Source organism: Pleurodeles waltl, chromosome 11, assembly GCF_031143425.1.
Source record: "Pleurodeles waltl isolate 20211129_DDA chromosome 11, aPleWal1.hap1.20221129, whole genome shotgun sequence".
Taxonomy (NCBI): domain Eukaryota; kingdom Metazoa; phylum Chordata; class Amphibia; order Caudata; family Salamandridae; genus Pleurodeles; species Pleurodeles waltl.
The window spans coordinates 602,107,476-602,251,654 of NC_090450.1; positions in this window are offsets into that span (position 1 = coordinate 602,107,476).

Genomic DNA, 144,179 nt, shown 5'->3' on the forward strand with positions numbered 1-144,179 from the left:
CTTTTATATGTGGGTGTGGTTTCCCTGGGGGCCGATCGCAGCCCCCAGGGAAACCACACACGCATTGACAAAAGTGATCTCTCTCTCTCTCTCTCTCTCTCTCTATATATATATATATATATATACAGATAGACATATATATATATCGATATCTATCTATCTATCTATCTATCTATCTATCTATCTATCTATCTATCTATCTATCTATCTATCTATCTATATATATATATATATATATATTATTATTATTTTTTTAAATAGCTGTATGGTTTCCCTGGGGGGCATAGTGGCCCCCAGGGAAACCATTCAGCTATAAAAATTGCCCCCACTTGGGGTCAGCCCTGCTCACAGGTGACCCCCTGTTACTTTCATTTTTAAAAATTAAAAAATAATAATGACTTTTTTCTCTGGGGGGCACGATTGCCCCCCCCCCCCCCAGAGATACACTAGCATTTTTTAAAAAAAATATTCCCCCGGGTGTGGCCTGTTTTCACAGGGCTCCACTCCCCCAAGTGAATTACCTGGTGTCTAGTGGGGTTTCCTGATCCTGGCGTTGTTTGAAAGGGGAGAATCGCCCCTTTCAAACGAGGCCTTCCCAAATGGGGGGGAGGCCTGTTTGGGCCCGTTTTCCCCACCGGAACAGGAAGCGGCCTTACCTGCTGCTTCCTGCTCCGGTGGGGAAAATGAAGTTTGACATCAGTGCCCCTCACGGCGCACTGATGTCACAAAGGGGTGGGGGGTAAAGGGAGACATGGAAGCTCTTCCGTGTCTCCTAAGGGGTATTTAAATTTAAAAAAAAACTCTGGTGCGATGCACCAGAGGATTTTTCAGACCCCTCCCTGGTGTTGGCCACTGGTCCTGACCCACATCAGGGAGGGTGTGCGGGTATCGGCCAAAGGCCAATGCCAGCACAATGGGATTAAAATCATGTAGTGGCACAGTACCAGTACATTTGCTGGTCACCTCAGGCCATTCGATTTTAAGGTGATTGGAGTCACAGCCATTATGTACTATGGAGTACAAGTATTCTTTTCTCTCCTGTTGTGCGAAATTAATGGTGGCATTGCTAACTCAGCTGATGCCCTAGTCATACTCCTCATTGTATGCAGCAGGGGCAGCTGTACTAGAAAATTATCTTATTCCAATGAACTTGTTCATCTCCTAAATAAATGCCTTTCAATTGTACCCAGACTACAAGGCCGATGAATACTAAGAATGAAAACGCCACATCATATAATAAAATCAATCATGCAGACATCCTGTCTGCCATAAGTAGATGGTCGGAAAAGAGATGTACTGCAGTTGAGGAAAAGGATTAAGGAGTGGTATATAAAGTCAAATTCGGCACTCCCAGGATCTCAGTGATCAAGACCTTGTTGGTTGAAACGCCTTGGTGTCTGGTGTACTTTGTTTATTTTGCATTGAAGGAGAACATTTGAGATCCTGGGAGTGCCACGTTTGACTTTTTGTCTTTGTCCAATTGTTGGAAAGTAAATACAGAGATTTGGTCCTTCCTTGACTCGGGCACCAGCTAGCGAGCGTGCCGTGATGGGACCAATTTGTGGATCATATATATATATATATATATATATATATATAAACATATATCTATATAAACTGGAAGATGAAGGATCACAAGAACAGCCGGACAGGACAATAATCTGGATCCCAAAGGATGCAATGAGTCACAAGAAAATTTCATATCCAAGAAAAAAGTGACTCAAACAGATGATCTCACCAAAGAACAAAAATATATTTCTACTACAACGTTTCAGCTTCCACCTTCCTCAGGTAGTACAAGATGGTTTGCTCAGTGACTGCACAGCTGACACTGCTGGATTTTCAAAAAGCATCATGAGTGAAGATTCCAATTGGAATGTGGAATTAATGCAGTCCTGAGAACTCTTCAGATATGCAGAAATCAAGTGGTATTGTCAGTGATGTTCAGTCCATCTGGATGCAGTGACTTTAAACAGTACATCTAAAAAAATTCTCAAATGTTCCAGTAGTTCTTCCTTTAAAATATGTTCCACTGGCAAAATATTCAAATCTGATAGTAAATGGTCCACACGGTTAAAATGATTGGCTACAGGCTGGTCAAGTTTCTTGTTAATTATTGCTGATTTGTGGTTCCTAAATCATGTACGGAGGTCATTCACTGTTTGGCCTACATATTGTTTATTACAGCTTTGACGTTGGCACTGAATCACATAAATAATGCAAGTTGAGCGACATGTAAGATGCTGTCCTATTCCATAGGTCATCTTGTAACAGAGCTAGTTATTGATGATGTTTGTAAAAGTTATTCACATGCAATGCACCTTTTGGAATCACAGCAATGAACTCGTGCATTTGTTACAGCTTGTTTAAATTCAGCTCTCACAATAAGTGATCGTAAATTGGGAGCTCTGCTTTAAGCAATGACTGGCGGTTTTGGAAAAAGCTTTTGCAATTTTTCACAAGTGGATAGTAAAGAAAAAGTTGTTTCATTATATTTCTGTAGTTGGGAGCTGATGGATGATAGTCAACCACAAATGGGATTCTGTCACTTTTATTTCTTCTGGTGGTATTCCAAATAAGTGCTTCCCTGGGTAACTGCATAGACTTGTCATGTTGTTGCAGAATGATATGCAGAGGATAGCCTTGCTTTTTAAATAATCTAACAAGCTCCTGTAGATTGTCTTTACAAGTGTCTTCATTGCTGCAGGTGCGTCTTATTCTGAGTGCTTGGCTGTAGATGATGCTGAGTTTAGTGTGGCATGGGTGACATGAAGTCCAGTTTAGATACAAAGGAGCATCTGTAGGCTTGTGGTACAGATCAGTTATAATTTTTTGTTCATGAATGGTGGGTAGCACATCCAGAAAAGGGAGATGGCTCTTCTGTTTAGTATTGCTGCCAGTGAATTTGATGGTAGGATGGATACTGTTGATAAAAGGTGTAAATTGCTCCAGTGTTTTGCCTCCTGGATTCCATATTATAAATATGTCATCAATGTATCGTAGCCATACCAGTGGTTTGATGTTAGAACTCACAAGTATATAGTTCCTCCAGTTTGCCCATGAAGTTATTTGCATTCGAAGGAGCCATCTGAGTGCCCATGGATGTCCCTTGTATCTGCAAATTGTTGTTTACCATTGAAGGTAAAATTGTGGGATTTAATGATAACTCTTGCAAAGTTGATGGTTTTTTCACAGTTCTTTTATTAAGAGTTTCAGATAATGCCATAAACCCATCATCATGTGGCATATTGATGTATAATGATGTAACATCAAATGTAGCCAGAAAAGTGTCATCATCAAATGTGAAGGTTTGGTTAAATTTTTCAATAATCTAAAGAGAGTGACTGGATTACAATATATTGGCAGCACTATTGGCCATGTGAAAAAGAGGATTTTAGAGCATTATAATAAGATTAAGAACTATGATGTTTCATATGCTGTAGCCAGGCATTGGGCGAAAGCACATAATCGGGACGCTGATTGTTTGGTATTTTTTGGTATTGATAGAATTGAAAGGACTATACATGGAGGTGATAGAGAAAGGCTTTAGAGAGTGAGGGAATCAGAATATATCATCTTACTTGGAAGTAAGTCACATGGAGGCCTGAATGAGGATGAGGAGCTTTATGTACATGTTGCTTTGATGTGACAAAATTATTATTTGGTATAGGTCTTTATGAATATTTCCATTCCATGATTCCATTAGGTTGAATATTGGAATTGAAAAAGTGTGTGTTTTCTATTAATTTTCACATGTATAGATTTTCACGGGGTGGGTGTGGATGTTTCAGTTATGATGGCAAATTACATATACCTAGATTTATTAATGTATTAGGAATATTGGTCATATCATGAATTATGAAATTTATATGATTTATGAATTATTTATTATATATATTTTTTATTGATGATTGGCCACTTGGCTGACTATTTGATTAAATATATTTACTTACAAAATGAGTTATGATATTAATTTGGTTGCTGTAAGACTTAAAGGGAAATAGATCTGATAATCATAATGGGAAATGGGAAATGGCTAGTTTGCTGTGGTTTTGTCAATCGTTATTTGGATTCCCACACTTCTGATTAAATTTGAAATTCCTTTGCTAATTTGGGGAGGAATAAGTAACAATGTGAAACTTTTTTGTTTTGTTTTTGTTTGTTTTTTATGAGTATTAGAGAGAAAAAATATTTTTTGTTGAAGTATTTCTTCAATGTTTATGAACTGGGTGTATTTAAGTTCAAAGGTGATTGAGCACAATTTTCCAATTGGGCCATGACGAAGACACTTCAGTGTTGAAACTTGTAGCCAAGCCAAATAAAGAATTCAGACTAATATGCTGACACATTGGGTATGACTTCTTTCTGCAATAGGAAAAATGGGACAGAAATACCAAATTGATTTAGAAATGGGGGCACAACCATATGGTCAGCACCAGCCTCGCATGGTGGATGTATTCGACTTTGAGTGGAACTGTTGTCATTGAAACAATACTTCTGGCTCCCGCCGCCATTGATTTATTCAAGAGAATTGTGCTTTGTTTTAATGGTACCTGCATCCTCTATTAGATTTGGATTTTTAAGAACTTACTGAATGATTGTGTTTCTGTAAGGTAATGACGGTGTCTGGAGTGTTGTTCGAGCTGACGTTGACAGATGTACTTGGCGATTTCTGGGAGTTGTGGTTCCTAGATGTGGTGACGTTATCGCTAACGGAATTCTGTGTCCTTTCTGATGCCGTGCACTTTTGAATCGCTGTTTTTCATGAAGTTTTCATCGCTGACTGGGTTCATTTTCATTTTGTCTTATGAACTAATTTCTGGTAATCCAGCACTTGCGAGACTACCGGAGAACGTCGTTTACAAGCAGACGTTGACAGATGTACTTGGCGATTTCTGGGAGTTGTGGTTCCTAGATGTGGTGATGTTATCGCTAAAGGAATTCTGTGTCCTTTCTGATGCCGTGCACTTTTGAATCGCTGTTTTTCATGAAGTTTTCATCGCTGACTGGGTTAATTTTCATTTTGTCTTATGAACTAATTTCTGGTAATCCAGCACTTGCGAGACTACCGGAGAACGTCGTTTACAAGCGGACTTGAACGGCAACACAAAGGCAAGTTTCATAATTGTGGCTTTTCTGAAACTTAGAATATACGTCTATTTTTGATGTGATTTTTTAGGACATTGCGGTCCATTACAAAGCACACTATTAAAGCATCATTTTGTTATTGCGTGAATTATGAAAATGGCAGAGGTGTCACCTGTCTTATTATAAGTATAAGGTGAAACATGTCTTTTTGTTTCTTTTTTTAGAAAATAGTTTAGTCTCTTTTGGAAGCACTGTGGAGATACCCGTGATAGGGTAGGTGTATAAAATGAGTGGAATTTGCCAAAAAAGTTTGGAAGCTGTCAGAAATCTTTTTAATGAAACTGAGGAACCATCCCCGAGCAATTTGGGAACTTTGACTCGAGGTGATGAAACCGCAGTGAGGACAATTAAGAAACAACTGACACTTTATGAGAAATTATCCAAGAAGGAAAATTAATAGATGTTGGGAAGAGATGTCATTGGAGAATTATATTGAAGTAGGGAGGGTGCCACAGGGCCCTAGGATTCTTATTACTCCTACGTATCAAAACCCTAATCTGAAACGTTTGGAGGAATGGTCTAAATTGATGGCAGATAAGTGCAAGTCAATGTTGAAATTATTGGTGAAATATGCTTAATTGGAATTAGATCAGGTTATAGAAGAGTTAGCTAAAATTAAGGAAATTTCAGACAAGTATCCTGAACGAGAGGTAATAAATAAAATTTTGAGCCAAATGGGGAAAAGATTGGAAAAATATGAGGAAGAAATCAAACAAAGGAAGAGCCAAAAGTTTTTAAGGGATAGACAGGATTATGCCCAGGGGAGAATTTTACCTTTTGGGCATAGATCTGATGAAGCTATGAAACAGTATAAAAGGGTAGGCTCATTGAGGAAACAAGAATTGGCAACATTGAAATCGAGTTCTGAAAATTACTTATCAGATTATGAAGATACCCAGACAAAATCTTGTAAGGATCCCCTTCCATTTACATCGTTAGATGAATATTGTTTTTTTACAAAGAAATCAGACTGCACGGGGCAGACCGCCAAGAGGAAGAGGAGGAAGCAACGTAGAAGAAAAAGGGTACAAAGAGACAATTGGAACAGCCAAAGACACAACACCACGAGGGACACTTACAAAACAAGCGAAGAGGAAATGCCGGGTGATGGTTCCCTCACAGTGATTAATTTGTCTGAACATCACCTAACTGCAGCAGAACAATCATTTTTGGAACTTGGTTTATCCTTTTATCCCACAGCTGATTTAGACTTTTGTTGAACTAGAATTGATTTATTCCTCTTTGTACGTAAATAAAAATTGAGAAAGTTATTTTTACAACAAGACAACACGAGGAGACATAATGATTCTGTTATTACTGCAGGTGTATCTGGGGGCGTGGCCAAGATGGCGGTGAGTGCGGTCGCTTAAATCAGAGCTCCGCACGCGGCCTACAATTATCCTGTAACCTCTCTGTCCCCAGGCGTTAAAAAGCCCTGGACCCGCATGCTTTATGCTTAATAATATCCAGAGATCCTGGAAACCTGACCCGACTGATGCAACGGCTTGCTCGGGGCCCAGGCGGAGACGAGGACGCGGACCCAGCAGGGGGCCGAGCGGTCCGGCGGTCATAACAGCTGAGCCCTGCGTGCAGGTACGGAGGGATGCCACTGCGGCGGGCGGGGACGACGAAGCGCTGCGGATACACCCTTGTAGGAGCTGACCGTCGTGAAGGCGCATGTTATTGGTGCCCAACCTGACGGGCAGCTTAAGACTCTGAACAGACAACAGGGCCTGATTGCTGAGCGGGCACATGTCGGCGCGGGCCGATTGCGATCCAGCAACGGATGGGGAAGGGGCCGCGATGCGGGACAGACGAAGACCGGACTTTTTGGGAACTGCTGCTCAACTACACCGAAGGCCTGCATGCTGAAGAGAGACCCGGCTGCTGGGGAGTGTGATTGGGCTGCCAGGCCCGAGAGGAGGTACGGGCCCGATTGCGATCCAGCAACGGATGAGGAAGGAGCCGCGACGCAGGACAGACGACGATCGGACTTTTTGGGAACTGCTGCTTGAATACACCAAACGCCTGCGTGCTGTAGAGAGGCCCGGCCGCTGGGGAGTGCAATTGGGCTGCCGGGCCCGAGAGGAGGTACGGGGCCCGGAAAAAAATGAGGAGCGCTAGCCATTTCTTACACGAAACATACATCGGAGTTCAGAGGGGAACTCAAACTACGCTGTGCCCTTTTGAAAGCGTGACTTGGGGGGCCCAGAAATCAAGCGCTATGTGAGTTAACCACCACACCCACCAACGAAATCAGATTTAATGACATTTCCTAACTTCATGTACAGCAATGCAGTTTTTTCTTTTTCTCCTTTCCTAACATAAAACGCACAGATACGTGCGCTGCAGCGCGCAATCGCCAACTGCAAATATCCGGCACATATCTCTTGCAGGGAGCAATGCCGATTCTCCTCTAATATAAAACGCACAGATACGTGCACTGCAGCGCGCAATCGTCAACTGCACATATCCGGCGCATATCTTTTGCAGGACCCATCAAACCCCCACGCATCCACTGATGGACACACGACAAATCTGGCCTAATCGTATATAAAGAACCTCTTAATCAAGGCACAACCCAAATGTCGTAACCGCATTAACTGGCCACCTCAACCACAACGTAATACGAAGAGAGCTCAGAGCAGACACTACGATGGTGAAACCGAAGCCACCGAGGGGCCAATTAGAGGCCAGCCTTGGGGACCCGTCGCCTTTGGAGGGCTCAGATCCACTGCACAAAGTGACTGAAACGCTAGCTGCTCACTCATCACAAATCGACAAGGTACTGCAGGCGATATTGGAAACTAAAACATCCCTGGAAGGAAAGATAGATGCGATGGCAGTGGAAGTCACTATACTACGCACTGAACACCGGAAGTTAGCGGACAGAGTAACCACCGTCAAATCAACTCTGGAAACATCTCAAACAAATGTCGAAGACATGAAAGCCCGAATACAACAACAGGAATCTGAGATAATACAGCTCCAAAGACGAGCGGAGGAAGCGGAAGGCCGCTCACGCCGAAATAACATTAGATTCATGGGATTCCCGGAGCGAATCGAGCTCCCTAACGCAGAGTTATTTCTAGAGTGCTGGCTAAAAGAACACATACTGAAACAGGAGGCCTCCCCTTTCCTGACGGTGGAGCAGGCACACCGGATCCCGGGCGGTCCCGCACGCCCAGTGGCCCCCCCTCACCCATTAATAGCCAGGCTATTAAATTACTGTGACAGAGATCAAATCCTAAAGGGCTTTCGCGCGCTGGGACCCATTGGAACTGAAAACGCAAAAGTCACAGCCTACCCGGACTATACAGCGGAGGTCCAGCGCAAACGCGCCACTTTCACTAAAGCAAAACAGGTACTACACGACGAGAACTTTTTATACTCCCTCATGTACCCTGCTAGACTACGCGTAGTGGATGGCGACAAAACCCACGTCTTCCCGTCCTCAGAAGATGTTTGGACTTGGATCTACGCCAAGGTCTTAGCAGACCCCACAGATGAACACACAGAGCAAAAGGAATGGCTAACACAAAAAAAGCGTAAGAAAAGAAAATTAAAACACAGAACCGGATCACGTCCTACTGAAAAACAAACAGCGGACTGGCAAGCTCAAGCGCTAAAGGACGTCAATAGGTTCTCGAACATTCGAATACAACACAACTGCGAATCTTGCACCACGGACTCAGACTCGATGGGGACACCGCAAAGCCTACCCGCATCCCCTCTGATCTTGGGACCGGCGCTCACGCCGCGCACCGTGGTCGACCTCTAAAAAGTAACACATAGTTGCAGTGATCAACCTACTCCGTAAGACATAAACACTATGTGCCCGCGGCCTGCGCTCTCTCTGGCCTATGCGTGCCTGAATGGGAAAAGACGACATCCGATTGGGCCGGTTCTCGCGGCCACCTTGTACCATATACTACAGCAGCCCCCCTAACCCAGATGGGTTCCCGTATGGACACGAATTGGCTCGAAGCCACTATTGCACCTGTTGTGCCTGGTTATCCACACTTTTTCCTTTTTCTCCCTTTCTTCTATACTCCTCTCACTCCTAACTCCTCAAGGTATGCACTAGTCACTCTACACTCGAGGGATGGTCTGAATCGGGTGGGTGATGGGTGAGGGGACGCAGCAAATTCTACCTAAAAACGTGCACCGCTTGCGCTACGTACACAAAACGCTTCAATGACATACAACATTGTGACCTGGAACATAAGGGGCCTGGCTAATCCTACTAAAAGACGCAGAGTACATACCTATCTCAGACGCCACAAGGTGCATATAGCTATACTACAGGAGACCCATGCCACCACACAAGAATTAAAATAAATTAATAAGAGCTGGCCGGGCACTGCCTAAGGAACTAAAATATCCAAATATGCAAAGGGAGTACTGATTTGGATTGCTTCAGGGGTCCCTTACGGGGTCCAAAACACATATATAGACACAGATGGCAGATATGTCTGCCTCATTGGAGAGTTGGATGGTAGACAGTTGACCAAAGCTGGTATATATGCCCCAAATTCGGGACAAGGGGAATTCCTGAGGGCCACATCTGCACAGATCTCACAAGACCCGTCCATACCAATTATCTGGGGAGGAGATTTTAACAGTGTAATGGACATCTCTATAGACAGATCACACCCGCCAATGATAAGCGCCCCTAGTAGGTGTATATCTGAGATGCTAAGGTCCTGGATAACAGAACGGAGGCTACATGATGCATGGAGAAGTCTTCATCCCATTGACATTGAGTACTCCTTTTATTCACCGGTACACAACCTCCACACACGGATTGATTTACTATTATGCTCAGCCACAATAACACACTTAATACATAGTGTCAACTATTTGGCCAAAACCCTAACAGATCACTGCCCCCTAATTGTTACACTGAGATGGGGCACTCAGCCTTCACGAACACCTACTTGGCGCTTACAACCCACCTTGTTGTGCGACACACCCTTCCGGTAAGAACTAGCTGAGAACATAACGTCCTACTTCACAATCACTAGCCAAACAGCCACAACACGCGCAATCGAGTGGGACGGACACAAGGTGGTAGTTAGGGGCATGTGCATTGGGGCCCCAGGAGGTATTCGACGCACTCTACTCTCAGAGCTACATGACACCGAGGAGAAATTACGTAAAGCGGAATGTGAAGCGGCCTTAAATAGTACTGCTAACAATAACACGATCACATTAAAAAAGCAATGGGGTGACATTGAAACCTTTTTACAAAAATTAGACTACCGACACTACACGGCGCGACTACACGCCGAGGTCGATAGATCAAGCCGCATGCTGGCCTGGTTAGCGAAAGGGACTCAGCGGCATGTTCCTATAAACGCCATCCGCCTAGATACTGGTGTGATAGTAAATACACAATCAGAAATAAATGACGCATTCAAGCAGTATTATGCAAGGTTATATCAGGCAGAACCTCCACCACTCGCAACACAATTAAAATACTTTTTCAGGACCTCCCACGTAAATCATCTAACGACTGCACAAGCACTAGAGCTAGACAAACCCATTGAAAGTGACAAAATAAAGCAAGCATTACAACAACTAGCCCACAATAAAGCCACAGGGGGAGATGGACTACCAATTGAGTACTACCAGACTTTCCCAACACAAACGCTCACTCCATATCTGACTATGTTACAGGAGGCATATGAAACAGGTCGTCTCTCAGATTCACAACGTGAAGCAACGATCGTAGTCCTTCATAAAAAGGGTTGTGACCCACTAGACGTACGCTCTTACCGACCCCTGTCACTCTTAAACACGGACTATAAAATATTAGGTAAGGTACTGTCAAACCGACTTCTCCAAATAATCTCCTCCCTGATACACCCAGATCAATCCGGATTCATACCGGGACGCAGTACCTCTATCAACATCAGGAACCTATTGCGCTTGATAGCTGAAACTCCTGATACAGACTACTCCAGAGTGGCGGTCTCACTAGATGTCGAAAAAGCTTTCAACACACTAGGTTGGCCATACTTGGTGGCAACTCTGCAGTTAATGGGATTCGGTAAAGCGTTCACACGCTGGATATCTATCCTATAATCAGATCCCATAGCACGGGTTAAAACAGGCACCATCATCTCGGAAAAATTCAAGATCGGTAGAGGCACATGCCAGGGATGCCCCCTATCACCACTTTTGTTCGCACTAGCCATAGAACCCCTCGCGGCTAAATTGCTCAATGAAGCCACAAAATGGGGCATACCGGATGGCATGGAACACCGCATAGTCTCCTTATACGCAGACGATGCATTAATATACTTACGTAACCACTCCGAATCCCTGCCAAACCTGCTACAATTATTTAATTCTTTTGGAGACATATCCGGTTTACGCGTTAATTGGGCTAAATCATGTCTATTCCCTATGGACAATGGACCTATAGCACTTTTAAATATCTAGGGGTGCACATATATCATGAGAAATCTGACCTTAAAGAGGGCAACTTAGACCGGACGATTAGATCAATAAAAGGACTGTTGCCCTTCTGGTGTGCACTACCACTATCACCTATGGGCAGATTGGCATTAATCAAAATGATTATACTCCCTTGGCTACTATATTTTTTCGCTGCCCTACCATTATTGCTCCCTAGCACTTTTTTCGCACAGCTGAACAAGCTGTTGATAGATTTGATATGGAGCACCGGACGTAGTCGTGTGGCCTTGGCTAAGATCTGTCTACCACTGGACAGAAGCGGGATGGGAGTACCACAATTTGAACTTTACTACACAGCTGCTCAGCTGCACTGGAACGTAATTTGGCTACAAGACCCTACTCATTCGGAAAGCCACACTGTGAGCACACAACTGGGTGGCTTAAACACACTGGAATGGCTTAGAGGGCATGTGGCCCTCCCACGGCATAGTAATATCCTGTTAAAAGTGGCTGATAGGGTGTGGCGGCGCTACATGAACAGGAGATCGGGAAAACCACCATACTCGCCCAAGACCCCATTACTCGCCATCCCAGGTATACATAAACTACATGGCCGTCTGTGTCTCACTGATTGGGCCACCAAAGGTCTCCGGCTAGTGGGAGAATTATTCGCAGAGGGCCAATTCATCCCCTATGAGGTACTTGCCACAACGTATACTCTGGGACAGGGCGGTTTTATTATGTACGGCGCACTACAATCTTTAATACATAACACATGGGGACACGGCAGCAGGGAACCACAATCATCACCTATTCTGCACGAATTGCTCTTAGACACCGGCACACCAGCATGAATCTCATGGATCCACAACACACTACGAGCCAACCCAGAAGAAATACAATCACAAGACAAGAACAAATGGGAAAAAGCACTACACACACAATTCACAGACCAACATGGTCCATGGCCCGCACAACCATGCACGAGATATCGCGCAATGCCCGTTTCAGATATACCCAGCTCAACTACCTACACCAGACATACCTGACTCCACACCGCATCCACCGTATGTACCCCCAAGCTAGTCCTGATTGTCCAAGATGTGGTAATACAGAAGCTGATTTCTTATACATGACCTGGAACTGCCCACTGCTACTCCGTGTCTGGCAAGACATCACACAACAAACCGCGACATGGCTGGGAATACCCATAACACCTACCCCTGAGTCCTGCCTATTGGGTATCCGACACAGACGTAGCAAAGCTAAACAAAAACACAGATGCGCAGATCTAGCATTTGTTATCCTCAAACAACTCATTGCCATGCAGTGGAAGTCACCTAGCACCCCAGACTCCCGCCACTGGATAACTGACGTACAGCGTTGGGTCAATGCAGAAATACAGATATTACATACATTACATGACATAGGGGTGGTAATCAAGGGGGCCAAAATATGGGACTCCTTCACGGATCAACTACAGGAAAAAGACGATACACGACCTCCCTAGCCTACTGGAATAATAATCACCCGAGACATCACAACCGACATATTTTGCACGTGCAACCACTCCGATCTGAACCTTAATTTGAACACAGATGATAAGTATACAAACACATACCCTAGATGCGCGCTGCAAAGCTATATCCACAAAGGTACACTCCTCCTATGACAAACATACCCTGCTCGAAATTGATAATTTACACCCTGTTCGCCTTTTATGCGTACCCCTCCCACAGTAGCCTTACCCCCTACACCGGATCATCAAACATCAGACATGCGGCCATTTATCAAGCAAATTATAATCTTCATACCTCCCTTCTATCTATTCTCATTTCCTCCTCTGCTCCTATCTCTTATAAGTACCTTAGTTGTGTGCATTTTTGTTTATGTCATAAATGCAATAAACAGATTAAAAAATAAATAAATACGGCAGGTGTATCTAATTCTGCATCTACCGAGTTATGTTTAAGTTATATAGAGTGGCTATTAGCTATGGCTGAATTGGAGGAAGTTTAAACCACTGGCATGAGTGAGCAAGATTTTCATGAGTCTTTGGATTTAGAATTGTATCGACCTGAAACTACTTCTTTTAGACTAAAATCCATCTACTACCCATGACCCCATTGATACTTTTCATGAGGTTGTTATTCGTGATCTTTTTTAAATTTGGCGTAAGGCCAAACACAATGATTATGTGTCAAATCTTAATAATGTACAGACAAATGCATTAAAAACTCTTATAGAGGATCAGAATATTGTAACTAAACCCTCAGATAAAGGTGGGAATGTTGTTTTATGGGAGGATGTAAGGAAGTAGTGAGACAACTGGATAATACAGGAAATTATGAAGTAACAGCTATTCAAAATTACAATAGGTCGATATGTCAATATCACACTAAGTTGTTTGATTGGAAAGACAAGGGTGTTACTCACTACAGATGAATATCAGTTTCTTTTGGTTAAAAAACCTACTGTAACTTGTTTTTATATGTTACCAGAGGTGCATAAAAATCACATCAATCCGCCAGGAAGACCTATTATTTCTGCAAATAATAGTCTTTTGGAACGTACAACCATGTATCTTGACTTTTTCCTTCTCCCATATGTGTTGACCTTACCCTCTTATTGCAGATATAGCATGGATTTTATCTCTAAAATTGAGGGGATCCCTTTGGAACTGCATTTGTTATTAGTTACCTTAGCTGTAGAGTCCCTATACACTTGTATCCAGCATGAGCTGGGTATTCAGGCGTCCAGGTTTTTCTTTTGTGATAGACTACTTAGCATGTGTGATCATTCGATGATGTTACTGGAAATGTTGGAATTTTGTTTGAACAATAATTTCTTCATTTTTAAGGATACATGGTATCGTCAATTGGTCGGAACTGCTATGGGAAGCTTCTTTGGTCCAAGTTATGCTGGGATCTTTAAGGGCTGCTGGGAGGCCACACAGGTGTGGATGGAGGAGAATGAGAAACGGACCAGTTATATTTCAATCTGGACAACATACATTGACGACATTTTCATGATTTGGGAGGGTACGCATCAAAAGTTGGATGAATTTTTGGATCACATTTCCCGAAATACTTTGAATTTGAAATTCACTAGAAAGATACATTCTACGAGAATGGAGTTTCTAGATGTGCTATTAAAAGTAAAGGATATGAAGTTACAGACAAAGTTATATCGTAAAAGCACAGCGGGAAACAGTATCCTACAAGCAAATAGTCATCATCCCACTAATTTGAAGTGGAGCATCCCATATGGTGAATTACTTAGGGCTAGAAGGAATTGTGGTACCTTTGAAGCTTATAAAGAGGAGGAAGACAGGATGATTAATAGAGCAAGAGGCTTTCCGAGTAAGATATTGCACATAGCCAGTGAGTAAGTGACTAAAACTATCAGGGAAACTCTATTGACAAAAATAAATAAGAAAAAGGATGATATACCAGAGATGAGAGTAATTACAATTTATAATCATGAAAGTAGAGCTGTCAAGAAATTTGTGATGAAAGATTGGCATTTAATGAAGCATGATTCTGTAATTGGGAAGACCCTAGCCCCTTGTCCTCAGTTCACGTACCGAAAGGCTAGGTCATTACATGATATTTTAGTTCACAGCTATTTCGGAGGACAAAGCAAAAAGATTGGATGGCTAAGTCAACAAAAGGGTTTTTTCAAATGCAAGGCATGTAAGAATAGTAAAAATGTGAAAACATATAGGACAGCTTTGGGGGAGATTAGGGGGATAAATAAATCTATCTCCTGTGGTTCAGATCATTTCATCTATGTCTTACAATGTCCTTGTGGATTACAATATATTAACAGCACTATTGGCCCTGTTAAAAAGTGAATTTTAGAGCTTTATAGGGTGACTAAGAACTATGATGTTTCATATCCTGTAGCCAGGCATTGGGCGAAAGCACATAATCGGGACTCTGATTGTTTGGTATATTTGGTATTGATAGAATTGAAAGGACTATACGTGGAGGTGACAGAGAAAAGGCTTTTGAGAGTGAGGGAAAAATAATATATCATCTTACTTGGAAGTAAGTCACCCGGGGGCCTGAATGAGGATGAGGAGCTTTATGTACATGTTAGTTTGATGTGACAAAATTATTAATTGGGTTAGGTCTTTATGAATATTTCCATTCCGTGCTTTCATTAGGTTGAATATTAGAATTGAACAATTGTGTGTTTTCTATTAATTTTCACATGCATAAATATTCACGGCGTGGGTGTGGATGTTTCAATTAATTGCGAAGGCAGATTAAATATACATAGAATTATTCATGTATTAGGAACATTGGTCATATCATGAATTATGAAATGTATATGATGAAATATATTTATTTACAAAAGGAATTATGATATTAATTTGGTTGCTTTAGGACTGAAATGGAAATAAACCTGATCATCATAATGGGAAATGGCTAGTTTGCTGTGGTTTTGTCAATCGTTATTTGGATTCCCACACTTCTGATAAAATTTGAAATTCCATTGATAAATTGGGGAGGAATAAGTAACAATGTGAAACTTTTTTGTTTTGTTTTTTTATGAGTATTAGAGAGAAAAAAAATGTTGTTGAAGTATTTCTTCAATGTTATGAACTGAGTATATTTAAGTTCAAAGGTGACTGAGAAAATATTTCCAATTGGGCCATGACGAAGACGCTTCAACGCATAGCCAAGCCCAATAAAGAATTCAGACTAAGATGCTGACACGTTGGGTGAGACTTCTTTCTGGGATAAGAAAAAGGGGTCAGAATTACCAAATTGATAAATATATATATAAAAGCGACTGACCCAGTGGGCTCTGGTAGGGAAGGGAAACACATCTTGTTTTTGAATTGCCATACATTGGAAACTGTTTGACACATTAACTTAAGCAGACAGATGCACATTGTACAACCAAAATTGCAGTGCCAATTCTGCTGTATTGAACGATGCAGCTGTGAGGTCATCATGGGTGCACTGATGAAAGGCCATAGCGAGAGAGGGACATAATGGTTAAAGGATGATGGGATACATTACCTGCCTTGCTTGAAAAATACTGTGCGTCCAGGGAATAGTCAGAAATACCACCCAACCCTTTGAATCAAACCTTTGATAAAACTTATTCGAAGCAAGTAAAGTACGTGAGACGGAAGCACCTATCCAGAAGAGCTCCCTTATTTCTTCATTCCAAGCTTTTATCTATTCATCACTGCAAATGTGTTCTTCTAGTATTCTTATTCTTCACCCTAGGCCTTGATACACGCTATTTAAACTTTACATTCTCTCATTCAGTCCTTCATGATTTAAAAACATCCAAATTCTAAACATGGCTCTCAACTAACCTTTCAGCAATATTACCTAATAACCCATGCATCCTTTCACCTATTCACCCATCCAAGAGATCCAACTCACCTGATGATTCCGTTCATCCATCCAGGCATGGAATCCTTTCACCTATACCCTTTCACCAACCTGAGCAGGCATCCTTTCACCCATATACCCTTTCATTCATCCTTTACCCACCCATGCAGCCTATCATCATCACCTACCTATATGATTATTATGCACCCTTTCGTCCACACATCCTTCCACTCATATTATAATTCACCCATCCTTTCTATTTACATCCTTCTTTCAATTTTCAAAAACACTTCATAGTTCAAGTTCAGTTTATGAACCTTTGTCTGCTGTGTTGCAGATAGAAGAGACCATTAATACCCAACTCCCCCTATATCTGCTGAAGCAAGTGTTGACGAGTGTGTAAACAACACAAGTACACCCTTTTAGTGACCATATCACTAACTATCAATAAGAAAGCATTATGACTTTTCACCACCCGCCACTGTTGCTGCCAAGACTCCCCCTTTATCCTCTCCTGCAATCATGTCTGTGTTGGCGATGTCGCTGCTGGCACCAGCTTTGGTGGCCGGTGCAGCTAGAAAAAAACATTACACAATTTAGATGCCAGATATGCCTCCTATTGTTTTTTTTTTAAAATAGCAAAATACAACTGCAAAATATCAGTTGGGCATTTTGTTGGTTGGCAATTTTTAAAAAGCAAGGTAGTCAAGTCATAAAAAAGCATTTGATCATGGAGGGGCAGAACTAGCTATTGATGAATCTGAATTTTTCAAGAGAAATAAAAGGGTGGAAGAATTGGTCAATGAAAGACATATGGTCTTGGTTGGCTAATACAATGGGGCCATCTCCTCATACTTCCAAACATGGTGCACGGTCATGAACTACTAGTATACTATAAAATATACATACACATTATTAATGGGTACTAGCGAAACTCTGCATAGCACAACAGAGTTTTTTAACAACATTGCATAGTACTACATAGCACGGCTCCACATACTCCACCCAGTCCTAAACAAAACCCCAGGGTCCGACATTGTCCCTATTGATTTGTTACAGGTGAGCCCAATATTCTGGGTACTTATACTTACCAAAGTCTATAATGCTGCCATTGTCCATGGTAATGTTCTAATATGTTGGCATTCTATCATCCTGATACCATTAAACAAGATGGGTGGTCATGATAGACCCTCAAATTACTAGCCAATCTCCTTACTGGGTTGGTAAGATATTTAGTAAAGTTATATTGAACAGACTCTAGGGCCAGATGGATAATTTGAGCATTCTGTCCAAGGCCCAATCTGGTTTCTGGTCAAAGACAGGAACTTTAGAACAGGACATCAGTCTATGTTTCATTTTTAGTCAAGAGGACATTCTTGTACCTCACCTTTGTTGACCTGAAGTTGGCATTCGAATTTGACCCTGTACAAATCTATGGCATTCCTTCGAAGGGCAGGGAATTGAAAGCTCACTCCTGGGAGAGATAAGAGACCTAAACACTGGCAACACAGCCAAAGTGTTGGACTTCACGCAAATGCAGTCAAATATTCTGGAGTGAAAACGAGGAAGACAGGGATGCGTACTAGCTCCCCTGCTTTTTAGAATTTTCCTAAATAACGTGGTAGCCTTATTAATGGAAACTCCTCTCGATGCACCTATTATTGCAGGCTGCAAGGTCACAATTTTCCTTTTTGTGGCTGGATTTTCAGTTCTACTGCCTAGAACTGAAAATTGAATGCTCAGACTTTTGGACTATTGTGACAAGAAATGGCTAACCATTAATACAAAAAAATCCAAGTTGTGCCACTGAAGCTATACTCCAATTTAAAGAAGAAATTATTGAGTAATGGGGAACTAATTGTGGGTGCAACACACTGTGAGTATCTTGCCAATCATTTTACTAAACATCCTAGCTGGAAGAATCAGATTGCCAAGGCATGTACTGCATTGCTGCAAACGTCTTTGGCTATGTTCAAATTTATTTAGACAGAAATTTCTAACAGATACCAGTAGCTACTGTTTTATATGGTGTTGAGCTGAGGGGCCATGGTAAACGTGATGCAATGCAAGTAGTTGAAAACATTTTTTAGAGCCCTTTTTAGATTAGGGCTGGGCACCCCAACATTAACATTAAATTTGGAATGTTGCTTTACTACAGCCTTACAGGTCACCGTAGCGGGCGATATCTAAAGGCCTGCTCCAGTGTAAAAGGCCAGAGCCAAAGGCGAGGGCCTTTAACAAGGGACCGTAAGAGCCTTTAACGAGGGAGCGGGGCTTTAATGCCGGTATAGGCCAGCTACGGAGGGCAATAAGGCTGTTAGAACATTCCCCCACAAGGGCACAGATGTTATAGTAAATGAAAGAAAGTGCTCACGGAGCCCGAGGGGGTTCAAGTCCCCTAGGTCTCCAAGAGGCCTTTGTTTACCTCAACGGCTGTGAATGACCATATTGGAATGCTGGAACTCCCAGCTTCTACCGTCATTAGAAGCCCAGAGAACGCCATTGTTTTCAATGGCGCTCCCAACATTCCAATGTTCTAACTCAAGTTCTGGTTTTTCTGAAATAAAATCTGTGTTGTACTGGATTAAGCTGGTAAGAGACCCGAATGCCACTATATATCTACTGGTTGTCCTACATTAGGAAACTATTAGCCACACTGTATCTGGGATTTCTTAGGGCAGACCCAGTAAGGTTGGTCTTGATACAGCAAAAACTGTGAAAGAATACTACCAGACATTCAAATGAGAAGTAAAGCTTGCCAGGGTCTGATCGGGTAACATAATAGCAGTCACACTGAGCACAAAGTAAAACTGAGATTCAAGCACTATTTGAATCTGACCTATCCAGAACACTTTCTTGATATTACATTTCAGAACACTTTCTTGATATTAAGTTAGGTTGGGGCTTTTACCCTCCAAAGAATACATTGTGAGATGTGCAACATTCCTCGAGGGAAGTAGATAATATAATTGCATTTTGGAGGGAATTACAATATTGTGCATCTTTTGTTATTTTGTACTAAGTACATATTATTTTATAAAAGGTGGCTTATGCCCTTGTTGTCAAGCTCAACCTTGAGAACCATAGCCCTCTGTTATATAACCGATGACATTAACATTTTTAGTTCTATATCTTCCTAGCTGTAGGCAGTGTGGCCATCAGTGAAATATACAACAAAATATTGCAACAATCCTACCAATATATTAACCACAACCTGATTGTTGATCGACCTACATTGCTACCTCATCAGCTTTAACTACAAATGTCCACAAATGATAGTTTCTTATTGAAATTTGGTTGGGGCATGGCGACAAACGTGGTTGCAGCAAACTGATCCTCATCCCAGCGTGTCTCTTTGTACTAGCACATGTTTATGCATTTTTATTGAAAAATGATGAGGATTTTTAGTCCTTGTATTTTTGCTTACATTTATTGTGCCCATCTGTACAAATGCTGCGATTCTGGTTATTGCAAACCTGCATGCAAAACTGTATTTTGTTATGTGCCTTGTAACAATTTCCTGATTTGAACTTTACCTTTTATTGTTCAATACTCTATAAGTAAGGACGCATGTCCAAACTGTTAACAGATGATTTATGTGAATTGATCTTGGTTTATAGAGATTGCTGAAACAATAAATAATTACAGATTGATATAATAAGAATGTCAACAATGAAGGATAGCCAGCGCCAAATATTACCTTCAAAATTCAGTAGGCCAGTTTACGAGTTCTGCTGCCTCTCATACCTCCTCATAAATGCTGATGTAGAAGAGGGAGCAAAACAAAAATCTATTGTTTCTCCACAGATTGGATAGTATAGGTGCTCTTATAATAGAAAAAAATATTATTATGAACAACAGTGCAAATTCCATTAGCATGTTTGAATGAAAGATAGACTAGCCAGAGTATAATTTAAATATTATTCGGTCTAGTCCATTCCAATGATTAATTCAGCTCTATTAGATCTTCTACATGGCATTATAATTAGAGTTAAGTGACCAGAAGATCGATTTTCTTGATTATGAGAATTATGTAATTGAAAAAGATCAATTTCAGAAAATCACACAGTAAGGTAACCTCTGTAATGGTGTCTTACTTGTGCAATTGTGCATTTCTGATCCGACAAGGAAGCATTTTCGACTGAGAATACATTTCTAGACAGAGGATACAAAACCAAATTTATTGATCAAGCATTAGTCAAGTCTCAAATGTCAAAATAAATGATCTATTGCACAAAAAGAAAAGGAAAAACGTAAGAACTATAATCAAGATGATTACATTTTGAGGTGTGTCACTGGATATGATATGAAAAGTTCTCAAATCCCTTAAATGTTTCACAAAACACTGGCATTTACTATGCCTAGATAGGAAGTGTTACAATACATTTAATGTAAGCCAGCCATTAACTTCAGGAGATGTACCACCCTCAAAAACGTCTTATGTCCCAATAACACTTTAAGATATTCTAAAAAGCTAGTTTACCATGTATCATTATAGAAATCTCAGTTTTCCTCAAATGTGGGAACAGTATATGTTTGCAATATACAAACAATAAGTATGTTTTAGGACATTCAGCAGACGCAAGTTTTCGAACACTCAATAGAAAAAAAGAAACCAAATCAAGGAATTTCAATCTGTATTATCAATTCTTTTATGTACATCATTAGTTGTGCACACTCTAAAATGCATGTGGGATTAACTATTCAACTGGTAACACAGAGATAGAGTGAAAGGCATAAAGCCTCTAAAAATGTTGATATAGGATACCCCATGTTGGTTCAATTTTTTTTTTATTCTTAAATTAGAATTGTGTATGTATGTCTTCAGTCAGGATGAGAATCTGCACATGCTGCTGAACTCAAAGTACAAATTGACTTTAATAGAGTAGTGTATGAAACATTGTGGATTGTTTAAACCATATGAATTAGGTAGGCATCCCTACAAGTTATTGGTACTGCATTTGATCCTTTCCAGTGAGTAGAATGCATTTTTGGATAGCTCCAGCGATTTGTTCCTACTTGCATTACTCTACATTTATCAAGCCACACAGGGCCACTTGAGGTGGCCTTGCGTGGCTTGATAAATCTCATTTGGGTTTTGCGTCACCCTTGTGTCCCCTGGCATGGTGCAAGGGTGATGCAAAACCTTGATAAATATGGACCTTAGTGTTTAATAAGATAATCATTTGTATCAATGAGCTCTACCTCATCCATATGCTCATGTTGTGGTTGCTTTACAATTTTTCTATTGTTGCACCATGTTTCTTTTGTACTAGAATATATTTACCTTTAACTTACTGACCAGTTGATGCAAGGTATGTCTGTTCTTATTGATAATTGTTTAAAAGTGAATGTTAGAGGACTACCTGTTGTGATTTTATTTTCACATGCATATTTTTTAGGATCGGCGATGAAATTCACTCTGCTCACCGAGTTTGCAAAATTACGGCACTCTGCGCTATGCGAAGTAACGTGGAGTTCCCAGAATTCTTCCATCTGGCACAAGCCTGAATTTATTTTCCATTAATGAGTGAGAACTGTTTTTGGCACACACTTACAAATACCATAATAGTCTGAGTCTGTTTGCAATCGTGCATGAGATTTCACGGTCTCTAGCAGAGTATGAGGCTACACAGCGCCATTATAGTGCTGCTTAAGATCTCAAGCAACTCCGGTTGCACCTAGTGGAGAAGCAGCTAACTCTACTCGAAAAGAGTTTTTTTGAGTGAGTTTTCTACTCAGACCATACAAGATGTTTTTTAGTGTGAGAAGCTTCTTTTTTAACTTTGTTTTCCAACAGGAAGGAAACTATGTGGCCTAGACTGCCAATGACCATCCAACCAGTAGGCCCAGTACTAGTCATCAGTGTGTGAAAGTTTTTGTGGTATATTGTTTTTTAATTAACACATAAGTTAGGGCAGGGATAGCATTGTATTAAATAAAAATGTTGGTTATTGTTTGTATTTAATGATTTTTCCCTGCAAAAAGTGTACATGTGGGGTGATATTTGATTCCATATGAGGATGTGTGTTGTTGTAAAATGTTTATAGCTTAGTTAATGTTCATGTTTTGCATTGCTGAATTAATGGTAGTGATTTCTTCAGTGTTACAATGCATCTTTTGTCTAGCCAGTGTGTGTGAGTATGTTTGACATAGGCCATCATTTGTCTTTCTTCTCCATACCATGTGGCCAGGGGCATTTTGTGTAGAATGTGTCCATTTGCCTGAATGTGTTCTTTTGTTTTCATGGCTTCTTGCTTGTTGGTTTACCTTTTTGTGCAGCCAGTCAGTGTGCGTTTGCTAAAGGCTTGCATGTGTTCTTTGTTCTCTATGATTCCTTGCTTGCTGTTGTTGTTTGATCCTGTGGATGGTGGCCATTTTGTATAGCCAGCAAGTATGATTTGCAGTATGCTTGCATATGTTTTGTTCTCCTTGCCTCCTTGCTTGCTGTTGTTCTTTTACCAGCAGCCACATTGTGCAGCCAGTCTTTTGAGCTTTTGCCATAGGCTTCCATGTGATAGCAGTTTAATAATATGCTTGAGGATCATTGGAGTGTATGTACATTATGAAGATGATTATGATGAACAGTGCTTCATGTTAGATGCATTTTTTTCATTTTTCACCTGCACCTACTTGCATCCCAATAGGTTTCTCATACTGTAGTACAAATATCAGCAATTCATTTTCATTTTTCATTTTTTTCAATTCTTTTTATTTTTAATTTTATTTTCATTTTTATTTGTTTTTTTAAATTCTTTAGTTTATTTTTTCTTTTACGTTTTTAAAATGTTTATTAAATTATAATTTTTATTTTTTCATTTCATTTATTTTTTGCATTTTGCTTCCATTTATGATCCATCCACCTCCCGTGACTGCCATAGGCACACAGCCACACAACAGCATTCATTTCTTTAGGAACTTTTCTATTTCCCCCGGACCCCCTGCTTGCCATACTAGGTGCACTGTTCACACAACAGCAGCATTTTTAATGATTAGTCAGGTTCCCCTGGATTCCCTTGCCTGCCATAAGAGCACACCAGCTTTCATTTTTTAAGGATGATTTCATTTTCCCATGCACCTCCCTGACTGCCACTGTTGCCTCTCAGAATAGATGAACATAAAGCAAAGCCTAGTTACATCTGTATGTTGTTATCCTGATTGGAAATAACATTTTATGTTATGGTGGACTGGTATGGTTGGATATATTGTCATTAATTATTTAGGATAATAACTCAAGTAACTAACCACACTAAATTATATTGTTTTTGTAATAATTCAAAATGCCATGTTTCCCTAAATGTTTTTGCTTGTTTCCTTTTAGGGGCACAAGAGAAGAGACATAACCAACAGTACTGCCAGACAAAAGGCTTGTACAAAAACACGTGATGTCAATCCTCCAACCTCTTCTGCTTGTGCAACTCAGAGGCACTGCCAACTGACAGACTTAAGATGGCTTCAAATAAAAGGTGCTGCGAAGAAAGTGGCCAGTAAGAATAAGCAGTTTTCCTCCACTAATGTGCCAACCAAAACCTTCTTTGGGAAGCTTGTGTCTGCTGCATCAGCCTCCAGGGAGGAAGCTGGGAGCAGGACGACCGCATCAATGGCACCACCCCAACCTAAGCCCAAACCCATGGCTGTCAGCGAGCCAGCCACTGCAATCATGGTGATGCTGATGAGCAGTGATGTTTAATCGGATTTGTCCCTATCCAAAGTAGTACCAAATCATTCCAGAAAAAAGAGCAAAGTTGACAGTAGCCAGCAATAGTAGATGTTTCGGAAGTTGGAGCAGAACATGAGGTTGTGCTTCCTGTCGAGCAAGACAGTTCTCTTTTAAAAACATTGGTTCCCAGATCTACAGCAAGAAAAATAAGGGTGCTCTACAATCTACTCCAAACATCCCTTCTGATGATGATGATCTGGAGATAGATTAGAGCCTGGCACAGTCTGAAAGGTGTCAGGAAAGGCAAGGGAAAAGAAAAGTTCCTGAAAACCTTAGAATTAGAATGAGAAGGAAGATGAAAAACCAGTGAATGTTATGGAAACTGGCACAGAAGAGGCCAACATCACCCCTCTTACTCAACCTGCTCCAAGGGATGTGGCAACTGTATGACCACCAGAGCCAGCTCCCATATTTGTAAGTCCCCTACTGAGACTGGCATCAAACCCTGCTCCAATAGAAGTATGCACTGCAGAGAGGCAACCAACAACACACCCATCTGCCTCCAATTCTTCTTCAGGCATTGGCATTGGCACACTAAGAAAGTACTCCTCCCCAATTTGGGACTTTTCTCTGATTAGCAGGCAGGAGGAGAACATTGGAATATGCTTCATTTGCCACATGAGTGTTCATTGTGATAAGCCTGGTTCACACTATGGTACTAGAAGCCAAACAACCCATATGAAAAAACATCACACCATCTGGTGGGAGGAGCATCTTAAAAAATGTTGAATGTGGTGGTGTTGAAGGTGAAGAGAGTGAGGAATCATCATCTCAAAACACAATGAGAGGTCAGGAGGAAGAAGAGGGTGACATATTTCCACAAAGTAGCCCTATCCCCAGCAGTGTGCCCACATCACCCACCTCAGCAACCTCAAAATGACACGAATCAGATGGAAACACCATCACATGCAGTGACTGCTCGTAGATGCATATTGAGTCTACCACCTCCTACTTCTCTGAAGTCACCAGCGTCAGTGGCCCCAGAAAAGTCGAAAATCCAGGCTCTATTATGTGATTGTTTAGTCAGGAGGGGTCCTACGGCCACAACCACCCAACGGCACATTTGTTCAATGGGAAGCTGGCTAAAATGTTAGACTCTTTCATTTGTGGGAGGAATGGGATTTTAAGAATCTGTGGCAGCCATCTGCCCAGAATGGAAGGTTCCAATTTGAACCTATTTTGCCAGAGTTGCTGTTCCATTGCTCCATCCTGCTGTGCTTCAATTGTGAGACAAGCTTTGCAGCAAAGTGCTGTTGTTCAAACTATTAACCTAGTGACAGACATATGGACCATTTGTCAAGCAACTGGTTACATGTGTGTCACTGCAAACTGAATCTCTTTTGTGGAGGTTAGGCAACAGTTACCTACAGATCTGAGTGCTGAGTGCTGAAGATACTTTTAAGGGTGTTTTACGGGTGTTCAGTGACACAAAACAGTAGTCAAGTTTGCCATGGAGAAATCCCATACAGCTGCAAACATCTTGAAAGACTTTAACAGCAAGGTGTTTGAGTGGCTGCATTCAAGAGGTCTCAGAATTGGATTTTGTGCTACGGACAATGGTAGTAATATAGTCACGTCCACATCAGATGGTGGCTATTTCTGAATCCAGTGTTTAGCACAATACATTAACCTGGTTGTGCAAGACTTTCTCAAAAAAAGACATAGGCCCTCATTATGACCCTGGCAGTCTTCTGACCATCAACAGGCTAGTGGTGAAGACCACCACATTATGAGTGTGGCGGGCTGGCCTCTGCCAACCCGCCACATCCCCACTCACACCGCCAGGGAGGTTGGACCCGCCGGGCCAGAGATGACATCTCCGACCCGGTGGTCCACAGAAGATTTCTTCCCTGCCACTGACAGACGACTCCCCCCCCCAGCAAGCACAATATCCCCCACCCCCTCAATACCAGAACTCCCACCCCACTTCAGGTACAGCGCCCCCTTCAGGTACAGTGCCCCTTTCCCCCAACCCTGTCCCCTCCCCGCTTCAGACACAGCACCCCCTCCCCCTCCCCCCTTCAGGTACAGCACCCTCCTCTCCCCCTTCAGGTAGAGCGCCCCCTCCCTCCTTCAAGTACAGTGCCTCCTTCCCCACCCCCTCCCCACATACATGCATATGCATACAGACACCCACACGCACCCTGCATACATTCATTCACCTACACTTACATACACGCATTCACTCACACACATCCATATACACATTCACTGCAACACTCATATACACATTCACCTCAGCACTCATACACGCATTCACCTCAGCACTCACACATGCATTCTCCTCAGCACTCATACACACATTCACTTCAAATCCATAGTCACATTCAACCCCGCATGCATGCACCCATACAAACATTCATACAAACACACAGACATACACGCATACAAACACCCATACACACACGCAGACATACAAGCATACAAAAACCCATACACACACCCAGACATACACCCACTCACACACGCACACACAACACCCCCTTCCTACCCCCCTCCCCTGTCAGATGTCCGACTTACCTTATCCGGCGAGGAGGTCCACTGGCAGGGAACAGGAACAGGCGCTTCCACTGCCGGCAGCGCCCTGCCATCAGGACACCACCAGGTCGTATTACAGCTTGTTGTGTGCAACCCTGTGGTCCAGGCTCTCCAGATGTTACAGGACACAGTACTGGAAGAAGCGATCTGGGCAGGGTGAGCAGTAGTGGTCTGATGTGGATGGGCAGCTGCCACCTGCAGTGGTGTCGCTGATGTTGTTGCTGTTGGGAGGCTGGAGGCACTGGCAGCTGGCTGTATGAACTGGGTTCCACGGTCAAGGCAGCTGCCTCATCCTCCTCCTCTGGCAGAGCCACCAGCTGCTGGTACTCCAAACGGATGGCCTCCAAACGCTGCCACCGCAGCAAGGCTGCTATATCCTGGTGCGTAGGTGGACCACCAGGAGTAGCTATATCAAGAAAGAAAAAAGACAAATTGGAAACAGTGCTCTGTGCAAACACTTGTTTAAAATTATGGTGGAACAGTACAAGCACATTGCAGGTCATTTAAGGCAATTGGAGTTTGTTGTGATTGATAACAAGTCATAGGGCCATTTTGTTACCCACACATGCCTCAGTACACTTGATGAATTTTGTAAGGGAAAAATTTGAACAGGCATGAATCCATTATGGAAGCCATGAATTATATGAATCACTTGTCTAGAAAAATGTGGCATATGCCATAAATGTATATATATATATTTTTTTTTGGTAGGCTGAGACAAAACTTAGGAAAGAATAAAGGACTGAAGTACTAGGAGGTGACTGAGTGGGCACTATGAGAGAAGGGAAACACACCTTGTTTTTGGTTTGCAATGCATGGAAAACTTTGCAAATGCTGCATTAACTGAAGCAGATGCAGATTGTACAGATAAAAATATTGCACTGCTGAATTGAACCATGCTGCAGTTAGGTCATGGCATGGGTGACTAAATGACATAAGCAGGAAGGTGACGAAGGGTGGGTTGACATATATCTGCCTTGCTTAACAAATATAGTTAGTTAAGAGAGTAGACAGAAAATACAAATCTGCCCTACTTTGAACCAAAGCTTTAACAACCTTGCAAAGCAAGCAAAGTAGGTGAACACATCCCTCTCCAGAAGAGGTATTTTATTTCTTCATCCAAGCAATTATTCATTCATCCTTTCGTTGTTCTATTCACCCTTAGACATCCACTATATAAGCTTTATATTCTCTTTTCCAGTCTTTTACCATTCCAATCCATCAATCCATTTATCCATCCATATATTCATCCATCCATCCATCCTTTCAACCACTTTTTCAACCATCTATCCTTTTACCAATGCAGTGTTATGCATCCACCCATCTTTTAACCCATTTGAGCATCCTTTTACCTATCCATTCTTCACCCACCAAGGCATCCTTTCACCATTCTTTCACCCATGTATGCATCTCCTATCGCCCAAGTATGCATCCTTTCACCCACCCACACATTCTTTCACTCATTTACCATTTCACCTATCCTTTTGTTCAACTGTCCAGCCTTCTCTCCCTTTTTATCAAACCATTATTTGCAGTGTTCATTATGAGCATTTGTCTGCTGAGGTGCAGATAGAAGAAACCATTAAGAACTCAACCCCGGCTGTAGCTGCTAAAGTGGGGGGTTCACTACGACCTTCCAGTAAGTATACAAGTAATTGTCAAGAAGCAGGCAATGTGACTTATCAAAACCCATCCCTGCTGCCTCTGGTTCTTTCCCTCCAACTGCCACTGCATCTGGCACACTTGTGCTGCCACTGGCCCTGGCACTTGTGACACGTGTGGCTGGCAAATCATAACACATTTTAGATGCTAGATATGCCTCCCCATATTAATTTTTAAGAACAAATTCAACTAAATACAACAGCAATAAATCACTACAGTTCTATATTCTTCAGTTTAGGAACTTTGTTGGTTGACTATGGTAGAAAAGTCATGTAGTCAAGTCAAGCCAACCACAAATGTTTCAGAATAGAAGGGCAGATCTAAGTCACTGAAGTGCAACGAAGGGGTGTAATAAAAGAACACATTCAACAAAATACAACCACAGTAGATCACTACAGTTCTAACTTCTTTATTTTAGGAATTGTACTGATTTACTATGTTAGGAAGGTCAGGTAGTCAATTAAAGCCAACCATAGACATTTTATAATGGAGGGGCAGATATGAGTCACTGAAGTGCAATGAAGGGGTGGAATAATTGGTCAATAAAGGACATATGGTGACGTCTTGGTTGGCAAATGCAGTATGACAAAGTTCATATTACGTTCCATTCATACTTCAATGTCATTTAAACTGTTGGTATGGTATACTACTGTATAAATTAATAATTATACATGTAGCACAACATTTGAGGGGGTCTACCATGATAATGCTCATGCTCTCATTTTATGTTTAAGCATAAGCAAGAGAAAGAAAACCTTCTCAACAAACGTGTAGAAAATCTTACTTGGCCATGCAATCTTCACTGTGAAGTACCTGTCATAAAATCTGTTCTTTCAGTCTTACAGTACTAGTCCACAAGATATATCAGGGGAGAAAGAAAGCTACTAACAAAGCTAAATAAAGCTGCAGACTAGTACAGACAGGAGGAAGACAAGAATGTGAGAAGCCTTAGATAGAGCAAAGAGGAGTAGGGAAAAAGGAGACAGGTACAGTAAAAAAAAAGAAAACCTTTTTCTAAATGGGGAGAGTCAATAAATATGGAAATAATAATAATATAACAGGAAAACTTACTAGGGCTAACAGATCCGCCAGCTCTGGCACTGGTGATGGCATATGTGTCTCTCTGACCCGCCTCTGAAATAGCCTGCTTCTTGCCCTTTGATGCTGAAGTAAGAATTAAAAAAGATTAAAAAAATAGATTGGTGGTACAGTAATCTCCCAAAAGAATATTAACATGCAAAGGCAAACACAGTAACATTGTACTTTTGTAAATTAGATTGCCTATAGAAATACAATTGTGTTGACCTATTATTAATTCCCAAAGCCTAAACCCTATTCAAGATTTCCTAAACTACATTTTGAACTAGTAATGCATTGCAAAGAATGATCTTTGCTTCTCACTCACTTTTGATGGGACAACTCGGTCTCCCTTTTCAATGCATAGATGCATACAACACTAGGAAATTGTGATTGGGACTTTATTAGCTACATAAAGAAAGGCACAGTGAATGCTAACTCACTTGAAATTACTTACTACTACTACTACTACTATCTTAGTGACAGAACAGAGGAGCCTGCATGTCTTCTAAAATACTCTGCCTAAACGAGAGCCAATGAGTATGATTAGGCAGTGCTGTACCTTGTAGATTCTGTGCATTTCTGCCCTTTCCCGGTGGTGCAGGATGGCAAAGCACCCAGCTTCATGGGCCTCGTAAAAGGGGCCATAATTTGAATGGGTGCATTGAGAAACTCTGCCTGCTTGTCAAATTCCACAGAATCTCACAGAGTTTTTGCCCCGCTCTGTGGAATTTCACATAGCAGAACTCCTTGCGCTCCACCCCAGCCTAAAAGTTTGCTTCTTTATTAATTTTTATTTATCTATTCTTGATTAATTCAGTAATAACATTTTTGTTGCTAGGCCTTTTGCCCCAAGTGATAAGCATTTTTGGCTATTTGAGGTAGCTTGCGCTTAGCCCTCCATAACTTTTGTCCACATAAGCTATCCACACCAAACTTGTAACCTTTTTTTCAGCATCCTAGGGATTATAAAGGTACCCAAGGATTGTGGAATCCCCTGGAGGAGACAAATATTGCTAAATTTTGTTTTTTGGGGGAAAAATGAGAAAAAAGTGCTGCAGAACAAAGTGTCTGTTTTTCTCCTGCAAATGGCACCAACAAAAGGTTTGCGGTTCTAATATCACCATCTTCCAAGCTTTCAGAAACAGACAGACTTGATTCAGAAAGACACAGTTTTGGCATTTTACTAGGGGAATGGTCCATTTTTCTTATCTTTTGTATCTTCAACCTCCTTCCAGTTTGTGGTGGAAAAGGGCGTGAAACCCATGGTGGATCCCGGAAAGCTATACATTTCTGAAAACTAGCCAAAACTCTAAATTCAGCAAGTGGGCATTTATCTAGATCCTTGAAGATTTTGACGAAGAAACCAAGAATCATATTTATAAGGAGCTTGCTCAGGCAGCATATTCAGCAGTCCACATTTACAACTTGATGCATTTGGCCAAATGTGTCAGTTTCTATAGACCTGTGTTTGAAAATATCTGCACTTGAACCGGCTGCGCCACACAGATTTTAATGCATGCAGGGTCAGCATTCCTTCGTAAAATCTCACAACTGACGCAGTGATACTTATGAGTTTGGCAATGTGTGATGCATTTTGTAGATGTGTTGCGCTAAGCTTGGAATGTGTCAAAATTCAGACACCTCTGTAACCCAAGCGTACGGAGTGACTAAGTGGAATAGGAATCTAACCAGCTGAATTCACTTAATACACTGTAATATGTAAGTAATTCATCTCCCCTCAACTAGTAGTAGACCTATACATATAACAATCATGTTGTAGGACCCCTTAACCAACCTGGGACCATGGTGTCTATGATATCATCATCCACTGCAGCAATGCAATGTGATGCTATGTACTCCAAATAAGGGGCAGGTATGGATTGCCACATTTCCATATGGGAATAGGTCCCCAGGTACAGCCAAGCAAAACTTCAAACCACAAAAGGTAAGTTCACACATAAGGTAGGTAATGCATTAATTTTCACTTTACATTATGACATTTACTTGTATCCACTCCCATTAAAGTGTCAATCCAAAAGAAACACATACTTAGGTATCTTTGTACACATTAGTAGAGTTTGCCCACTGTAATTTGACCCATAGCCATACTTCATACTTGTATGCACAACATCCAGGACCAATGGAATACAGTCCAAGGTGCGTTTTCCAAACTTTCACACTCCATTACATCGATCACTGCACATTAGGCTAGTTGTATCAGTCAGAGTAAACGCATCCCCTCTGTTTTTTGACACATTGCTGATGCTGTATCTGTTGTAGAGCCACCTTCAGTAGAGCACCACTTTTGTGGCAGATGCATTGGGGAACCCTTCCCACAGATGCATCAGAATTTCTGACAAACCTTGGGAGTTTATGAGATGATGTGCAATACCATACATTTGGTGCATCCATCACACCAGATTTTGTTGTTGCCCAGCACAGGTTTTTTTGATGCATCACTGCTGCCAAGTAATGTTTTACTCCTTGTAAATATGCCCTCAAGTGTTGAAATCAAGAAATGTTGAAAATTATCAGAAAAAAATGACATTTGTGAGAACATTTTTATTTGTAACTTCTCATCACGATGGCCAATTTACAAAAGCTACATACCATTACATCTACTAGACTCTTCTAGCTGTAGGGGTATATAGGGTTTTGTGATTTTCCAAGAAATCGAGGTACCTAGAGCCAATACCTGAGCTCCACCTTACAATGGCTTTCCATTGTGTACCAGGTAAAGACCTATTCATATTGTAAAATAAGAATAGTGAAAAATAGATATCAAGGAAACCTATGTGATTCTGAAATGGGCACAAGCTGTGGAGTTTAGAAGCAGTGGTTATTTGTACATCTCTGAATTTGTGGGTACCCAAACTAGCTTATATGAATTAGATGGCATTTCTGAAACTGACGTCTTTCTTACACATTGTCTTACATTAGGAAGGTACAAATGCAGATAATTGGTAATAATACTTTTTATACTATTCTGCGGTTCCATAAGTCTCCTGATAAAAATAGTACCTCACTTGTGAGGGTATGCCTAGTGCCCGTGACAGAAAGTGCCTCAAAACACAACATGGACACATCACATTTTTCCACTGAAAACTGACTAGTTTATTGCACTTTGCCTAGCTGTGGATTTTAGGCCCTAGCTCAGCAGCACTTTGGGAAACTTACCAAACCTTTACATTTTTTAAAAATTAAACACATGGGGAATCCAGGCTGCATGGCTCTCTACAGGTTGTGTTACCCAGAATCCCTTGCAAACCTCAAACCTTTGACTGAAAAACACATTTTTCTCATATTTCTGTGATGGAAAGTTCTGGAATCTGCAGGGAGCCACAAACTTCCTTCCACTCAGCATTTTCGTATGTCTTCTGATAAAAATGGTACCTCACTTGTGTCGGTAGGCCTAGTGTCCACAATAGGAAACAGCCCAAAACAAAGCATGAATACATATTTTTTTTCCATACAAATCAGACCCGTTTTTTGCAAAGTTAGTAGCTCAGGTTTTTGGGCCCCGGCTCAGCCAGCACCAAAGGAAACCTAGCAAACCTGTACATTTAAAAAATGTACATATCTAGGGGAATCCAGGATGGGGTGTTTTGTGTGGCACTCACAAGATTGTTTTACCCAAAATCCCTTGCAAACCTCACCTTTTGAGTAAAACAAACACATTTTTCCCACATTTTTGTGATGGGAGGTTCTGGAATCAGCAGGAAGCCACAAACTTCCTTCCACCCCGCATTCTCCTAAATCTTCTGATAAAAATGGTATCTCACTTGTGGGGATAGACCTAGTGCCTGTGACAGGAAATGGCGCAAAATGTAACAAGGATACATACATTTTTTCGACACAAAACTGACCCTTTTTTACAGAGTGTGTAGCTGTTGTTTTTGGGCCCTGGCAAAACTGTAAATTTTTTAAAACTAGACACCTAGGGGAATCTAGGATGGGGTGACTTGTATGGACGTCATGAAGATTTTTTTTTTACTACAATGCCCCGTGAGCCAAATTTTTGCCTGAAATCACACATTTTCTTTTTGCAATTCTGTGATGAAAGCTGCCACATGGACATCCACAAAATTCCTACCACTCAGTATTGTACTACTTGTGCCAATAAAAATGCAGCACCACTTGGGTGGCTGAGCCTAGTGCCAGTGACAGGCGCAGATCAAACCAAGTACAATGGAAGCCCTTGTATGGGAACTCCCATTGACCTCAGTTGGATCTGTTTCTATCGCTGGCACGAGGCCCAACCACACAAGTGGTGCAGCATTTTTAGCGCCACATGTGAGGCAATGCTGGGAAGTAGGAATTTTGTTGATTCCTGCAGATTCCGGAAGTTTCCGTCACATAATTCTGTGGAAAAATGTGTCTTTTTAGTAAACGTTTAAGGTTGGCAGGGCATTGTGGGTTAGAGAATGGTGTGGGATGCATGTGAAGCACATCACACTGGACTCCCCCGGATGTCTAGTTTTCAGAACTGTCTGGGGCTGATAGGTTTTTCCATGTTGCAGCCCACCCAAGTCCCAAAAGTGCAGCTGTTCACCAATGTAAGTGGGATGAACTGGGGGATAGGCAAATTCTCCTGGCCCATTTGTAAAATCAACACCCAAAAGAATCAAACATCCTTTAACTTGCCTTTGAGGTGAGAGTCTTTAGTCCGCAGGGGATCAGAAAGACTGCTTACCCATTTCTGAGGGGGTGGGAGCATGGCCATGCTAATGCTGGGCAGCCCCCTCCTACAATTAAAAACACAAAAAGTAATCCCTGGTGTCCAGTGAGCTTATTGCCCCTGGGGGGGAGGTGGGGGTAATTGTCCCCATCTGCCAAGCAGGGGGGCAGACAGGCTGTTTTCTCATTTTTATGTGGGTGGGGCATGGCCATGTCCATGCTGGAGATCCCCACCACTACAAAAGTAGAAAAGTAATCCCTGGTGTCTAATGGCCATGCTGCCTCTCCTGTGGTGGGATGGGGGTGATTGCCACCATCTGCCCCACCCCTGGGGTCCAGAAAGACTATTTTCCTTTTCGAGGGAGGAGCCCCATCATGCCCGATCCCTTCAAATAAAAGAAAAAAAAATAATAATCCCTGGTCTCTAGTGGCCTTTCTGCCTCCCGGGGAGACTAATGGCCTAATTGCCTCCATCAGTCTTCTAGGGGGGAAGGCAGAAAGACTGTTTCCTTTATTTGGGGGGTAGATGGATAGCCCCCACCCCTACAAATAAAATAAAGTAATCTGTGGTATTTAGTGGTTTTCTGTCCTCTGTGGGTACAGATCGGCTTAAAATTATGACCAATCTGCCCCCAGTACGGACAGAAAAAGGCCACAATAATGCACCCATAAGGGGAGCGACCGTTGTCCAAGCCGCTCCCCGACTTGTGGTATTAAAAAAATCCCTGGTGTCTACTTGTTTTCTGCCACCCTTGGTGCCAGATTGAACTAAAAATAGGCAGATCTGCCTCAGAGGGTGTAAAATGGCCAAAATAAAGCCCCCAAAATGGGGAGTGACCCTTGTCCAAGGTGCTGCTCCCCTACATATATTTATGAAAATCCCTGGGTGGGTCTAGTGATTTGATGTCCCTTCAGGTGGCAGATCAGCCTAAAAATAAGGCAAATCTGCCCCCAAGGGGGCAAAAAATGGCAAAAATGTATGTCCAATTATGGGGAGTAGCCCTTGCCAAAGGGGCCACTCCCTGCAACAAAAATAAATTCATGGTGTCTAACGGAATGGATCCCTGCTTGGGATTGCCCTACTTTGGGGATCCCCAAGCAGGGATCCACCTGGGAAAAGTACCATTAGAAAGGGGAGATACTCCCCTTTCCAGTGATACCTCCCCCATCTGAATCAATGCTTTAAGGGCTGAGATAGCCCCCCAAGCACTGATGCATTGATCAGCAGAGGAATTTCCTGGTTCATGTGCCAGGATGGCTCAGAGTCATCCTGTGCACACGTCCACTGTTTGAGCAGATGGCTTTGAGCCATCGTGTGCACATAAGTGGTCAAAAGTGTATTTTTGATTGTTTACGTATTGTAATTTATTTTTTTCTTTGTCATTTGTTCACTTATGTCTCCTTTCTTATACGTTGTCTTCTTATGTTGTATTTTTGGGTCTACCATAAGATCTGAACAATTGGTCTTGTAATATTTTTGTAATTGAGACTAAAGTTGAAGTAGGAATTACAAAGTATGGCCCGAAGGATCACATGGATGTTTGATTATGGAGGACTACAAAGGAATTCATCACTAATTGTGCCTTGTGTTCCTTTGATTAGCATTCTACGATCCACTCTGGCAAGGCCTAAAACCCAAATTGGAAACTTGTGAGTGTAAGTAGACTACATTAATATTTTTGTGCAGAATAAATGTCCAGTATGTAAGAAATCACCCTTTTTGTGTGGTCATCCCTATTTCTTTTGGACTATGTTCTGTTTTTTTTAGTCTGTGCACTGTAAATTTGCTAACCAGACACATGATTTTCCCCCTACTACATGATTTCACTAATTTACATTTGTGCAAAAATACACGCTTGGCATGGAAAGTTGAATATCACCTGGGGACTGCATTACTCATTGTGGCAACCCCTAGTATGACAAAGGAAAACATCCTTCAGGCGTAACATTGTAGCCAAAGTTTAAAGTGACAGCCGGACCTGTAAAAATACCCTTTTTGCCAGTGTAAAAAAATCCTTTAAAAAATTATGTCACTGGGGTGTGGCCACATCGATGGCTAAGATGGCTGCCTGCCAGTGAAGCTCTGGCAATTGCAGCCCCTTATTGCAAAGAATCACAGACAATACCATAATAAAAGTAATCCATCACTGTGAGGGGGCTAGCTGAGCACACAGCAAGCCAGCCTCTGTGCCCTTTGGCCCTGATGACAGCCTGTTCTCCAGGATCGGGCAGGAGGACTGAGCAACTTGACATTGCCTTAGAGGCCCTGCGGCAACAGAGGCCGTGGTTGAGCCTGAGGCCGAGTCCATCAGGTCTCGTCAGTGTCTCGGGCCTCTCCTGCCCCTCATCTTCTCACTGTCCAGATTATCCTAGAAGATGTGGGGCCCCTTGTTCCTAATCAGGAGAGGATGTCAATGCATTCAAGATGGCGCCGCCCTGATCTGGGTGCTGACTACTGCCAAGCTGAGGCTGTGTGGGGGCTGGATCTGGTAGAGAAGAGCTTGTGAGTTTCCTGTGGTGCTGTGGTGTTGGCCCGCTCCCTGGTGGCTGCCCCCCTTTCTTCCTACATAACCGCCACTTTATGCCACTGACATCTGGGCGGCTGGAGAGTCTAAGCCTTTCGGCCACTTGACTCTCTCCTGCACGCCTCAGACTTACATGCTTAGCATATCTGCACCATGTGCAGCCTCTGGTGCCTACTGCTGTGGTACTGGGTGAGGGACCACGATGCTGCTGTGGTAGTCCACTGGGCCTGCCTGGAAACTGCTGGAGCCTGTTCGTCCCTCCCTACCTGCTGGCTCTCTGGGGACTGCTGCTCATCGACCCTCCTTTGATTCTACTCTTGGCTGGGAGCTTGGCAGCCCTATCTTTGCCTGCATTTGTGTCTCCTGAGGCTCCTTGCACCTTTGGCAGGTCTGTGGTGACTTGTGCACTCTGAACCTTGGGAGTGGCTGCTTACTACTGCTCTCTTCATGCTGGGGGCATCTCTGTGTCCAGACGCTGCCAGTGGCCCTGTGTGACCACATCTGAAGTATCTTCCTAGTGCTCAAGACACTGCACCACATTTCACTGACCTAGCCCCCATAGGTGGCTGCAGACTGTATCATTAGGCCTCTGAGTATATTGTGTGACTACTATTGAGTGCCTGTGTGCTGGTGGGACTGGCCTGGTGCCTACTTTTCTCCCCTCCTGCTCTCTAAGGTCGGCCGAGGAGACCCAAAACAAAGCAAATTATTGGTTGATCATCCTAAGCAGCCATGCCATAGAGGAACCCACTCAAATATGGATGACCCCCCCGGGACTTCCAGGTCGGTGCGACCTTGAAAGCCTCAGCAGTACGATGGCCCTATTGGCGGAACTCAGAGCAGGTTCCATTCCATTGACGCCCAATTTGAAACTCTCACAGTCTGCATTGCCCCAATGGGTGAGCGCCTTGAATGCCAGAAGATGAGGCTGGATGAATCCTTTCCAGGGCCTCCTGGCACATTGAAAGAATTTCCCTGATGCTGGCCTCCTCCCTTTCAATTCCAGCCATCCTCCGGTTTAGACTTTGCATTTGTCTCAGCAAGAGATAATTGAAATCAAATGATCCTGCATGTCTGGTCATTGTTCGTTGTCTCTGTACCATGTGTGACACACATGAGGGCCCAGCTGTGTCCTGTATGTTGACAAGCAGTTGCTGGTGGGCACCCTAAGATCATGGTTGGACTGCTGGTGTCTTGGCTTTCGACCTGCTCCCACTCTTCCAGATTCTACTGGCCTTTAACCTTTGGTACACTACAAGTATCTTACTATAGGCCTTGGCAATTTTCCTGATGTACCTGTACTGGTCTCATCTGCTCTCAAAGTTCCTTACCATGTTCTCTAACATATTTTCTAAGGATTAAAAGTAAACACATATTTCTTCAAGTTTTAAATGTGCATGATGTTTTTACAGTTTGGGTGACATTGTCATGCTATCATAAGTGCAAGTCCAGCCCACCACCAAACAAAAATGAGATAGAGATATACGCAATACAACACCAGCACAGAGACATCTCCTAACACCACATGTGAAACTGACCCAAATGAGGTCATTGTTGGTGTACAATATGTAAAGTTAGTCACAGTATGATAACAAGCATATCACTAATAACAGCAAACTTCAATTATGACAATGTGTCAATAGTATGTTGTAGACATAGTCCATGTATATGTACACTTTTGGTGTTGGTCTACCTCATGCAAGGGGGGACAAAGTTGTTCACAAACATATGTGAGCTATCATGCTGTTAGCAAGTACAGCTAGTGTGCTTCTGTATTGCATAACACATCTGGAGTTACAGAAGGTAGCACACATTGCTGACAACATACTCTGCTCCAGGTAGCCACTCCATAGATGGAGGGTGGGTGGCTCACTCCTAGAAAACCTTAATGTTGAACACTTCAGCAAATTAGCCTCAGGCAAATACCTTGATTTCTGATATTAAGCTTCTGGGAAATAGTTGTAACAAAACCATGATAACTTATATATATATAATTGTATGTACTCTCATGTTCCCTGGTCTGCATTTATCCACACAAAAATAAAATATGTAAATGCATCTTAGGATTTTATGTATGCATGCAGGAGTAATTATCTGTGCAAGAAGTTTGTTGGGTATAATGCAGAGCCCCTTGTAACATGCTGCAAGTGTGCCTGCGCTAGTGCCAGCAGGTCTAAATTCCCCCACCAGTAGGTGGGCACTGTAGTACAATGTATGCTGATAACCCTATGCATTCTTGCATGTGAATGTTTACACAGTGCTGCAATGTAACTTATTAGCTTGCACTGTAAGATTGCCTCACAGAAATGGCACATAGGGGATATAAGGGCCGTGAGCCTGGCATTTCAATGCCGAGCCATTCGCAGACTAATGTATTTGTCCAGCTGGCAAAACTCATGCCAATTACACTGTATCATGCATTGAGACCTACTGGTGCACCATAGGTTTAACAAATACATTTGCAGACTGTGCAAAATACATGTTACACTGTGATATGTAGACTGACATCAAGTTTACACCTGATAAGCCCTATGACCAGAACCTTGCTGTTAGAAATGGAGTCTTTGTTTGACAGTCAGGTTATCCCCTGCCCAAGCAAGGACCCTCACTCTAGTCAGGGTAAAGGAGAATCACCCTCAGCTAACCCCTACTCACCCTCTTGGTAGCTTGGCATGAGCAGGCAGGCTTTAACTTTAGGAGCAATGTGTAAAGTATTTGTACCAACACACTCAGTAACTCAGTGAAAACACTAAAAATGACATAACACAGGTTTAGAAAAATATATATTTATCTAAATAAAACAAGACCAAAATGACAAAAATCCAAATATACAACTCAAGATGTAAATTTTAAAAAGAATAAGAGTCTTAGGCCCTCATTATAAGATTGGCGGTAAATGCCGTCCACCACCACGGCGACGGCCGCCAAAAGACCATCGCTACAGTTGGTGTTAAGGTGGTGCTGCTACCACCAGCAGCGCCACGACAGTAGACCGCTGCTAACCATATAATGACAAATAATACAGCCTGGTGGTGTTCTGCCAGCGGGCCCTGCTGGCGGCGGCAGCACCTCGTCCCGTCACCTGCCGGAAGACGCTGTGGATACAGGTAAGTCAGGTTTCCGACAGGGGAGGGGGTGGGGAGTGTTGTGTGTGTGGGGAGGGTTGTGTGCATGAATGTGTGAGTGCATGCATGAATGCAAATGTGTGTGTAGTGGTGTATGCATTTGTGTATGCATGTTTGATAATGTGTGTATGAATGTAAATGTGAATGCATGTGTGCATGTCACTGTGAATGTGTGTACGGATGTGTGCAAGAATGAATGGATGCATGCATGAATGAATGTGTGTATGCCTGTGTGTGTGACTGTGTGTATGTGTGGTGCATGTCTGCCAGTGTGCATGAATGGGGTGGAGGATCAGAAGGGGGGGCGTAGATAATCTGAGAAGTGTTTGGGGGATGTGTGCGCCTCGTACCAGTGACAGGGAAGGATTTCCCTGTCATTGGTAGGGGCTACCACCATGGTTTTCGTGGTGTTGCAAACGCCACAAAAACCATGGTGGTAGGCAGGGTAAAAATGCAGCCGGCGGTACAATAGATTGTTATCTCCGGCCTGGCGGCTGCTACCACCATGGTGGTTGGAGTGGTATACTGGGTCATAATGTGGGGGTATGTACTGCCAGCCTGTTGACGGTACTATCACCACATTATCACTGACCGCCGGGATCATAATGACCACCTTAATTCCTTAGAAAACAGTAAGAATGTTGTTAGCACACAAAAGTACCTTGGTAGTGTCCAAATAAAGCCACACGGGAGAGCGTGAATTGCAAAAAGCCAGTGATGTGTCAATTTCATACTGCAAGCAAGAACGTGCATCATTCCTCCTCTGGTCGGGTCAGCGTGCGTTGATTCTTCTCTCTGGCAAGAGAGCAATGCATCGACCCAGACGGCACCTCGGGTCCGGGCAGGCTTTGCGTTGATTTTCTGCACCCAGCGATGTTGTGTTGAAATCCGGTCGCACAGTGTCACGAAAACCGCGCTGTGTTGGGGCTTGCGTCATTAACAGCAGCACCTGCAGGTTCTGCGCATTGTTTCTCCAGCCCATCCATTTTGCGTCAATGTCCCAGCCACAATGTAGGTGGAGCAAAGTTTTTAGCAGCAAGGCTGGCAGCGCATCGTTTATCAGCCGCAAGGAGGGTGGTGCATCTAAAGTTTCCTCGCACGTAATTCTTTGCGTGGATTTCTGTCCTTTTCCACTAGCTGCATCTTTCAAAGTCCATGAGCGAGGTTAGGGCACCACTTGGCAGGCAGGACTCACAGTAGAAAGTCTAAGTGCAGGCAGAGAGAAGTCTTTGTTGTCCCTGAAACTTCGTCAACAGGAGGCACGCTCAGTTCAAGCCCTTAGAGATTCTTCACCAGTGGGAAGTCATACAAAAATCTTTCTTTGTCCTTTCTCAGGTAGAAGCAGCTACTGCAGGCCAACCCAACAAAGAACAGGCAAAGGAGCAGTACTCCTCCTCTAGCTTCACCAGCTCTTCTCTTTGGCAGAGGCTCCTCTTGGTTCCAGAAGTAATCTAATTTTAAGGGGGGGTTGGGTGCTCTTCTTATACCCCTTTCTGCCTTTGAGGTAGGCCTACTTCAAAGAGATTGTGTGAGGGCAGGCACAGCCCTTTCAGGTGTAAGTGACCACTCTTCCCCTCCCCTCACCCCAGATGGCCCATCATGATATGCAGGCTACACCCCAGCTCCCTTTATTTCACTGTCTAGAGGAGAGGTGCAAACAGCCCAATTTTCAAACTGACCCAGGCAGGGAAGCCACAAACAAGCAGAGTCACTGAATGGTTTAAGCAAAACATGACTACTTTCTAAAAGTGCCATTTTCAAAGAAACCTTGCTGCCCTACTCTGCGTGACTGGGAACAGGCAGGAATGCACCATACTTGTCTGTGTTGCATACAGGATTTATTTGGTGCAGGGATGGACATCTTCCTTCACAAAAGCAATCCTGATAGGCATATTTCTCCTTCTATGTGTGCTGACAAATGCAGCACACATAGAAAGAGGAAGGAAATAAACACATTTCTCGTTGTTATCCCTCATCTGAGAAGGCATATTTGTTTGAGAACAATCATGCAACTCCCTTGGTATGCCTTCCCATGGCAGAGTAAGGCAGTGCAGCAATTTATGCTGCATTGCTTTACTCCAGATTTATGGAGCCACTCAGGGCCACTCAAAGGGGCCTTGCCTGGCTTCATGAAGAACATGTATGCTTTCAGCTGCTATTTCACTCCATTGTGTGGTGCATGAGTGATGCCAACCGGCTCATAAATTGGCCCCACAATGTACAACAGTCAGACAGTCTGGTAATGATTTGTACAACACCATGGATCAATAGAGTAGCAGGCCTAGATCCATGCAGCCTCCGGGGCATCATTATAATTGTTCCTCTGTCACTGCATTTCACATAGGTATGACATGGACCTTTCTGAGAGAGTATCAAGTACCCCTGGAGCAGGATGACAACAGCCATGCCTTAGGTTAATTTTTCAAAAATCAGATTTATACATACTTAACTAATTTGACTAACACCTTTACAGAAAAACATGTGAGATGTCATTTGTAGCCTTTCATATGTTAAATTCATGATGTGGATAAACTTTGAGATGTCACTACTATTATTGGTAAAAGCATGGGAATGTGATAGCTACCCTACTGACACTGTCCTCCAGGTTTTAACAGTTTAGCTTTTGAATTGACATGCAGGTACAAAGACAGGTATGAGTCCATGAGGATTTTAAGTGTTGATCAACAGAAACGGTTACCCACACACTTTATTCAGTTACACTGAAAATATGTAGTAGGAAAGTTTAAACTTTTGCAGCATGTTGGAGTATAGTATGCTGCAAGATAACGCAAAAATGTGGCATCATGACACACAGTTTGTAATATTCTGATTTTAGTATACCTTAATGATCACACTTGGTAATACTGGGTACTGTTAGCACAACATTAACCTCAGTTTCATGCTCACACATGGATATAGACATTATAAACTTGCACAGACAAGGTACTAGCATTTTTCCACTTTGCTGAACAATTTGTTGAAACATTGATTGTGATGTTTGTGTCATGGGCAGAATGAGCAAACTTGTTTGTGTTAAACATCTGCATATTAAGCACCAGATGAAGGTTCATGTGCCAACTGCATAAAAATAGATATTCAGACCACTACAGATGAAAAAATACATACATCCTGTGAACCTGCTTCTTTTGCCCCCACATTCACAATAACATGCATCCCTGGCAATTCTGAATTATTCTTTGGACACATTCTGTTGTGTTGCCACACTGATTGTAATTTGGTTGCAGGTGATGAATACTTCCCCACACACATCACAATGTTGCAGCTATTAAGAATCTCACACAGACGTCCCAGAGCTACAACCATGTACTCATTACACTTACTGTTTGCATTTGGATCCCAGAAGCTGTCTCTTTCACCCCAGGTGAATGGAGCATGTCCACCTACAAGACAAAGATGTAGGCATTGCATTGCAAATAGTGAAACTACACACAGTCAAAATTGTACAATAAATAAAATGACATCACAGAAAAATTAACACTAGACACACAAGTGTATATTGCATGAATATGGGATGCAGCTAGTCTCCTTGAATGTTGAAGGTCAGAGGTATCTAACATCACATGTATGAAGCATGCCTCACACATGTGTATTTTTTTAAGTACTGCTGGTCAACATCACCTCAGGGCACCATGACACAAGGGTGAAGCTATTGTTCCTAGGCAGAACAAAGTTGACCTGCAATGGGAAAGGACAGGTATCCATTGCATGTAACATTGTAGAGATCTTATCATACTTTTCATAGCGCTGGTGCACAAAGTGTTGACTAGCTGCAATTAATGCAACCTTGTAACCTGGTGTAAGTGCGCATGCCTTGTAAGCAGGTTAGTATTGTTTTGTACTGGAAGGGGAACCTTCCTCCACAAAAATAATTACCTGATGCATTTTCAGCTGTTTACATGTGCTGCACAATTCAACACACATAGGAAGTTAAAAACAAAATGGAAATAAACATATATGTTCTCTGCAAGCCACTCACCTGAGTTCCAGGTGTTCGGAAGGTGCAATGACAACTTCCCAATCCCAGTGAGGACTAATGTGACGGCTTTGAAGAGTACATTGCCCTCTCGCTAGTCCTCAAGGGGAAGGGCGTTTGAGAAGAGAAAAAGAGAAAATACTAACTTCTGCTTCATCAACTGCAAAATTGGACTGCTGGACCCTAGACTACATGCCGTGTTGGGCGTCAGGACTTTTGCTTTCTTAAATATTGAGTTATTGGCTTTTAGGGTTCTGGGCTGCAACATAAATACTTCATTAATACATTGAACTTGCATAAAGCATTGAACAATTATACATTGCATAATGTCAGTTATTTTTGACACAGTGTGCGTTCCTTACACATGTTTCTAAATGGCTGAACAGGTCTGTTCCTCTTTTTACAATACTTTCACAGAGTCTCGGAAGCAATGTCCAAACTCAAAACAATCAAGTCGACCAAAGGGCTTCTTTGTGTCCTTGCGTACTCTCTTGCCAGTAATAGTTTTGAGAAACTTGCTCTTTTTATGATCACCTAATTCTCAGGGAGCACTTACTACAGGAAATATGCCTTTTCTTAATGTCTATTTAGTGGTATTTTGGATTCCCACCCAACAATAAATCACACTAGTTCTTATTGTCATAAATTATTTAAAAGACAGAGCTCTGTTTTGTTTAATTGATTTTAGTGCAGCGCACATTAAACAATTAATCTTGCTTTACCTTGAAATTAAGTTACTTGCTTGAAAACTTTGGAAGAACCCAGACTGTGTTTTCCACCTTTCGTAATTTCTCTCTTTAACAGGAAGTACAGGATAATGGGCAGAAGATGGAAGGGGAGAAGATCAACGGAATTCAAATGGAGGCTGTCTGGAGGAAGAGAAATACTGGAACTCGACTGGAACCTGGTCAGAGAATGAGTAACATTTAACTTGGACAAGAAACTTGACTCGACTGGAGACAGGTAAGGGGATCAATAGGTAAGAAGCATGCCCTCAGACTCATAAGCATCCTTAAATAATTAAACGTGTACATGTGCCTTTTGGCTGTTGATTGCTGTATACACCTTTGTCCAAATAGGGATCACAATCCTAGTCAGGGTAAGTCACACACAATCCAAAGTATCCTGTGCCCACCATCTGGTAGCTTTGCACTCAGCAGTCAGGCTTAACTTAGAAGGCAATGTGTAAAGAATTTGGGCAATAAATCATGAAATAACACATTGAGAACCCCACAGAAAGACACCACACAGATTTAGAAAAAATATAATATATTTATCTGATTAAATGCAGGTCAAAACAATCAAGATTTGATAAGTATGCATTGAAATATCACTTTTGAGATGATAAAAAGAGACTTTAGTTCTTAAAAAAAATAATATTCACTTGCAAGCACGAAGTACCTGGTTTGTGTCAAAATAACACGCACAGTGACCGCAGAGAAGGAGATATGTGGGTCACAAAGGGTGTGCGTCAGATTTCCGGGCGCGCACAGACAATGCGTTGATTCCTTTGCACGCGGAAAGGGCTTTGCATCGAATTCCGGTACGCAGGTTTGAATCCTCTTTGCGATGCAGGGTCTTTTGATGCCCAGGGACGATGTGTGGAAATCCTGGGTGTGCTGGACAAAGTCAGAGGTGCTGCGTCAATCCGGTGGGCAATACAAGAAAGTTTCTGTTAGACAGCTGCTACTGTGTCGATTCCTCTCACAGGAAGTCGGGCTGTGTAATTCTGGCTCGGCAATGCGTTGATCCAGTGGGCTGTGCATCGAAGTTCCAGTCGCACCGCTGGCACTGCACCGATCTCCACTTGGGGAGCTGGGCTGAGTCGTTCCAGTTTGGCAATGATATGGTTTTCCCAATGCTGGGCAGGCTGTGCATCGGTTCTGGCAGGTTGTGTGTCGATTTTTGGCGCACAAGGAGTTTCTTTGCACAGATTAAGTCTTTTTTGCCCTCAGACTTCAGGAAACAGAAGGCAAGCTCAATCAAAGCCCTTGAAGAGCACTTTTCAGCAGAGCCAGCAAGGCAGCAGGGCAACAGCAAGGCAGCAGTCCGTTACAGCAAAGTAGTCCAGGTAAGCCCTTTGGGCAGCCAGGCAGCTTCTCTTGGCAGGTTGCAGGTTCTGGGGCAGAATGTCTTCCCAAGAACTGTCTGAGTTGGTAGGGTCAGGGACCCAGTTTATATACCCAAATGTGCCTTTGAAGTAGTGAAGACTTCAAAGAGTGGCTGAGAAGTGCACAAGGTCCCCTTTCAGTACAATCCTGCCTGCCAGGGTCCCAGTAGGGAGTTAGGCAGTCCATTGTGTGAGGTTAGGCCACTGTTCTTTGAAATGTAAGTGTCAGGCCCTCCACCTTTCCAGCCCAGGAAGACCCTTTCAGATGTGTGCAGGTGTGGTTGTCTGGGGGAAATGCACATGGGGCTGTCAACCAGCCAAGCCCAGACGTGGATTGGAGACAGGCTGTAAGGCACAGAAGGATTTTAAGTGGAGAGAAATGCTCACTTTGTAAAAGTGGCATTTCTAAAATAGTATTATTAAATCCAACCTCACCAGTCAGCAGGATTTCTATTACCATTCTGGCCATACTAAATATGATCTGTTTACACCTTTATAATCAGAATCTACAACTCAAACAGTTTATGCAGGTAGCCCTAATGTTAGCCTATGAAAGGAGCACACCTCACTGCACTGGAAAACAAATTTAAGAGTTTTTCACTACCAGGACATATAATACACACAAATATATGTCCTGCCTTTTATCTACACAGCACCCTGCCCTCTGTGTTACCTAGGGCCTACCTCAGGGGTGACTTATATGTAGACAAAGGGGAGTTTAAGGCTTGGCAAGTACTTTTAAATGTCAAGTCGAAGTGGCAGTGAAACTGCCCACACAGGCCCTGCAATGGTAGGCCTGAGACATGGTCGAGGGCTACTTATGTGGGTGGCGCAATCAGTGCTGCAGGCCCACTAGTAGCATTGAATCTAAAGGCCCTGGGCACATGTAGTGCACTTTAATAGGGACTTACAAGTAGATCATATATGCCGATTGGGTGTGAAACAATGTTACCATGTTTTAGGGAGAGAGCAAGTCCTAAAGCCAGAAAAGAAAGTGTCAAAAAAATTGAGGGAGGAAGGCAAAAAGTTAGGGGTGACCACCCTAAGGCTGTCAGGTCTAACAATTGCTTGTTAAGGAAATTAGCAATTATCCTCTTGATTGTGGCACATGTTAATATAGATCGCATTGTGAAGGGCACATGTTTTTGGCAGTTACAGCTGGCACGCGTTTAGCAGGTGGAAAACAATGTGCATAATCAACAAGCATTGGTTTTAGTAAATGAGACATTTAACAAGCATTCGTTATTGCAAACTTGCTATTCAAGGATGTAATGAATATACCTAAATAGGTCTAAATGTTGCAAGCAACAGCACCTTACTATAATCGAGCTCTTGGACGTTCTTGTGTACCCACAACAACATACCTCCTCCTTACCCATCACCTGAGGACCTGTAGCATTTTTGGAGCATTCCCTGGTCTATCACTTATGTAATATCTGGGAATGATTCAAAATCTGTGTGTGTTAAATGTGAACACACATGCACAACCCATAGAACAGACCTCTGAGGTAGGGTGTAGCAATGCAACAATTAGCCCTGCATTCAATTACACTGGATTTATGAAGCCATTCTGAGCCACACAAAGTGGCCTTGTGTTGCTTCCAAAATTGTACTTCATGATTAGGTTTGCCTTAGAAGCAAGTTGCATGGTGCAATATCAACCAGGCACATCAACAACAAATTAGCCACATAAGCTTAGTCTAGCTAATATAGCTGCATAACTACTTGCAGATAGTGCATAAATACACACCTACGGCGGCCTCCAATCTTCAAACCATGCAGGTCAACCAGATCAGCCTCACATGTTAAAACATCAGCACACTGAGGCTTCAGGTGGGAGGCTGTGAAATCTCCTTCAAAGATAAGGTCCATGTGCCAACAAACCCACTTCCTGTCCTTCAGGGTAAAGCCTTGGCTAACACTACCCACCGAGGCAACCATGTGTGGAACATAGGGCATAATGAGCCAAACTAGGCCACAACTTCTCCCTCAGTAGAATGCTTTCCTGTACCCTTCCCTGACAAGACCCTATCCCTCCTTAACAAACTAAATCCCAAAATAGCACCCTTTAAATGTTTAACTATTACCAAACTACAAAAATCCCCAAATGCATAAACACCTGACAATACAAAGACAAATACTTATACAATAGGCTACAAAAACACACATAAATATCACAATTACCAAAGGATAGGGGCAGACCAGGTACCAACTGGACCGCAATCTCCAAAAACTCTGTCAGACCCTCTTCAAACATTACCAAAAACCAGCTTAAATTATCAGGCTGTAACAGAAAATAAAACTAACTTTCACATTGCCACACAAATTGCATAATTTATTGGGTGTAACCAGAACGTTTTCAACATTTGCATTGATTTTTCTGATTCATCGCTCCACAATTATACATTGCGTGATTGATGCACTGTTCAGTTGCACTTCTGCAGCTACAGTAATTAACATGCAATTGTGATGATGCGTGTGTTCCAACCCATGCAACTGGTGGTATGTATGAATTCAGATAATTTCAACAGGGACAATGCATGGGTTTTAGACCTGCACAACAGGGGCAATGTGCAGAATCTACGTAGAAGCATGGCTTCTGTTGGAGGAAATACATTAGGGCAACTTCCATTGGTCCAGGACTGGGGTGGCATCACTTGGCAGGTCAGAATGACAGATGTCAGTGTCCGGCTACTAAATCAGGGTCCATGGAAATCTTTCATGTCAGGAGGCCAGGAAGATTGCCCTTGCAGTTACTGTGGGTTCCAAAGACGCATGTCCAGTTCTTATCACCCAACCAGGGGAACAGCAGGCAGCATGGCAGCACAGCACGATAGGATTCAAGAGCAGAAAACTCACACATCATTATTTGTTTGAATTACCAGGGTTCACAACTAGATGCCCACTGGAGTCATATGTGCATGTAAAGTTTTAAGCTGAGGCCTATGGCCCACTCCTTTAGATTCACTACTCAGCCAAATACTCTCTCTTCCTGCAATGTGTAGAGGCTGCTTCCTCCTGATTTATCAAGGATGCTACACACACACTTGGGGAAGCACAGAGATCATCTGCCTCTCTTATACTCCAGTGTATGTCTCAACCAGCTTGCAGCATTGCTGGAATGTGAAACTCCATCTAGTGTGACTATTCTAATCTTCATATTTGGACCAGGCAGTCATGTCTAACACAAAAAGAAAGTGAAGGTCTCCCATGTAATGTAGCAGGGTAGTTACGTCTGCACTCAGTGTGCTGTCATAGGACATTCATTAAGTAATACTGTAATCTGCATGTAATATGCTACCACCAGCGTACTGAGATGCAGCAGACACACCCAGGGCCTGATTATGACCTTGGCGGAGGGGATTACCCTGTACCAAATGTGACGGATATCCCGTCCACCGTTTTACAAGTTCGATAGAATATAATAGAATTTGTAATGCGGCGAGCTGGATATCTGTCACTTTTGGGACGGAGTAATCCCCTCCGCCAAGGTCGTAATCAGGCCCTCAGTCTGCGCACACTGTTTAGCTGTACAATCCCTTTGTACTGTACTAGAGAGTGCCACATTGAACACACACATCCAACACACACACATTAACCATGTGGACACTGTCCCACATTTCAATATATGTATTGTGTATGTCTTGCGCAAGCACATGCATTCTGCAAATGATTTTATCATGCACACATTTCAAGGTCAACCTGATGTTGGACAGGGGTGAGTGAAACACACAGCAATAGAACTAGAGAAGATGTGAGTAAACCAGTAGGCCTCATTGCAGTGAACCGAAGTTGAATGGTCATGTTGACAACTACTGTTCACTACACAGTATGCTGTCACCCCCACTTTATCTCTGTCTAACTGCTGGTGAAGGCAGTAGCATCCATCAAGTACAAGGACAGGTGTTTGTGTGGCCCTCCTGGTCAAACCAGATTGCAATCAATCACACAGTCCTATGTCAAGGCACACATGCATATTCCATGTTTCCCTTTAGGAATGTAGAAGAATTATTGAACCATACAACTATGCGGTTGGGCACTCAGGCAAGGGGTACACTACCCCTATCATGCAAGGGAACTTTTTAACTCAACACCTCCATTACACCATGCTCAATGAAATGGTGTATGTTCACATACATTTGTGCTTGCATTTTGAAATGCACACTTCACACATTAACCATCTCTGTCTTTATAATGTGATGGTTCACAAACAACTCCCTTATCTTACTACTCTGACTACTGCCACACATTGCTTCTTCAGCAGTTTATTATGTTTTGTTACAAGCTTTGTCTCCTCCTTGCATTGTTGTGCAAAGCATGGTAAATGTGGGTTGTTTCCTCTAGGGCCAGATGTTGTATTTACATCAATCATCCCAGGAGACATGATATATGTGTGCTGTTTTGTGGATCACCACACATGCTTGAATGCAGTCTTTACAAATGAAATTTTGACATCTTCACCTGAGACTATGCCTTTATCCATGACAGCTGTCACCCATGATCTGTGCTGCCTTTCTGCATGCTAGTCCACACGTGATACACACTACAATTAGGAGTTTGCGTCAGGTACTGACTCTGTGGGTGATTTGTGATCCATTATACGCTGAGTACCATATAAAAGTACTTTGATGCTACAGAACACAGCAAGAGAGCTTCCTGTGCTCCACTGCACTGCTTGCGAGAATTGAAGATTGGAATGGCACATATCCTGCACTGTCCCTTCCATGAAGTGCTCTGCATCACATTGGCTTGCTGCATTGATTTTATCTTAATTGGAGTTATAGCTCCATGTTGATCACCAGCTCTGACAACATCATTAATTCATGTTGAGGCCTACATCTAGTTGCGAAGATGTGAGTGAATCAATTTGTAGATTGACATTCACACATGCACAACACAATGTATGAGTTTCAAAGACATATTTATTGGATGATAAGTTGACATATATTCTGACAGTATTACCATCAATTGCAATAGATTATTAAAAAAATTATTGCCACTATTTGGTCTTGTATCCGCCGACCTGCCATTGTGTGCTGTGTTTTTCTTTTACTGTCTGCATCCTCTTCCAGTTCCTCTGGCATATGTGGCTCATAGTCTCACAGCACATTGGTTTTTAATATTACACACACAAGTATGCATGCCCAAGTATGATTTTACACACCATAAGGGCCAAGTACAATAGTCTTCCGTCTGACATGTCCAAACAGGGGGACCAGGGCTTAAAGGACACTAAAGCTCCTCTTAACAATGTTCCTTGTCTTGGTCAGAGCACTGTTAAAATAGTTTTATGCCTCCATCTGAGGACCGTTGAACAGGTTGCAACCATGCAGCCATGGTTGCAACCCATATCCTTGGTCACCTGAAAAGTGTAAAAGAAAAACAGTAAATGATTTGGAACTTTGTTGGTTAGACAAAACTGACCACGTGTGTCATGTATGCTGGCAAACTCATACAGATTTATTTTTTCAGATATGTGTTAGGTACTATGGACCAATGCTTTACATGTGTATCTTCAAGTTCAGTGTGTCATTGTACATATTGTCCATGTCCTGAGACATATGATACTTCTACATGCTGACTTTCATGTTTCGGCAGTTGAGTACTATGATTTGTAATGTTCTTAACAGCTTTTTGTTATTTGCGCTCACTATGGGGGTCATTCCGACCCTGGCGGTAAAACCCGCCAGGGCCGTGAACGATGGAAAGCACCGCCAACAGGCTGGCGGTGCTTTCCTGCCCACGCCGCGGTCAGAAAAGGGGATCCGGCAGTTTCCCGCCGGATTTCCCCTGGCTGGGCTGAACCTCCATGGCGGCGCTGCAAGCATCGCCGCCATGGGGATTCCGACCTCCTTCCCGCCAGCCTGTTTCTGGCGTTTTTTACGGGTGTCGTAGGGCCCCCTGGGGGCCCCTGCACTGCCCATGTGTTGGAAAATGGGTTATTGGTAAGGGCAGGTAGGTACCTACACTTAGCAATAGGCCACTAACCTCCACTAAGGTCCAGTTAGGTCTCAGTAAATTAACCCCAGCTCAACCCTTGGTAGCTTGGCAACGAGGGTCAAGGCTTAACTTAGGAGACAGAGTGTAAAGCATTCAAATATCACAAAACAGTATTTAAATAAAACACAGGAAACAGTTTAAAAATCCAAAACCAATTTATAAAAATAGATTATATTTTTATCTTTAAAATGACACCAAAACGAATAAAATCGGATAAGGGGAACCGGAGATATGAATTTTTAAAGAATTATTATTTTTTAGCGCCTAGAAACAAAAAGCGCCAATCGGGTCATCTGGTTGCACCTCGACCGGGGCAAAGTCAAAGTTTAAGGCCGACCGCGATGGAGCCCTGCTCGGCTACAGGCCGCGGGAGGCCTCGGTTAAAAGTTTACCTTCACACTTAGGGGGTCATTCTGACCTCGGCGGTAAAAGGCCCTTACCGCCGGTCAGAAGTCCGCCATTCTATCGCCGCGGCCGCGGTAAACCGCCACGGTCATTCTGACCACCAACTGTGAAACCGCCAAAAACCCGACATCCAAGGAAGGGCGCCTCATCAGCGGGCCGCGGAAAACTGGAGATGACCAAACCTCCACCGTCACGCCAACACAAACACGCCCATGCCATTCTGACCCACGAATCCACACGGCGGTCTTTCAACCGCGGTATTCCATTGGCGGTACACACCGCTGCGCTCAAAATACACACACAGCTCCAAAACACAGCCACATTGGACAATTTGAAATACACACACCTGAGACACATACAAACAACACTCTCACACATCCAATCAACTATAAAACACACTCCCACATCACCCACAAACCCCCACTAGTTGGAAATCGGAGAGAAGGCGATAGAGATAGAGATAGAGAGAGCGAGCACAGCAATCGAAAACCCCAACACACACAGGAACCCAGCTTCATCACCCACACCACATTTACGTACACATCACCACATATCACCATGCACATCACCACAAACACCACCCCACACCTCATCCACACCACCCCATGGCACCCCAAAGACACCCCAGGTTCTCGGACCAAGAACTCAGGGTCATGGTGGAGGAAATTATAAGGGTTGAGCCCCAGCTCTTCGGCACACAGGTGCAGCACACCACTATAGCAAGGAAGGCTGAGCTATGGCAAAGGATCGTAGACAGGGTCAACGCTGTGGGACAGCATCCCAGAAATCGGGAAGATATCCGAAAGCAATGGAACGACCTACGGGGGAAGCTGCGCTCGATGGTGTCGCGACACAACATCGCTGTGCAGAAGACTGGCGGCGGACCCCCACCCACTCCACCCCAATTCACAGCATGGGAGCAAGAGGTAGTAAACATCCTGCATCCTGATGGCCTCGCTGGAGTACACGGAGGAATGGACTCTGGTAAGTCGAATCTCAACTACTTCACCCCCCTCAACCACCAGCATGCCAACCCCCCCCACCCCCAATCTCAACCCCCCAGCACACAACCTCCCTGCCAATGTCTCACCAGCACAACCCACCCTAAACAACACCAACCCCTGAATGCCAACACAAACCATGGACAGCCACCACCAAAGCATGACCATTGCACATACCCATACACCCCCCCCCACCACCCTCACAACACCTCCCACAAGGGAATGCCAGCACTGGGGGACAAGGGCACTCAAAATGCACGCCATGGCACACACAGAAACAATAACCAAACTCCTTTACCCCTGCAGGGCCCGAACGCCAACACACCGCCATGGAGGGTCCAGATTTGTCCATCCCACCCCCAGAACAGGCCCCCAGCGAGGACAGCAGCTCTGTCGACCTAGAACCTGATGACCAGCCTGGACCATCGGGGACCTCTGGACAGTCGGTTCCCCACACACAGACACAGGCCACAGCAGACCCAACCCCCTCTGGGAACACCAGCACAGCTCCCACCCAGCGGGCCCATGCCTCTGTCTCCAGGACACGTCAAGCAGCGGTGTCTCCGCCACTACAGGGCACCCAGGCTGACCCAACACCCCAACAACAACAGGGACCTCGGGGCAGTGGTAGTGGGCACAACGTCCAGGGGACAGAGGCCCGGGGAAACAGGGCAACTGGGAGGGCTGCTGTGCGACAGGGGGGGGGAGGACAGGCCCAGGGAACCCACTCTCCAAGAGGCCCTCACCACCATCATGGGAGCATACCATCACTCCCAGGAGACGATGGCGACGGTACTGGCCAGGTTCACCGAGATCCAGGCACAGCGGGAGGAACGGTACATGGGGGTCAGCAATGAACTCAGGAACATCGCTACCGCTATGGGGACCATAGTCCAGGCCCTCAACCGGATAGAAACCACATTGCGGGACCATGTGGCACCACAAAGGGCCCCTGTCACTAGCCAGGAACAGCCTACCACCTCCGCCGGCGCTAGTGGTCAGGAGGTCCCCACAGAACGACGGCCCACCAGAACCCCACCTCCTGCTGAAGAACAACCACCCCGCAAGAGGAACCTGAGATCTCACAGGAAGACAGAGTAGGATGCCAAGACCCCCGCCAGCATAAGATACCCCCTGATGTCATCCCACTGTCCCACAGTGTCACCCTGCCAACCTTGAACTGCCCCTGCTCCATCCTTCCACAGGCATATGGAAAATGCACCTGTGGAACTGAGAACTGGGCTCTGCCATGGACATAACTCCACCCTCACCCATCACCGTTTTAATATCATGTACCAATATCTAGCACTAAAAATAAATCACTCATTGCACTGAAATCATTCAGGAGTCAGCCTGTATTATTTACAAATGTATAACACATTACTGATCAATAATGTTCTGTTATTTTTGTGATGACAACATACCGATGTCAATAAGCATTAGTCCATGGGCTAACCAAGCAGAAGTCACGCAGTGGGTCATACAGCACTGAAAAGGGAAGGGAAAATCAAACATCAGTTTAAAAGAACTGGGGGGAAATACACAAAGTAAAGATGCAGGGGGCTTTCAGTAAATGTTAAATGGCGTGGGTGATTCTTACCTGTGTGCTTCTGAAAATACTGTTGGATAACTCTGTCCCTGTTGTCTGTGTCGTCCTCTTCGTCTTCCTCCTCTTCACTCTCCGCAGGCTCCACAGCTGCTTCATCACCACCATCTGGACCATCCTCCTGCAGGAAAGGCACCTGACGTCGCAATGCCAGATTGTGAAGCATACAGCAGGCCACGATGATCTGGCACACCTTCTTTGGTGAGTACATCAGGGATCCCCCTGTCACATGCAGGCACCTAAACCTGGCCTTCAGGAGGCCAAAGGTTCTTTCTATGATCCTCCTAGTTCGCCCATGGGCCTCATTGTACCGTTCCTCTGCCCTGGTCCGGGGATTCCTCACTGGGGTCAATAGCCAAGGCAGGTTGGGGTAACCAGAGTCACCAATTAGCCACACATGTTGTCTCTGTAGCTGTTCCATCACATAAGGGATGCTGCTATTACGCATCACATACGCGTCATGCACTGACCCAGGGAACTTGGCATTCACATGGGAGATGTACTGGTCAGCCAAACAGACCACCTGGACATTCATAGAATGGTAACTTTTCCTGTTTCTGTACACCTGCTCATCGTCTTTTGGGGGTACTAAAGCCACATGGGTCCCATCAATGGCACCAATTATGTTGGGGATATGTCCAAGGGCATAAAAATCACCCTTCACAGTGGCCAAATCAACCTCCTCAGGGAATACAATGTAGCTCCGCATGTGTTTCGTCAGGGCAGACAACACTCTAGACAAAATTTTTGAAAACATAGGCTGAGACATTCAAGATGACATGGCCACTGTTGTCTGGAATGAGCCACTTGCCAAAAAATGGAGGACTGACAGAACCTGCACTAGAGGGGGAATTCCTGTGGGTTGGCGGATGGGGGACATCAGGGCTGGCTCCAGCTGGGCACACAGTTCATGTATAGTGGCTCGGTCAAGTCGGTATCGTAGTATGATATTGCGTTCTTCCATTGTCGACAGGTCCACCAGCGGTCGGTACACGCGAGGATTCATCCTTCTCCTCGCAAGTCCCAGCGGACGGTGCCTAGGAAGGACAACATGGAGCACAGAGTCAAGCAAATCACAGGTATGTTCACCACAGCATGCCTAGCACACGATTATCTATGTATTGAAAGGCGTGTATGTGTGGCAATGCAAGGCCAAGGCCTGTGTGACGCAGTACAAATTATGCCATGTGGGCCCTTGAAATGGCGGCTGCCTGACCTGTGAAGTGGGACAATGGGATGTGAGGTCAATGTGCTGGCGTGGCACACCGTGGCGGTAGGCGGTCGAAGACCGCTATACGAAGCTGCATTGGTTAACATTGAAGCCTATGGGTTTCAGGAGCCAATGATGAGGTGCGCCGGCGGTCGCGGTACGCACCGCCACGGTACGCACCGCCGCGGGCGTGACCGGCATTTTCTATCTGCTTAATCACTCGAGACCTGATCATCCACAGGAGAGGACCTATACTGCAAGTGCTGCTGTGACCTCGGTCTGGAAGTGACAATGGCTGCTGCGACTGGGGAAAGGGCCCCTGCCTTCACGTCTGAGGAGTTGGAAAAACTTGTGGATGGGGTCCTCCCCCAGTATGCGTTACTCTACGGTCCTCCAGACCAACAGGTAAGTACACTGGGTGCACATTGAATGGGCTATGCCTGTGTGGAGTGGGGTGGATGTAAGTTGGTGGGGTGGGGGGCGAATGAGGAGTGCAACGCACAACAGATGAGAGCATGTGCCATATGGCAAGGTTGGGGAGGGGGGGCCAATCACATCTAACATGCAGAAAATTGATGAATTTTTCCTTCCCACCCTGTACATGTCAAATAGGTCAGCGCCCATCAGAAAGTGGACATTTGGCGTGCCATCGCCAAGGAAGTCCGGGCCCTGGGGGTCCACGTCAGACGGGGCACCCACTGCCGCAAGAGGTGGGAGGACATCCGCCGCGGGACCGGGAAGACCGCCGAGTCACTGCTGGGGATGGCCTCCCAACCTAGGAGGGGTGCCAGTCGTACCCTGACCCCCCTGATGTCCCGGATCCTGGCGGTGGCCTACCCTGATTTGGATGGGCGCTTAAGGACATCACAGCAGACACAAGGGGGTGAGTATCAGCACATTCTGCTATCTTTCTGCGCAGTGGAGGCGTCTGGGTGGGGGAGGAGGGTTGTGGGTGACATTAGGCCAGGGCGCTTTCTGTAGTGTAGTCCTCTCCTTTAGGCATGGCCCTGTGCTCCCGGCCCCCACCTCTGTAGGGTGACAAGTACAGCTATCGATGGTCCAGCATCACACATGTGCGCGTTTGTCGTCTCTAGACCTGTTCTCCTAGTCAGAACTACTGAGTAGTGTACCCTGAATGCGCGGCTTAGTGCATGAGGCTCCTGTGTCTGTCCTCTCCGCCAACGGTGTTGACATTGCATGCACTCAACCTGGTCTTCGTTTTTCTCCCCCACCCTTCTTCTTCATCTTCTTGTGCATGTGTGCATTAGCATCATCAGGCGGAGGAGAATTGGCATCGGAGCACAAGGGAGCTGCAAGTCACAAGGCCCCGGTGGGCCCAGGAACAGACACCGAGGGCACCAGTGATCCGGAGGGCGAGGGGAGCACCACAACGGGGACCGGTGGTGACACCAGCGACACCGACACGTCCTCGGATGGGAGCTCCCTAGCGGTGGCGGCAACATCCGGGCCCCCCGCCTCTACAGGTACAGCCGCCACCCAGCGCACCAGCCCCGCCCTCCCAGCAGCCCCTCAGCCTACGCTCCGTGCCCGTTCGCCCAGGAAGGTGGGCGTCTCCTTCGCCCCAGGCACCTCAGCCCCTGCCCCTGTCACCCCTGCTGCCCTCAGTGAGGAGGTCATTGACCTCCTTCAGACCATCATTGTTGGTCAGACTACCCTTTTGAATGCCATCCCGGGGGTAGAAAGGGAGGTGCATCGGAGCAATGCCTACCTGGAGGGCATTCATTCGGGTCAGGCTGCCCATCAACGATCGTTCAATGCTCTGGCCTCAGCACTGACGGCAGCCATTGTCCCTGTTTCCAGCCTCCCTCTTCTGACTGCCTCCACCCTGTCTCTGTCTTCTGTTCTTCAGCCTATCCCATCCACACCATCAGACCAGCCTGCACACACCTCAACACCCAAGGGCAGCTCATCCAGACACAAGCACCACAGAACCCACAAGCATTCACCCAAGCAACACCCAGATGCAGACACTCCAACAGTCACTACCACCTCTGTGTCCCCCTCCTCCTCGTCTCCCTCCTCCCTCCCTGTGACGTCTACACTCACACCTGCATGCACACCACCATCAGCCAGTGCTTCCATCACCAGCACACCCTCCAGTACAGTCCGCACACGTGCAGTCACCACCCCCACTACCATTTACACGTCCCCTGTGTCCTCTCCCACTGTGTCTGTCACCCCCTCTTCCAAGACACACAAACGCAGGCAGACACCCACCCAACAGCCATCCACCTCACGACAGCCTCCAGCACAAGCACCTGCACCCAAAGACAGCACACCTGACTCTCCTACAACCACATCCTCTTCCTCCACTCCCATCACCACTACTCCTACCCTTTAGCTTGGTCCTAAAAAACTTTTCCTCACTAATCTTAACCTCTTTCCCTCCCCTGACCCACCCCCTCCATCTGCAAAGAGTCCCAAGAGCACCTCAGCCACCACCAGCCCAGCTTCGAGTGTCACTGTGGTGCATGGGTTCTGGAGTCCACCCTTTGCCAGCAGTGACACTTCAATCAGCAGCAAGGGGACAGTCAGCCCCACCGCCAGGCAAGAGGACCAGGAAACTAAAGGGCCGCCGTGAGAGGACTGACACGGCTGCCCCCAAGGAGCAAAGTTCGCCCACTTCACCAGCCACAACATCTAGGGGAGGCAAGGGCCCGAGAGGCCCATCTAAGGAGCGAAAGGGCAGCAGGGCGGAGAAGTCAGCCAGCAGGAGCGCGGAGCAGGAGGGCCCCACAAGCCCCATCCTGGGTGTTAGGGAGGACACCAAAGGGCCCAGGACTCCGTCACCGAAGGGTCCAGCAACAGCACGGTCGGAGGGCGACTGAGCAGGGAGTCCAGGCCAGGTCTGGCTCCTTGACTTACTGGACGAGCACCGCTGAAGAGGGCCCCGCCGTGCAGAAGAGCACCGCTGAACAGGGCCCCGCCGTGCAGAAGAGCACCGCTGAAGAGGGCCCCGCCGTGCAGAAGAGCACCGCTGAAGAGGGCCCCGCCATGCAGAAGAGCACCGCTGAACAGGGCCCCGCCGTGCAAAAGAGCACCGCTGAACAGGGCCCCGCCGTGCAGAAGAGCACCGCTGAACAGGGCCCTTCCTGTCAAGCACCGCTCCGCTGGGCCCCGCCGTCTCAAGCACTGCTCCGCTCTGCCCTTCCTGTCAAGCACTGCTCCGCTGGGCACTGCCGTCTCAAGCACCGCTCCGCTGGGCACCGCCGTCTCAAGCACCGCTCCGCTGGGCCCTTCCTGTCAAGCACCGCTCCGCTGGGCCCTTCCTGTCAAGCACCGCTCCGCTGGGCCCCGCCGTCTCAAGCACCGCTCCGCTGGGCCCTTCCTGTCAAGCACCGCTCCGCTGGGCACCGCCGTCTCAAGCACCGCTCCGCTGGGCCCTTCCTATCAAGCACTGCTCCGCTGGGCCCCGCCGTCTCAAGCACCGCTCCGCTGGGCCCTTCCTGTCAAGCACCGCTCCGCTGGGCACCGCCGTCTCAAGCACCGCTCCGCTGGGCCCTTCCTGTCAAGCACCGCTCCGCTGGGCACCGCCGTCTCAAGCACCACTCCGCTGGGCCCTTCCTGTTAAGCACCGCTCCGCTGGGCCCCGCCGTCTCAAGCACCACTCCGCTGGGCACCGCCGTCTCAAGCACCGCTCCGCTGGGCCCTTCCTGTCAAGCACCGCTCCGCTGGGCCCCGCCGTCTCAAGCACCGCTCCGGTGGGCACCACCGTCTCAAGCACCGCTCCGCTGGGCCCTTCCTGTCAAGCACCGTTCCGCTGGGCCCTTCCTGTCAAGCACCGCTCCGCTGGGCCCCGCCGTCTCAAGCACCGCTCCGCTGGGCCCTTCCTGTCAAGCACCGCTCCGCTGGGCCCCGCCGTCACAAGCACCGCTCCGCTGGGCCCTTCCTGTCAAGCACCGCTCCGCTGGGCACCGCCATCTCAAGCACCGCTCCGCTGGGCCCTTCCTGTCAAGCACCGCTCCGCTGGGCACCGCCGTCTCAAGCACCGCTCCGCTGGGCCCTTCCTGTCAAGCACCGCTCCGCTGGGCCCCGCCGTCTCAAGCACCGCTCCGCTGGGCACCGCTGTCTCAAGCACTGCTCCACTGGGCCCTTCCTGTCAAGCACCTCTCCGCTGGGCCCTTCCTGTCAAGCACCGCTCCGCTGGGCCCCGCCGTCTCAAGCACCGCTCCGCTGGGCCCTTCCTGTCAAGCACCGCTCCGCTGGGCACCGCCGTCTCAAGCACCGCTCCGCCCTTCCTGTCAAGCACCGCTCCGCTGGGCACCGCCGTCTCAAGCACCGCTCCTCTGGGCCCTTCCTGTCAAGCACCGCTCCGCTGGGCCCCGCCGTCTCAAGCACCACTCCGCTGGGCACCGCTCCGCTGGGCACCACCGTCTCAATCACCGCTCCGCTGGGCCATTCCTGTCAAGCACCGCTCCGCTGGGCACCGCCGTCTCAAGCACCGCTCCGCTGGGCCATTCCTGTCAAGCACCGCTCCGCTGGGCCCTTCCTGTCAAGCACCGCTCCGCTGGGCACCGCCGTCTCAAACACCTCTCCGCTGGGCCCTTCCTGCATGCACTGTTAACGGTTCACTGTGCCCACCATGCCTCCTCCTTGACCAGTGGAGACTGTAATCCACCTGATGGACTGTGGCTTTGCACTCCCCAGGATGGCACAGTGGGCAACCCACCAACTGTAGAGACTTGAGAGACTGTGGCTTTGCACTCCCCAGGATGGCACAGTGGGCAACCCACCTACTGTAGAGACTTGAGAGACTGTGGCTTTGCACTCCCCAGGATGAAACAGTGGGCAACCCACCTACTGTAGAGACTTGAGATACTGTGGCTTTGCACTCCCCAGGATGGCACAGTAGGCATGGTGGCCCCTTCGTGGATCTGGCGTCGTGGAATCATGTGGCTGTGGTGCCCCCCCCTTCCCTTCCCCCTGAGGTGCCTGTAGTTTTTTCATCAGATGCCCCTGCAGTGTTCTCTCCAAACGACTCAGGTCTCCTGTGTGGGCTTTGCCCTTGTGTTGTTACACTTTGGCCCACGGACACTTCGATTTTCTTTTGATGTGCAGGACTAATTGCCTCGGTTATCCATTGCAATGTATATAGAATTATTTTGATATTGATTTTTTGGCTAGTTGACCAATACTTTTCAGAGCCTATTTTGTACATAAATTTTTATTCACAATTTAATTATGTCTTTGCATTTTTCAGGGGGGTTTGGGTGGTGTCACTGTGACTTGTTGCTCTGCATTGGTGTGTACATAGTTTGGGGGGGTGGGGGTCGCATATGTGTGTGCCGTAAGCTTTCCTCCTCCCCCCTCCCGTGTGTCGTAGGTGCAGTACTCACCGTTGTTGTCTGCGCCGGCGTTCGTACTCGTGGTAGATGAGCAGGTAGACGAGAGCAGGTAGGATGTTTAATTCGGGTTCCATGCTGTCCTCCTTCCTCGTGGAGTGCGTAGAGGTGAGCGTTTTCCTGTTCGTAGTCTGTTTCCGCCGTGTTTTTATCGGCGGGGCTCCCGCCCCGGAAAAGGTGGCGGATTGGTGAGTTATGATACTGTGGGCGGTACATTGTCTGCCGCCTGTCTGTTGGCGGTGACCGCCGCGCTGTTTGTCTGTACCGCCGTGGCGGTCGGAGTGTTAAAGTGGCGGTCTCTGTTGGCGGTTCCCGCCAGGGTCAGAATTCCATTTTTTGGACCGCCAGCCTGTTGGCCGATTGGCCGCCGCTTTATCACCGACCGCCAGGGTTAGAATCACCCCCTTAGTCTTTTTTTCGAAGATTTTCTTCAGCGGGACGAACCTGCCAGTTCAATCCAACCTCCTGGAGCCCTTCTCCGGATACGCGATGCGGGAATCCTCGGTGGAGATTTTTACCTTCGGACTTAGTCGTTTTTTCGAGGTGAAAATCCTTCGACCGTGGTAAACCTGGATCTTGATCCGACGTCCATGGAGCCCTCCTCGGATACGCTGGCTGGGAGGTCCCGGTCAACTTTTTACCTTTGGACTTAGTCTCTTTTTCGGAGATTTTCTTTACCGGGACGAACCAGCAAATCAGGCCGGGTCGCGGTTGAGGCAAGCCGGCTAGAGTTGCCGCGGCGGGTCAGTCCCTCTATGGAGTTTTTTTACAAAAGTTGTCCAAACTTCTCCAAACTTCTGGGGCTTCTCCCAGATGTCCTTTTAAGGTTCTTTTGGGGTCCACAGCTCACCCTAAGGGTCCAGAAGTTCTGAGATGGTCCTTGGGGGGTGCGGACTACAACTCCCAGAATGCACCTGGCGCAAACTCCTTTTTGGCCACTGGACAGTGGTCAGCTGGTCGCTTTCTTCAGGAGTTGGTGCACGGGACTCTGGATAGCAATTTTTCACCTGTAGCAAACAGGGAGTCCCTCCTTGAACCAGTTGAAGCCAGGCAAAGTCATTCTTGTGGTGAAGCCCAAGTATGCAGCTGGTGCAGTCCTTCTGAGTGCAGGTTTCAGGTGCAGGCCAGGGGTCCAGCAGGGCAGTCCTTCTTCTTCTGTTGTTCTTCCTTGTTGGATGTGGTAGGGACCTGAGGTGTGGGTGCAGGTCTGCCAGTTTTATCCTTGCTCCTGGGTGAAAAGCAGGGGGGTCCTGGTTCTCCAATCAGGTGCAGGGTCCTTCCCCCTGTGATGACCACTTCCTTGGAAGTGTGGCAAAAATCAATCCCAGGAGGCAACATTCTCTAAAAATCCATCATGGCTGAATCTGATTTTTGGAGGTTACATCTGGCTGAGCCCACCCACTGGTGTGGCTAAAAATCATAAACACACCCCTCTCTTGCCCTCTCCTAATCTAATCAAGGGGGCACCTAGTTGTCTGGGGTTGCAGGATGTGGGGGTGTTGCTCCAAATGTCCTTCTCTGCCTTTGAAGACCAGTTTGGCAGCCCTCCCCCTTCCTGCCTCACCATCTGCTGAGGGGAGATTCCTTCCCACAGGCACATTCCTTTGTGTGAAGCCAGGCCACTTCACACCTCATCAAGGCAGCTTGGTCAAGCTGCTCAAGGCTGGCCAATCAGAGCACAGCAGCAAAAACAATGCAGGGCTGAAATTGTCAACTTTTCAGGTAAAGTTTAAAACTCTTTACCTGAACAAGTTATATTAAATCCAACAACTGGAAGTTGTGGGATTTATTACAACAATTAATTTGATACCAAACTCTTGGTATGCATCATTTAAGGAGACTTTAAAAATTAAAATAAAGTCTCCCCATTCTAGCCTATGAAGGCCATTTACTACAATGAGGGAAAAACTAATTTGGCTGTTTTTACCTCACCAGGGCTTATAAAACTATTTTTATAAAGTCCCTGCTTATAGTTACATGGCACCCAGCCCTAGGGGCACATAGGGCACACCTTAGGGGTGACTTATATGTAAAAATAAGGTAGTTTAAGACTTTGGAACTACTTTTAATTCCAAAGTCGAATTTGCATATAACTTTAATTTAAAAGCAGCCAGCAAGGCAGGCCTGCCTTTAAAATGACACTGGGCACCTCAGCAGTGCACCTATGGGTGCACCACCTATGCTTGGTCCCTAAACCTACAAGCCCTACCATATACTAGGGACTTATAGGTAGGTTAACTTAGCCAATTATAATTAGCCTAATTTGCATATCCATTTTACACAGAGCACAGGCCCTGGGACTGGTTAGCAGTACCCAGGGCACCATCAGAGTCAGGAAAACACCAGCAAAAAGTGGAAAATGGGGGCAAAAAGTTAGGGGGCCTCTGCAATCAACCCTGTTTTCTCACACCATGCCACTGGCATGGGCAGTGCAGGGGCCCCCTAACAGGGCCCCAGCATGATTTTCACTGTCTGCATAGCAGACAGTGAAAATCGTGACGGGTGCAACTGCACCCGTCGCACCCCTGCAACACCGCCGGCTCCATTCGGAGCCGGCTTCTGTGTTGCAGGGCCTTTCCCGCTGTGCCAGCGGGCGCTCCCTTGGCGGGCGCCCGCCGGCCCAGCGGGAAAGTCAGAATGGCCTCTGCTGTCTCTTGACCGCAGAGCGGCCAAGTGGCGGTTCCCGCCAGGCGGGCGGCGCCCGCCGCCCGCCGGTGTCGGAATGACCCCCTATGTCTGCAAAGTAACAAACCTATGATCAGAATCTTGTGTATACATTCAGCCCTATATAGGTTGTGACAGTGCCAACATGTTTTACACACACTTATACACTTGTCATTTTATCACCTATGATGTCATTGTTGCCTACATGACATTAGCACCATCTTTAATTTGTTTACTTAACGTAGCATGGCTATTTGCTTAGTACATGTAAACACTTTCCAACATGGAGATTTATAAATGTTTTTGTCAGACAACAGCTAATTTCTTTTTATGGCAATGTGTCATGCAGAACTTAAATGGACTCATAAGTATGGCAATGTGAGCCAATTTCATATTGGACAAACTGATGTAGGTAAACACAACACTTTTATTTCAGATTATGTATGTGATTTTGCCTTGTAGGTGATTCAGTACTTATATGCCTTGATTCTCACAACATTGAAGTGGCAAGAGTGTGTTAATGTTTGAATCCTGAGTACACTATGATACCTTACCTTGGCTGCATTTCATTCTACTCTGTTTACTAGTGATTGACATATTTGACAGGATACTAATTGACTATTTCAGTTTTACATTAATAGAGTGAGATACAGGAAATGCAGCTTGCGTCACCAGAATGGTCATCTATCACACTGATGTAGTATGTCAATGTGGTTTATTGTCTGTGTGTGAGTGTGTGTGTCTGTGTGTGTGTGTGAAGCTAGAATATAGACATGGCAGAGACATGTGTGTACTTTGTACTTTTGGTATCACGTATGTACCTGAATTTACATTTACACATTAGTTGAGGCTAGCCTTACAGTGCATGGCATAAATGGAATTTCCAACTTTTTCTTCCATTAGCGCACTTGATACTTTGGTCAACATACAATCTTTCAGCCGTGTGTGACACATTCACTTAGGGACACGCAATTCGATCAACACAAGCTGTTGAACTTTTTGACGAGACTATATACATCATTGAACATACACACATCTCATACTTGCATAATATGTACCCTTTTTACCCATATTGATTTTACTTGTGAACCACATGATTTGCATGTTTATTTATTAACTTTTGAAGAATATGTGGTTCAGTCCACTCACACAGTGTGAGATGACACAATACTTGTCACTGTGGATTTTTTTCTACTTTCATTGCTGGATTAGTGGGGGAATGACACAATGGGTCTATAATGCCATACCATCCTACTTTTTAGTATGATGTATTTGTCTGATTTCCTTACCAACAAGTAGGCCATTCTCATTTCGGCCATTCTGAAACTGGTCATTGATGGTACAGTGACAGAAGAGGTACACATCAAGTGCACTTTCGGGATATTTGACCAGAAAATTTATGAACATTCCCTGATGGTCCACAATAGCCTGGACATTGATAGAGTATATGTGTTTTTATGTTTTGGTACAGGTGGGATGTGGTAGCAGGTGACACCAATTGCACATGTGTGCGATCAATGGCTCCAAGAAAATTAGGAAATCCTGCTACGTAGAATAATTCTTGCTTGATATCCAGTTGTTGTTGTGTTGTCCTGGGGAAAAGAAGGTACTGGGGTGTGAGTTTTATGGTAGTAGCAAGACCTGATGGTACAAACACAGAAAATGTCAAATGTCAATCTGGCTGTTGTGACTTGGAAGGAACCTAATGCCAGCATGTGGAGTACAGCGATCAATTTGACATGTGGTGGAATGTTATTGGGCCTTGCAGTTGGTGGCTGGAAACTTGGTGCAATCTTCTCCAGCGATTTCAAGATGAACTCTCTCTTGAGACCGTAGAACTGTACGACCTTCTCCTCCCTGTGGGCAATGAGAGGTATGCACTACTGGAAAATACACTCCCTTCTCCTTTGCTGCCTATGTAGTGGTTGTGGAATCCTAGCTACTTCGAGTTGTAGTATGATGACCTCCAAGGCAAAGTTGAGCTTGCCAAAGTGTTCTTTGTCATGTTGATGTTTTTATACCGCAGCCACTGCAGCATTTTTATGCCTGGTTTGACAAAGCTCAGCAATTCTGATACATTTGGACCTTTGTGTTGCACTTCCACATGATGTGTGATGCAGTACAACACCCATAAATACCACTACATTGCTTTTGTGTTGGATTTTTTAAATATGACTTACTGCTTCCGCCAGCCTTGCATTGCACTACGTGGGGCAAGACCAACGCAAGCCTCTCATAAATATGCTAATAGTCCCAAGGTAAATCCTCCAATCAGAACAAACTGCTTAGTATTTTTTCAATTTGTTTTCACTTCGATCGTTAAAACTTTGTATTTCTGGTTCAGCTTTTTAGACGTTTAGTTTTCCATGTCATTTAGTTTATTAAATGTTATCCTATTTTTTCTAAATTGGTGTGGAATATTTATTGTTATGTTTTTTACTTTTTAACTATCTTTTGTATTTTTTAATGATTTACACAGTTTCCCTAAGCTAAGTCTGTGTTTTCTGTGCCGAAACTATCGGGGGTTGATCTAAGTTTTAAATTACAGAAACCTTTGACAGGACCTAGCAGGTGAATGATTTTATTGCTTGTGGAGGACTTCAATCCACCTTAATTAAAAACCGACTTTCTTACAGGTTGGGTATTCTGAGCTGGCATTCTTTGAATACAACTGTGATGTGTTGGAATGGCACACTAATATATATATATATATATATATAGATATATTTATATCTATATATATATATATATATATAGACTCTCATGTAAGTGAACAACAAAATAGAAAACGTCTACCACCCCAAAACCCCTCCACATACCGTAGTGTTATTCTACCACATTTAATTGCTGTAGGTGCCTCACTGGAAAAATCCATCAGAATTCTCCAAAATGTCTCTCCTTTAGAAATGGTTCACCCCAATTGACCTTCTCCTCCCTGTGGGCAATGAGAGGTATGCACTACTGGAAAATACACTCCCTTCTCCTTTGCTACCTATGTAGTGGTTTGGAATCCTAGCTACTTCGAGTTGTAGTATGATGACCTCCAAGGCAAAGTTGAGCTTTCCAAAGTGTTCTTTGTCATGTTGTTGTTTTTATATTGCAGCCACTGCTGCATTTTTATGCCTGGTTTGACAAAGCTCAGCAATTCTGACACATTTGGACCTTTGTGTTGCACTTCCACATGATGTGTGATGCAGTGCAACACCCACAAATACCACTACATTACATTTGTGTTGGATTTTGTAGGGGAAAGCCTACATTGCATATATTAAGCAATGAGTGGCACACCTGGATACTGTGCAACTTTTTTCCCACAGAAACCTTAAAAAACAGCACATTTTTGAAGATGTGTCATGTTTTAAATATGACTTACTGCTTACGCCAGCCTTGCATTAAACTACGAGGTGCAAGACCAGCGCAAGCCTCTCATAAATATGCTAATAGTCCCAAGGTAAATCATTCAACTAGAACAAACTGCCTTGTATTTTTCCAATTTGTTTTCCCTTAGATCGTGAAAACTTTGTATTTCTGGTTCAGCTTTTTAGATGTTTAGTTTTTCATGTCATTTTGTTTATTAAATGTTATCCTATTTTTTCTCAATTGGTGTGGAATATTTATTGTTATGTTTTTTACTTTTTAACTATCTTTTGTATTTTTTAATGATTTACACATTTTCCCTAAGCTAAGTCTGCGTTTTCTGTGCCGAAACTATCGGGGGTTGAGCTGAGTTTTAAATTACAGAAACCTTTGACAGGACTAGCAGGTGAATGATTTTATTGCTTGTGGAGGACTTCAATCCACCTTAATTAAAAACTGACTTTCTTAAAGTTGGTTATTCTGAGCTGGCATTCTTTGATATATATATATATATATATATATATATATATATATAGACTCTCATGTGAAAACCTCTACCACCCCAAAACTCCCCCATATACCGTAGTGTTATTCTACCACATTTAATTGCTGTAGGTGCCTCACTGGAAAAATCCATCAGATTTCTCCAAAATGTCTCGCCTTTAGAAATGGTTCAGCCTATTAGGCCAATCTATGTATGTCCAGGTACAAGCAGCACCTTGCTTGATATTAGCACAGAACCTGATAAAATTATTAATTTACCCATAGAGCATTTGCATGGATGTGACATGACGTAACCACCGAAACATCATTGGTAAGGGCAGTCACCATCTGATAGTCAGCGGGTGGGTTGTGCACTATATAGCTCCGCAGGTTAGTAATAGTGATAGCGTTGTGCTCTTCCCATTTACTCTTAAAAAGGTTTTCAAGGGTTATTTTTGCAATATGATGTCACCACTAGATGATGCTACCTTAATATGATTAAAGGAAGTGTCAATCTTGCTGCTGACTACGTGTGTGGAAGTTTCAGGTCTTTGGTGAAGTGGAGACATGCTATTGCACCCTACAGTTTCTAAAGATCAGTCATAACTGGCGCATAGGTGATGCATTTTCTGCTTGGTGCATGTGTATTTGAGGGAGCAATGAAACTAGAACATTTCAGACATGCAACATTTTCTGTAAAATATTTAATCTTGATCAGAGCACCAATGGGAGTTTAGACATGGATCAATACTTGTAGATCAATTGTAATTGGGGTGTTTGTTTTCTTCAATTAATTTCACCAGCATCTGCTCAAAGATTTTTGATAGTAGAGTAATTAAATCTGACTTTCACTGCTAAGCTGCAGTTGAGCAAACTGACCATTTCTACCCTTCCTTACTCATTCTCTCCACTAAAACTGTTTTGAGTACTTGTGGTAATCCTCATTACACCAACTCTAAGCATCCTTGTTCCATTATTTATATATTGAGGACATTGTCCTCTTTACTGAACCACAAAGATGCCTGGCTTCTCTTCGGAGACACTCTTCTTTCCTCCTCTCCCTCTACTTGCAAGGTGGACCCGCATTTCCCTTTACCCATATCTGAGGAAGAGAGTTGATGCACATCCTGTCATGCTGTAAGGAGATTCAAAAACCTCTTCCTGTGATGGGTGTGAAATACTGGATTATTAGTTGGGGTAGACGGTAGTGAACCACAAGCTAAAATATCACTTTGTCTGTTAGGTCCAGTAAAGGTTTTAATAATTTAAACTTGAGCTCCACCTCTAGTAGCTTTTGCTTATTGCACAGTCTTAACTTAAGAAAATGTTCAATGTATTAGAAAGTACCAAAATATGTATTAGGTTGAAAACATAACACATTAGAAAACCTCCAATTTAAAAAAATAGAAAATATGTTAATGAACAAAATGACCTCAAAACGACCAAAATCAAACTCGAGGAACCAGAGATGTGAACTTTTAAAGTTTTGAAAACAATTAGCACCAAAAAAATGACAAAGCACCAATTGAATATATACCATTGTATATATACCAATTGGATATATCAGGTCATGCTAGAGCAGCTCTAGGTCAAAGTGGAGGCCTGTTGCGGTGAATAAAGGGTCCAGGTGCACCCTGATCTAATGTGTAACATATGACTTGGAAACTTTGATAGAGAAAAAGCGGTTGTGAGAAATTGGGTTGTTGGTTGACTGGGATGTGAAACACAAAAAGTCCCTAAGTAAACCTGTCCTTAACCCTGGCTAGTTTGACATAAAAAACACTCAGGCTAAACATAGAGGCAATGTGTAAAGTATTTATGGATCACACAAACAGTCATAAAACACAATAAAAATCTCAAAGCAATTTAGAAAAATAGAGTCAATTTTCATAAATTATCTGACACCAATATCCAATCAGTAGAACCAGAGTTTTGTATTTAAACTTTATGATTCAAAATAGTGCCATCCACTGACATTTGGACTCCTTTAGAACTACAGCCAAAGGTCCAAGAGTGTATTGAGACATCTTCGGGGTTCAGAACTCACTCAGGATGGGTCCAGGTGTAGGTTCAAGGTGGTGGTAGCCTGTTATATCCCTTTTGCTCTGAACAGGAGGCCAGCAAACTAGCCCTTGAAATCACTTCCGGAGGTCCTGGGTGCAGAGAAAGATGGTGGACTCAATAGCAGGGTTTGCTCTGAAGGTTCAAGCCAGGCTCCTTGCAGCAAAGCAGTCCTTCAAGGTACAGCAGCAGCCAGACAGAGTGCACAGCAGCTCACAGTAGCAGGCAGTCCTCTGAGAGTCCTTTTGCAGGTCCCTTAGTGAGCTGAGGAGTTGGTTTGAGAGCCCTTTTTTTATACCCTGGCGTCCTGCACCCAGAAGGTCGATAAAGCTCCTAGAAAGGTTCTGTGAAGTTCTGAGAGTGGGCTGCCTCCCCTACCTGAGCTTCAGGCTAGCTGCAGTGACAATACAGGGTTGTTAGGCCTATTGTAAGGAGCCAGGGCACAGCCTATTCAGGTGCAAGTGGGGCTGTGCTTAGCTCCTCCCCATCAAACTAGTTAATGGCCCATTGAGGCTCAGCTAATCCCACTATTGTGTGACTGTCAGGGAGGAATTCACAAAGTCTTACTGTCAGCTATGCCCAGTGATATGACCCAAGACAGGCTGCAGGCAGAAAGGGCTACGTGCAGGAACATACCAACTTTCTAAAAGTGGCTTTTTACAAATTGTAATGATAAATCCTACTTTACCATTAAAGAGAGTTTTAAATTATCATTCCATAGGTACCAAACATGACATATCTACAGCTAGTGAAATTAAGAAGGAATCCCGCAATGTTATCCTATGGGAGAAGTAGGGCTCGTCGCAGTAAAAAATACTTTGGGGAGTTTTTCACTACCAGAACTTGTCATGTAAAACTTAAAGGTACATGTCCTACCTTTTAAGTACACAGCACCCTGCCCTGTAGGCTAACTAGAGCGTACCATGGGGGTGACTTATACGCAATAAAAGGGGAGTTTAAGGTTTGCCAAGGAGTTTTAAATGCTAAGTCGACATACCAGTGGAACACTGAATTCAGACTGCAATGGCAGCCCTGGGACATGTTTTAGAGTGCTACTTAAGTGAGTTATACCATACGTGCTGCAGGTCACTGATAGCATTTAATCTACATGCCCTTGATATATGGAATACCACTCTACAAGGGACTTACAAGTAAATTAAATATGCGAATTGGGTATGAACCAATTAAACAAAAACAAAGAGGGAGAAGGAGGTTGTGGGGCTGGGTCTGTCCCCTTTATAGCCTATATGACATTACAAAAGAGGTCCACCTAGAGGAACTACCACAGGTTGGACAGGAAAAAGGGTTTCCTGTTAGAAAAACCCTCACCCACCAGAGTTACTCCTTTGTGGCATGTTTCATCATTGGGTTTCTTCCTGTTCTGCTATGGAGCGGATGTGGTACGACCTACAGGATACATGAGGACCCCACCACTCCTATCCCTCCTGTGATTCACATTGACAAAACTACATCAGTGCTCCCATGTATCCCATAGGTCATAGCATGCCGCACTCTGCAGCGGAAGGTGAGGAAAATCAATGATGAAGCATGCCACCAAGGGGTAACCCTGTAAGGAGAGGGTTTTTCTAACAGGAAAACCCTTTTTCCTGTCCATCTTGTGGTAGTTCTTTTAGCTGGGCCTCTTTTGTAATGCTGTAATGTTAAAAACCAATGAAACCATGGTTTGGAGCGAGAACACACACACTTTAGTGCTGGTTGGTAGTGGTAAACTGCACAGAGTCTTAAGGCTTACAACAGAAAAGATCCAACAAACATATGAGGATAAAGGCAATAGGTTTGGGGGTGACTCTGTAGAGAGGGCCAATTCCAACAGTGGTCCTCGATGAGTCATCAGAGGGGCAAGCAACAAGCTGGATCTTAATCATGGCTTTGGGATAGCATGTTGCTGAATCCCTGGGTCTGGGTGCAGTTGTTGGAGAAGGTGGGAAAGCTATGAGTGGGCGAAGAACACCCAGGAAGGCCTCAACAGTGATTGGAATAATGCTCAGCATTGGTCCTGGCAACTCCCTCTATGATCAGACTTAGAAACCTTTCTGGAAGTCAGATTTCCTTTAACAGGGCAAGCCAGCAGGTTGAGGTCGACCAGTAATTCAATGCTGATGGCATTGGCTTCTATAGCGAGCCCAATCTCCATTAGTTTTCCAGGCAGAAAGTCTGAGATTTTGAAGTTTGGGTAGGTGGAGTACACTCTAATAGCAGCCAAGTGTTCCATGACATAAGGAACAGCCCTTGGGGGTCAGGTCTCACTACAATAGAAGGTACTAGTAGGGTCCAAGGAAGGTCCAGTAGCAGCTGGTCACATGACCTCTTTTAGGAAAGTTGTCTTCTTGCAACTTGTGTGTCCCTGTAGATTGATAAATGATCAGCCATCTGACCTTTGGAGTCCACTTCTGTGTCCTGGATATAAGTGGGAGAAGGTCCAGCCTTTCAGATGACCTCACAGTTTACAACAGCAGGTGCAGTCCTTCTTCTACAGGTCCATTAGCCTTCTGAAGGGGGCACCCAGGGGTGCCATATTCATGCCTGGCACTAGCTTATGGGGTGGTGTGACTTCGGGCCCCTTTCTGACCAACAGGGAAAATGTTCTCAGTGATATAATTATCCATATTTGCAACGGTTCCTGTGTGCCCTAGTGGAAATAACCTCACAGTGCCCCTCCCTACCTAAAGTTAAGATGGCAGAAACTTTCTTTCACATTGCAGACCTCATGAGCCAACCCTGTAGGTGTGGCAAGGGAAATAAGCAACCCTCCCCTGTCGTTGCTGAAAACCGTTTCCGGTAGCAACTCATCTCCTCTGGGATTAATGCCTGGCTCGCTAAAATGACAATAGAGGAGGCACCCCAAATGGCGCTACATCTGTCTGACATGAGGAGGCTTTTTGTGGTAAGAAAATAGCGCTGAATGCAGAATTACTCTTGTGCATGAATATGAGTCATCTTGCAGAATTTTGGGGTAATTCCGTGTGATTAGGCTGCACGGAATTACACAAGTTATGGCTATCCTTCTTTTAGGTCTGTCAAAAGTGTTCCAATTGACATTTCACATTTACAGTTTTAACTGGCACAGTCAAGTAGTCGAGTAATCGTGGCAGGCCTGCATTCATGTTTTGCATTGCATTGTCGCTTCAGTGGCTGCACAAAATGTGGTGCAGTCCACCATTGACTTGTAACTTACATACCTTGGATGGACTTTGTACCATATACCAAGGAGTTACACGTAAGTTAAACATGTCCATTACGAGTTGAGCCAATTTCAACATGTTTTAGGGTCAGAGCACATTCTCTGGAGCCTAGTTAGGAGAGACCCAATGGACAGAATAAAAAAAAGCAACAGTAAAATGGGGGTGCTCATGCAAAAAGAGGCATTTTTCCTACAGTGGGGAAGTCAGAAAGTAATAGAATGAGGATGCTGAGAATATGAGCATTGCAGATTGCCCACAAGATGCCAAATCATTACTGCCTGATCTCTCATCCACTTTTCATTCCTTCACTAATAAAGATTTATCGAAGCTGTAATATACAGGTTTAAGCATTTTGAGACAGAAAAGATACACCAATACATTAGTGATGCAACACTAAAAATGTTATTCCCAACAACCATTAAAGTCACCCTAGAAGCCAAGTAAGAACCCAATACCATTCTTCCTAATGCAAGTGCAGTAGCAATTTCCAAATTATAATGCCATACAAAATTTATTTGAAAAGTCCATGTGGCGATGTGACACAAATTTAAGATAGAAGGGCCATTGTGTGAAAGTAGATTATTACTTTGGGTGGATAGTAATCCACCATAAGTGATCATGGCTCTTGTCTTGTTAGGCCCAGTAAAGGTTTCAGGGCCAGATGTATGAAGCCTTTTTATGGTCATAAATGGTCTGATTAGAAGACTTGGGATGCTAGCAACTTCAAAAATGTATTTTTCTAATTTGCTAAAGTAGCATGTTACTGTCTCACAAATTAGATTTGAGACCAGATACTAATTCAGCACTTAGATGGGCTGTGTTTAGGGTGTCCCTTCGAAATACTGAATAAGTATTGCATGTATTAATGTTTTGCTTTGCATCTAAATTCCGGATGCAAAATATCAGTCTTTTACAACCACAGAAATAGTAAGTCATTCGCAAATGTGAAGAAGTCTTCAGGGGATGATGTCCCCTTTGTGAATGTTGAAGAGTAAGCAGTGGTGCCATGGACCACTGTCTGCTCTTAAAAAATGAAACTTATAATTTTTGTTTTTTTAAACGCATCCTCTTTTCCTTTAATGAAAAGGGGTTGCAATCCAAAAGAAAATTCTTTATCTAAAAGCAGTCACAGATATATGGGTAGCCTGCTGACCTCAGCAGGCCACCATTCCAGTGGTGGCTCTAATTCCTAGTGCCACTCAAGTTTACCTCATTATTATTCATGAGGTATGTGAAATTGGACTTACTAGCAATCAATTTGAGAACCTACTTAATAATACATGGGTTGGTTTGTAAATTACTACACTGCTCACAAAAACTGATGGTCACAAATTACGACCAGTATTTTGCAACTAGTTACAAGTACATATGACCCTCAGTAAAGCTGAAGTCAGCCCCTGGAAGCTATGGCAGAAAGCAGACAGTCTTAACTTAAGAAAATGTGTAAAGCATTTTGAAGTACCAAACAGTTAACAAGTTGAAAACACAACACAATAAAAACCCAAGTCTATTTATAAAAATAGATAATAATTGAATGAACAAAATGACACAAAAATGATAAAAATCCAAAAAAAGAGAACCTGAGCCGTGCATTTTTGAATGTTTAATAAAAATAATGTAAAAAACGCGGTCATCTGGTTACAGCTGCCTGGTACTTATGTGCATGGTAAGACTGACTGTGATGGAGCATTGGTCGGACTCAGGGACCAGGTTCATCTTCGAGAAAAAGTTACCTCTCAACGTTGGCAGTCCTCATTGAAGAAGGCAGTGGGGCTGGTGTCAAGAGAGGGGCCTCTACATCAACAGCTTATGTCATCGGGATGCAGCCTTTTGCAAAACCATTGGTTTTAGGTGGAAAAAGGCTTTGTCAGGTAAAAAGTGAGTTTTTTTAAAAGTACCATATGTAAAAGAAGTTAGTATCAATCCAACTTTACCAGTGAACTGTATTGCAATGAATATTTCACAAATTCTAAGAATGAACTTTGTAGTTGTTTTCTAGGTGGACATAATATTATTTAATTTTAATACTGCATCCCAATGTTTTGCCATGGGACATCTAACCCCGCCACAGTGAAAGTGCCTCCAAAGTCCTTTTCACTGTAAGGACATATTTAAAATTAAACTTTTGCATTGAGGGGCATATTTCTACTTGTTTTGTGCAAAATTTCCATCATTTTTTTTAAGCAAATTGGGTGCAAAACTAACTCCATATTTATATTTGGATGTGGAAACCTACTTTGCATCAATGAGATACAAAGTAGGCGTTCCCGTGCAAAAAATGACACTATGGCCTTAGCGCCATATTTATACCCCCATGTTCAAATCACGCACAGTAGGGAGGAGGGGTAAAAAAATAGTGCAAAGCTTGCTTTGCACCATTTATTAACGCCTGGGCCAGGTCAGGCGTTAGGGGACTTGTGGGCCTACATCCATGGTGGAACACCATTAAATAAGCCCGCATGTACCCTCCTCAGGCCTCTGGGACACCCCCACCCGCACCAGAGGGCCAGCAGAGGATGGGGGCCCCATCCTAGGTAAGTACAGGTAAGTATTTTATTATTTTATTTAAAGTGCCATTGGTGGCCCTGAAATGGGCCCCCCTACATGGCACTGGGTGCAATGGCCATGCCCAGGGGAACCTGGTCCCCTGTGCTGGCCATTGGGGTGGTGCAAAACCCCCTTCGTCCATACCGCCATACGTTTTTTTTTACGTCAGCCTACCCTTTGCACCGGCTTGCACCATTCCATAAATATGGTGCCCGGCTGGTGCACAGAAATGGTGAAAGCCGGTGCTAAATCAGGGCCTTAAGGTCTACTTGGGGTAACTTAATGGAATTAAAGAGGAGGATTTAGACTTGTGAAAAGGGGTTATTTTGGCAGGTAATTTTTTCTATTCTAAACCTACACAAACAGGCTACAATGGTAATCCTGCAGTTCTGTTTTGAACTGTCACTCTAGTGGTGGGAGGAAGTGTGCAGCAGTTCACTAATTACTTTTAACTTATATATCCTGGGTACACTTTGTACCATATAGTAGGGATTTATAGGAAAAATGTATGCACCACTTATGAGTATAGCCAATTTTAAATGTTGTAGGGGTCATAGCACATGTACTGATGATTTGTTTTAAAAATGCAATAAATAAAAATGGAAGTGATCGTGGGAAATGTGGCATTTTCCTAGAGTCTATGGCCCTCAGAATGACATTGGTGGTAAATCCCGCTTACCACCACGGTGACAGTTGCCAACTTACATCCGCACTGGTGGATATCCGTTCACCATATTATGACACACACACACAAATCCGCCAGACCAAAGGTCAGTGGTAAAGTGGCAGTCCCAAAACCCACACCGTTACACCAACAGAACAACGCCCATCACATTATGACCCACAAATCACTACGGTGGACATTCAATGGCAGTCAACCATTGGCAGTACATACCGCCACGCTCACAATGGACACCCACAGTCAAAACAACACCACATTGGCCAATTCAAACAACATGCACCTGCTACCCATACACACACCACACCCACACACCCACACCCACACCATTATAAAACACACACCCACATTACCCAGAACCTCTTATGAATACAAATCATTGGCACGAGACTGACACCAAGACCACTGTGACAACTAGAGCCGGACACCACTCACATCCATACACCTCTCACGCACTCCACATCACACACCCCAACACATTACCCAACACACCCTCACCAACACACATCACATAACACACATGGCACCACAAAGTCACCCCCGTTTCACTGAGGAGGATTTAAGGGTCATGGTGGAGGAAATCGTCAGGGTAGAGCCACAGCTATTTGAAGCACAGGTGCAGCAAATATCAATAGCAAGAAAGATGGAGCTATGGCCGAGAATCGTGGACAGGGTCAATGCCGTGGGACAGCACCCCAGAACAAGGGACGATATCAGGAAGAGGTGGAACAACCTACAGAGGAAGGTACGCTCCATAGCAGCAAGATACCAGCTCGCTATACAGAGGACTGGCGGAGGACCCCCACCTCCTCCCCCACAATTCACAGGATGGGAGGAGCAGTTTCTTGCACTGCTGCATCCTGAGGGCCTGGCCAGAGTTGGAGGAGATCTGGACTCTGTTAAGTCAACTTTCAACAATTATCACCCACCATACCTACATGCAATCACATACCCTCACCCTGACTCCCATTACTCCACTCCATCCCACACACTCCACAATCACATCACACTAATCCCAATGTCAAGCCCTGCATGCTGTACCAATGCATGGACACCCCTCACAGCCCTGCATGGACACTCCTCACTAAAGCATGCATGGCATAGGGAAACTAACAATCCCACCACGCACAAACATACACAAGTAAAAAGCTGGCAGGGCAACACCAACCACAGAGGGGAAGCGGGGATGTACAATATGTCATACACATGAAGCATAATACATCATTTACGTCCCCACAGGTACCCCTGTCACTGGAGAGGAGGTGCCATCACTATCCAGTCCCCCAACAGAAGAGGTCCACAGTGATGACAGTAACTCTGGTCTTCAGGATCTGGATGATCTACCTGGCCCTTCAGGGACCACTGGACAGCTGATCATCCAAGCCCACTCACAGACCACCACAGAGCCTCCCGCATCAGGAACCAACATCACAGCACCCCCCCAGAATCCCCAAACCTCTGTCCCCAGGACACGTCAATCAGCAGTGTGCCCACCTGTATATGGAACCCAGGCTACATCTCAAACACAAGACAATCAGGGACCTGGGGTCAGTGGCAGTGGGCACAGAGTTCAGTTGACAGAGGCACAGGCCAACAGGGACACTGGGAGGACTGCTGTGCACCGGGGGAGGACAGGAGCAGTAAACCGACTCTCCAGGACGCAGTCTCTGAGACCCTGGGAGCCTATCAACATTCCCAGGACACGACGGGCCAGATCCTAGACAACATGCAGGAGAACAGGCGGCTGCAGGAGGGACAGTATCAGGGGATCGGGGAGGACTTGCAGGCAATCAACAACACCCTGATCTCCAGTGCAGGGGTGCTGGCAGACATGGGCAACATTATGAGAGAGGCAGTGTCACATCAGCGGGCCCCTGCCGCTAGCCAGGCATATGAACAGCCCTCCACTTCCGCTGCCGCTAGTGGCCAGGAGGCCCCGCCACAGGACCAACAGGCCACCAGCACCCCTCCCCCTGCAGAAGGTGAACCACCCCACAAATGTTCTCTGCAATCCAGACAGAAGCGAGAGACACTTGCCAAGACCACCGCCAGGAAATGAGACTCTCCTGATTTTCCCCCTTGTGTCCCACTCAGTCACCTTGTCCCCCTTGAACTGCCATTGCTCCAATTGCTATGTCTCCATGGACAATGGACCTGTGCTACGCACAGAGTGGAACAATACCCTGGAGTTTCCTCCATCATCACCCCAATCCATTGCACTTTTCCCTCTATATATTAGCACTACAATAAACACCCTGTAATAAAAATACACTTTGAGTATGTCATGTATTTCAAATATGTATTAATTGAAAAAGCTACAGCTATTGCAAATGAACTGTACATAGAATGAGCATAGACTTAATGACCTGTAGCTGGCTGTTGTGATCACACCAGGAGTATTTGTGAAATCACAAACATCTGCAAAATGAATATCCAGAGGTAACAGTAAGTGGGCAAAGAAGTGGGAAATGCCAGCATGCCAATACAACACAGATTACAACCAAAGTCATTGAAATGCAAAGTTGCACTGTCTCACCTGTGTGTCATTGGAAGTACTGACGGATCACAGATGTTCTGTTGATCACATCCTCATCCTCTGCATCCTCATCCTCACTGTTCACAGGGTCCACTGCTGCCACAGGGGCATCACCAGTCTCCTCCTCCTGCAGAAAAGGTGCATGTCGTATGAGGGCCAGGTTGTGCAACATGCAGCATGCCACTACTATCTGGCAGACCTTCTTGTCCCATTGCATAGAATCCGGCCTTCAGAGTGGCCAGATCAACCTGGGGGAATGCAATGTAGCTGCACATCTGTTTTATGAGGGCAGACAATACTCTTGTCAGCAAATTTGAGAACATTGGCTGTGGCATTTCTGCTGCCAAGCCCACTGTCACTTGGAAAGAACCACTGGCCAGGAAATGAGGAACTGATAGCACTTGTGCAAGAGGGGGGCTTCCAGTGGGGTGACGGATAGCAGATATCAGGTCAGGATCCATTTGGGCACAAAGCTTTGTGATTGTGGCCCTGTCCTGTCTATAGGTGAGGATAATGTGCCTGTCCTCCAGTGTAGCCAAGTCCACCAGGGGTCTGTACACGGGGGTATGTCTTCATCTCCTATTCATTCGCAGCAGTAGGTATCTAAGGGACCAAAGAGTGAGGAGGCTGTCACAAACCTAACAATGGAGCCACAACAGCAGTCCACAATCTGCAAACATGTTATGGGACAGTGTAATTTGTGAACTATGTGCCTATTTAACCAGTGATGTAGCATTAATCCATAGGCCTGTCTACCCCCCCCCCCCGAAATGGCATCCACCTGTCCTGTGTGGAGAGACAGGTGGAAGTGAGGTAATGCCGCTGACGTTGTGCACCGTGGCTACGCCGGTGGTGACGGTATGCACTACAGCGGACGTGACCTTCTTTTTCTATTGTATTCATCACTTGTATCCTGACCTTCCATAGGAGAGGACCTACACTGCATGTGCTGCTGTGACCTGTGTCTGGAACCTACCATGGCCCCTGCCTTCACTTCTGAGGAGTTGGAGTGAATGGTGGATGGGGTCCTACCCCAGTTCGGACTGCTGCATGGGCCTCCAGACCAACAGGTGAGTACCCTGTGGGCACAATGCATGTGGCATGAAGGCTTGGAGTTGTGTGTGTGAAGGCCTAGTGTAAGGGGGTGGGTGGATGTCCTCTTGGCGGTATACACGTTGTGTGCTGGGCTATGTGTGTGCCAATGGTAATGGAAACGGGTATGGTGGGCCATTTGTGTTACTGGCTGGACTCTTTGTCTAATGTTAGTCTCCTGTCTGTATTGCCTCCTGAGCCAGATGGGCGCTTGAGGGCATCACTGCAGCCACAAGTGGGTGAGTACAGTGGCCATCGTTGAAGCTCATGGCTGGAGGGGTGGTATTCGGGAGATGGTTGTGTGTCAGTGGGTGCCTCTAGGTCAGGCCAGACATAGCAACGTAGGTCCTCTGGTGGCTAAGGGTCTGAAGTTGAAATACTGCTTTCCTAGCTTGTTAGTATTCACTACTGGTCAGGGTTGCGTGGGTACCAGGTGTGCTGCGGTTGGGGGGGGTGTACCCCTCCTCATTTCTTGTTGAGTAGCCATTTCACTGGTAGTGCAATGTATAGTGTCTAGGCCTGTTCCCTGTGTGTGAGGGGGCGGTGTACGCCAACCGTGGTGTTGGTGCAGTCATGGACCCTGTGTATCCTTTGTCTCTCTCCCCCTCCTTCTTGTTTTGTCATCCTGTCCTTATGTGCATTAGCATCATCTGGCGGAGGAACAGAGGCACCGGTGACAGAGGGAGCTGCATCCCATAGGACCCTGGAGGCAGAGTCCACCGACGCTGGGGGCACCAGTGGGATGGAGGGCGAGAGGAGCACCACAGCAGAGACTGGAGGGGACAATACAGATTCTGATACCTCCTCCAATGGAGCTCACTGATGGTGGCGGACACCTCTGTGACCAATCCAGCTGCAGGTACAGCCGCCACCCCGTACCAGCACCACCCTCCCAGTAGGCCCTCAGCAAGTTGCCCGTGCCCACTTACCCAGGAGGGTGGGCATCTACTTCGCCCAAAGTACCTCAGGCCCTGCCCTAGTGAGCCCTGCTCCCCTGAGTGAGGAGGCTATTTACCTCCTGAGATCCATCTCTCTAGGGCAGTCAACCATTGTGAATGCCATCCAGGGCCTGGCAGCACAGACGCAGCAATCTAATGCATTCCTGGAGGGCATTCACGGTGCATTGGAGGCTCAACAGAGATCGATTTAGGCTCTGACCTCCTTTCTGATGGCAACCATTGTCTCTGTTTCTATTGTCCCCCCTCCAACTTCCACTTCCCAGTCCCATTCTCCTCAACCCCATCCCATCCCAAGCATACAGGCAGACGAGCATGCACCAAAGAGTGTCACAGGCAAACAGAAGCACCACACTTCATCCCACAGGCACTCTCACAAACAACATTAATTTGCAGACACAACAATATCCAGTATTTCCACTGTCTCCCCCTCCTCATTCTCCACCTCCCACCCAGCTACGTCCACACTTACACCTGCATGCACTACATCAATATCCACTACCAGCAGCATCACCACACCAAGCAGAACACACACTTCACTGACAGACACCTCCACAACATCCATGCACATGTCCCATGCGTCCTCTCCCACTGTGTCTGTTCCCCCTCCTAAAGTACACAAACGCAAGCACTCAGACACCCAACAGCCATCCACCTCACAACAGCATACAGCCCATGCACCTGCAACCAAATCCAGCAGACAAACATCTCCAACAGCCACTCCGTCATCCTCCACTCCCATTAATCATCCCTCTTTCCATCCCAATGTCCTTAAAAAGCTTTTCCTTTCCCAGATTGACCTCTTCCCTACCCCTCCAGCCCCCGTCCTGCACGTATGGGCAGGGTAGCAAGGACCCTGCCAAGCACCTCAGCCAAACAGTCCACGGGCCCAGTGGTAGCAGCACCTACTCATGGTAGAAAGGATTCCAGGCCAACAATACTGAAGGAGAAGGAGCCTGCACCAGCCACAAAGAAGGGGAAGAAGCCTGCACCAGCCAAAAAGAAGGGGAAGGATCCTGCACCAGCCAAAAAGAAGGGGAAGGAGCCTGCACCAGCCACAAAGAAGTGGAAGAAGCCAATAGCTGCAAAGAAGGGGAAGGAGCCTGCAACAGCTGCAAAGAAGATGAAGGAGCCTGCACCAGCAGCTGTCACGGAGCCCCCACCTCAAGCCATGGTTGTGCAGCCATCAGAGAGTGCAGGGACTGATCAGAAGCCTCCCACAACCACCACCACAGTGCAGCCATTGGAGGTTGCACGGGCTGAGCAGGAACCTTATACAACCACCACCACAGTGCAGCCATCGGAGGGTTCAGGGGCTGAGCAGGAGTCTCCCACAACCACCACCACAATGCAGCCATCGGAGGGTTCAGGGGCTGAGCAGGAGCCTCTTACAACCACCACCACAGTGCAGCCGTCACTGCCAGCGGACGCCATATAGTCCAGCCTCCAAGGACTGCTGTGCTTCCTGCCCCCTCCATAACCAGTGGGCAAGTCATCTACTCGAGAGACTGTGGCCTTGCACTCCCCAGGACCAAGCACAGGGCATGTTGCCACCTCCAGACCCAGTTGGTAAGTCACCCACTTGAGAGACTGTGGTCTTGCACTCCCCAGGACAAAGCACAGGGCATGTTGGCCCGTCCAGAACCAGTCAGCTTGCTTCCGCATCCGGCTGAGATGCCCTCTACATCACCCTGAGGTGCCTGCCTATTTGCAAACTGATGCCCCAGCAGTGTTCTCTCCGCATTGGGGCAGGATTCGAGTGGGCCTTGGACTTTGCCCTGTGGCCGTATAGGCATGTGAACTATAGACAGGGCTTTTTTATACACGTGTACAGATCTGTTTAGTGTGTAAATCAGATTGTTGAATTTATTGTTGACCTGATTACATTCATTTTCGTATATTCCTGTTGTCTTCGCATTATTCTTCAGATTTTCATGATCAAATTGTTTTTGTAATGCATATGATTGTGTGTACAGTGTGTGTGTGTCGGGTGTGTGTTGTGCATGTGTTTGTCAATATCTTTTTCCTCCCCCCCTTGTGTACTAGGTGGCTTTACTCAACGTCATCGTCTTCGCCGGCGTTGGTGTTCCAGGTGGAGCATAACGTGGAAGATCATTGGAAAAACTTGCAGTTCGGGTTCCATGGCGGCGTGATTCTTCCCTGTGTCTCCAAAGGTGGGTCCTTTCACTTTTATGCTCTGTTTCCGCCAGGCTTTTGATAGCGTTGGTACCACCCCAGAAAAGGTGGCGGACAGCAGGGTCAAAATTTGGTGTGCGATACTTTGTCTTCCACCTGGCTGTAGGCGGCTACCGCTGTGGTGCCTGTTGTTTCCACCCTGGCGGTCGGTGTGGTACATTGGCTGTCTATTGGAGATATCACCGCCATGGTCATAATTAGGTGGTAGAGACCGGCAGTCTGTTGGCGATATTACTGCCACTTTATCACTGACCGCCAGGGTTGTAATGAGGGCCTATATCTCCAACACTGGATGCAGCAAATCCCGTAGTAGAGTGACTTTGAACAACATGAGGCAGGACTACACACAAATTATTAGCTTGGGTAATGGTGGCACAAATCCAATCACTGAGAGTCGGATTAGCTGATCTCAATTTTTTTTGACTGGTTCAGAATCAAATAACAGAAGATTACTAGGCCCAATGTTCACAGGTGCACCTTAGATTCATATGAGCAGTCTTCCTGACATCCTAGACCAGCAATTCTCTGACTCAGCTTCTTCCTCCATACCAGGTAAAAATACCAGCTATTCTGAATGAAGAGATAATGGGGGTCATTCTGACCCCGGCGGTCATGGACCACCGGGGCCACGGTTGGCGGGAGCACCACCAACAGGCTGGCGGTGCCCCGCAGCGCATTCTGACCGCGGCGGTTTGACCGCGGTCAGATGCGGAAAACCGGCGGTCTCCAGCCGGTTTTCCGCTGCCCAAATGAATCCTCCATGGCGGCGCAGCTCGCTGCGCCGCCATGGAGGATTCTGACACCCCATACCGCCATCCTGTTCCTGGCGGTTCGCCCACCAGGAACAGGATGGCGGTATGGGGTGTCGTGGGGCCCCTGGGGGCCCCTGCAGTGCCCATGCCAATGGCATGGGCACTGCAGGGGCCCCCGTAAGAGGGCCCCACTTTGTATTTCAGTGTCTGCTTTGCAGACACTGAAATACGCGACGGGTGCCACTGCACCCGTCGCACCTTCCCACTCCGCCGGCTCAATTCTGAGCCGGCGTCCTCGTGGGAAGGGTGTTTTGCACTGGGCTGGCGGGCAGCCTTTTGGCGGTCGCCCGCCAGCCCAGTGCAAAACCCAAAATACCCTCAGCGGTCTTTCGACCGCGGAGCGGTATTTTGGAGGGGGGAACTCTGGCGGGCGGCCTTCGCCGCCCGCCAGGGTGAGAATCACCCCCAATATAATTTTGTGTAAAAATTAGGACCAGGTCGTAATACTAGGGCATCTCTCGGGATGTATACATTCAGAACATACCAGAGAACTCAAAACCCAAACACCGTAGAGACATCACAGTTACAAGGAACAAGTTAGTACACTCAAGGATCCATATTTGCCAGAGGTGTATGGAACATTTCTAAGAGAAAATCCTAGAAATGGTACAGTTGGCAAGTGAACTCCTGAATCTAAAACACCAGAATTAAAATGACACCCAATGATGACTGTTAGCCAATCTAGTGGAATGTTGTCAGAGAACCTTTACTTTCAAGGCAGCTACCTCAGAAAGTTACTTATGCTATTACTCCTTCTCACATAATCAAGAGTCATTTGGGGAAAAGAATCCTACCATGAGAGCAGCTGCTCATGTTTGAAATTCATATTCTGCTGTGTGTAGTGCTTTTTCTTAGCACAAAATGCATTTTTGTGTCCATCTTGAACATGGAGGTGCATTTTGAAAATATCATTACTTTGCAGCGGTATTTTCCTAGACAAATCCTATCCCAAGAGCACATTTAGCAAGTTTGAGTTGCTGGTTTTGCTCACTATCCACATTCAGTTATATTTAGCACTATTTCTGAGGGCAAAATGCATCCTCACGTACATTTTGGAAACGATGGGGCAATAAACACATAATTATTGTTCTTGCATAATTCAAGCAAAATCTAATTGAATTCTTAAGTAATTCTGCATTATTGCCCTACATAGAATTACACATGTTGCGCCAACCAGTAATAAATGCCTTAGAGGCTGCATAATAAACTGAAAATTATAGCTGTACATGACAACATTTCTAATTAGGATGGTAAGCATTCTAGAGCTTTCCTCATGCCAGGACAGCTGGTGACTGTGCCATCTGAAATTAATTTCTAGGATCATAGCAATCAGCCATTACAGATCCAAGACTAATCTGAATCTTCTTGTCACTTTCTGCGCCACAAGTATTATAGAATAAAGTCTATGGGGGTCATTCCAACCCTGGCGGTCGGTGTTAAAGCGGCGGCGAAACCGCTAACAGGCTGGCGGTAAACAAAAATGCAATTCCGACACTGGCGGAAACCGCCAACAGAGACCGCCACTTCAACACACCGCCCGCCACGGCAGGACAAACAAACAGTGCGGAGGTCACCGCCAACAGACAGGCGGGAGACAATGTACCGCCCACCCTATCACAACCCACCATTCCGTCACCTTTTCCGGGGCGGTAGCCCCGCCGATAAAAACACTGCGGAAACATCCATTTCAAACGGAAAATGCTCACCTCCATACACCCCACGAGGAATCTGGACAGCATGGAACCCGAACTCCACATCCTCCCAGCGATTGTCTTCCTGCTCCTCTACCAGGAGCACGAACGCTGGCGCAGAAGACGACGGTGAGTACTGCACCTACGACACAGGGGAGGGGGGAGGCAAAAAAGTACGGGGACACACATATGCGACACACCCACCCTCACCCACTACAACACACACATCAATGCATAGCAACACATCACAGTTACACCCCCGAACCCCCCAGAAGAAGGCAAAGACAAAAGGAAATGATTATAAACATTGGAATATATTGTATGACTGGCTTTAAAATATATCACACATCTAAAACTTTTATATACATAAATTGTCCAGTCCGATATTTGTATCAGGCATTGTTCGTGGACCACTGGGCAAAAATCACATGGGCAAAGCCCACACAGGATACCTGACTCCAACGGAGAGAACACTGCAGGGGCATCAGATACCAAAACTACAGGCATCTCAGGGGGAAGGGAAGGGGGGCACCTCAGCCAGATGAGTCCACAACGCCAGATCCACGAGGGGCCTCCATGGCCACTGTTCCATCCTGGGGAGTGCAAAGCCACAGTCTCTCAAGTCTCTACAGTGGGTGGCTTGCCCACTGTTACATCCTGGGGAGTGCAAAGCCACAGTCTCTCAAGTCTCTACAGTGGGTGGCTTGCCCACTGTTACATCCTGGGGAGTGCAAAGCCACAGTCTCTCAAGTCTCTACAGTGGGTGGCTTGCTCACTGTTCCTTCCTGGGGAGTGCAAAGCCACAGTCTCTCAAGTCTCTACAGTGGGTGGCTTGCCCACTGTCCGATCCTGGGGAGTGCAAAGCCACAGTCTCTCAAGTCTCTACAGTGGGTGGGTTGCCCACTGTTACATCCTGGGGAGTGCAAAGCCACAGTCTCTCAACTCGATAACAGTGGGTGGCTTGCTCACTGTTACATCCTGGGGAGTGCAAAGCCACAGTCTCTCAAGTCTCTACAGTGGGTGGGTTGCCCACTGTTACATCCTGGGGAGTGCAAAGCCACAGTCTCTCAACTCGATAACAGTGGGTGGCTTGCTCACTGTTACATCCTGGGGAGTGCAAAGCCACAGTCTCTCAAGTCAATATCAGTCTCCCTGCTACTGGAGGGGGACTAGTGCCCAGAGTGCTTCGTGCAGCCCTGCCCGACACAGATGCGGGCCTGCCCCTTCCGCCAATGGGCATGTGGTGCTTGAGACGGCGGTGCCCAGTTCAGCGGTGCTTGAGACGGTGGTGCCCAGCGCAGCGGTGCTTGAGATGAAGGGCCCAGTTCAGCGGTGCTTGAGATGAAGGGCCCAGCGCAGCGGTGCTTGAGACGGCGGTGCCCAGTTCAGCGGTGCTTGAGACGGCGGTGCCCAGCGCAGCGGTGCTTGAGATGAAGGGCCCAGTTCAGCGGTGCTTGAGATGAAGGGCCCAGCGCAGCGGTGCTTGAGATGAAAGGCCCAGTTCAGCGGTGCTTGAGATGAAGGGCCCAGCGCAGCGGTGCTTGAGATGAAGGGCCCAGTTCAGCAGTGCTTGAGACGGCGGTGCCCAGTTCAGCGGTGCTTGAGACGGCGGTGCCCAGTTCAGCGGTGCTTGAGACGGCGGTGCCCAGTTCAGCGGTGCTTGAGATGAAGGGCCCAGTTCAGCGGTGCTTGCGACGGCGGTGCCCAGCGCAGCGGTGCTTGAGATGAAGGGCCCAGTTCAGCGGTGCTTGAGACGGCGGTGCCCAGCGCAGCGGTGCTTGAGATGAAGGGCCCAGTTCAGCGGTGCTTGAGATGAAGGGCCCAGCGCAGCGGTGCTTGAGATGAAGGGCCCAGTTCAGCGGTGCTTGAGACGGCGGTGCCCAGCGCAGCGGTGCTTGAGATGAAGGGCACAGTTCAGCGGTGCTTGAGATGAAGGGCCCAGCGCAGCGGTGCTTGAGATGAAAGGCCCAGTTCAGCGGTGCTTGAGATGAAGGGCCCAGCGCAGGGGTGCTTGAGATGAAGGGCCCAGTTCAGCAGTGCTTGAGACGGCGGTGCCCAGTTCAGCGGTGCTTGAGACGGCGGTGCCCAGTTCAGCGGTGCTTGAGACGGCGGTGCCCAGTTCAGCGGTGCTTGAGATGAAGGGCCCAGTTCAGCGGTGCTTGCGACGGCGGTGCCCAGCGCAGCGGTGCTTGAGATGAAGGGCCCAGTTCAGCGGTGCTTGAGACGGCGGTGCCCAGCGCAGCGGTGCTTGAGATGAAGGGCCCAGTTCAGCGGTGCTTGAGATGAAGGGCCCAGCGCAGCGGTGCTTGAGATGAAGGGCCCAGTTCAGCTGTGCTTGAGACGGCGGTGCCCAGTTCAGCGGTGCTTGAGACGGCAGTGCCCAGTTCAGCGGTGCTTGAGATGAAGGGCCCAGTTCAGCGGTGCTTGAGACGGCGGTGCCCAGCGCAGCGGTGCTTGAGATAAAGGGCCCAGTTCAGCGGTGCTTGAGATGAAGGGCCCAGTTCAGCGGTGCTTGAGACGGTGGTGCCCAGCGCAGCGGTGCTTGAGATGAAGTGCCCAGTTCAGCGGTGCTTTAGATGAAGGGCCCAGTTCAGCGGTGCTTGAGATGAAGGGCCCAGCGCAGCGGTGCTTGAGACGGCGGTGCCCAGCGCAGCGGTGCTTGAGATGAAGGGCCCAGTTCAGCGGTGCTTGAGATGAAGGGCCCAGCGCAGCGGTGCTTGAGACGGCGGTGCCCAGTTCAGCAGTGCTTGAGACGGCGGTGCCCAGCGCAGCGGTGCTTGAGATGAAGGGCCCAGTTCAGCGGTGCTTGAGATGAAGGGCCCAGCGCAGCGGTGCTTGAGATGAAGGGCCCAGTTCAGCGGTGCTTGAGACGGCGGTGCCCAGTTCAGCGGTGCTTGAGACGGCGGTGCCCAGTTCAGCGATGCTTGAGACGGCGGTGCCCAGTTCAACGGTGCTTGAGACGGCGGTGCCCAGCGCAGCGGTGCTTGAGATGAAGGGCCCAGTTCAGCGGTGCTTGAGATGAAGGGCCCAGCGCAGCGGTGCTTGAGATGAAGGGCACAGCGCAGAGGTGCTTGAGACGGCGGTGCCCAGTTCAGCGGTGCTTGAGACGGCGGTGCCAAGCGCAGCGGTGCTTGAGATGAAGGGCCCAGTTCAGCGGTGTTTGAGATGAAGGGCCCAGCGCAGCGGTGCTTGAGATGAAGGGCCCAGTTCAGCGGTGCTTGAGACGGCGGTGCCCAGTTCAGCGGTGCTTGAGACGGCGGTGCCCAGTTCAGCGGTGCTTGAGACGGCGGGGCCCAGTTCAGCGGTGCTTGAGACGGCGGTGCCCAGCGCAGCGGTGCTTGAGATGAAGTGCCCAGTTCAGCGGTGCTTGAAATGAAGGGCCCAACACAGCGGTGCTTGAGATGAAGGGCCCAGTTCAGCGGTGCTTGAGACGGTGGTGCCCAGTTCAGCGGTGCTTGAGATGAAGGGCCCAGTTCAGCGGTGCTTGAGATGAAAGGCCCAGCGCAGCGGTGCTTGAGACGGCGGTGCCCAGTTCAGCGGTGCTTGAGACGGCGGTGCCCAGCGCAGCAGTGCTTGAGATGAAGGGCCCAGTTCAGCGGTGCTTGAGATGAAGGGCCCAGCACAGCGGTGCTTGAGATGAAGGGCCCAGTTCAGCGGTGCTTGAGACGGCGGTGCCCAGTTCAGCGGTGCTTGAGACAGCAGTGCCCAGTTCAGCGGTGCTTGAGACGGCGGGGCCCAGTTCAGCGGTGCTTGAGACGGCGGTGCCCAGCGCAGCGGTGCTTGAGATGAAGGGCCCAGTTCAGCGGTGCTTGAGATGAAGGGCCCAACACAGCGGTGCTTGAGATGAAGGGCCCAGTTCAGCGGTGCTTGAGACGGCGGTGCCCAGTTCAGCGGTGCTTGGGACGGCGGTGCCCAGTTTAGCGATGCTTGAGACAGCGGGCCCAGTTCAGCGGTGCTTGAGACGGCGGTGCCCAGTTCAGCGGTGCTTGAGACGGCGGTGCCCAGCGCAGCGGTGCTTGAGATGAAGGGCCCAGTTCAGCGGTGCTTGAGATGAAGGGCCCAGCGCAGCGGTGCTTGAGATGAAGGGCACAGCGCAGCTGTGCTTGAGACGGCGGTGCCCAGTTCAGCGGTGCTTGAGACGGTGGTGCCAAGCGCAGCGGTGCTTGAGATGAAGGGCCCAGTTCAGCGGTGCTTGAGATGAAGGGCCCAGCGCAGCGGTGCTTGAGATGAAGGGCCCAGTTCAGTGGTGCTTGAGACGGCGGTGCCCAGTTCAGCGGTGCTTGAGACGGCGGTGCCCAGTTCAGCGGTGCTTGAGACGGCGGGGCCCAGTTCAGCGGTGCTTGAGACGGCGTTGCCCAGTTCAGCGGTGCTTGAGACTGCGGTGCCAAGCGCAGCGCTGCTTGAGATGAAGGGCCCAGTTCAGCAGTGCTTGAGATGAAGGGCCCAGCGCAGCGGTGCTTGAGATGAAGGGCCCAGCGCAACGGTGCTTGAGACGGCGGTGCCCAGTTCAGCGGTGCTTCGGATGAGTGCCCAGTTCAGCGGATCCGCCCATGGCGTGGGGGTCATTCGCCAACTGACCTGTGGCTGGCTGCGCCTTCCTGCCCACCTGGGATGGGCCTGGTGGGGCCCTCCTGGGCTGCAGTACCGGGCCTGTTGGTGTCCTCCTGCCCACCTGGGATGGGGCATGCAGGGCCCTCCTGCACAGCTGGGCTGCTGGCGGTCTTGTCGGGCGTGCTGCCCTTCCCAGCCTTCCCTGTTCGCCTGTGGCCCTTCCCCACCTTTGGCGGTGTGCCAGGTGGCACCACACTCCCTGCCGGAGCCATAGTAGGGATTTTTGTCCCAGGTGTTTTAGGCCTCTTGCGCCGGCCACTGACAATCTTCGCATGTTTTTGCGGGGGTGGGCTGCCTGTGCCTTGGCTCCCTACTGAACTGGCTGCCCTTGAGGGTGGGGGACTCCACAGTCCATGGCAGACTGTCTTCACAGGGCCCTCTTTTGTGGTGGCTGAGGTGCTGACTGGAGCCCTATTAGATGGACGGGGTGGGGGATTTGTTGGAAAGAGGTCAAGTTTTGATAGGAAAATAAGTTTAGGAAGAGAGGGACGGGTAGGTGTAGTAGGTATGGGAGTGGAGGAAGAGGTTGTGGTTGTAGGAGTTTGAAGTCTGCTGTCTTTGGGTGCAGGTGCTTGGGCTGGAGGCTGTCGTGAGGTGGATGGCTGTTGGGTGGGTGGCTGCCTGCGTTTGTGTAGCTTGGGCGAGGGGGTGACAGACACACTGGGAGAGGACACAGGGGACGTGTGAATGGTAGTGGGGGTGGTGACTGCACGTGGGCGGGGGGTTCTGGTGTGTGTGCTGGTGATGGACGTAGTGGCTGAAGATGTTGTGCATGCAGGTGTGAGTGGAGACGTGACAGGGAGGGAGGAGGGAGTCGAGGAGGAGGGGGACACAGTGGAGGCAGTGGGTGTTGGTATGTCTGCATGTGAATGTTGCTTGTGTGAATGCCTTTGTGATGTGTGGTGCTTATGTCTGTCTGAGCTTCCCTTGGGTGTTGAGGTGTGTGCAGGCTGGTCTGATGGTGTGTCTGGGATAGGCAGAGGTACAGGGGATTGGGTATGGGTGGAGGAAGTTGGAGGGGGGAGGCTAGAGACAGGGACAATTTCTGCCATCAGTGCTGAGGCCAGAGTGTTGAACGATCGCTGATGGGCAGCCTGACCCGCATGAATGCCCTCCAGGTATGCATTACTCTGGTGCACCTCCCTTTCTACACCCTGGATGGCATTCAAAAGGGTAGACTGCCCAACAATGAGCGTCCTCAGGAGGTCAATGACCTCCTCACTGAGGGCAGCAGGGGTGACAGGGGCAGGGCCTGAGGTGCCTGGGGCGAAGGAGATGCCCACCTTCCTGGGTGAGCGGGCATGGGGCAGACGCTGAGGGGCTGCTGGGAGGGCGGTGCTGGTGCGCTGGGTGGCGGCTGTACCTGTTGTTGCGGGGGCACGGATGTTGCCGCCACCACAAGGGAGCTCCCTTCAGAGGACGAGTCGCTGTCACTGACATCCGCACGAGTCCCCGCTGTGGAGCTCCCCACGCCCTCCGTCTCACTGGTGAATTCCGAGTCAGTTGCATGGCCCGCCATGGCCATGTGAGATGCAGCTCCCTCGTGCTCCGATGCCACTTCTCCTCCACCTGATGATGCTAATGCACAAATGAACAGGAAGACAACAAAAAAGGGGGGTGGGGAAAAATAAAGAAATGTTGAGTGCATGCATTGGCGACACCGTTGGCGGACAGGACAGACACAGAAGCCCCCTGCACTACGCCGCGCACTTGGGGTCGACTACGCAATCCGTGGGACATGGCCTACAAGCCTATGGGTGACCTCTGCTCACATACATGACACAGGGCAATGAATAGCTGTACTTGGCACCCTACAGAGGTGGGGGGCGGGGGCACAGGGCCATGCCTTACGGAGGGGCCTAGCCTACAGATATCGCCATGGCCTAGGGATACCCACAGCCCTCCTCCCCCACCCAGACACCTCCACTGCGCGCAAAGTCACCAGGATTTGAGTGTACTCACCCCCTTGTGTCTGCTGTGATGGCCTCACGCGCCCATCCAAATCGGGGTAGGCCACCGCCAGGATCCGGGACATCAGGGGGGTCAAAGTATGACTGGCACCCCTCCCACGTTGGGAGGCCATCCCCAGCTGAGCCTCCGCCATCTTCCTGCTCCAGCGTCGGATGTCCTCCCATCTCTTCCGGCAGTGGGTGCCCCGTCTGTGGTGGACCCCCAGGGTCCGGACGTCCTTGGCAATGGCATGCCAAATATCAATTTTCTGGTGGGCGCTGACCTATGTGACATGTACAGGGAGAGAAAAATAATCATCACGATGTGAGTGGCCCCCCATCCCCACCCTTGCCATGTGGCACATGCTCTCATCTGTCGTTTGATGCATGCCTCAATCGCTCCCCTCACCACCATCTTTCATCCACCCCACTCAACACAGGCATTGGCCACAAAGCATGGTCCCAGTGTACTTACCTGTTGGTCTGGAGGACTGAGCAGTGAAGGCAGGGGCCCTTTCCCCAGTCGCATGAGCCATTGTCTCTTCCAGACCGTGGTCACAGCAGCACTTACAGTGTAGGTCCTCTCCTGTCGAAGATCAGGTATCGAGTGATTAAGCAGATAGAAAATGGCGGTCACGCCCGCGGCGGTGTATACCGCTGCGGTGCGTACCGCGACCACCGGCGCACATCGTCATTGGCTCCTGAGACCCATAGGGTTCAATGTTAACCAATGCAGCTTTGCGCCGCGGTCTTCGACCGCCTACCGCCACGGTGTGCCACGCCAGCCCATTGACCTCACATCCCATTGTAGCACTTCACAGGTCAGGCAGCCGCCATTTCAAGGGCCCACATGCCTTATTTTCTACTGCGTCACACATACCTAGGCCTTGCATCGACACTCATACAAGCCATTCAATGCATTGAGAATCATGTTATGTGCAAGCTGTGGTTACGTACCTGTGGGTTGATTGACTCTGTGCTCGCTGTTGTCCTTCATAGGCACCGTCCGCTGGGACATGTGAGGAGATGGAGAAATCTTCCCGTGTACAGACCGCTGGTGGACCTGTCAACAATGGAGGAAAGACATATCATACTGACATACAGGCTTGACCGAGCCACTATACAGGAACTGTGTGCCCAGCTGGAGCCAGACCTGATGTCACCAATCCACCAACCCACAGGGATCCCCCCTCTAGTGCAGGTGCTGTCAGTACTCCATTTCCTAGCAAGTGGTTCATTTCAAACAAAAGTGGCCATATCATCAGGGATGTCCCAGCCCATGTTTTCCAAGGTGTTGTCCAGAGTGTTGTCTGCCCTGCTCAAACACATGCGGAGCTACATCATCTTCCCTGAGGTGGGGGATTTGGCTACAGTGAAGGCTGATTTCTATGCCCTTGGACATATACCCAACATCATTGGTGCCATTGATGGGACACATGTTGCTTTGGTCCCCCCCAGCAGGAGTGAACAGGTGCACAGGAACAGGAAGAGTTATCATTCCATGAATGTCCAGATGGTGTGTTTGGCTGACCAGTACATCTCCCATGTTAATGCCAAGTTCCCTGGGTCAGTGCATGACACGTACATCATGCAGAATAGCAGCATCCCTTACGTGATGGGTCAACTCCAGAGGCACCGTGGGTGGCTATTAGGAGACTCTGGTTACTACAACCTCTCATGGCTACTGACCCCAGTGAGGAATCCCAGGACAAGGGCAGAGGAACGGTACAATGAGGCCCATGGGAGAACTAGGAGGGTGATCAAGCGGACCTTCGGCCTCCTGAAGGCCAGGTTTAGGTGCCTCCATATGACTGGTGGATCCCTAATGTACTCACCAAAGAAGGTGTGCCAGATCATCGTGGCCTGCTGTATGCTTCACAACCTGGCTTTGCGACGCCAGGTGCCTTTTCTGCAGGAGGATGGTCCAGATGGTGGTGTTGTAGCAGCTGTGGAGCCTGTGGAGAGTGAAGAGGAGGAAGGCGAAGAGGACGACATAGAGAACAGAAACACAGTAATACAGCAGTATTTTCAATGACACACAGGTAAGAATCCACACCGGCATATTACATATACTTAACCCCTACTACCTCTCTACTGTCTGACCTTTTCCCCCAGTGTATGGTAACTGAGTTGTGACTTTCCTTTCCGATTTCAGAGATGTGGGCCCCACTGCGTGACATCTGCTTTATTTCCCCATGGACTACAGCTGTGTGACATTGGTATGTTGGCATCACAATGTGAATATGCCATTTGGCACGGTAATGTCTAATACATTTGTACAAAATCACAGCCAGACTCCAGATTGTTTTATGCAATAAGTGTGTTTATTACAGTGCTCTAAATTGGTGGGTGGTTGCAAATCGTTGAGGTGTGATGGTGGACGATTGTCCATGGCAGAGTCCAGACTATCAGTATCACAGGTGCATTGTCCAGATGCCTGTGGAAAGTGGAGCAGGGGCAGTGTAAGGTTGGACAGGGTGTCAATGTGGGACCGTGGGATGACAATCAGGGAGGTATCCTTTCCTGGCTGGGGTCTTGGCATCTTACTCTGTCTTCTTCCTGGATCTCAGTGCCCGCATGCGGGGTGGTTCTCCTTCTGCAGGGGGAGGGGTTCTGGTGGCCTGTTGGTCTTGTGTCGGGGCCTCCTGTCCACTAGCGCCGGCGGAGGTGGTATGCAGTTCTTGGTCCATGCTAGTGTCAGGGGCCCTTTGCGGTGCAACAGTGTCCCGCAATGTGGTGACTACCTGATTCAGAGCCACTACGATGGTGCCCATAGCGGAACTGATGTTTCTTAGTTCTTCCCTGAACCCCATATACTGTTGCTCCTGCAGAAGCTGGATCTCCTGAAACCTGGCCAGGACCGTGGCCATCGTCTCCTGGGAGTGGTGGTATGCTCCCATGATGGAGGAGAGGGCCTCGTGGAGAGTGGGTTCCCTGGGCCTGTCCCCCCCGTCGCACAGCAGCCCTCCCAATTCCCCTGTTTTCCTGTGCCTCTCTCCCCTGGACTGTGTGCCCACTACCACTGCCCCCAGGTCCCTGTTGTTGTTGGGGTGGTGGGTTAACCTGGGTGCCCTGTAGTGGTGTTTCGGGTCCTGCAGGGGTATAAAAGTATGATTATTGCTTCTGTGTGTGCCATAGCGTGCAATGGGTGGGAGCCCGTGTACCCCTGTGCTTCCATTCCTGTGTGGGGGCTTTTGTGACAGTGGTTTGGGGGGGGGATGGGTATGTGCAGTGGGCATGCTTAGGTGATGGGTGTCCATGCTTTGTGGTCACATGCAGGGCTTGGTGTTGGGATGGGTGGGTTGTGAGGGTGAGACATTTGCAAGGAGTAGGTGTGATGGGGGTGGGGTTGAGGGTGGGGGTATGAGTTGGCATGCTGGTGGGGTGGGGGGGATGAAGTAGTTAAGATTTGACTTACCAGAGTCCATTCCTCCACCTACTCCTGCAAGGCCCTCAGGATGCAGGTTCGCCAAGACCTGCTCCTCCCATGTTGTAAATTCTGGGGGAGGAGGTGGGGGTCCGCCGCCAGTCCGCTGCACCGCGATGTTGTGCTTGGATACCATGGAACGCACCTTCCCCCGTAGGTCGTTCCACTACTTCCTGATGTTGTCCCGATTTCTTGGGTGCTGTCCCACAGCGTTGACCCTGTCCACTATTCTGCTCCATAGCTCCATCTTCCTGGCAATGGTGGTGTGCTGCACCTGTGTCCCGAAGAGCTGTGGCTCTACCCGTACAATTTCCTCCACCATGACCCTGAGTTCAGCCTCAGAAAACCTGGGGTGTCTTTGTGGTGCCATGGGGTGGTTTGGGTGATGTGTGGGGTGGATTGTGTGGTGCTAAGTGTGGTGATGTGTATTGGTGTGTAGTTTGAAGTGCGTGGTAATATTGCTGGGTGACAGTGAATTGCGCGTCTGGGTGCTCGGGTCTCTTATCTCTGTGCGTGTTCACGAATCTCTAGGAGTGGGGGTTTGTGGGTGATGTGGGTGTGTGTTTTATATTTTGTTGGGTGTGTGGGAGTGTTGTTTGTATGTGTATCAGGTGTGTGTATTTCGAATTATCCAATGTGGCTGTGTTTTGTATGTGTGTGTGTATTTTGAGCGCGGTGGTGTGTACCGCCAATGGAATACCGCGTTTGAAAGACCGCCGCGTGGATTTGTGTGTCGTGATAGTGTGGGGGTATTTCTGTTGGCGTGATGGTGGAGGTTTGGTCTTCGCCAGTTTCTCGCTGGCCTTTGGTGTGGCGGACTTTTGTGGATGTCTGTATTTTGGCGGTTTGCCTGTTGTGGGTCAGAATGACTGTGGCGGTTTACCGCAGCCGCGGCGGTGTTATGGTGGTCTTCTGCACGGCGGTATGCGCCTTTTACCACCGAGGTTGGAATGACCACCTATATCTCCATTATGCATGAGCACCTGGACAGAGGGGATGTTTGTGAAGTAATTTCAGAATTACTTACCTCTGAGCACAACATTTTGCATGAGAGTGGCAATACTCAAGGAACATTGCAAGATGGAGTCTGAAAATTCTTGACCAGTCCCCCAACACAACCTTTATCAGCAAAAGGAATATATAGTCAATACCACTCACCCTTCTTGGAGAATGGAAAGGAGAAACATGATTTTTAGTACTGCATTTTACAAATATGTGAGGCGTTCCATCCAGGTCAAATAACTGTTTCCCTAGAAAAGTTATATAAAGCAACAATGTCTTTTGGTTAGCATCAGTATGGCAATCATAAACCCAGATATTCTACTGAAGAGCCACAGCAAATCCCACCATGAAAGCTGCAGCCCAGATAGAATTAAGGGGCATATTTATACTATGTTTGCACCAAATTTGCGTCATTATTTTTGATGGAAATTTGGTGCACACTGAACTCCATATTTATATGTTGACGCTAGACACATCTAGCGTCAAAATATTGGAATTCGCACCATTTTTTGGATGCGTGCACCTATCTGGTGTCAATGAGATTCAAGGTAGGCGTTCCCAAATAAACAAATGATGCTATTCCCATGGCCCCATATTTATTCCCCCTACTAAAATGATACATGTGTAGGAGAAAGGGCTGAATAATGGTGCAAAGCTTGCTTTGCACCATTATTTAATACCTGGGTCAGACCAGGCAGTAGGGGACCTGTGGTTCCATTTCCACGGTGTTAGAAATGGGGTCTTAGCTTGGCAGTTGGGTTACCTCCTGTCTAAACAACGACCCTCACTGTAGTCAGGGTAAGTCACACACAATCCAAATTATCCTGTGCCCACCCTGTGGTAGCTTGACATTGAGCAGTTAGGCTTAACTTAGAAGGCAATGTGGAAAGTATTTGTGCAATAAATCATACAATAACACAATATAGTACCACAAAAATACAACACACAGTGTTTAGAACAAAATATATAATATTTATCTGGATAAATGCAGATCAAAACAATTAAAATGCAATAAGTAAATGTTGAGGTATCACTGAAAAGTGATATAAAGGGGGTCATTCTGACCCTGGCGGTCGGTGACCGCCAGGGTCACCGACCACGGGAGCACCGCCAACAGGCTGGCGGTGCTCCGTCGAGCATTCTGACCGCGGCGGTTCAGCCGCGGTCAGAAACGGAAAGTCGGCGGTCTCCCGCCGACTTTCCGCTGCTCGGGAGAATCCTCCATGGCGGCGGAGCGCGCTCCGCCGCCATGGGGATTCTGACACCCCCTACCGCCATCCTGTTCCTGGCGGGAGACAGATGGCGGTAGGGGGTGCCGCGGGGCCCCTGGGGGCCCCTGCAGTGCCCATGCCAATGGCATGGGCACTGCAGAGGCCCCCGTAAGAGGGCCCCACAAAGTATTTCAGTGTCTGCAAAGCAGACACTGAAATACGCGACGGGTGCAACTGCACCCGTCGCACCTTCCCACTACGCCGGCTCCATTCGGAGCCGGCGAAACTCGTGGGAAGGTAGATTTGCCCTGGGCTGGCAGGCGGCCTTTTGACCTTGGTGGTCCATGACCGCCATGGCGGAGTGCGGCGGTAGCACCGCCAACAGGCTGGCGGTGCTTCCTGGGCGATTCTGACCGCGGCGGTAAAGCCGCAGTCGGAAAAGGGAAGCCGGCGGTTTCCCGCTGGCCCAGGGAACCCGCCATGGCGGCGCTGCTTGCAGCACCGCCATGGGGATTCCGACCGCCTTCCCGCCAGCCTGTTTCTGGCGGTGTCCACCGCCGGAACCAGGATGGCGGGAACGGGTGCCGTGGGGCCCCTGGGGGCCCCTGCACTGCCCATGCCACTGTGGGCCACTGTGGGCCCCACAAAGATTTTCACTGTCTGCTTAGCAGACAGTGAAAATCGCGACGGGTGCCACTGCACCCGTCGCACCCCTTCAACACCGCTGGCTCCATTCCGAGCCGGCTTCATTGTTGAAGGGGTTGTCCCGCTGGGCCGGCCGGCGGTCTTCTGGCGGTCGCCCGCCGGCCCAGCGGGAAAGCCGGAATGACCGCCGCGGTCTTTTGACCGCGGTGCGGTCTTTCGGCGGGAACCGCTTGGCGGGCGGCAACCGCCGACCGCCGCGGTCAGAATGACCGCCAAAGTCTCTTTCAAGCACAAAGTACCTGGTTCATGTGAAAAATGTCCGCAAAGAAGAGAAGCGTGGGAACAAAGGGGTGCGCGCCGATTTCTCGTGTCGCACACGGCGATGAGTCATTTTGTTTTCACGCAGGGACTGTTGTGTGTCGATTCCTGACGCTCGGTCGTGGATCCTCTTCGGTTTGCAGGGTTTTCAGATGCCCCAGGGACAATGCGTGGATTTCCTGAGCTGGCAGGACGAAGTCTCAGGAGCTGCATCGATCCGGTAGGTGTTGCGTTTAATTTTCTACCGCACAGCAGGCGCTGTGTTGATTCCTCTCTGGAAGTCGGGCTGCGTCTTCCGACTCGGCTGTGCATCGCTCCGGTAGGCCGTGCGTCGATTTCCTGGTCACTACGCTACATCGATCTTCTAGTTGCGAAGTCAGGCTGCGTCCTACCCGGATTGGCATGCAGTGAAATTTTCACCATGGTGCAGGCTGTGTGACATTTGTGGCAGGCTGTGCGTCGAATTTCACCCCACAAGGAGTCCTTCTTGAAGAGATGAAGTCTTTTTGGTCCTGAGACTTCAGGGAACAGGAGGCAAGCTCTAGCCGAGCCCTTGGAGAGCACTTCTTCACCACAGCCGGCGAGCAGCAAGGCAGCAGGGCAACAGCAATGCAGAAGTCCTTCACAGAAAGCAGACAGGTGAGTCCTTTGGGCAGCCAGGCATTTCTTCCTGGCAGGATGCAGGTTCTGGTTCCAGTTTTCTTCTACAGGAAGTGTCGTTGGTAGGGCAGAGGTCCTGTTTATATACCCAAATGTGCCTTTGAAGTGGGGGGAGACTTCAAAGAGTGGCTCAGAAGCATACCAGGTCCCCTTCAGTTCAATCATGTCTGCCTGGGTCCCAGTATGGGGTGTGGCAGTCCTTTGTGTGAGGGCAGGCCCTCCACCCTCCCAGCCCAGGAAGACCCATTCAAAATGCAGATGTATGCAAGTGAAGCTGAGTATCCTGTGTTTGCGGTGTGTCTGAGTGAATGCACAAGGGAGCTGTCAACTAAACCCAGCCAGACGTGGATTGAAAGATTTTAGTGAGGAGAAATGTTCACTTTCTAAAAGTGGCATTTCTTAAATAATAATATTAAATCCAACCTCACCAGTCAGCAGGATTTTGTATCACCATTCTGGCCATACTAAATATGACCTTCCTACTCTTTTCAGATCAGCAGCTACCACTCAAACAATGTATGAGGGCAGCCCCAATGTTAGCCTAAGAAGGGAGCAGGCCTCACAGCAGTGTAAAAACAAATGTAGGAGTTTTACACTACCAGGATATATAAACTACACAGGTACATGTCTTGCCTTTGACCTTTACAGCACCCTGCCCTATGGGGTACCTAAGACATACTTTAGGGGTGTGTTATATGTAGAAAAAGGGGAGTTTTAGACTTGGCATGTAATTTTAAATGGCAAGTCAAATTGGCAGTAAAACTGCATACACAGGCCTTGTAATGGCAGGCCTAAGACAGGGTTAAGAGGCTACTTAAGTGGGTGGCACAATCAGTGCTGCAGCCCCACTAGTAGCATTTAATCTACAGGCCCTGGGCAAATATAGTGCACTGTACTAGGGACTTACAAGTAAATTAAATAGTCCAATTGAGTAATATCCAATGTTACCATGTTTAAAGGGAGAGAGCATATGCACTTTAGTACTGGTTTGCAGTGGTCAAGTGTGTAGAGTCTTAAAACCAGCAAAAACAGTATCTAAAAAGTGGAGGGAGGCAGGCAAAAAGTTAGGGGTGACCACCCTAAGGCTACCAGGTCTAACACATGGTTAAACACCACGGAATGGGTCCACTGGGGCCCTCCCCAAGCCCCAGAAACACCCCCACTCACACCAGCGGGACACCAGAGGATGGGTACCCCATCCCAGGTAAATATTGTAAGTATTTTTTCTTTAAATGCCATCGGGCCCCTAATTTGGGGCCCCTACATGGCACTGGGTGCAAACCATGCCCAGATGACCCTGGTCCCCTGTGCTGGCCATTGGGGTGGTGGGCATGACTCCTGTCTTTTCTAAGACAGGAGTCATGTGTTTTGATGGTTGTGCGTCAGGAAATGATGCTAGGCAGATTAACAGCATTTTTTTTACCTCCAACCGGACTAGCCTCATTTTTTTAGGCACATTCATCCCTACCACCACCTGGTGGATGGTAGCCCAAGCTTAGCGCCGGCTTGCGGCATTCCATAAGTTTGGACCCGGCTGGCGCTTTGGAATGACACAAGCCGGCGCTATACTTTTTGCCACAAAACTGCGCTCGTGCAGTTTTGCGGCAAAAAGTATGTCTGGGCCTAAATAACACATTGGAGAGACAGTTTGCCTAGTTCTCAATGAAAGATAAAACCTCAGAATAGTCCTAGTTCTCTTGTATACAGTCATAAAGAACCACACAATATCACTGTAAAAACATTTCCACATAAGCAGCCCTGACCTGAAGGACACTTTATACCCAGCATACACTCAAATTAGTTATGTTATTATAATTTTTTTATAGAGAGCGTGATTACTAAAACATTCTGTGCATATGTTAAGATTGTCTAATGTGGACAATTATGTAAGACATTGGAAGTAAATTAATTTAAATTTGATTTGAGCAGTCATTATGAGTCAAACATCAATCTCCCTATTTTCAGAGTGGTTTAAAGTCATGCCTTCTCCAGAGCGTAATTTGTAAAACAATGAGTGCCGGTTCCCAGTGCTCTGCTCAGAAGCCCAAAACCAGTGGCATTTAATGTTGGCATGCAGAAACCCAAGGCTGTGTAGTCTTGAACTCACCTCATGCATCTTTAATCCAATACCACACACTTCCTGCCCCTTTCTGTCTCTCTTGCAGGCCCCTTCTTTCTCCTTTTGTAGTGGTGACAGATGAGAGCATGTGCCATATGGCAAGGTTGGGGAGGGGGGGCCAATCACATCTAACATGCAGAAAATTGATGAATTTTTCCTTCCCACCCTGTACATGTCAAATAGGTCAGCGCCCATCAGAAAGTGGACATTTGGCGTGCCATCGCCAAGGAAGTCCGGGCCCTGGGGGTCCACGTCAGACAGGGCACCCACTGCCGCAAGAGGTGGGAGGACATCCGCCGCGGGACCGGGAAGACCGCTGAGTCACTGCTGGGGATGGCCTCCCAACCTAGGAGGGGTGCCAGTCGTACCCTGACCCCCCTGATGTCCCGGATCCTGGCGGTGGCCTACCCTGATTTGGATGGGCGCTTGAGGACATCACAGCAGACACAAGGGGGTGAATATCAGCACATTCTGCTATCTTTCTGCGCAGTGGAGGCGTCTGGGTGGGGGAGGAGGGTTGTGGGTGACATTAGGCCAGGGCGCTTTCTGTAGTGTAGTCCTCTCCTTTAGGCATGGCCCTGTGCTCCCGGCCCCCACCTCTGTAGGGTGACAAGTACAGCTATCGATGGTCCAGCATCACACATGTGCGCGTTTGTCGTCTCTAGACCTGTTGTCCTAGTCAGAAGTACTGAGTAGTGTACCCCGAATGCGCGGCTTAGTGCATGAGGCTCCTGTGTCTGTCCTCTCCGCCAACGGTGTTGACATTGCATGCACTCAACCTGGTCTTCGTTTTTCTCCCCCCACCCTTCTTCTTCATCTTCTTGTGCATGTGTGCATTAGCATCATCAGGCGGAGGAGAATTGGCATCGGAACATGAGGGAGCTGCAAGTCACAAGGCCCCGGTGGGCCCAGGAACAGACACCGAGGGCACCAGTGATCCGGAGGGCGAGGGGAGCACCACAACGGGGACCGGTGGTGACACCAGCGACACCGACACGTCCTCGGATGGGAGCTCCCTAGCGGTGGCGGCAACATCCGGGCCCCCCGCCTCTACAGGTACAGCCGCCACCCAGCGCACCAGCCCCACCCTCCCAGCAGCACATCAGCCTACGCTCCGTGCCCGCTCGCCCAGGAAGGCGGGCGTCTCCTTCGCCCCAGGCACCTCAGCCCCTGCCCCTGTCACCCCTGCTGCCCTCAGTGAGGAGGTCATTGACCTCCTTCAGACCATCATTGTTGGGCATACTACCCTTTTGAATGCCATCCAGGGGGTAGAAAGGGAGGTGCATCGGAGCAATGCCTACCTGGAGGGCATTCATTCGGGTCAGGCTGCCCATCAACGATCGTTCAATGCTCTGGCCTCAGCACTGACGGCAGCCATTGTCCCTGTTTCCAGCCTCCCTCTTCTGACTGCCTCCACCCTGTCTCTGTCTCCTGTTCCTCAGCCTATCCCATCCACACCATCAGACCAGCCTGCACACACCTCAACACCCAAGGGCAGCTCATCCAGACACAAGCACCACAGAACCCACAAGCATTCACCCAAGCAACACCCAGATGCAGACATTCCAACAGTCACTACCACCTCTGTGTCACCCTCCTCCTCGTCTCCCTCCTCCCTCCCTGTGACGTCTACACTCACACCTGCATGCACACCACCATCAGCCAGTGCTTCCATCACCAGCACACCCTCCAGTACAGTCCACACACGTGCAGTCACCACCCCCGCTACCATTTACACGTCCCCTGTGTCCTCTCCCACTGTGTCTGTCACCCCCTCTTCCAAGACACACAAACGCAGGCAGACACCCACCCAACAGCCATCCACCTCACGACAGCCTCCAGCACAAGCACCTGCACCCAAAGACAGCACACCTGAGTCTCCTACAACCACATCCTCTTCCTCCACTCCCATCACCACTACTCCTACCCTTTACCTTGGTCCTAAAAAACTTTTCCTCGCTAATCTTAACCTCTTTCCCTCCCCTGACCCACCCCCTCCATCTGCAAAGAGTCCCAAGAGCACCTCAGCCACCACCAGCCCAGCTTCGAGTGTCACTGTGGTGCATGGGTTCTGGAGTCCACCCTTTGCCAGCAGTGACAATTCAATCAGCAGCAAGGGGACAGCCAGCCCCACCCCCAGGCAAGAGGACCAGGAAACTAAAGGGCCGCCGTGAGAGGACTGACACGGCTGCCCCCAAGGAGCAAAGTTCGCCCACTTCACCAGCCACAACATCTAGGGGAGGCAAGGGCCCGAGAGCCCCATCTAAGGAGCGAAAGGGCAGCAGGGCGGAGAAGTCAGCCAGCAGGAGCGCGGAGCAGGAGGGCCCCACAAGCCCCATCCCGGGTGTTAGGGAGGACACCAAAGGGCCCAGGACTCCGTCACCGAGGGGTCCAGCAACAGCACGGTCGGAGGGCGACTGAGCAGGGAGTCCAGGCCAGGTCTGGCTCCCTTGACTTACTGGACGAGCACCGCTGAACAGGGCCCCGCCGTGCAGAAGAGCACTGCTGAACAGGGCCCGCCGTGCAGAAGAGCACCGCTGAAGAGGGCCCCGCCGTGCAGAAGAGCACCGCTGAAGAGGGCCCGCCGTGCAGAAGAGCACCGCTGAACAGGGCCCCGCCGTGCAGAAGAGCACCGCTGAAGATGGCCCCGCCGTGCAGAAGAGCACCGCTGAACAGGGCCCCGCCGTGCCGAAGAGCACCGCTGAAGAGGGCCCCGCCGTGCAGAAGAGCACCGCTGAACAGGGCCCCGCCGTGCAGAAGAGCACCACTGAACAGGGCCCCGCCGTGCAGAAGAGCACCGCTGAACAGGGCCCTTCCTGTCAAGCACCGCTCCGCTGGGCCCTTCCTATCAAGCACTGCTCCGCTGGGCACCGCCGTCTCAAGCACCGCTCCGCTGGGCCATTCCTGTCAAGCACCGCTGAACAGGGCCCTTCCTGTCAAGCACCGCTCCGCTGGGCCCCGCCGTCTCAAGCACCGCTCTGCTGGGCCATTCCTGTCAAGCACTGCTCCGCTGGGCACCGCCGTCTCAAGCACCGCTCCGCTGGGCCATTCCTGTCAAGCACCGCTCCGCTGGGCCCTTCCTGTCAAGCACCGCTCCGCTGGGCACCGCCGTCTCAAGCACCGCTCCGCTGGGCCCTTCCTGTCAAGCACTGCTCCGCTGGGCACCGCCGTCTCAAGCACCGCTCCGCTGGGCCATTCCTGTCAAGCACCGCTCCGCTGGGCCCTTCCTGTCAAGCACCGCTCCGCTGGGCCCCGCCGTCTCAAGCACCGCTCCGCTGGGCTCTTCCTGTCAAGCACCGCTCCGCTGGGCCCCGCCGTCTCAAGCACCGCTCCGCTGGGCACCGCCGTCTCAAGCACCGCTCCGCTGGGCCCTTCCTGTCAAGCACTCTCCGCTGGGCCCCGCCGTCTCAAGCACCGCTCCGCTGGGCCCTTCCTGTCAAGCACCGCTCCGCTGGGCCCTTCCTGTCAAGCACCGCTCCGCTGGGCACCGCCGTCTCAAGCACCGCTCCGCTGGGCCCTTCCTGTCAAGCACCGCTCCGCTGGGCCCCGCCGTCTCAAGCACCGCTCCGCTGGGCACCGCCGTCTCAAGCACCGCTCCGCTGGGCCCTTCCTGTCAAGCACCGCTCCGCTGGGCCCTTCCTGTCAAGCACCGCTCCGCTGGGCCCCGCCGTCTCAAGCACCGCTCCGCTGGGCCCTTCCTGTCAAGCACCGCTCCGCTGGGCCCCGCCGTCTCAAGCACCACTCTGCTGGGCACCGCCGTCTCAAGCACCGCTCCGCTGGGCCCCGCCGTCTCAAGCACCACTCCGCTGGGCACCGCCGTCTCAAGCACCGCTCCGCTGGGCCATTCCTGTCAAGCACCGCTCCGCTGGGCACCGCCTTCTCAAGCACCGCTCCGCTGAGCCATTCCTGTCAAGCACCGCTCCGCTGGGCCCTTCCTGTCAAGCACCGCTCCGCTGGGCACCGCCGTCTCAAGCACCGCTCCGCTGGGCCCTTCCTGCATGCACTGTTAACGGTTCACTGTGCCCACCATGCCTCCTCCTTGACCAGTGGAGACTGTAATCCACCTGATGGACTGTGGCTTTGCACTCCCCAGGATGGAACAGTGGGCAACCCACCTACTGTATAAACTTGAAAGACTGTGGCTTTGCACTCCCCAGGATGGCACAGTGGGCAACCCACCAACTGTAGAGACTTGAGAGACTGTGGCTTTGCACTCCCCAGGATGGCACAGTGGGCAACCCACCTACTGTAGAGACTTGAGAAACTGTGGCTTTGCACTCCCCAGGATGGAACAGTGGGCAACCCACCTACTGTAGAGACTTGAGAGACTGTGGCTTTGCACTCCCCAGGATGGCACAGTAGGCATGGTGGCCCCTTCGTGGATCTGGCGTTGTGGACTCATGTGGCTGTGGTGCCCCCCCTTCCCTTCCCCCTGAGGTGCCTGTAGTTTTTTCATCAGATGCCCCTGCAGTGTTCTCTCCAAAGGACTCAGGTCTCCTGTGTGGGCTTTGCCCTTGTGTTGTTACACTTTGGCCCATGGACACTTTGATTTTCTTTTGATGTGCAGGACTAATTGCCTTGGTTATCCATTGCAATGTATATAGAATTATTTTGATATTGATTTTTTGGCTAGTTGACTAATACTTTTCAGAGCCTATTTTGTACATAAATTTTTATTCACAATTTAATTATGTCTTTGCATTTTTCAGGGGGGTTTGGGTGGTGTCACTGTGACTTGTTGCTCTGCATTGGTGTGTACATAGTTTGGGGGGGTGGGGGTCGCATATGTGTGTGCCGTAAGCTTTCCTCCTCCCCCTCCTGTGTGTCGTAGGTGCAGTACTCACCGTTGTCGTCTGCTCCGGCGTTCGTACTCGTGGTAGATGAGCAGGTAGACGAGAGCAGGTAGGATGTTTAATTCGGGTTCCATGCTGTCCTCCTTCCTTGTGGAGTGCGTAGAGGTGAGCGTTTTCCCGTTCGTAGTCTGTTTCCGCCGTGTTTTTATCGGCGGGGCTCCCGCCCCGGAAAAGGTGGCGGATTGGTGAGTTATGATACTGTGGGCGGTACATTGTCTGCCGCCTGTCTGTTGGCGGTGACCGCCGCGCTGTTTGTCTGTACCCCCGTGGCGGTCGGAGTGTTAAAGTGGCTGTCACTGTTGCCGGTTCCCGCCAGGGTCAGAATTCCATTTTTTGGACCGCCAGCCTGTTGGCGGGTTGGCCGCCGCTTTATCAACGACCGCCAGGGTTAGAATCACCCCCATAATATTTTAAAGACAGACAAACAAGCAAAAATAGTTTCTTCTCTCTCACAAAGATGTGAGTGAAGAGGGAAATAGTCCAATATAGGGGAAAGGAGAGACAAGAGTTGAAAAAGAAATGCTTGGAGTGATGCTAGGAGATTCTTGGGTCAATGTGGAGCTGTTCCATCTCAATATGTAAACAAGAGCTGTGCTTCTGACAACCACAATTGTAATAAGTTTGCATTTACGAGGCATGAAAACTATTGTACTCTTTATTACCTATCATCACTGGCAACACTAGAGGGAGCAGATGGGCCCATACCCCAGATCTATATGTTTTGCCCTTCCCCCTTTGATCCCAATTACCACAGTTGTTGAATATGCCAGGAGGCACTGCACTTTGCTATACACATTCATTTGTCAAGCTATGTGTTTCTGAAAAGCAGTGATGTGTACTTGAAATGTTTAAATCTGACTGTGTGTTTATGTGTGTGTGCATATATATCACAGCTGCCATAATTATACAGCAGAGAAGGACAAGGTAGTAGAGCAGGATTGACTATATTATGCTTCAAGAAGGGGCAACATGTGTATTGTAATACAACACATTTTGTGATATCATTACTTAATTATGTTGTCATTTCTACACATAGCCACTGTCTGCACAAAGGTTTCACCGAACTAGTGCTGATTTAAGACACAAATTCAGCAATAAGCAAAAGATAGATGGTCAGTCAACCTTTGTGGAGGGCCTGCCACTGCACAGCAACATGTCACTGTGTTTTTGCTAAAAAAAATATTTTGTCTGTTAAACTCTACAGATTATGCAGTAGATGGTGGATTATGTTGCATATGCAGCAAATCCACAACTATGCAGAAAACTCCAGAAATGCAAAATTGCCTTATTCCAGTGGCACAGATCTGTCTGTCTATCTATCTATCTATCTATCTATCTATCTATCTATCTATCTATCTATCTATCTATCTATCTATCTTTCTATCCATCTATCTATCTATCAACCTACCTATCTATCCCTAGACCAGATCACCTTTTGTTCCTGAAGTAACTGGGCCAAAGAGCTACCACTTCAGCAAGTGACTCTCAGTGGTAGCACCGGTTAAGCAGTCAAAGGCTCTTCAATGGGAGGTAGATGCAAGTTATGCGAGGGCCCATAACTCAAAATACACTAAACGACCCCAATAAGATGGTTGCCAGTCCAATACTGATCTTATGTGAACAAAGCAGTATTTATTATACATGCTAAACACAGTATACTTAATTATCGTCAAGTAGGCTCTCAAGACTAGCACACTCAAGCTTGTCACTGCAGTTCTCCCTTTAGAGTGTCCTTGGTGTTCCTGGGGGTCATAGGAGTTGGCTCATGGTGCTGCCCTAACTGGCTATGTGCAACAAAGCCTGACTTTGCCCTTGAAAGATTTGAGCTCTCTGGGCTGTAAAGCAATGAGCTCCAAAAACTGTCACATAGAGCTGCTGCCCTGCTTCCATCTTCAGAACAGTGAAACAGTCAGTGTGTTTCTCTCCCCTGTGCTCCATAATGAGCATCTTCCACCATGCCCTCCTAGGATCAGAGGGATCGGTGTGTGAGGCTGTTGTAGCTGATGCCATCTCTCAGGTGCAGTGGCTCCTTGTAGTGCCTGCCAGTAAGTTGGTGGAGCAGTGGCTCTCCTGCATGTGACTTCTCAACTTGTTCCTGAGTCCTTCCACTGGTTGTGGGGACTCCTTCGACACAACTCCAGCCCCAACAATGCAAGTGGTCCCCTCCTGGCATATGGGGGCAAAGGTCACATAAATGGGTAACAGTCCCAATCAGGTTGGATCCTCTCTGTGATGACCCCAACAGCCTTATTGGCCCCCACTTGGCATAGGGTTACAGCCTCAGCACTCTCTGTAGAAGTGGGCGATGATCCCTGCAGTCCCAGTGTCCCTCTCCTATCACACTTAGGTCAAAGATGCAGGCGATGGCCCAATGAGGTCCATAACACAGGATGATGGCCTGCATCTTCATGGCAGTCTCAATAGGGGTTGCCTTTCCAAAACAGAGCAGACAGCTCAATCTTAACACTGGCCCTCAATGGACTAGGCACTCCATGCTGCTCAGCAGGATGCACTCACCTGGATCCCAGCTTTTACTCACTCCCTCCAGCCTCTCTCCTCCTCCTCACAGGGCACATTGATCTTGACAGGAAAGCAGAAAGCTGATACTCCAGGCACAGGGCAAGTGATCTTGGCTCCAAGGTGACAGCCTCCCACTCATCACCAAGATGGGAGACTGGCAGATCTTGTTCCCCTGCTGATCGTACCGCTCCTAAGGCGACAGTGCTGTTCAACAAAGCATGGACTCATGTTCGCACTTTTATAGTCCAAATCTAGACACATACTGTATGTGATTTAATGTCTGGCCTTTGAAATTTGTGTTTGTGGTGTCAACACCCTCAAAGTGTTATCTTCTCTGCACATCCTCTGGTCAAAGGCACAGACTTTAAATTCAGGAATGACTTCAGTTCTGAGTGACCCACAAGATAGGTCAAGAGAGCAACTGGGGATCACACCTGCTTGTTAGCATCCACTGAAATATGTCCTGTAAAGGTTCTAAGGACTAAACCTTCCTCTCTATCAAGATGCCCTGTGTTGGACCTGGCCCTTGCTTCCTATTCCTTTTTTTTCTGACCCTTTTCCTGACGTTAGGACTCTGGGCACTTTGCCACTGCTGCTCAGGCTAAAGTGCACGTGCTCTCCTTTCTAAACTTGGTATAATTGGCTTACACCTGATTGCCACATTTAATTTACCTGTAAGTCCCTTGTATAGTGGTATCCCTATACCGGGACGTGTAAATTGAATGCTACTACTGGGCCTGTAGCGCTGCTTGCACCACCCAAAGAAGTTGCCTTTTAAACCTTTCTCAGGCCTGCTAGTGCATGGCCTGCATGCATAGTTTACTGCCACAGGGACCTGGCATCCAAATGTACTTGCCAGACCTGGAACTCCCCTTTTATTACATGCAAGTCATCTCTACAATAGGACCCTAGCTAGCCTTATGGGGAGGGTGCTATGTATGTAAAAGGCAGGACATGTGCCTAGTTGTGTAGCCTGTCCTGGTAGTGACAAACAGCCTATTTGGTTTCTCACTGCTCTGAGGTCTGCCTGTCTTATTGCACTGGAAATGCCCTACCTTATGTCTAGGTGGTATTGTCTGATCTATCAGGGTTAGCGTAGGCATGTTTGGCATGGTTGTAGTGGTAGTGAGAAATGCTGCTTCCTATGTAGGTGATTTTTTTATTACCATTATAGAAATGCCACTTCTAGAAAGTGAGCATTTCTCTGTGCTTATAACGCTGGTGTTTTGCAGCTTGACTCCAATCCACGTCTGGGGCAGCGTGACAGCTTGGCTCTGTGCATATTTTTCAGACAGCCTGTACACAGGGAAGGGTCGAGGTGTCACAGAAAGACATCTACATATTGAGTGGTCTTCCTGGGCTGAGAGAAACAGAGGTGGGGTACACCTGCATTTGTAAAGGCTGTGCCCCAGTCTCACACAAAGGGCTTGTTTACTCCCCACTGATGCCTGGAGCCTGTGCTGGAGGAGAGAGGGGACACTGCTAGAACCAGTTAGGACTGGTTGGAACCCATTCCCCCCTTTTTGTGGAGACTATGCAACATGAATATAAGTATAGGTGGTTTTCCCCAAAATTTTCAAGCACTTTTGGAACTGGGACCAAACCTCTGCCAGAGAGGCTAGTGGACTGCACAAAGGACTCATCTGGACTGCCCTTCTGTTTGTTGCCCGGCTGCCTGGCTTCTGCTAGGTGGCACAAAGGACTCATCAGGATTGAATTTCTGCTTCTTGCCCTGCAGACCAGCTGCCCCCTAAGCTTGGGCTGGATTGGCACTGCTGGATTGGTTGAAGAGATCGCCCCCTACCACCCTGTGGGGTGCTGGTCTCCCTGTTTGTTGCTGCATTTATGTCCTCCTGAGTCCCTTCAGGGATCCCAGCACGTGAAAAGTGCTGCTTTTCTGCTCCTTGGTGTCTCCTTATTCCGTATTGCATCTAACTACCCTTGTGGTGCAGTGCTTTGGTTTCCTAAGCACGAGGAGAATGCTACATTTCCATGACGTCATTTTGAGACGAGCGCACGAGAAGCGCTTTACGGGCATCTGTCCCTGAGTGCTGGAAATGCGCTCTGGACCGTGGTAGTTGTGCCCCCCCTTATGAGGGCTGGTGAGCTAGCTTGACTGAGCGAGGTGTGGTTGGTGCTCCCGGGGCACAGACAGGCCCTGCGGCCTGGGACTGCTGTGAGGAGAGGCTCGTGCACCAGGTCGAGTGCCGGCGTGCCTGCCCAGTGGAAGGGCAACTGCCTGAAGGATGAAGACCTGATTGGAGGTCCCTCGTTCCTGCGGGGCCTCCTCCTTGGTTCTGTGGGTCACAGGGCGGGTGGGAAACCTCATCGGAGGTCCCATGTTCCCGCCACACCCCATAGTAGTTGTTGTGGCAGCTATAGCAGGCTGGGGTGGTGACCCTCGACGGAGGCCCCTGGTCCTGACAACGATAACCCTGCATTGTCACAGGAATCAGAGAGCAGGAGCTCTGCTGTTGGGACACAGATGTCCCTGTTTTAGCCCCATCATTCCTTGCTGTGACACCTGGCAAGGGCGGCAGTTCGTTCTCACCTGTTCTGGTGAGAAAAACATATAGTGGCATTGGGCTGACAATGTGCCCAAACCTAACTAACCAGTAATTGTTCCTGGAATCACAGAGAATTCCAAAACGGAAACCACAGTCCTTCATGTTATGTACCATCTCCAGGCACATACATGCAGCTCAACACGCACATACAGGTATCATGCTCTGTCGGGCTCTACATACAATCCACGTAGATGGAGGGCTAGTTAGCCCCACTCCAGTGATTCAAGTAAAAAGCCTGTTCACATTACTGATTTTCCTGAATACAATACAGATATGCTTCTAACACTGTGCTTGTGTCACTTGACTCCAGGTAAGGGCAGAAGCGCTCTACCTTCATGGGGGGGTCAAAATTGGTGCTCCCGTATAAGTCTAGGCCGACTGCATTACCATAAGACTGGCCTAGGCCATGTGGCACACGAGTAATCAGTGTTTGCCCATGACCAATAATCAGTACCAGGTTTCCAGATATCGATGCAGCTGGGGCACCTTGGGCCCGAGCGCTATCCGTCACTATGCAAGGGACTTTTCTGTCACAACACCAAGGTATATAAACAGTGAGCCTTACGTTGCTAGCTTCTTCAGTTTCACCTCTAGTACAATAGGGATGTCATTACACATACCGTATTTTCGTTAAATGTAATTGTAGAGAACATTGTCGCATTATTATATTTGCCTGGTGCACCTCTCACCCTTTGTTGTAAGGACCTCTGTAGCACTGGAGGGATGTACAGTAATTGAGAATGCTTTATTATTCAATTTCATCCTGTGTGTAGCTTTTCTCAATACAAAAGTCTATTCACCTGAGCATACCTCACAAAAATGGACCCTGGTTGGTTTTTCACCTTGTAAGTAATTGTAAAACTCGATACAGGAAATGAAGCTTATGACCCAGCACAACTCAGTATTTTCTACAGAAGCAATGTTTATAAATGAAGCTGTTCTGAAAAGAGGAGATTAAAATCTGTAAACCCATTCAACTGCATCTCAGGGTGATAAGACATGGAGGATTTTCAAAAAATGAAATGCCCCGTAGTTCAGATCCCTACAGAGTTTAGCAATACTATGGAAGTCACAATCACTGTTACACTAACCAGTAAAAACAAAGTTAACTAAGGACCAGGTTTTAAACTGAAAGGTTTAACAGCACATGCACAAGTGCATTTTCACATTTCATTCTCTATCCTTTACGTGATACTTTTGAACAACTCTGTTTCCCAGGACCTCAGTGCAATACAAACCTATAACAGACCTTAGTGAAACTTTAATTACAACGGAGTAACCAGAGTAATTTCGGTAGTTTTGTGTTACTGTTTTTGAAGCAAAAATATTGTAAATGACATGATTATGCCCGTTCGTGTAATCGTGATTAATTTGGGCCAAAATCCTCGCGCAGAACAGGAGCAGCAAGCTTAGAAAGCTTGAGCAGCTGCTGCTGTTCTTTTGCATTAACTGCTATTTTTGCAGCACAAAATGCAATCCTTGGATGCAAGGGTGTGTTTTAGGCTAAGAAAACAGCCCTAAATGCTCGGTTACGATCTTGCATTATTCGTCGTAATCTTATGCTACAGCAAATAACATGAACAATGCCCCCTCCTAAGCTATAGACAATTATAACCAGATATGGCCAATTGTTCTATATTTGAGGGAAGGTTTAAGAAAGTGATTAATTGATGTAGAGTGAAGGCCACTCAAGTAACAAAGTCGCTAACCTTTTAGGTTCAGTCAAAGGTTCCAATAATTTAAACTGAGCTCAATCTCTGGAAGCTAAGGCACAGAATAGACAACCTACACTTAAAGAAAATGTGTAAAGCATTTAGAAGTGTCAAAACAGTTAAAAAGTCAAAAACATAACACAATAAAAACCCTACTCCAATTTACAAACGTATTATAAATTTGATAAGTAAAATGACAACAAAATAACAAAAATAAAACATCCAATATTCGGAACTGGAGATATGAAATTTAGAAAATTGCCAAGGATATTTTATGGTTGCAACTCACCGGGGTCAATGTGTGATTTAAGGATGACTACAGCGAAGAGTGGATCGGTTGCATCAGCCAGGTTCATTCTCTTTGGAGATTTTACCTTGGGACTTAGAGGCCCTATTGCCATTGAGGCATCACTGTTTGCAATGCTATGGTGGCGTTGTGCAGTGCACCATATCTGCAAGGCAGTGTTAAGCCACCTTTGCTGGCTTAACGTGGCCTTGTAGATATGGGCCGCCTGACACAGCTTTCTGCAGCTAAAGGGGTGTGCAATGGGTGTTTGTTTGGGAATACCCACTCAACACCCATTGCTTTTTGACACTGCTCCAGATTTATGAGAAATCATAAACATTAGGTAGCGCCAAAAGCTCCCAAGGGGAGGAATTAGAGTGGTGCAATGAGGAGAAATACTTTTATTTCTACTCACTATTTGCTCTTTCTATGTGTGCTGCATTCTGCAGCACACATAGAAGGTCAAAATCACCATTAAAGAAGGTGTCCCTTCCTGCACAAAAACAATCTTCCCGGCAATGCAACTATCCTTGCACCATGGCGCAAGGGTGACTGTGTTGGCGCTAGACAGCTAATTTAGTGCAGGGGAAACACAAGGATGAGTCCTATTCTATCAAATATAGCAGATCCCTGCGTTTTGGAAATGACGCAGCTCGGCATAGCAGGAATTCTTACTGTAGAGCGCTGTACCATTTCCTTGTTAAAAAGGCACTTAGGTGGTCATTCTGACCCTATTGCAAGTTCACCGCAGGGCTGGCGGGCAGAAACAGTGTTTCTGCCTGCCAGCCCTGCGGTGAAGAGGGCCTTAATATTGACGCCGGCTCAGAATCGAGCTGGCGCCAATGTGGCGGTGCAGTGGGTGCAGCAGCACCCACCACGTATTTCACTGCCCGTAATTGCCCGTAATTGCCCGTAAGTGCATGGGCAGTGCATGGGCCTCCAGGGGACCCCGGGCACCCCCATTCTGTCAGCTTTTCCATGGCGGTGTCAACTGCCATGGAAAGGCCGGCGGATGGGGACTAGAAATCCAGCAGCGCTGCCCTGGCGGATTACAACTGCCGGAATCGCCAGGCTGCAGGCTGGCTGCAGCCTGGTGGTGTTGGTGGTTGGACCGCACGGCTCAGCCACAGTCAGAATGGGGGGGTCAGACTGCCACTTCCACGGCGGTCCAACCACCATCCTGAGTCTAGCGGTTTCAAGACCATCAGACTCGGAATGACCACCTTAGTCTCTGAAATAGAAGTAAAAATCCTCCAGCTGTGAAAGGTTGCATGCTGTGTCTGACTATGAGCTCCACAAGGCCAGACACCTTCTTGCTGAGGGCACACCAAAATTGATCTTCTGTTGCCGAAAACATCCAAGTGGGAGAATCCTTTTTTTTTTAGCCCAGAAAAGATGTGCCTTGGCCAGATCAGCTTGGCTGCTTGGTACCAGTACTCCTGCATCTGAAAGTCAGGATTATTTTATGTCCCAAGGTTTTTCAGATATTAAGACAGAAAAGTCCAATTATCCCAGGACCTCAAGGACAGCACGCAAGGGTTGTGGCTCACTGCAGAAGAGGACACAAGCAGGGACCAGCCCAGGTCCATGTGCAACTTGTCAGGTGGTGTCTTCAGGGAAGATGCCTTTTAGAGAATGTTGTAAAGGTCAGTCAGCTCAGCCTCGAACTCCTCTTCTTTGTTTGAGGTATTACTTCAATGGGCCCAGAAGGTGTTCTGAGGAGGCTGTCTTGGGGTGCCACACTTATGGTTCGGATTAGCTTGTGCATTGGGATCACTTCTTGGTCCTCTCCAACCAGTGGGGTAAAAGTTTCCAGGGGCAACCCTACCAACTTTTGCAGCAATCTCACCGTGCACCTTATTCACAAATTCCAAAATGGGACAACCCTTTCTCCCTTGTACTGAGCCTCTGTGTCCACCGAGAGGTGGCAAGGGAATGCGCAGCCCCTTCCTTTGAGGTCAATCAAATATGCTTTAGATGGTAGCCCCACACCCACGAAGCTGGGAGCCATCTTGGCAGAGAAAAAAACTCACCTCCAAGTCTCACCTTATTTTGTCTTGTGACAAGGCAGTGTCTTTACAAGTTAATGAAGTTCTTGTGCCTATCCTAACTGGTCTGGCAATTACTAGCTAGGTGGCTGCTGGAGAGGTAATGCAAATTATCCTCCAGGTGCCTCAAGTATGGACAAGGTAACTCTTTAAAAATTACTTTTCATAAAGATTTTTACAAATCTAACTTCACCATTGAATTGAGATTGTTAATAAAAATTTAAAATAGTAGCTGAATATTTTTTTCTAGTTGGTCCCAAATGCCACATAGCAGGATTATTATTTTTATCTGCACTCTAGTTTTTCTCATTGGACAACTAGAGTCAGAGAGACAGGTGGCTTGTCATTGCAGGGATATGTCAACCGTAAATTTTATGTCTTATTTTTAAATACCGTGCACCCTAACATGTGACCTACAAGGTCTACATAGGGGTGACAGGAATTTTTAGGTTTTTCTCCTGCCAAAAGGGGTATTCTAATATGTCATGGTGTAGGTTTAAACTGCAGCACTCTGGCTGTCATGGTAGATCTAAAGCAATGTTTTCCTTTGTCATCCTAGTGGATGGCACAATAAATGCTGTAGTCCAAAGCTGATATTTAACTTTACATGCCATAGGTGTATTTCTGCACCCTATACTATGGTCCTATAGGAAAGTTAAATATGCCAGTTAGGAGTCAGCCAATGTAACTATATTTTAAAGGTCAGAGCACATCTATTGGGATCTGGTTTGCAGTGCCCCAGTGAACTGAGTCAAAGAAAAGCAGAATCACTCCAAATAAAAGGGAGAGACCACTCAAAAAGAAGCACCTTCTCACACTGCTGTCAAGGCGAAAGGTGAGAAGCAACTCAGCCACTCCCCACACAGTTTTTGTCTAAGTGGAAAAGCCTAGCAAGGCCATCTGCATTGGCGTGGTCAATTCCAGGTCTCTGCTTCACTGTAAAGTCTATGCCCTGTAAGAAAATGGGCCACTTCAGCAGTTTTGCATGAGCAGTGTAACAAAACATTACGCATTATTCCAAAATAATTGGATTAACCACATAAAAAGAGCTACTTTCTTCACAGAAAGGATTTTAAGTTTTTGTTTTTTTTACAAAATGCTAAAACGTCACAATCCCTGGATAATTGTTTTTAAACTCCAATTTAAGATGAATATTTGACAAAACCGACGACTGATCATTTAACTAGTATTGGCAATTGGTCTTGTTTAGCTATTGCTTGTTTGCTACCTATATTGGCTTTGCCAGGGCTTGTAGAGTTGTGGCGCAAGCACTGCAAGCCGAAAGTGATGGGTGGTCATCTTGGATCATTACTTTCTATATTTTCAGTGTTACTTTCAAAACTTGTAAGATGGCTGCTACATTGCACCTGCAAACAGAATTGTTTTTAACAGAAAGAGCTGGAAAATACACCCTTTGGAATTTACTCTAAAATCATGGATGGGAAAAGCATAGTTAAATGGTATATGTTTTGGGTGGAAATAATGTGATACTGAAGTCTAATGAATGAATAAGCCTTTCATTTGTATTTTAGCTTGTAGCTATATGCTGAGACTGAGGTTTGTGACTAAATGTTATCAACAGATCTCTGCAGCAGGTGCACTAGCCCAGTGAGATATTTTACTGATCTAGTATGCCACTTTTCCTTTGCACCGACAGTTGTTTATACTTTGCTAACATAAAAAGGCTTTCCTCTGCAATGGTGTAACCAGGACACTGCTTCACAGATTTATCTTAGAGAAGACTACAGTTTCTTCTGGCAGATCTCATTTTTATTCTTCTGGGTCTTCTGCGTTCACAGTCCAGAATTGACATAATGCTTAACACTTTGCTTAACTCTCTTCTCCAAAACAAAAGACTGGAAAGTCCAAACAGTTGCTAAGTTGGGTTGCCCATGTTTGCACATAGAAAATGAGGAAGCAGAGGTTAGAAGACATGTTTCCCATTATTAGAGCGCTATCACGGATAAGGATACAGATGTTATCTTACTGATATATCTTTTGTAGTTTATTTTTCATGAATTGGTTGTACTGAGGATAGAATCAGGGAAACAGAGACTTTAGGGGCATATTTACCTACATTTCATGCAGGGCAGCAAGCAAAGTTGCTATGCAGCTTTACTGAAAGGGAGACAGCAGACATTTTCCATATCTACTAAGATGTTTCACATTCCTGCTGTCTGCTAGCTCTGGCGCACGGTGTACTGCCTAGTGCCAGTGCAGGCACCTTAGCAACATGGTGCAAGAGTGCCTTTGTTACAGGCAGGATTGTTTTTTTGCAGGAAGGAATAACTTCCTGCAGAAAAATATTCCTTATAGGCATTTTCGTCTTTGAAAGTCGAAGTAACAAGGAGAAATAAAGATACTACTTCTCAATACGCCTGCTTGAGAGAGACATAGCAAGTTGACTCATTACCAGGTTTACAAGCCTTTGTAAATCTGGGAATGTGCCAAAATCCATGGGTGGATGCATGAGAATTTCCATGCTCCAGCCATGGAACGCCTTCCCAATGCACGATAACACAAGGCATTGTTACTTTGGCACATATTTATACTGTTTTAGCACCCCACTTGTGACATTTTCTGACGCAAAAGCGGCGCAAACTTGCAAAATACAATTGTATTTTGTAAGTTTGCGCCGTTTTTGCGTCAAAAAGCTGCGCAAACGCGGCACTAAAAAAGTATAAATATGGGCCAAAGGCCCATATTTATACTTTTTTAGCGCCGCCTTTGCGTCATTTTGTTACGCAAAAGCAGCGCAAACTTAGTTTGCACCGATTTAGCGTAAAAAAAAAACGACGCAAAGGTGGCGCTAAAAAAAGTATAAATAAGGGTCTTAATTTAAAAGCCTGAACGAGTGTCTTTGCTATTGCTAGTTTTTGTTTAATTTTGTAACTGTCTATCTATATTCGTGATGGCTGGTGGATATTACTAGTCGCAAAATACAAATAAGGTAATACTAAAACATATCCTCATACCTAACGTTTTACTCCTTGAAATCTCTGTAGTTGTTTCAAGACTGTTTCTCTTTAATTTGCTTCATGTTCCGTTGAAAAAATAGCTTTTACCCAGGATCCGTTTCTTTTTTTTTTTTTTACATTTTACATTTGACTTTTCCGGTTGAAATGTAATTGTAGTGCCGTACCATAATTCCCGTGAAAATAAATGGACTTCCTAAGACAGTTTAGCTTGCCTTCATACAAGATCACACCTTATTGATGACCCTTGCCATAGAAAACGATTTCTTCACCTACTGCATGCACACTTCTTATTTTGTGCTATTTAATGTCTTTCTCTCTGCTTCCTCTAAATGGGTACATGTCTGTATGTATTTATAAATCCAAAGGTTCAGACAACTTTGTAAACACCCCGTGTTTTGTTGCATATTTGTGAAGTGACCATGCCTCCTTCAAGGAATAGAGTAGCCAGTGTGCCATGGGCCCTAGTGCAAATTAGAAAAGGCCTGCTGGCCGCTATTTGAACTGTGAAGTACAGCAATAACCAGCGGACTGTGGGTCCCTCTAGGCCTCGGTGCCACTGCACTTGCTGCACCAATGGAAGATTACATCCCCCCTCCTTCAGGGATTAGGTTTGTAAGCAACCAGAATTTGCATTCTTGTGGGCTCATAGGCCCACACACATTCAATTAGTGGCGCTCAATGTGAAAATCGGCAGCACTGCATTGGGCAAGCATTAAAAAAATGAACAGCCACGGAAATATTAAAGAATCACACCCTGATGGTGTGACTTATTTGCACTCATAGAAAAAAAGAGCATGTTTTAGTCCAATACTAGAGCGCTACAGCGGAGGGCGAATCAATTAGTGTGAAATGTGTACTGTAAGTACAGCCTTCAGTATAAATTGCATCAAGTGGTAGAGGGCAGGTCCACAAAATGTGTAATTGTGCAGGAATTGTAAGTTAAATGTGGGAGTATCATGCAAAATTGCACTTGCCTAAGGCTTAATTTGGCAGTAAGATTTCGTGCACAGCTTGGTCAAGCTAGCTTAGAATATCTGGTTTTGTATCAAATTATAGACATTTTAGCACTGCTGTCACCCCTATGTGTCCCCTCTGTCATTACCAAGTTGTAGGTGTCCAGCAATGGAAAACATTTTGGATGGAGCGTTTGCATGATTTTCAGTGGTAAGACATTTTTGCTGCAGAAAGTTGATTGACACTTCTGTTTTTGCTGCTTTCTATTGGAAAGCAATGCTCAGCACTGTGTAACTTCTTACGCAAATAGTAAATCTGTTGATGGAATGCCTGACATGGCGACTCATCTGACCTCCTGGTCAGCGTCTGCTTGGTCCCCTCTGTGCAGCTCCACCTGTTTCTGCTGTCACTGCTTCTGCTGATCGAACTGAAAGCCTGCCTGACTCTCAGTTTGAGGCCCACCTCCACCCGCAGACACCCACCTGAGCCTCATCCCTCAGGGCCTAGTGGCCATCTGCACCTATTGTGTGTCTCTTTTCCCTTTTCCTATCTTGCGCTCTCCTTTTTCACTTTTTGCAGCTTTTTTCACTTTTCCCCTTCTCTTTGGCATTCTCTGCTCCCTGCCGCTACTGCCCCTGTAGCTCTGTCCCCCTTCCTACGAAGCCCTTTCCCACCCTCCCGTATCCCAGCTGACTTGACCCTTTAACCTCCCTCCCCTTCTTAATGGCGGGCGCTGTGTGACTGCGCGCAGGCACGCCAAACAATCCCATCTGGGCCTGTTCGTGCATGGACCACGCCCAGTGCCACGAACCCTGGTCCTCTGACCATCTATCTTTACAATTACTCTCCACTGAACGTCAGACCCCCCTGCCACAGGTCCACCCAACACCCAGCCTGACTGCCTCAACTGCATCCTCCTCAATATACACTCCCTCCACAAACACACTGTGGAACTCTGTGAACTGCTAGACTCCACCCGCCTGGACATCGCCTTTCTCACCGAAACATAGACAAACCGAGCTTCAGCACTGGACATCTCCACTGCCATCCCCAGCCACTACAAACTGCTCTGTAAAGAACAGCCCTCTCGGCCACGCAGTGGCCTGCCCATCGTACACAAGTCTACCCTCCACCTGACAACCAACACAGGAGAACACTTCCCCCTCATGGAGCACCTCTATTTCCAAATCCATGTCACCCCTAATTCCACCTTTTGCAGCACGCTCATCTCCAGGCCACCTGTGCCCCACCCAGCCTTCTGTGACTCCATCGTTGACATAATAGCGCCCTAGGCACTCACATCCTTGAACTACTTTCTCCTTGTTGACCTCAACTATCACATCAACACCTGCAACAACCACAACACTGATTACCTGCTCGAGAACCTCGCCACAATGGGCCTCAAGCAACTGGTTACCTCACCAACACACATTGCTGGACACACACTCAAACCCATTTTATTTGCCAGCAACAACATCACCTTCAACAACACATCCATGCTACACTGGACCGACCACCACTGCATTCATTTCTCCATCACCCACCTACTGTCCACCACCGCACCATTCGCTCCCACATAGGAAATGGAACCAGATCACAGAGGAGCATCTCAACAACACCCTCAGCAAATCACCACTACCCCCCACCACAGATGCAAACATCTCATCACAGAACTTCCACCAATGGATCTTCAGTGCACCAACACCCTTGCACCACTCCAGATGACCTCAGGTAAACACAACCTCAAGACGGCCACCTGGTTCTCCCCACACTTCAATCAATCAATCAATCAATCAAACAATTGTAAAGCGCACTACTCACCCGCTAGGGTCTCAAGGCGCTGAGAGAGGGGGGTAGGGAAGGACTGCTACTGCTCGAATAACCAGGTCTTGAGGTGTTTCCTTAAGGTTAGGAGGTCCTGGTTCTGTCGAAGGTGGGCGGGAAGGGTGTTCTAGGTCTTGGCGGCGAGGTGGGAGAAGGATCTGCCGCCGGCTGTAGTTTAATGAATGCGAGGGTCGGCGGCGAGGGCAAGGTTGGCAGAGCGTAGTTGGTGGGTGAGAGTGTGGAAGGTCAGTCGCTTATTGAGTTAGGCTGGGCCTGTGTTGTGAAGAGCTTTCGGAGTGTGAATGAGAGTTTGATGGTGATCCACTTGGTGACAGGAAGCCAGTACAGGTCTCTGAGGTGGGCTGAGATGTGGTTCGCGGCGAGGGATGTTAAGAATGAGGTGTGCAGAGGCGTTCTGTATACATTGTAGTTTCTTCTGGAGCTTGGCTGTGGTTCCTGCGTAGAGTGCGTTGCCGTAGTCCAGTCTGCTGCTGACGAGGCCATGGGTGACCGTTCTTCTTGTTTTGGTGGGGATCCATCTGAAGATCTTGTGACGCATGCAGAGGGTTTTGAAGCAGGAAGAGGAGACAGCGTTGACTTGCCATGTCATGGTGAGTGATGAGTCTAGGATGAAGCCTAGGTTGTGTACGTGGGTGGCGGGTGTTGGTGCGGTTCCTAGGGTGGCTGGCCACCAGGAGTTGTCCCACACAGAGCAGTTGGAGCCGAGGATGAGGATCTCTGTCTTGTCCGAGATGAGTTTGAGGTGGCTCTTCTCCATGCAAATGGCTATGGCCTGTAGTCCATCGTGGAGGTTAGTTTTGGGGGTGTTGGGGTCCTTGGTGAGTGAGAGGATCAGCTGTGTATCATCGGCGTAGGAGACGATGTTGAGGTTGTGGGATCGGACGATGTTGGCATGTGGTGCCATGTAGATGTTAAAAAGAGTTGGGCTGAGAGAAGATCCTTGGGGAGCACCGCAGATGGTTTTGGTGGCCCCCAATAGGAAGGGAGGGAGGCGGAATCTCTGTGTTCTGCCAGAGAGGAAGGACGTGATCCAGTCCAGAGATTAGTGGCAGATCCCTGTGTCTGAGAGGCGAGTGCAGAGGGTGTGGTGGCAGACGGTGTCAAAAGCAGCCGAGAGGTCCAGGAGGATGAGGGCTGCGGTTTCGCCTATGTCGAGCATGGTCCTGATGTCGTCGGTTTCGGTGACGAGGGTGGTCTCGGTGCTGTGGTTCTTACGGGATCCTGATTGGAAGGTGTCCAGCGTGTTGTTCTCTTCTAGGAAGTGGGTCAGTTGGCAGTTGACGATCTTCTCAATGACCTTTGCTGGGAAGGGGAGGAGGGAGATGGGTCAGTAACTCTTGAGGTCTTCGGGATCCGCTTTGGGTTTCTTCAGTAGGGCGTTGACTTCGGCGTGCTTCCAGCTCTCTGGGAAGATGGCAGTCTCGAAGGAGGTATTGATGATCATACGGAGTTGAGGGGCGATGATGAGGCTCGCTTTTTAGAAGACATGGTGGGGGCAGGGGTCAGAGGGAGAGCCGGAGTGGATGGTTCTCATGGTTTTGATGGTGTCCTCGTCGCTGATGTGGGTCCAGGAGAGCAAGAGGTTGGTGTTGGTGGGTGCGTCAGGGTTGGTGGTGGCTGTGGTGGTGATGGGGGGTGAGGAGTTGAAGCTGTCGTGGATTTCCGTGATCTTGCGATGGAAAAAGGTGGCGAAGGAGTCGCAGAGGTCTTGCGATGGAGGGGGGTCGATGGAGCATGACTTGGGGTTGGTGAGTTCTTTGATGATGCTGAAGAGCTCTTTGCTGTCGTGGGCGTTGTTGTTGATGCAGTCTTTGTGGAAGGATCTGTTGGTGGTCCGGATGAGCTGGTGATGCTTGCGGATGGCTCTCTTGAGGGTGGCGTGGTTGCTCTCTGTTGGTTCGTGGCACCACTTCATCTTGATTTTCCAGCACTCTCGCTTGGAGGCCTGAAGGTCAGCGGTGAACCAGATGACCTTGGCGCTGGTGCGGTTGTTTGGGGATTTTCTGAGCGGAGCCACGGTGTTGGCGCAGTCGTCTAGCCAATGTCTGAGGTTAAGGGCAGCTGTGTTGGGGTCGGTGGTGCTAGGTGGCGGGGCCCGGGTGAGAGTGGAGATCAGTTGGTCTTCTGAGATCTTGTTCCAGCTGCGGCAGGGGATCTGCTGTGGTCGGTGATGAGCGGTGGGTTTCTGGAAGGTGAAATGGACGCAGCGGTGGTCGGTCTAGTGGAGTTCAGTGGTATGGCTGAAGGTGGTCCCTGGCAGATATCGCGGCCTTCAATCCACCATCAAATCTCACCACCACCTCATAAGATCCACTAGGAAAGCTGCCCTGCAGGACCACATCACACCATCACACATAATACCAAGAGAGCTCTTTGCTGTAGTTAAACAGTTTACCAAACCCCAATCGGAAGCTGCAAACATCCCTCCATCTCAGGACGTCTGCGACAGACTAGCCAACTTCTTCCATTGAAAAATCAGGGGCATCTACAGTAGCTCGGACCCCAAGACCCTCCAAGCCCGCCAACAAACCCCAGCTTGGACCCTCCAGACCTTTACAGATCCTGCATTGCTGGACCTCCCTCACCATGGATGAGACACACTCCATCATGAGCAGTATTTACTCTGTAGCCCCTACTGATCCCTCACCCCACTACATTATTCACAAAGCCAACACCTCCATTGCACCCGACCTCCCCCACTCTCTCAACTGCTCGATGGAGATGGTTACCTTTGAAAAGGACTGGAAGCACACAGAAATCTCCCCACTCCTGAAGAAACCCATGGCTGACCCCCTGGCTCTTAAGAACTACTGCCCCATCTCTCTGCTGCCTTTCCCAGCCACGGTCATTGAAAATGCCATCAATGCACAGCTCTGCAAACACATCGAGGATAACAACATCCTGGTCACCTCCCAATCAGGTTTCAGAAGCAACCCCAATGCGGAGACCACCTTCCTTGATTCCACAGGTGACACCCACACGCTCCTTGACCACAGCCAAACAGCAGCCCTCATCCTACTGGACATATTGGCTGCCTTCGATATATTCTCACGTCACACCCTCTGCTCAAGACTCAATGCAGTTGGCATCCGCGGTGAGGCCCTACAGTGGATACGCTCTATCCTGACCCGCTGAAAACAGAGAGTCAGGCTCATGTCAAACCTATCAGAACCTACAGAAGCTATGGAGTGCCCCACGGCACCTCCCTGAGCCCCACACTCTTCAACATCTACATGGCACTACTAGCCTTCATCATCAGAAGCCAAGGACTGAAAATCATCTCCTATGCCGACAAAACCCAGCTGATCATCTCACTGACCGAAAACCTTATAACTGCCAAGAAGAACTTCCACAACGGGATGGAAGCCATCGCCATCTGGATGAAAGAGAGCTGCCTCAAGCTCAACTCAGAAAAGACCGAGATCCTCATCCTGGGACCCTCCACATCTGCCTGGGATGACCCTGGTGGCCTAAAACATTTGGGGGCATATTTATACTCCGTTTGCGATGAATTTGCGTCGTTTTTTTCGACGCAAATTCAACACAAAACTAACTCCATATTTATACTTTGGCGTTAGACGCATCTAGCGCCAAAGTTCATGGAGTTAGCGTAATTTTTTTGCGTGAACACCTTCCTTGCGTTAATGATATGCAAGGTAGGCGTTCCCGTCTTAAAAAATGACTCCGATGCATATGCGTCAATTTATACTCCCGGGCAAAAATGACGCCCGGGAGTGGGCGGGTCTTAAAAACCCGCATTAGCGCCGGATTTTAACGCCTGGGTCAGGGCAGGCGTTAAGGGACCTGTGGGCTCAGAATGAGCCCACAGGTGCCCTCCCCTACCCCCAGGGACACCCCCTGCCACCCTTGCCCACCCCAGGAGGACACCCAAGGATGGAGGGACCCATCCCAGGGACATTAAGGTAAGTTCAGGTAAGTATTTTTTGTAAAAAAAAATTGTGGCATAGGGGAGCCTGATTTGTGCCCCCCTACATGCCACTATGCCCAATGACCATGCCCAGGGGACAGAAGTCCCCTGGGCATGGCCATTGGGCAAGTGGGCATGACTCCTGTCTTTGCTAAGAGAGGGGTCATTTCAATGGGGGTTGGGCGTCGTAAAAAAATGGCGCAAATCGGGTTGAGGCGATTTTTTTGCCTCATCCTGACTTGCACCATTTGTGGACGCCCATACTCCATTTTCCCCCTACGCCGGCGCTGCCTGGTGTACGTCGTTTTTTTTAACGCACACCAGACAGCGCCGGCGGCTAACGCCGGCTAACGTCATTGAATAAATACGGCGCCCGCATGGCGCTTCAGAATGGCGTAAGCCGGCGCTAATTTTTTTGGCGCAAAACTGCGTTAGCGCAGTTTTGCGTCAAAAAGTATAAATATGGCCCTTGGTATCTCCCCCTCCCCAAAGAACCACGCACGCAACCTCTGCTTCATCCTAGATTCATCTCTCGCAATGATCCGGCAGGTCAACTTTGTTGCATCCTCCTGTTTCCACACACTCCCACTTCTCCAGAAAATCTTCAAATGGATCCCAAACGACTGCCGCAAGACCGTTACTCACACCCTGGTCACCGGCAGGCTCAACTATGCCAGCACCACCCAGAATAATTTGAAGAAACTACACTACATCCAGAAAGCCAGACTCATCCTGAACATCCCCTGCCACAAACACATCACCAAACACCTCAGAGACCTCTACTGGCTCCCTGTTGAGAAAAGGATCAACTTCAAACTCCATATCCACGCGTACAAGGCTCTTTACGACTTAGGACCTATCAACCTCAACCACTGCATCACCTTCCACTCCCATGCCAGCCCTGTCCACTCCGTTCAAGAGGCACTAGCCACCATACCCCTCTTATACAAGACTTAAGCTGGAGGAAGATCCTTCACCAACGTCACAGTAAAGAGCTTGAACACCTTGCCTTTTCACCTCAGGCAGTCACCATCGTTACCTCAATTCAGGAAGGACCCTAAGACCTGGCTCTTCGACTGAAGCAAAGACAGAAGAGGGCTGACCCCCACACAGCACCCTGAGACCCTTACAGGTGAGTAGTGTGCTTTATAAATTCTAATTGATTGATGAATTGATTGGACTGAGAGCAAAACTGATTTATTCACTCAAAGCACCTCATGGTGAAGCAGAACTTGATAACTAAATTCAAAATGTGCACATTGGTTTACCATAAATACATCTGAATCACCTTGACTCGTGCATTATAGTGCAGCAAAATGGTATAAGTGTAATCTTAGAATATAAATGAAACTTGCAGGTATATAGATCAGGATATAAATAATATTTCTGTATTTAGGAAAACAAAGTGGACTCTTAACAGGGACTCTTCTAAGTCAGATTGTGCTGGATCTAACCTCAGTCCCCAAAAAACAGAACTGCACATACAAAATGATCGCACATTTTTGGAAATATGCTATTGTGACATATGTGATGGGTTATTAGACAAAACTTACTGTACATGTTTATGCAGACTATGCTTTAGTAAATTTACAGTGTAAGGAAAATAGATGGTAAAAGTCCTATTTTTAGTGTACTAAAGTATACAAAAAAGGATGGAAGGAATGCTTGAATTAATTTCAGCCACTGTCCATTGTTTTTCACCCACTATGCAACTTCATTTAGACCCAGCCATATGCAAATCAGCCTTGACTCTCCCCCAATAGTAATAATCTAGCTCGAATGGCTAGGCAGGTCCTCCCTGTACCAGAACACAAGCAATTGTTTGTAACAGAAAGTGTCACACAAAACGTGAAAAATCATTCAGAAGTCCAGGAACTAGGTGTCATTTCAGGCCTGAGAAGTGCTGGTGAGCCAAGCGGGTCACACTAATGAAAACGTTCACTTAAAGGATTAGTTTGTTTTCTGGTGTATCAGGTCTGCTGTCAGAGAAGACGTAGAAGCCAGCAAATGTCCTTTAAAGTCGGACACACTGTTGTTGACCTCCTGATCGCCGAAAGCAATAGGTTACAACACTAAAAGTTCCAAGAAGAAAAAAGCTGGATTCTTAATTGGCGATGCCACTTTGCTGCTGGAATAGATTTGCTACGTTTCTCCATATCAAGGTTTTGACTTCGGACCTAGACACTTTTTTGGTTTGAAAATTCCACTAGCAGGCAAGGCTGGGAACTGCAGCCAAGCAGGGCTCTGCATCTCTGTTAAACAAAAACGGAAAGCTCACAAGTGTCTCCATTCACAAAACCCATACTTACACCATGATTGATAGTCACGCTGAGTGCAACCACCATCAGAACCTATTAAGGTAATTGAGTGCACCATGCAATCAATCACAAAGTGGAAGGAATATTTAGCCATGACTGTCATTCTACAGATGTTTTCTCCTGATGTTTCAACAGCAGCCACTCCATATAGGCAGATGAAGCTTAATCTCTGGGTCCCTTAAATAGGATTATTAGGACTCTGAGGAGTATGGCACTGTGTGCATCTAGTAGTCCCAGCTATCACATCCTTGAAGCTTCACATCGGGGCTACAAATATTCATGCCTAAAAAGCACTATAAACTGACCAATAGCCATAGTAACTGGTAGATTACAAGATGTTTCGGACGGGCACGCAACCTAGTAGACTTGGAACAGAACTATTTCAGCATTAAATGCATCCGAGCTGTGTGAGGATGCTCAGTGGAGGCCAGAGGGGTGGAACGATAAGTTCGAGATCAGAAGGATGGAGACAAAGATGGAAGCAGGTGTAGCCTCACAAATAATCGAGCCCTGATAGATTACATATAGCATTACATTTGTCAAAAATACCTACATGCCTCACCCGATTGTCAAAGAGTACCCTTTGCACCCCTGATGGCAGCAGTGCCAGAGAACAGAATGCAGAAACTAGCTTAAATACACTCACCTCCAAAAGTTCAAGTATCAGATAGGACACAGTGGTGCTCATTTACAAGCCTCATGCGCTGCCGTAGAGTCATTTTTTTCACGTTATGGCGGCACAAAACAGTCCCCACACTGACCGTATTTACAAACTGGCGCAATGTCACCACTGCACTAGTTTGTAAACTCTTGTGTCACATTATACCTGCGCCAGGTATAATGTATGCAAGGGATGCATTCACCCGCAGGGAGGCCAAAAAATAACGCAGTGAAATCTACAACTCTAGCTTCATTTTTTAAAGCCTGCCCAGGGCAGGAGTTAAACTGATGCTAGGCTCTCTTCAATGGGTCTCCCCAAGCTTTGCTGGACTAGTGTCAACATTTTTGCCACTAGTCCTTCAAAGCACCACAACTGCATCCGAAAGCCATGGTGCACTGTATTATAAATACATCGCTACCATGGTGTTTTTAGGAGGGCGCAGGGCGACACAAGGAAACTGGCACATCGGAGCTGATGTGCAAGTTCCTTGTAAATGAGAACCACTATCTCATGATCCAGCTGACACATTATGTATAACCATGGGAAAATGTCTTGGGAGGAAGAACAGCTTTCTTATCCACTCAAACAACATAAACTGTTTGGTATAACCCCGTCTTTTGAAGGACTTGCACTAGAGGCCAGCATTTACTTCCTGCCAGATTAGGAAGAAGTGACACCTTCTATATTTGGGATCTTATTGTAGTAAAGCTACCTCTACAAAATCTGAAACTGTGTTCATTATATTCTTAAACCCTTTATACTTTTAATTCTCAGTTTGAGAATGGGAGTTACATGTTGTTGGACCTGGCCCTTTTACAGGGTCATTCCCCAGACTTTTTGCTTTTTGCCTCCTTATTTTTCTGACCTTTGTTGGCTGATGTTTTGACTCTGAACACTTTTTCACTCTTAACCAGTTCTAAAGTGCATGTGCTCTCTCTTACAAATTTGGTATGATTGGATTATACCTGATTGGCATATTTAATTTACCTATAAGTCCCTTGTAAAGTGGTATCCCTATACCCAGGGCCTGTAAATTAAATGCTACTAGTGGGCCTGCAGCGCTGCTTGCGCCACCCACTGAAGTAGCCTGTCAAACCTATCTAAGGCCTGCTAGCGCAGAGCCTGTGTGCGCAGTTTTCTGCCACAGGGACCGGGCATCTAAATTTACTTGCCAGGCCCAGAACGCCCCTTTTACTAGATATGTCACCCCTAAGGTACGCCCTAGCTAGCCCTTTGGGCAGGGTGCCATGTATGTAGAAGGCAGGACATGTGCCATGTTGCGTGGCCTGTCCTGGTAGTGACAAACAGCCTAACTTGGTGTCTCACTGCTGTGAGTGCTGCCTTCTCATAGGATTGCATTGGAGATGCCCTGCCTTATGTGTAAGGGGTATTGTCTGATTTATGAGGGGTAGCGTAGGCATGTTTGGTATGGTTGTGATAATGGTAAGAAATGCTGCTTACTGGTGTAGGTGTATTTTTTATTACTATCACAGAAATGGCACTTCTAGAAAGTGCGCATTTATCTGTGCTTATGACTTTGGTGTTTTGCAGCTTGTCTCTAATCAACGTCTGGGCAGACTGACAGTTGGGACTGTGTGCATACTTCTCAGACAGACTGAACACAGGGAGGGTGGAGGTGACACAGAGGTGCATCTCCATATTGTAAAGCCTTCCTGGGCCGAGAGAAGGGAGAGGCTGGGCACACCTGCATTTGTAAAGACTGTGCCCTTGCCTCACACAATAGGGTTGTTAACCCCCCACTGATGTTTGGAGCCTGTACTGAAAGGAGAGAGGGGGCACTCCCAGAACCAGTTGTAACTGGCTGGAACCTCCTCTCCCTACCATTGTAAAACACAGTAAGAACTGACTATAAGTACAGGGGAATTTTCCCCACAATTTGAACACTCTTGAAACTGGACACAGAACGCTGATGCATGGACTCACCAGGAAACCACCTTGGACTGCTGCTGTTGTGCTGACCTGTGACCTGCCTGGTCACTAGGAGGAACTGCCACCATCTGCACCCCTTGTGCTGGCCTGTAGTTGGGCCCACCAGCCCTGTGTTTTTTCCTGCCCTACCTGTTCCCAGGGGCAGGGTGCTGTGGCCCCTGACCCCTGCAAAAAGGTTTCTATAGATCCTGACAAAGCGCTTGGAAAAAGCGTGCTCTTTATTACAGAAGAAATCAACGCCGCAGCCCAAGTTGGGATTTGACCTTAGCGCTTGGGGCAAGCGCTCTCTCCTCCCTGGTTGCCGATTTTTCCTTAGCGCTTGGTAAAACGCTCTTGATTTTCGTCCCCCGAATCACCGCCGCAGCCCCGGTTGCTGGGCTCTCATTAGCGCGAGGTCCACGCTAATCCAAGTGTCCCCGGGGCATGAAGATACACCAACTGGAGCAGGCGTGCTCCTAATGGTACCCCCGGGGCACGGTCCGCTTCCAGGAGCACCCCCTAGGCACCAGACGCCTCCTCTTTCCGTGGAAGCGTCCCGGCGGCTGGGAACAGCTTCCAACACTCGTGCATCGCTTCGGGTGCGAGCGAGTGTCTCCTCGGGCCCCCGGAGGGGTCCGAGCAAACCAGGATCATCCAGCAAAATGCGGGGAAGGCACGGGGAGCGCCCCTTCTCCGGTCTCTGCTCCAGGAGCAGTATGCTCCTTTTTCTTCATGCCAGCATTTTTCTTCAGCCGGAATCGGGAAGGGAGACCTCACCGGAGGTCCCTTCCCGCCTTTGCCCTATAATTGTTGCTGGGACACGCCCGGCCCTCACCCCACGCACAGGGTGTGAGGAGGCCGAGGCAGTCCCACACCACGAGGTAGGCCCCCGTTTTGTGCACAGGAGCGCCGGGAGCCCCCGTGCTCATCTTTAGGCACTGGAAGGGCCTCTTCTACCAGAAAACAGGTACTTTTCAGGGCATGTCTAGCTGATATGTATTTATATGACTTGTGGTATGGTCTCTAATGTTCCTTTTATGTGTATTTAGAATTGTTCATTACAAGTGCATATATCTTTTACTATAATTCCTGACTACTGCTTATGTTGCAGAGTCCTGAGTACTTAAGTGTTCTAATGTGACAACTGCATATTCCTGCAGAGCATTAGTAACTTGTGTAACATTCTGACAACTGCTAAGGTAGCAGGATATTATTCATGTGTAATGTTGGTCTAATTATGTTTGTGCAATACAGATTATTTTTACATAGCTCCGTGTTGTGTTTACTTTGTGGTGTACATTTTGCGTCACGTGTGTTGTGTGTGTTGTGCAAATGCTTTACACATTGCCTCCAGGTTAAGATTGACTGCTCGTGCCAAGCTACCAAGGGGGTGAGCAGGGGTTATCTTGGACGTGTAACTCCCTAGCCCTGACTAGAGAGGGTAAGTTCTGCCTGGCTGTGGTACTTACCCTAGCCAACCAGAAACCCCATTTCTAACACATGTGAAGTACCAGTCGCTAGCATAATCTAATTTGCAAATACTGGGCAATTATTACCAATATTTTGGTGGTTTTCGGGAGCACAAGAGCGTAATTGAGACCTCATGTTGCTGGTTAAAATGCATTAATATCTTGTCAGAAAGAAGCATCATATCATATGCTTTCAACATCAGCTTTATTTTCCTCTGAGCCGTCTTGCTACTCCCTCTTATTTTTTCACTTTTTCATTTGAGATAAATCAAAATGTTAGCTGCAAGACTTGAAGTTTATTTGATGTAAACATCGGTGTGTAAAACCACTGCCTGAACGATCAGTGTGTTCAAATCTAGTTAGTATTTATTTTGTTGCAATCTTGGTCTTGCTCAACATATAGCATTGCCCAAGTTTCACACACGATTCCACAATACCAACATTTTTATGTTTCTAATAGTAGCGCAATCTGGAATGGCTATGTAGATAATGTTAAAAATTATGTAAATAAGAAGTTGGTTGATTTGCAAATCATGTCATATTTGCATACTGCATAAGTACTCTGAAAAATCTGACTTGTGATGAGCACCGAAGATGAGAGTCGAGACCACCTACCACAGTGGTTCTCATATGAATTCTATGGGGGCTTTCAACAAGTCAGTGTATCGCGATGTTTGATTTGAATATTTATAAGAAACATTTTAATCAAGATCACTAATTTTTCAACTGTGTTGTTAGTCTGCATGTGAATTAGACTTTTATCATGGTTATACTGGCAATACATTTTTATGCACCCCTTTGGGGCTGCTGGTAAATGCCAATGTTTTAGTAAAGAAATGCATCTTCTATCAAGAAGAAAAACAATTTAAAATATTATAACTCCTCATATGAACCGACCACATTGTAGTGATTTTGCTTTACTGTATTTTTTAACAGTTAAGTAAATACAAGACATTTATGAATGCCATTTGTTCCAAGACAATTCTTTTTTATCATTTGTTTCAATTTTGTACATAATAGAATAAAGGCATGTTTTTTGTAACACTAATAAGCACAATATATTCAGAAGCCACGTTGTTCAGAATTTGGATGCAATAATTATTGCATATTCTATGGCCCTGAGTTATACTTTTTTTGCGCCGCATTACCGTCATGTTTTTACGCAAAAGTGGCGCAAACTTACAAAATACAATTGTATTTTGCAAGTTTGCGCCGCTTTTGGGTAAAAAAATGATGCAACTGCGGCGATAAAAAAAGAATAAATATGGGCCTCAGCCTTTCCTCCTTGTGAAATTCTGTCAGCTTTTACTGATGAATTTGAACAAAAGGTGCGCTCTTTAGCTTACCACTTGTCAGAGTGATTCATGTGCAAACAGGTCAAGGCACATTAATCACAATTTAATGGGCCTCTTGCAATCAGCTCCTAACTAGGGCCCGTATTTATACTTTTTTTGTGCTGCATTTGAGTAATTTTCTGATGCAAAAGTGGTGCAAACTTACAAAATCTAACTGTATTTCTTAAGTTTGCACCACTTTTGCGTCAACAAATGACGCACATGCTGTGCAAAAAAAGTAGAAATAAGGGCCTAAGTGTCGTTCATATCAAATTAATGTGAAGTAAATCTTGTCCACTGTATTATGATTCCTTTATATCCTATGGAAACAGTAAAACGGCGGATGGGGTATCCGTCACATTTGTGACCAACCCATCTGCCAAACTCTATTTCAGCTCTTAAGTTTCCAGTGAAATGTCTTTGTAATCTTGGTGCCATAGTCAATATTCTTTTATATAATATAAAGTACCTGCCCACTTTGGCTTAATTTTCAGTGTGTGGCCTTGAGACATTCATGGTAACCGCTGTGAATTTGTAACTTATCCCCTGTTCTCGATTTGCTTTTATATTCTTGACCTTATCTGTCTCTTTATGTCATTGACTATATGCAACATTATTTGCAAATAAATGCTTGTTTCATGGATATTTACAGTCATCTGATATAATATATTCCGTTTCAAGATACAGTCAATATGCTTGATTCACAAAGGGCTTCTGCAGTCGTGGCGGAGGCCCCACAGTTGTGGCCGGATGTCCCACACTTGTGGTTGGACATCTACAATGAGAAACTGGAGTATGGAAGTCCTGCCACAAGTGCGGACCTCTGCCATGACTGCAGGGCCTCCGCCGCCACTTTGGAGGCCCTTTTTGAGCTCTGCCCAATGTCCGGATATTACTACGTTGTCCTTTTTTTATTTCTCTGTATACACAGGGCCAGTTTTTTAAAGGTTTTGTTTTGCCCTTGTGCCTCACAGAGGGATAAAGGGTGATGCAATACCTAGAATGTGATTCACCAAGTCACACAAGATCATCTTGTGTGGCCCTGGTTGGTTTGGTAAATTTGGAGTGATGCAAGGCAGCTCAAGTTGCTCAACACTGTTGAGCGACTTGAGTATGAAGTCAGTATCACTCAACATTGTAGGCAGTCGTGCTCCTCTTGTGAATTCCGAGGAGCTGAAGACATTAAAACATTTCTGCAAAAGTGCAGTCTTTCTCCTTTCTGGTTTCTGAGCTCTGATGCAGTTAACTAAAACCTAAAAAAATAATATTAATAACAATTAACATATTCTTCATTCCAATTTTTGTGTCTTGTTTCTTTCCCTGACATGTTTGATATTTCTTCCCCTTCACCTACTGTTCTTTTTTCCAATCTTCAGAGATTTAAAATGTCTAACAAAAGTTTGTATTAACATACTTTTAAAATGTTCTCCCTTTTTAAGTAAACTGAGTAGTTTTCTGTTTTTGTAACTCACATGAGAGTATATCACTTTGAGTACATTGCAGTCTTAGGCCAAATATTACCTTTTTGTTGTCACAGAGGGGCATATGTATCAAAGAGTTGCACTGCTGTTGCACCACAGAGAGCGTCTCATCTTTTAAGTTACATCATGCGTGGTCTTGTATGGCTTGATAAATCTAGAGAAACTCAATGCAGCTGCATTGTGTTACTCTGTCCTGGGAAGGAGTTCCATGGATGGAACGTGGGAGTTCCTCCAAATCCACCCATGGAGTTTGGTGCATTCCCAGATTTACCATTACTGGTAGACATGGGAATGTGTCAAAAACCTACACCTCCTCAGGTGAGGCGTAATTAAGAGAAATATCTTTATTTTTCCTCAATACTTCCTCTTTCTGCTACACACATAAAATTAGGAAATGTCTCTTAGGATTGTTTTTGTGCAAGAAGATGTTCCTTCCTGCACAGAAACAGGCCTGCTTACAAAGCAGGCACCCTTGCAACATGGTGCAATGGTGCCTGCATTGGTGTTAGGCAACACTTTGCGCACCAGTGGAGGGAGAAGCCAGGAATGCGCTGCACATTATTAACCATGGTGCATTACTACACTTTTCCTATCGCGCATGGCAGAACAGCAAGGTGACTTGCTGCGCTGCATGATTTGCGTGATTTTTTGTAAAATATGCCCCACAATTCATTATGTAACGCATTCCTCCTTCTAATTCAATATTACGAAATCGGGCCTGCGATGAAGCACTCATCACCTCGATTTAAAAAATATGGTAGTAGTGTCACATATTGGGCACCTTATAATTTACCTAGCGTTTGTACGGTAGAATGGTTAGTATGTTAAACCTGAAACTTGTTGGTAAACTACTACAGCAGAGAAAAAAACTTTGGGTCCACATGTTTGTATTTCTCTGAAAACAGCACAGCAAACAATGCCCCCAATTTGCCTTTAATAATATCATGTCCTCTGATAATGCCTCAGTTTATGCTTTCTTAAAACTAGTAACATTTACCCGGATTTGTCTTGACTTTTAAAACAGTGTCCTAACAAGTGGCGTTCACGATACCAAAACAAACATTTGCAAACTTGCGTTGTCATTTGTATAATACCGTGCTGCCACCTACTGCTTTCCAGAGGCGTAACATTTGACATTCGATCTATTTTTGGTTAAGTGTAACTCGAGTCGACGACTACTGGTGACTTTCTCAGGATATTTGGCATTAATAATTAACATTTTCATGGCTATCGTATGCAAATTAATCACAAGGAGGAAAAAAAAAAACATGCGTCTAATGCATGCGTTGCAGCTCTGAATAGCAATGCTGCTATTCTGTGAAGTAAACTGTAATAATATTGTCACTGTTTGCCTGTGGATGGTCTATGGCCCTCATTCTAAGTCTGGCGGGCGGCGGAGGCGGAGGCGGAGTATATGTGTCTCCAATGCTTTATTTATAAATAAATACGTGCCTGGCCCCAAGGTATTGCGCAGGATGCCACTGCAGCTTACACTTTTAATAGGCCATCTGTGCTACATGCCAGCATAAATGCTACCTTCTAAGGATTACACTCCTATAAACGTGACCGTTTGGATAATTCTGGGCAAACCAAAGATGTAAGAATGGACTGGACACGCTGGAATTATTTTTAAATGTGTATTTAACTGCCAAACCGATGTGCTCAGCTCACAAATAGGCAGAGACCACCATCATATGAAGGATTGTCAAAATTAACTGCTGAGGTTAACAATTAAGTCGTAGTGCGAAGCACCATCATACACTGGCACAAATTAAGCACTGCATAACACTATCGTATGTAGTAAATGAAAGATCAGACATGTCGTGAAAGTGAGAGGAAAGGTTGATTCAGATTTGTGATTTAAAAAGGGTACATATTTTTATTAAGGAAAAGTGGTGACAGTGAAAGTGTTAGAGATACAGATACAATACTTATTATTGAGGATCTCTTCTACTCCATTCTGCAGGACCGGAAAAAAAATAAAAACAGACAAACTTGGGGGAGGGGTCTGTGGGTGTTGGCCTCCCACAGGGGGATGGATGCAAGGCCTGGCCAACCTCTTCTGTCAACTCAATGCTGTTCATGGCCAAAAGGCATGCGCTGTGGGGTATGGCCATAGCGGGGCTTTGGGCTCACTTGCCGCAGACACACGGCTCTAAGATCTTACTTTATATGAAAACAAATATATAGCAATTCACTGAGTAAAACAAATATTAAAGTAGAGTTATACGTAAGTATGGTAGTAAGGCCCATATTTATTCTTTTGATGCAAAACTGCGCCGGCACAGTTTTGAGTCAAAAATATTACCGCCGGCTAACGCCATTTTGGTGCGCCGTGCAGGAGTCATATTTATACTTTGACGCACGGCGGCGCAACCAACAGGTGGGAGTCATTATTTTTGACTGTGGGTCAATTTATGACACCGCAAACCGGATATGTGCCATTTTTTTTTTGGCGCAATAGCGTCAAAAAACCCAGCAAACACAGCCATTTCACCAGAGGAGAGCCAAAATGGATCCCAGATGCCACTACAGACCCCAGGAAGATGACAGCAGACCAGGAACCAGCCAGGAGGACCCACACAAGAACCAGGACACTTTTAAGAAGAAAAGAAAGTGTTGCTTTAGTGCAGAGGAGCAGGAAATTCGGGTGAAAGAGGTGACGGAACACCAGCACCAACTGTTTGTCACATCAAAGTTGCCAATCAGTAGGAGAGAGGCTATATGGCAACAAATTAACAGTGTGGCTGAAGTACGCAGAACAGTCATTGAGTGCAAGAAACGCTGGCATGACTGCAAGCGCAGGACCAAGGAAAAGATGGCCAGGAACAGGAAGGAAGCACTGCAGACTGGAGGGGGGAGTCCAGCACACCAGGAGGCCCTGGACCACATGGAGGAGATGGTCGCAGCCATCATCCCTAAGGAGATCGTCACAGGGATTCAAGGAGAGGACAGAGCAGACTATCAGGAGACAACGCACATGCAGGGTAAGTCGCATGGGGAATTATAATGCAATAATGTCAACTGTGAGCAGTGGGGGGGATACCGACCACTAAATGCATGGAAGTCATCTAATACATGGAGTGGCATGGGTAAAGGGGCACAGCAGGGGGGCATGGCCTGTTTTGAGAAGACCTGGGGCACACCATTACACAACACCAACAACAGTCCCATGGGGGCATGCTGTCATGCCAACGATGGAGCAAAGGGAAAGCCACGCAAGGAGAGAAGGCCACTACGTCACACTGACATCCAGGAACACGTCAGCCACCATACTCCCTACATTAACTAGGGCCCTATTAACAACCTCTAGCCATACCAACAACTGGAATGTAACTGCAACAACAGTTGCCACTACCACCTCTGCTCTGTGTGCAGCTCAAGTAGCCAATGGCAGTAACCTCCCCATGGATCATACACACCTAAATTAGGGGGTGAGGATGACAACTGCAACAATCCCCAGAAACAAACCAAAGGCCCCAGTACTCTCAAATGTCAATGCCCATAGTTGTCGCAAACATCAGCCAATGTAAACAACAATAGGAGCTACACAGCACTAAGGACACATCCATGCTGCATATGTCAGGGTCCATCCTGTGCCTGGGTAACAATGCAACATCCCAAATGTCATACTGCTCAGACAACAGCATTGAGGGGGGGACACATGTAACTGGTCACTGAAATACACCTGCACAGTCAGAGGAGGAAATAGGACACTGATACGATTATCAGGGCAATCCAATGTAACACACATTCCCCAACATCAGCAGGACACATTATCAATGTCAACATCACTATCGGATCATAACATTGCCATGCATAGGATATGCCACATGTCAATTACATTTAAGTGGATGTGAAAGATCAGAGAATGGGGCAGGTCCAGATTGTTAAGTGTGCTGCCAGGGCCATCAGAACACCCACAGCCAGTGAAAGGTCTCACCATGAGAATGGATGTACACGGAAGGTCGAGTAGGAAAAGAAGGTGGCAATTCTCTATTTGGCATAAACCAACACCTAGAGGCAATGAGGCTGACAAGTCTGATAACTCAATAACATACATGTGACACACAGGTGGGCCATAGGCCTGGAAGAATGCCCATCTGAAGGACTGGAGAAATTAACACAAAACAAGATCACAAAGTGAATTCATCACAAGGCAGGCATGTCACATCACAAATGCCACAACACAGACACACTAATTGTACCCTGTTTCATTGCAGAGGAAGATGGATCTCCTGCCGATATGCCTGTCCCAGATTTCTCTGATGACATGGATGACGAGCCGATAAACATTCCCCAGGAGACTATCCAAAAGGTCCTTGACACCCTCCAGACCCCACCTTCAGTCACAAGGAGGAACACAGAACAAGCAGCCATCGCAGAGGATCCACTCACCACCCCAATTGTAAGACCTGCCAGCTCCAATACAGCTGAGGACTCAGACGACACTGGCACCAGCTTTGAGAGAACTGTAGTTGGAGTACAGCAGGAGCTGGCCAAGGAGGTGCAGGTGGGGATGCAAACTATGGCAGCCAGCCTTGAGGGGATGCGTTTGTGCATGATGTCATCTGCAGATCAGGCAGCAACTATGCAAGCCCTAACATCCATACTGCAAGGACTACAAGAAACTGTCAAGGAATTCACCACTGCAGTAAGGGAGATGCCACAACACCTCGCACCCCAAACCTTCCACTGCATGCACGAATGCAATCATGACTCCCTCAGGGCCGACCTGGCTGCCTACCATCGTGATGTGGCTGCTATTCTCAAGAACCAGCAGACCCTCCTTGCTGTAGTACTGCCCTTTAGACCTTCACAGGGAGCAGCGACCGGGATGTCTGACTCCACGTCTTCTAACACTGAGGTGTGTGTTGCCCCTTCACAACCAACAACAACAAGGACAAAGCAGGCAACACACACATCAGAAGAAGAGGACATGGAACAGATCACATTCACAAGGAAAATGACCCGGAAGCACTACTCCCTGCCACATGGCCCACATTTACCAAGGTCCTGCGCATTGTAACTTGCCAGTCTTGCAACAACTTTACTCAAGCACTGTTCTGCAAACCACTGTATATCTTGTCACCCAGCCCAGTGATTGTCTCTCTCCTACTCATTGCCAAATCCTGTCCCTCTGCACTGTCTGAAACATCAACCCCAGCATGTCAAAAGCATTTCCATAACCCCTTGTGTTGGATCCCAATTTAGGATGTCACTATAATGGACTCACAATCATGGACAATGTACAGATAGCACTACAGCACGTTTCAATAAATAGCACTTACACAACAAATCTGTCTCTGGGTAATGTGAAATATCAACTGTGAAGTAGATAACTGAAATGTGCCTACTGTCAAATTACGTAGCTTGTCAATACAACTGTCCTGTGTTGAACAGAAGAATGCTTCCTCAGGGGATAACTAAGTCACCAAATAGTGGCCACAAAATGTTGTAAACATGCAAAAATAACACAAGAAACATGCCACACTAATCTAAGTAAACACTAAAAAAACTGCACAAATGAAGGTGTATGAGTTAACATACAAATAGGTAATCATGCCAAACTGTGTCACAAATGATGTATGAGGGTCATGAAGACAAGAATACAAGATTGCCAATGAGAACTCATCTTATAAGGGTGTGCATGATCATCACACTGCAGTCAGACCTAAAACTGTTTCCCCAATATCAAGTCTGGAAGCACAGTTAGTGACTTTGAAAACACACTTATCAACAGAAACACATTGGGATCCATATTAACTGTGATTGGTGGTTGCAACAAAGGGTCGACACTTTGTAAGGTAGCTCTGGGCTAGCTGCCAATCGTACAGCTCAGTTTGGATTTGTTTGTAGCATAGGACACAGATGTTATAGTACCAAATTGATGTACACTGAATCCAAACCCACGATCAAGTACCATTCAACACATACAATTAAGGGGTAACCAAATATTTATTAAATGCTAATCACAGATGAGGAAACTGAGGGAAAAATCTTACCTACCCTAATCTACCCTGACTACTCATTACCCACAACTGTCCCTAACTAACCTAAGCTACACTTACTTATCACATGTAACGAAACGTTCTAAACATCTGCTCCCCACCCCCTTATGAGACGGGACACATGGAGGACAACACATACTAACCTAAACACATACTGTACTATCCTATACAAATATATATTTTTTTGTATTTTTTTTTAAACACACAATAACCCCAACATAGCCCCCCACCCACCCACCCAGACACTTAGGGGCATATTTATACTCCGTTTGCGCCGAATTTGCGACGTTTTTTTCAACGCAAATTCGACGCAAAACTAACTCCATATTTATACTTTGGCGTTAGACGCGTCTAGCGCCAAAGTTCATGGAGTTAGCGTCATTTTTTTCCGTCAACACCTTCCTTGCGTTAATGATATGCAAGGTAGGCGTTCCCGTCTTAAAAAATGACTCCGATGCTATTGCGTCGGATTTATACTCCCGGGCAAAAATGACGCCCGGGAGTGGGCAGGACTAAAAAACCCGCATTTGCACCAGATTTTAGCGCCTGGGTCAGGGCAGGCGTTAAGGGACCTGTGGGCTCAGAATGAGCCCAGAGGTGCCCTCCCAAGCCCCCAGGGACACCCCCTGCCACCCTTGCCCACCCCAGGAGGACACCCAAGGCTGGAGGGACCCATCCCAGGGAAGAAAAGGTAAGTTGTGGTAAGTTTAAAAAAAAAAAAGAATTGTGGCATAGGGGAGCCTGATTTGTGCCCCCCTACATGCCACTATGCCCAATGACCATGCCCAGGGGACAGAAGTCATGGGCAGGAGTCATGTTAATGGCGTCTGGGCGCCAAAAAAAAATGGCGCAAATCGGGTTAAGACGATTTTTTTGCCTCAGCCTGACTTGCCCCATTTTGGGACGCCCAAACGCCATTTTTCCCTATGCCGGCGTTGCCTGGTGTACGTGGGTTTTTTTCACGCACACCAGGCAGCGCCAGTCGACTAACGCCGGCTAACGTCATTCAATAAATACGGCGCCCGCATGGTGCTTCAGAATGGCGTTAGCCAGCGCTAATTTTTTTTGGCGCAAAACTGCGTTAGCGCAGTTTTGCATCAAAAAGTATAAATATGGCCCCAAATAAGTAAAAATATAAATAATGAGGACCCCCCACCCGCTAACACTAACTAAACTAACAGCCTATACTAACCTAACACTAAGCCCCCTAAACCCACTAACTATAAGAACAAGGAAAGAGGAGGGAGGGGAGGGAATCATGTCCATCAAAAAAGTGTCTAGAGGTTGGCCCTCCGGAGGGTCCTCTTAATGGACTTAACTCGCCGGTTAATGCGCCGCACGTCCCGGCTCAGGTGGCTCAACTTGCGCAGCACTTTGTCCATCTTATGTTCCATTCGGTTGAAGGCTGCAGGGTCAACAGATGGAGCAGTGGCAGTCTGGGTACCGGTGGAGGAGGTCTGTGTGGGTGTGGTGCCAGGCCTAGTGGGCTGTCCTGCACCGGTGGCAATGCTGGGGCCAGGAAGTCCAGCAGATTTTGGACCAACAGTGGCAGCTGTGGGTGGGGCCACCTGGCTCATATTGGTGGTTGTGCTGGTGGTGGCTGTGGTGGGCAAAGTAGGCCCACCCTGTGGGAAGGCTCTCCATGCCCCGGAGGCCCGTTCATGGCTATATCGCCAGGTCATCCTCCGGAACCCCGACTCCACCAGCAGGATGTGCTGATATCGCATGGCCCGGCGGTGAAATTCACGGACCTGGTCTGGAGTCATGTTAGCAGCTGTGAAGACAAATGCAGTCTACATTAGTAACTGCATTGTGTGAAATGGCACAGCAAGTTAATCAGACATTACATCTACTGTACTTGTAACAGCTCATATCACAATACAGAACATTGAATGTCCCTGAGGAAGTATATGGCAGGCCAGACTACAAAGGTCACATCACACAAAGCACATCCATAACCTACAAGATGGGTAATAACTGGCTTTGACTTGCAATCTGAGTTCTGACAGTTATCATCTAAGAATCATGCTGCATATCCTCCGCCAAGACCTGGGCTACAAATGTCAGTGTACGGAAAGCAAAACTAAAGCCACATGGTCTGCACGTTGTAACTGGACTTGCCAGTATAGTACCAAGTGCCAAACCTGAGTGTGTATACTAGTATGCAACCAAACCGTCACTTATTCACATGTATGTGTAACGTACTCGTAGCATCAGTACTAGGTACCCCATTCACAAACCCATGGCTGTGTTTGAGGGGGGGCGGTGGATACACAACTATAATTTGCCAACAACATGTATACCGAGGAGTGTATAGGAAACTCCACACATGTTTGTCTCTACAGACACACCACAGGTAAGGTCTATCTACAATTAGGAGTCAGCAAACCCTAGAGCACTCATAGGGTCAGACATGTCAGGAAATGCAGAACTTGGTACAAAACATATATTTCCAGTGAGGCCTGACTTACATCAGACACAGAGTTGCTAGAACACCCATGATCATGAATTGCATGCACACCTAGGCCATTGCACTCAGGTCCCACAGACTGGTTGCACTACATGTGGAAATACATGCTGCTAGGAGGTTCTACCTACTGTTTCAAAATAACGTAGGTAAATAGGGAAGCAGATGTCTATTGGAAAGCTATTTGCTGTACCAATCTTAGAGAATGTGGGTCTGACAGGCTGACTAAATTGGGGATGACTTCCATTGCGACTCTTGGTGATACAAGTGTCATACACATGACTAACCCCTGTACTCACAGTGGGGCCTACAGGGATGTCCTACAATCCCTACATGATACCATTGGATATGCATTGGCAAACTCAAAACATGTGAGAACTGCATTCTCACTCATGGAGCAAGAGAAAAGCTTGCCCAACACATCACACCTTGCTATGCGTCCAACTCACACGAGTCCATAACCAGCAAACACAACACATAACAGACATATCAACACTTACTGGAGTGGTCGGGGTCCTCAAATGTCGCCACCTCTCCCACAGTGTAGGGTGCCGGTCCACCTGTAAGGTATGGAAGGAAGACGTGCTCAAAATCTGTGCACAGTGCAACAATTTCATAAACATTTATAATGTGTAGGCGAATAAGGAAA